The 121,913-nt window shown below is 38.4% G+C and overlaps 19 protein-coding genes across 27 annotated transcripts; 11 read left to right on the top strand and 8 right to left on the bottom strand.

Annotated features, from left to right (window-relative positions):
• Positions 1–697: 697 nt before the first annotated feature.
• Positions 698–5,278, bottom strand: LOC114722273 (PI-PLC X domain-containing protein At5g67130-like). Its single transcript, XM_028908261.1, has 8 exons — positions 5,252–5,278; positions 3,665–3,748; positions 3,438–3,560; positions 3,185–3,322; positions 2,106–2,204; positions 1,492–2,019; positions 1,322–1,408; positions 698–1,171 (listed from the first exon to the last, which is right to left on the bottom strand). Exons 1-8 carry the CDS (start codon positions 5,276–5,278, stop codon positions 995–997), a joined length of 1,263 nt encoding a protein of 420 aa, XP_028764094.1. The 3' UTR covers positions 698–994.
• A 1,743-nt stretch (positions 5,279–7,021) lies between these two features.
• Positions 7,022–8,597, bottom strand: LOC114722264 (mitogen-activated protein kinase kinase kinase 17). The gene has a single exon (XM_028908255.1). It carries the CDS (start codon positions 8,242–8,244, stop codon positions 7,189–7,191), a length of 1,056 nt encoding a protein of 351 aa, XP_028764088.1. The 5' UTR covers positions 8,245–8,597; the 3' UTR covers positions 7,022–7,188.
• Positions 8,598–12,302: 3,705 nt separating this feature from the next.
• Positions 12,303–33,779, top strand: LOC114722259 (uncharacterized). Of its 4 annotated transcripts, none has more exons than XM_028908249.1 (6): positions 12,303–12,309; positions 30,230–30,492; positions 31,978–32,171; positions 32,291–32,324; positions 32,425–33,041; positions 33,147–33,779. In XM_028908249.1, exons 3-6 carry the CDS (start codon positions 31,989–31,991, stop codon positions 33,393–33,395), a joined length of 1,083 nt encoding a protein of 360 aa, XP_028764082.1. In that variant the 5' UTR covers positions 12,303–12,309; positions 30,230–30,492; positions 31,978–31,988; the 3' UTR covers positions 33,396–33,779. The 4 variants fall into 4 exon arrangements, with proteins under 4 accessions (XP_028764082.1, XP_028764081.1, XP_028764078.1 ...); XM_028908248.1 differs by lacking the exon at positions 12,303–12,309 and adding an exon at positions 29,844–29,848; XM_028908245.1 differs by lacking the exon at positions 12,303–12,309 and having other exon boundaries at positions 30,149–30,492.
• On the top strand, positions 18,625–19,475 carry LOC114722272 (transcription factor HEC2-like). Its single transcript, XM_028908260.1, has one exon. It carries the CDS (start codon positions 18,625–18,627, stop codon positions 19,396–19,398), a length of 774 nt encoding a protein of 257 aa, XP_028764093.1. The 3' UTR covers positions 19,399–19,475.
• Positions 22,492–42,077, top strand: LOC114722258 (uncharacterized). The gene is made up of 7 exons (XM_028908244.1): positions 22,492–22,495; positions 26,046–26,383; positions 27,057–27,250; positions 27,425–27,458; positions 27,591–28,213; positions 28,315–28,445; positions 41,928–42,077. Exons 2-7 carry the CDS (start codon positions 26,068–26,070, stop codon positions 42,058–42,060), a joined length of 1,431 nt encoding a protein of 476 aa, XP_028764077.1. The 5' UTR covers positions 22,492–22,495; positions 26,046–26,067; the 3' UTR covers positions 42,061–42,077.
• On the bottom strand, positions 35,031–37,564 carry LOC114722263 (uncharacterized). Its single transcript, XM_028908254.1, has 4 exons — positions 36,626–37,564; positions 36,200–36,554; positions 35,945–36,026; positions 35,031–35,740 (listed from the first exon to the last, which is right to left on the bottom strand). Exons 1-4 carry the CDS (start codon positions 37,185–37,187, stop codon positions 35,552–35,554), a joined length of 1,188 nt encoding a protein of 395 aa, XP_028764087.1. The 5' UTR covers positions 37,188–37,564; the 3' UTR covers positions 35,031–35,551.
• LOC114722255 (zeaxanthin epoxidase, chloroplastic) lies at positions 41,877–47,734 on the top strand. Its single transcript, XM_028908242.1, has 16 exons — positions 41,877–42,619; positions 43,343–43,505; positions 43,676–43,750; positions 43,998–44,098; positions 44,188–44,303; positions 44,418–44,629; positions 44,938–45,029; positions 45,320–45,434; positions 45,541–45,644; positions 45,943–45,988; positions 46,115–46,179; positions 46,318–46,404; positions 46,573–46,627; positions 46,702–46,790; positions 46,879–46,963; positions 47,419–47,734. Exons 1-16 carry the CDS (start codon positions 42,111–42,113, stop codon positions 47,494–47,496), a joined length of 1,992 nt encoding a protein of 663 aa, XP_028764075.1. The 5' UTR covers positions 41,877–42,110; the 3' UTR covers positions 47,497–47,734.
• Positions 47,735–48,212: 478 nt separating this feature from the next.
• Positions 48,213–50,593, bottom strand: LOC114722262 (uncharacterized). Its single transcript, XM_028908253.1, has one exon. The coding sequence runs from the start codon at positions 50,402–50,404 to the stop codon at positions 49,202–49,204; it is 1,203 nt and encodes a 400-aa protein (XP_028764086.1). The 5' UTR covers positions 50,405–50,593; the 3' UTR covers positions 48,213–49,201.
• Positions 50,594–57,368: 6,775 nt separating this feature from the next.
• LOC114722267 (protein TIC 20-I, chloroplastic) lies at positions 57,369–59,589 on the bottom strand. The gene is made up of 3 exons (XM_028908257.1): positions 59,450–59,589; positions 58,490–58,671; positions 57,369–58,132 (listed from the first exon to the last, which is right to left on the bottom strand). Exons 2-3 carry the CDS (start codon positions 58,659–58,661, stop codon positions 57,489–57,491), a joined length of 816 nt encoding a protein of 271 aa, XP_028764090.1. The 5' UTR covers positions 58,662–58,671; positions 59,450–59,589; the 3' UTR covers positions 57,369–57,488.
• Positions 59,590–60,126: 537 nt separating this feature from the next.
• On the top strand, positions 60,127–69,578 carry LOC114722268 (uncharacterized). Its single transcript, XM_028908258.1, has 3 exons — positions 60,127–60,132; positions 68,610–69,059; positions 69,184–69,578. Exons 1-3 carry the CDS (start codon positions 60,129–60,131, stop codon positions 69,267–69,269), a joined length of 540 nt encoding a protein of 179 aa, XP_028764091.1. The 5' UTR covers positions 60,127–60,128; the 3' UTR covers positions 69,270–69,578.
• Positions 60,172–64,461, bottom strand: LOC114722266 (CLK4-associating serine/arginine rich protein). The gene is made up of 13 exons (XM_028908256.1): positions 64,122–64,461; positions 63,532–63,570; positions 63,283–63,425; positions 62,987–63,062; positions 62,478–62,769; positions 62,279–62,388; positions 62,080–62,127; positions 61,774–61,980; positions 61,409–61,510; positions 61,188–61,321; positions 60,896–61,034; positions 60,512–60,652; positions 60,172–60,436 (listed from the first exon to the last, which is right to left on the bottom strand). Exons 1-13 carry the CDS (start codon positions 64,316–64,318, stop codon positions 60,412–60,414), a joined length of 1,653 nt encoding a protein of 550 aa, XP_028764089.1. The 5' UTR covers positions 64,319–64,461; the 3' UTR covers positions 60,172–60,411.
• A 6,870-nt stretch (positions 69,579–76,448) lies between the features above and the next one.
• LOC114722246 (heat shock factor protein HSF24) lies at positions 76,449–79,373 on the top strand. Its single transcript, XM_028908230.1, has 2 exons — positions 76,449–77,123; positions 78,351–79,373. The coding sequence occupies exons 1-2, from the start codon at positions 76,917–76,919 to the stop codon at positions 78,984–78,986; spliced, it is 843 nt and encodes a 280-aa protein (XP_028764063.1). The 5' UTR covers positions 76,449–76,916; the 3' UTR covers positions 78,987–79,373.
• A 1,379-nt stretch (positions 79,374–80,752) lies between these two features.
• On the top strand, positions 80,753–84,712 carry LOC114722251 (caltractin). Of its 5 annotated transcripts, none has more exons than XR_003738142.1 (8): positions 80,753–81,140; positions 81,962–82,085; positions 82,165–82,201; positions 82,285–82,312; positions 82,769–82,921; positions 83,010–83,112; positions 84,140–84,263; positions 84,370–84,712. XR_003738142.1 is itself a non-coding variant. In XM_028908237.1 (7 exons), exons 1-7 carry the CDS (start codon positions 81,138–81,140, stop codon positions 83,269–83,271), a joined length of 474 nt encoding a protein of 157 aa, XP_028764070.1. In that variant the 5' UTR covers positions 80,754–81,137; the 3' UTR covers positions 83,272–83,459. The 5 variants fall into 5 exon arrangements, 2 of the variants coding, with proteins under 2 accessions (XP_028764070.1, XP_028764068.1); XR_003738140.1 differs by having other exon boundaries at positions 84,140–84,280; XR_003738141.1 differs by having other exon boundaries at positions 84,140–84,291.
• A 1,304-nt stretch (positions 84,713–86,016) lies between these two features.
• LOC114722247 (ATP-dependent RNA helicase eIF4A) lies at positions 86,017–88,486 on the top strand. The gene is made up of 7 exons (XM_028908231.1): positions 86,017–86,188; positions 86,311–86,359; positions 86,465–86,602; positions 87,377–87,610; positions 87,801–87,840; positions 87,927–88,024; positions 88,289–88,486. The coding sequence occupies exons 1-7, from the start codon at positions 86,133–86,135 to the stop codon at positions 88,304–88,306; spliced, it is 633 nt and encodes a 210-aa protein (XP_028764064.1). The 5' UTR covers positions 86,017–86,132; the 3' UTR covers positions 88,307–88,486.
• A 2,786-nt stretch (positions 88,487–91,272) lies between these two features.
• On the top strand, positions 91,273–92,053 carry LOC114722249 (probable calcium-binding protein CML18). Its single transcript, XM_028908232.1, has one exon. The coding sequence runs from the start codon at positions 91,353–91,355 to the stop codon at positions 91,938–91,940; it is 588 nt and encodes a 195-aa protein (XP_028764065.1). The 5' UTR covers positions 91,273–91,352; the 3' UTR covers positions 91,941–92,053.
• Positions 92,054–95,475: 3,422 nt separating this feature from the next.
• LOC114722250 (uncharacterized) lies at positions 95,476–100,643 on the top strand. Of its 2 annotated transcripts, XM_028908234.1 has the most exons (3): positions 95,476–95,480; positions 99,990–100,444; positions 100,560–100,643. In XM_028908234.1, exons 2-3 carry the CDS (start codon positions 100,016–100,018, stop codon positions 100,590–100,592), a joined length of 462 nt encoding a protein of 153 aa, XP_028764067.1. In that variant the 5' UTR covers positions 95,476–95,480; positions 99,990–100,015; the 3' UTR covers positions 100,593–100,643. The 2 variants fall into 2 exon arrangements, with proteins under 2 accessions (XP_028764067.1, XP_028764066.1); XM_028908233.1 differs by lacking the exon at positions 95,476–95,480 and having other exon boundaries at positions 99,896–100,444.
• An 835-nt stretch (positions 100,644–101,478) lies between these two features.
• Positions 101,479–105,557, bottom strand: LOC114722245 (B3 domain-containing protein Os01g0234100-like). The gene is made up of 7 exons (XM_028908229.1): positions 105,221–105,557; positions 104,837–104,908; positions 103,928–103,959; positions 103,675–103,831; positions 103,374–103,580; positions 102,403–102,493; positions 101,479–102,288 (listed from the first exon to the last, which is right to left on the bottom strand). The coding sequence occupies exons 1-7, from the start codon at positions 105,416–105,418 to the stop codon at positions 101,555–101,557; spliced, it is 1,491 nt and encodes a 496-aa protein (XP_028764062.1). The 5' UTR covers positions 105,419–105,557; the 3' UTR covers positions 101,479–101,554.
• A 2,421-nt stretch (positions 105,558–107,978) lies between these two features.
• LOC114722284 (uncharacterized membrane protein At3g27390) lies at positions 107,979–111,863 on the top strand. Its single transcript, XM_028908276.1, has 9 exons — positions 107,979–108,432; positions 108,588–108,696; positions 108,787–108,982; positions 109,064–109,197; positions 109,354–109,642; positions 109,753–109,859; positions 109,951–110,122; positions 110,377–110,825; positions 110,927–111,863. Exons 1-9 carry the CDS (start codon positions 108,342–108,344, stop codon positions 111,153–111,155), a joined length of 1,776 nt encoding a protein of 591 aa, XP_028764109.1. The 5' UTR covers positions 107,979–108,341; the 3' UTR covers positions 111,156–111,863.
• Positions 111,864–117,849: 5,986 nt separating this feature from the next.
• Positions 117,850–119,881, bottom strand: LOC114722285 (cyclin-dependent kinase inhibitor 7). The gene is made up of 4 exons (XM_028908277.1): positions 119,176–119,881; positions 118,943–118,995; positions 118,527–118,721; positions 117,850–118,375 (listed from the first exon to the last, which is right to left on the bottom strand). The coding sequence occupies exons 1-4, from the start codon at positions 119,524–119,526 to the stop codon at positions 118,306–118,308; spliced, it is 669 nt and encodes a 222-aa protein (XP_028764110.1). The 5' UTR covers positions 119,527–119,881; the 3' UTR covers positions 117,850–118,305.
• Between the last annotated feature and the right edge of the window lie 2,032 nt (positions 119,882–121,913).

Genomic DNA, 121,913 nt, shown 5'->3' with positions numbered 1-121,913 from the left:
AAGAGTTTATGAATTTCTTGTTTTGAAGTCCTGTGAATTATTGGATGTGTTATCATTTTGCTTTTTATTCCACAGCAGCCACTCGCGTGCGCGCGGGCACATGTGATTGGTAACCAACCACAGGATATTTTCCAGTTATTCCGTAGTTTTTCTTTTGCCAACTCCCAGTTATTCCACATCCGTTTTCTGAGATTTGCCGGTTACTCCTCTAGCCTCGTTTATAAAGCAGAGAGAAGATATTTTTGATCCTATTTATAAGATACTGAGAAAATTTTTCTATATAGATGTACAATTTTATCCTTTATTTATATTGTACTGACTTTGTTTACATATGGTATAATGTACATTTAACACGATAAATGAAATTGTTGAATTTTAAATGAGAATTGATAAAATTTAAAAATTTTCTTGATTTATGTAAAACATGTTAGAAATGACTTATAAATAAGACGAGAAGAGTAATATTATTCCAACCAAACTGTAATTTCAAGATAACATTTCCATGATAATAAAAAAACATTGCCGTATTTTCCGTTTTGAAGAAGGACTAATCAGCCATCAACAGAGCCAGGAGTTTTAGAACTCGCCCAACTACCTTGGGCCAGAAAGGTGGGCCTAAAGATTAGCCTCTGAGAACGTGGAATCGATGAAGGAGGACTAGAGGCTTAACGAGGGGCATCCGAATTGTTCGCTTCAATAAAGGGAAGAAATGTGTATGAATCAATCAATCTATGACATCAATAATCATATACACGTAAAAGAGATCATTCGCCCTAGCACGAGCAATGATGTTCGAAAGTAGACAGAGCATTTCGGTCAACAAAAAAAAAAGTAGACAGAGCAAGAAGCCCGAAACATTGTAGTGAAAGCGGAGCAGAGACATGGAAATATTGTATCAGGGGTGGAAAAGGGAATGAAACACCAGATGAAATCAGATAGGGAAAATAAATGGGCATAGATTCCAAAAATGCCAACGGAACGACCCAAGTGTGACCTATGTCATGTGGAAGCCGAGCAAAGTTGTTAATGCCAAAATGAGAGCAGCAGATTGCAGCAACTCGGCGGGTCTAATGCCTTCGGAATGGGAAGCCTGGCCTCCTCCGTTACCCACCGCAGCTGGCGGCGGCGGAGATATCACAGGCACATCGCACGTCCCAAACGTAGCATTTGCCTGCTTGCATAGTCAACAAAAATCATTTTAGAAGCTTATTCGTTCTTTTTCTAAGTAGTTTTTTTTTTCACCTCAACCTTCACATGCAGTTTAAAAATTCATGATTTAGTTATTATAATCGAAAGTAGAAGGGGGTTCCAAATATAGAACCTTGCAATAGGCGATGCGATCGCAGCCGCAAGTGAGATGACCATTGGCCTCATCAACAGCTTCCGGGGCTCCTCCCCCATCACTCCTCTTCAGTTAAGAAACAGGGCGGATCAACACACACACATACACACACACATGCCATCGAGACCAATTAAGAGAGGACGTCTTACCTGGTAAAAATCAACAGCTATGAAATTCGGCCACCGATTGCCGGATGCCTGATGGCAAGTGTTCATCATGTTAAGCAGTGGCGCTGAATTGTTGGCGCAAGCTTCCTCTGCAATCGGGTTCGTCGGAAAATAGTTTACCAGAACCAGTGACTTGGATCTGTTGTCCATCGGCGACGACTCTGCGCGATTCGGACATGATCCGGCTTTCATTCCATCATCCCCATATTGGTTTTCAACGACGTAGTTCCACAGGTAAGCAATGCCCTCGGAGGCTTGTTTGGATGATTTGGAAGTAAAGACAAGGAGACGCTGGTTTTGATCAACCATTTGGTCGACGGTGGGCCAGTCGGCGCCATCCTTGGGCATTCGAGACGGAGGGAATAAGTAGCTGGAGAGGCCGGAAGCGTTGAACACCTTGGTGAGGCCGTTGGAAGATGTGACGTAGTCTTCTATGAAGAGAGTCACAATCTCTGTCGGGTTTGCTTCCAGAAACGATCGTATCTCTCTCAGCACGTTGATGGCCGGTTCCTGCCCAAATGAAATCATGTACATGTATGCCCCAGAATCTACCAATTTATGATCTGATTATGCATCCGTCAATCAACTATACTTACAAATGAGGTGAGGTTGTAACATTGCCCATTGAAGGAGTGACACAGCCATATATCGTTTTCGAAGTCATACATATCCAGCATAAGTCCTCGAACCCCGTTCTGCATATGATTATGCACCCCACCACAAACAAAAAATTAATCCAAGAAAAAAGCTAGTTTGAATTTTAATTTTAACACCAAATTAACTATTAATTACTATTACATCCGTTACTTAATATAAAAGTTAGTTTAAGTTTTAAATTGGTCATAAATACAAAATCTAAATTCACTTTATCTTTTATATTTATTAATTTTTTCAAAATAATTTTTATAATAATTATACACGTTAAAAGATTTTATCAAATAATAATTCTAGTTAACATGCATTATTAGTAAAGTTATTCTAAGAAAGACAATACCTGCTTATTACAAAAAACTAACTAAACTAATTTTTAAATTTTTTCAAATTAGTTAACTAGGTGTTATATTAAGTATGGGAAATAGTATTTTCTACTTCTCAAGCATTATTAATTGATAGCTCAGTATCTATGTCTATATGTATTCCTCATAGTTCGTAAGGGTCTGTTGGGTTGAAGTCTAAAAGAGGAGCGGCCATTTAATTGAGACGAGTTATGATGGCTTATTTAGATCTTTTTCAAAGAAGCCCAAAGTAAGATATCTAAATTTAAGCTATTTGCTGGGCGATTGGTTAAGTATCTTTGGGTTCCTCATCAATTACATATGCTGCTTATGAGTCCATGGTATACTATTTCTATGGAGATTTCCCTCACTCCTAAAGGCTTTTATGAGAAACTCCACTTGAGTCACCGGTAACTGACTGGGAAACTGAGCATTATCTATCAAGGAAGCATATGAATTCGACAGAGAGGGTGCTTATTAACTGGAGAAAACAAATAAATGTGAGATCCCGTCAGCCCTTCGCCGTTCAAGTGGACACTCATGTAGTATTTTATTAGAAACAGACAGACGGAAGTTATCAAATCGTAAAAAAAAAAAAAAGAAGTAAAGACAACGTTATAGCTGTTGACTAAACGAATGGAAATTGCAATTTGCAAATGAATAACAAGAAGAGAGGTTACATTGAGTTGACTGGTGACCGAGTCTTCCTGGTTGGTTGGGGATATAATGGCGGATCCGGTGGCCGACGTAACACCGGAGCGAGCGTACGAGTTGTGCGTGGTCAACCATGAATACTTGTTGAACGCCAGACCTTTCACCTGACAACGTCAACACGAGAATCAAAATCCGCCGTTTAGTTAATTTCCAGATCAAACCGAAACACTCCAAAACAATCATCTGGGACGAGGATCGAGGAGTTAAGCAGCATCAAACCTTGGAGGTGGGGCTCGTGGGCTGGATCCGAGTACATCTGGGTCGGGTGTTCCCATTTGCAGGGCACGCTTCACAACGGAGACCATCGTCACATTGGTTGCCCGACCCGCAGGTTTCTCCTAACTGTTCCCTTCCAATGAAAACACACACATTATTGGAAATGAAATTCTGAAAGTGACCGCCAAAATTTGAACCATCATCAATCATCACAACAACAAAATGAAGACCTCAAGGCAGGACGAAGTGGTGAGGAGGCCAAGGACCACTAAAACCACTTGAATTTGTGAAGTGCCAATCCTACCCAGCAACCTCTGCAAAAGCGAAGGAGTTATTGGTTAAGTTACTTCATGTGCCGCAACAGCAAAACTTATCCCTGCCATGAAATAACAGTAGCTAGGAAGCTCGCCTTCATTTTGGGTTTGACCCTTCAGATAAACAAATTTTATTCCAGGTCGAGAATTGTGAGGGGCCTGTTATATATAAATATATATATATATATATGTATATGTATATAAAGGTTGACAAGAACAGAAGCTAATGGTAAACCGAGGAATTGTTCAATCTTCGGAACCTATATACACGTGTACGTGTGTGTTAGAATTGAAAACGATATTGGTCTCCGCTTCGCCTCTCTCTTTGGTTTTTATATATCATTAGTGTGATCATAAAGTATGAGGGAGACAAGAATAGAGATCATGAGTTTGAGGGCGAAATATTTGAAGAAGTCAGGCTAAATTAGAAGGAAAACGAGCATGTTTATTTAGAAAAAGCGTGTTTGCATTAAAATAATATGGAGAATAGTTCGCACATGCATGACCGGTATGCGCCGTAGTCAGAATATTAGAAAGGAAATGCTTCGTTGTATACAAGATATGTTATTTTTCTCGGGGTAGGTCGAATGTTCTAATTCTTAATAGTCAAAAGACAGAAAAAAAAAGGGAAAATTTCGTTCAAGGACCGCAGTACAGAATTAATTTCAAAGAGCCCCCAAAACTTTCTGAAATTTCACTGCAGGACCAAGGGGGCAAACTGATATTAATTCCACAAAGAAAATGACCCTATTGCCCCTCATGTGAACAAGTATGGGAGAACCCATTTGCAAGTAAGGTTAGATAATTTACAACATGCATAGATATATTTACAATTAAAATTAGTCCATTTACATATTACCTTCTTCACCTGAAGAATGTGTCTGAGTGAACAAGTGTGGGACAGCCCATTTGCAAGTGGGACTAGACAATTTGCAACATACATATATTTATTTACAACTGGAATTAGTCCATTTACATGTCACTTCCTTCACCTGAAAAAGGTCTCCGTGAGTGAACAAGTGTGGGAGCGCCCATTTGCAAGTGAGATTAGTCAATTTGCAACATACATACATTTATTTACAATTAGAATTAGTCCATTTACATATCACCTCATTCACCTGAAAAAGGTGCCTGTGAGTGAATAAGTGTGAGAGAGCCCATTTGCAAGTGGGACTAGTCAATTTGCAACGTACATACCTTTATTTACAACTGAAATTAGTCCATTTACATGTCACCCTGCAATAAGTATTATGAGGGGCAATAGCGTCATTTTCTTTGTGGAATTAATATCAGTTTGCCCCCTTGGTCCTGCAGTGAAGTTTCAGAAAGTTTTGGGGGCTCTTTGAAATTAATTGTCTTCTGTGGTCCTACAGTGAAATTTTCCCAAAAAAAAACCCAAAAAAGAAAAGGGCAGAAGTTTTCCCCTCTCGATTTCTAGAACTCTGCACCAGTTTCAATTTCGATGATGACCTCGATTAGGTGAAAACCTATACCCGGTCATGCCTGAAGAATGCTCTTCTTCGTAGCCATTTTCTTTATCAAGGTTGTGCTTGCACGATTTATTTAAACTTACGTACTGTTACTCCCCCATTTGTACCCATGATTTTAAATCCCGTTGATCATGACAGCGTTTTTTGCTATTAAGATGGTAAATTTCAGAGAAAATTATGGCTATACATACACTCAAAACTCTGGAAAGAGTTTTAGATAGTCTGATGCGCATATTTAATGGGATCGAGAATACTTTTTAAATGAAAGGAAGCAAAGGAAGAAACGAAACAAGAAAACTTTTGTCCCCCCTGTGATTATGCAGCAAAATAAAAACTAGGAAAAGTGAAACTCTTTTCCTCCTCCGTATTTAAGTAAACTCGTCATTTATGAATTAAAATACTATTTACTATTTTACATTGCTGAGAATAATCTGATTCAAAATAGTCAACAGCAAACCAAATACTCCAGTTATTATTTATATGAAAACCTGATCGTTCAAAATATTATAATAATAGATAATATCATATATTTTAACCAGTAAAATAGAAAATAATTATTAATTTTGCTACTGTAATATCTAATAGCTAATATCTATAAAATAGATAGTAAGACATTTATACGAGTTATAGTATTCACAGATTCTAAATAATGTGAATTATTTGTTATAGTTGATATAATTCACGAGAAGGTTTTTTTTTTTTTTGGCTAGAATATAGATATCCTCTTATCAGAAATAACCTTATTTGAGATATTATCGAGTACTAAATATGTGCACATCTCCCAGCGGGTAGTTGATGAATGCATGGTTTTTTCCCCCCTGCTACTTTGGGCCTTTTCTACGAACAAATGTACACTCTTGGGTTAGGGCTTGGCTGAGGTTGTCCAGGATTATAAGCCCAAGAACCCAACTATCTGGGCCTAAAGAAAGAGTTCGTAGGCCCAGAAGAGTTGTTGGGTTAAGCCTAAACTGAAGGGGCTCAGGATGGTGTCCTTCCTTGGGCGTCTGAAGTCTGGAGTGCCGCACCACCCAACTTCATTTTCTCCCCTAATCACAGACAGCCCCTTCCTGATATTGAAAACACACACAATCTTAATATTATACAGTCGCGTTTGTCTATGTTGAATAGTAGTATTTCAATTACCTATGACGTGTTAAATTTATACTGAAACAAAATGAAGTCTGAATCGGAAATTTAGATAGACAAATTAATGGTTATGAAATTTTTTGTTGCTGATGCATGTTCTCGGGGGAGCTCTAAATTTCCAGAGCTTCCCCAAATTCCCAGTGGAACAACATTCTGGGTTCAACCCTGGGATGCCAAGATCTTTAAGGAATCACAAATCAACGAATCACGGGAACTCCAGGGAGAGAATATACCAGAATCGTTTATTTCCAATGTGCTCCACGAAGCTCTCTCCTGTTTCGTCACGTACATGGCATTTAAAGACTAACCAACTCAATTGATTCCCAATTCGGGAATTTTCAAAAAGTGTGAGGGTCTTCCCAACCACGTCCAACTTCGATGGTTTGACGCATCCATAAACGACACAAGAAAGCGCACGCATCTAGATTGACCTTGATTTCAACCTCTCGTTCACATAAGCATGCGTTCAGACCTCAATCATCATGTCGTTGTTATTTTTTTGAAACCGTATCAGACTCCTCCAAAAAACAAGAAATTTACTCTTTCAAAAAGGGTGGCTGGCCAGGTTGGGGAAAATAAAAAGTAAAAGCGAGGCGAAATACGACTAGAATAACAACTTATAATAAGCGGTCTGGTAAAAATTTCTGTACAGAGGGTCACAAGCAATGGAGGTAAAAATTAGCACCATTACTTAATGTATTCAGTATTTACAGCTAGATATTAACATTTAAGAATTGTATGAAAAAATCCGCTCCCCGTTCTACCACTCAACCTCTGCTACTGGCTACAAAAAAATTCTAATTCCTATCTAACACAAATCCAATTGTCAGATGCCGACCAATTTGGCGTCTGATTCGTCATCAGCTCCCGGAGCCTATCCTCCGGCGAACACGTACTGCATAGGCGCGACGATTCAAATTTCCATTCACACCGGTCATCAGATTCCGGTGAATTCAGAGCAGAAGTTGTTGTATTGGAAACCCAGTCTGGGAAATCGAAGTGACTTCTCGGCGACGTCCACGGTTCTTTGACATGCTCTAACGAAACAGTTTCGTCGGCTACGAAGGGATGCTCCGAGAGCTTCTCCGCCGTCCATCTTTTTCTAGGATCCTTCACCAGACACCTTCTAAGGAAATCCTTCCCATCGTCTGATAAATCATTGGGAATTTCAGGTAATTCTTCTCCCCCTCCAATCCGCATCAACAGCGAGAAAATATTGGATCCGTCCTTGAAATCCCAGGCGGGTTTTCCGGTGACCATCTCCACCACGGCACATCCGAGAGCCCATATATCGGCTGGAGATTCATACTCATTGTCATTTACTGATTCCGGGGACATACACGCAGGAGTTCCCCTGAGCTCATACTTGGTTTCCTCGCTTCTCTGTTCTGGCCCTGACTTCTTGGCGAGTCCAAAGTCCGCAATCTTGACGTCGCCATTGGCAAAGAGAAGAATGTTGGGAAGCTTTATATCACAGTGGACGAAGCCGCTGGCGTGAATATGTCTGAGTCCTCGAACGATGGACCTGGTGTATCGGCGGACATCGGATTCCGGCAACCGACCGCCGCAAATTTTGAGCTGATCAGCAAGACTGCCGCCGGCGGCGTATTCCAGGAACAGATTATAATACTGAACACCGTTTTCGAAGGTAGAATCATGGCCGAAGCACCTGACGATTTGGGGGCAGGGTCCAAGGCGATGAAATACGTCCTGTTCGTTCCGGAGGGAAGAAGAAGCGAAGACATCAGCGGACTTGACGGCCGCAGGGGATGAAAATTGAGCAGAAATAACTCTAGGAATGGCCAGGTGAACGGAAGCAAAGGTTCCAGTACCAAGAGACGCTCCTCGATCCCACTCCATGGAATTTGCGGGAGACGAGTTATTTTGGCTTTGTGAGGAAGAAACAGGAGAATGAAACTAATAAGGTAGCTGAGAATTTAGCAGAGTCAGAGACGGAGATGTATATATAGTGGGGGAGGGGGAATGAAAGAAGTAGGGCTAAAGGAAAGGCATAATTAAAGCACGTGATAGGCGAGGGAATGGGATGTTTGAGTTTCCTAATCTGGCTGAATTAGCGTATCCTCTCGCGCGACTCGCGCGCGAATTCTCCCTAGCCGACTCACTGTTCACTACCATTCAATATTGGGGCAGCTCCTAAACTCATTCGGACTTGGTATCGTGTTTACTTTGACGATTTATTAGTTGATTCAATTTGGCCACTTGACCCCTTTGAATCTTATCTGTTTTCAATTCAACCCTTTTCAGTTTGGCTTCGACTTTTAATCTTTTATACCTCCCATTACTGTAGCCTGTAGGGCTCCTCCACAGCTCATCGCATAATTTACCCCGCATGCCGCGCTCTGTTACTGGTCTGCTTCCTATTGGTCCCCTTCAGCGCAAATTTATCTTCTCTTGCCTAACTAATTTGGATTCATTTTGAATTGCTCTAACTTTGGCGTCCACTAATTAATTCAGCATGCCTTTTCTACAGTTTCACCCTTAATCACGTCCAGGGGATCAGCTTGTTGATTACTGGTGGGATTCAATCACTAAATTATCTTGCTCAAGAACTAAGCTTTTGTCGGCGGATTAGTGTCCTGGTCGCGTCCCACAAAGAAACTAGTATTGAAAACCAATGGACGATGGTGCAGAATAGATGCACAAATTAAAACGGTGCTCATCATGGGTCTACATATAAATAATCGTTTGGATTTAGAAATAAAATCACGTGATAAATAAGTTGATCCTGATACTGAGTTTCTTATTAATTAATTAGTGATCAGCTCAGATCTGATGGGTAGGAGGCGTCAAGAAAACAAAAACGAAAAGTAATGTGAGACGGGCACCTAGCCCCATTAATTGAATAGTTTTTTTTTTAAATAAATAATCTCTAATAATGCCCTGATTTACATCTTTTATATTCCACGTAATGGATCTTTGACCCCGTTTTCTCACCCAAGATTTAAAAAATATTCCCATGATTAACTTCAAGCTCCGCGTTTTAAATTTCTAATCGTTTTCATATATACGCTTGTCCCGTCGAATTATCGTGTAGCACTCGCAACGCGTGCATTTATGTTTTTTATTTTGGCCAAAACACGTGCATTTAAGTTGGATGTATTGATGCATAAATATTGTCAGTATCTTGCGGTACCTCCTGCATATTTGCCAAAATAAAAAGGGAAGGTCCTTATACGAGTCTATTTCCCGCTTTTATTTGTATCTTTTATCCCATGTGTTGTTAATTTTGTATGGATTCTTAAGTTAAATAACGTTATTGACTTTTGAACAGTGCAACTTCTATAAATTTTATGTTTTTCGTAATTTTTTATAATCTAGGTTTTACATATGCAGAATAACACTTGTGAATTGTCTTGTACTCGACCCGAAAATGTGACCCAATATTTAATTATGGGTGTGATAATAAAGATATCTTAACTGAATCATGGAGAAGACTGTTGTGCGGAACCTTCCCTACCTTCCAAAGTTTAAAATTAAATAGCAAAGCATTCAAATCTTGATGATCTAAATAATGATTGTTAATTTGTTAACGAATCTTTCCATGCATCTCAAACAGATAGTAATATTTGGCATCTAACATGGCCTCAAGGATAATCCAAGAATGTCATCCTATTTCGGAGGAGAAAAAACCTACTTCAACCTGCAAGGCTAGATTAGTCAATAATCACACATTAATTTTACAACGGGATAAAATTACAAAAATGCCCTTATTTTGTCAATAGCCAAGAGTCAGCATAGTCTGGGTGACATAACAGACTCGGTCAATAGCCACCGTTTAGAATTTTAGGGAGGCTAATATGAAATTATGAAATCTCTATATGTATAAACTACAGTTAAAATTGAGGGGGTTGTGTATATTTGTGCAGCTTCTTTTTTTGGGGGGGGGGGGGGAGCTCTAATTGATGAAGAAGAACATTGAAAAGAGAAAGGCGAGAAAGAGGAAGCATGTGAGGGTGGGGCGGGGGAGGGAAAAGCAAAAGAATGGAGGCATGGGCCACAAAATTTGGAAGAAATCAAAGAGTAAAGCATGTGAGGGCAGCAATGAGCACCGGCGGATTTGAAGCGAATGCCCTCTCAAGTGGCCTCCAATTATATAGTCCTCTCATCAAAACAAGATCCCCCCACATGCATCCTACAATAAAACAATTAATGACCAAAAAACATTGATTTTTTTCCTGATATAATATTGTTTTGTAATTGAAATATACAAACGTAAGTTATTATTTTAATGCTAAAGGAGAAAAGGTATTTATTCTTACTTAGTCTCACACCCTTCGGCCTTTTCTTTTCTTTTTAAACCTTTCCAACAAATTGATATCTCCCTATTATAGTTATAGAACATACAAACCGAATCGCACACACGCTTTTCTTTCTTTTATATTTGTTTTTCTGCATAAAATACTCAGAATTAATAGTCTACGTATGTGAGAGCAATCACCGACCAGCTCCCACTAAAGATTTTGAAGATTTTCGAGAAATGACCGCCTCAAAGCAACCGCCTTAAATAATTAATCGACAATGTTAGAAGACTATATATATTTTATTTGTTATGTTTATAAGTCACTTTTAATATGTTTTACACAGACCAAAATTTTTTTTATACTTTATTAATTCTCATTTAAAATTTAAGAACTTTTTAATTTTATTCCTATTTAATATATACTATAATTTATATAAACAAAGTCAACATAATAATAAATAAAGAATAAAACCGTATATTTATGCAAAAAAAAAAAATTCAGTATCCTATAAATATGATAAAAAATATCTTCTCTTTCTGTTTTATAAATAAAACAGAAGAGTATATATTATCGCAATTCATGGGATAAAAATCGCTGGGCAAGCGATTGGTCTGAACGAAAGCTGTGCTCGTTTGCATCTTCTTGTATCCCGTGAATTTTGCAATAAAATATATGATCACTAGCTGACAACTAAAAGCAACTCACTGAAATCTATTGCGAATCTATCATCATCATTAATTGGTTCGGAGTAAATCTAGATTATGCTGATTCCTTCGAATATTTATGATGCGAACATGCCATTCCTGATTAAGCCGGAGCGGCTGTGATTCACGTATCTTCACGGTCGCAATTAAAGGCACACAAACACGCTGTGCTCTTCATCATCCCCAACAGCCTACAAAGTGGAGAATCACAATTACAAAATAATAATAATTAAATTTATGTGAAATTCTACAATTTATTTTTTATTTTTTTAAAAACTGCCCTTAATTAAATAGCTTATCTATCTCCCGATAATAAACTATATTCCTTCTTCTTCTTCTTTTTTTGACGAAATATGCTTTTATGAGAAGTCGTTTTAAAAGGAATATTTTTGGCCTTTTTTATAAGATAATTTAATAGTTTTAATGGGTATTAAATATTTTTTCTTCACATATACCCATATTTAATAAGAATGGTGAAATAAGAGAAATTAATATGGAGTTTAGTCTGATTAATAAGGATAATATGGAGAATAATTTCATGACAATTTAAGTACTTTTAATTATATTTATTGATGTAGGTGGATTAATCAGAAACATGTGTATGCGGTGGATAAAAGGAGTAGAATCAGGGTAATATGCAGTTGGAAAAAGAAAAAAAGAATCAGAGTAATATGGTCCTGGTAAACACGGAGTCATGGGTAAAGTGGGAAAGGTAAGCGTGAGGAGCAATGAGCGGGATTTGGCTTAGATAAATTGGCGGGCATGCGGTGTGTTGAAGTGAGTGAGAATTGCGGCGCCGCCCAGGACAGCGGGGATGAGTGCAGTCAAGAGTCATTGGTTGACAAGTTACGGCAATTCAGAGGCCCACTTGCTATGTTAACTGTAATTCAACCGCCACAATTCAGGGATCGCTGCTCACTCTCCCCAACACTCTACCCCCATTCCATTATTATTGTTGTGTTTTTAAAAACACAATGTGCCCTGTATCCACGCTGGCGAAAGCAAAAGGAAAGGAATATGCCTAGTATATCTTATTGCCTCTGAATTCACCGTAATACGCTAACTGTCCATTCATACTTGCATTTCAAATTGAAACAGGCAACATCTTTTATGCTTAAAATTGAATAATTAAATTAAAATAGGATTGGGGAGGCAACAAGAAAAGTAGCTGGGTTGAGGAGGGAGGGGCAGAGCCATGTGAATCATAAGGAGTATAAGCAATACAAAGATGAAACACGATTTGTGTTAAAGAGTGTAATTGGGCGACGCCAAAAGAGGAGCTGTGAATTCTGGTGCCACCCTCCCTTCACCCAAACACTGTAACTACCTAATCTACCCAGTCCCCCAACAAGTACTTGCATGCATGCGGTCTCAGCCTGCCCCCTACCTACACCCCCTTTCGCTCTTTCATTTCTCATCATTCTGACCCCACCAAGTTGGTGGCCCCAATTTCGAGAACCCCAAATCCACCCCCCCGGCCTCACGTGCGTCCCAACTACTCCTCCCCCGATTCCTAATTTCGGCACTTGTGATTTGTATGTCTTGGTGGGATGTTCCTCCCTTCCAGGTAAAAGTAGAATTTTAGAACGCCCGAGTGATGGCGAAGCCAACGTGATGAGGCTCATTTGGGGAAAATGCAAAGTAAGGGAGAAGCAGGAAAAAAGGAAGCGTCAACGTTTGGCTGCAGCTGCGAGTCAATTTGAGAAGCCACAAACACGACAAACTTTGCGGGGCCCGGGGTGGGGGAATTTTGTCCCTTTCCCAACGGCGATATCGTGTGACACGTGAGAGAGCGAGTGGTCCGATACAGGGAATCGCTTCCGGGCCCGCCTCATGGTCCGGCCCCGGGGCCACCTCGCAGGGCTTGGCCGGGCCCATGACTCGATTCTGACCCTCCGGCCTCCGCCATCGCGTCTCCACTTAATTTGCTTTGCCTCATGCGTCACGCACTAGCTGTCCACGCCCCTGATTTTTATTTGTTTATTGGAAACTATGAATGATGGCATTTAGTTGCAGATCATCAAGTTGGTGGGTTGAGCAGCGCAGCCCAATTCCTATGTTGTGATTGGTGGAAAGTGTGGCGTTTGGGGAAGTTGGGGGGGGGGGGAGTACGTACCCAACTAGACACGGTCAGAATCACTGTTTGACCATTTTCATAACAGGGAAGGTGCATTGAAGATTCGCATTTCATACCATAATTAAGCAGAGTCCAGGTTCATGGTTCGTTCACCGCGTTCTGGGGCTTCCCACCGCATGCCGCCTCCTGATCCTGATCCTCCATTATTTCCCTTCCTATTTTCATCCTCATCTTTAACCGTTTACTGGTCAGCCAATGTCAGCTCTCATTTGACCTCCACCCTCTTACTTTTCAGTCCCTGGGTTGTGTTTTACCCCTTTTCTCCCTCCACGCCCCTTTCCTTTTTCCCTGGTGACGCTATGATATCATCATCACCTGCTACCACAAGATTTGAATCTTCCCGGTCCCGTTTAGGGCCAGCTTCCTGCGAAATGGCACATATCAAAATCTAAATATTATGATCTCCTCTCCCAGCTGACTCCATCCTTTTCCAATAAGGCCGTCTCACATTCGGATTAAGGATCCATGCACTTGGACTGTCAACTTCATTACTATCTTTTTTTTATTAAATATAGGAGTTAGTTGACACTTGAAAATCTAAAATATAAGATTTCAGTTTATTTTATTTTTAAATTTATAATGTGTTTTGAAAAATATTCTTATTGATTGTAAAGTATTTCTACTGGTTTCAATATATATGATTGAATATAAGTAATTTAAGAAAATCAATATACATTTGTTACAGATAACTAACTTAACTAATTTTTTTTAATATTTCTAAATTAGTTATCTAACTCTTATTGTATTAAGGATAGGAGGTAGTATTTTTTTTATAATTACACTTCACTTCAAGGACTAATTGGACGGTTCGGGGATGCAACATGTTTATTTATTTATTTTAAGACAACGCTTTGCTGGGCACATCTTATAAGATCAGCCGTACACGATAAAGCATTCTATGAATACCATGCACTGCAATATAATATACGAGAGACTCTTTTACTCAGCTTCTTGCGTGGTAATGTCACTGGATGAGTTGTCTCACAAATCTGGAAGACAATCCTTTCCTCGCGATGAGTGCGCCCAATCTTAACAACTCCATCTCTTCTCAACACTGCTCTAATCCAAATCGCAAGCAGGTTGGTGCCAACGATTACCAACCCCATGGTCCAACTTTACCAGCACACTCCGAATCTACGCTTTCTTTTCCTTTTCGGTTAGTGCTCAGAATATACTTTTAGCTATAGCTTCTTGGATCGCTACCGCTCCGTCACCGCGGCAGCATATTCTCCAAGGTCAGCCTAGATGCCATAAAGTCGGCCGCCAGGATTTTCTGGGTCCCAAGCTCAGCCCATACTCCATCAATTAGGCCCATTCTCAGGCCCATATGGCCTTGGATCATCTCTTACCTTAGATATCGAGGACCATGGTGTGTTTCACTTCTAGATGGGCCCCGAAAAGTGAAAACTATGACTGATCCTATGATTAAAAGTAAGCAGGCAAGTTGGCCGGAGCAATTCCTGATGGATTATATATAGTCCACTTTTAACTTCGGCTTAGGTAAAAACTTTGGAACGTGGGCTTTATGGGTGAGGGGGGAACCAGATTGTTTCAGTATTGAGCCCGACCATGGGAGGCAGCACCTCATCCTTGAGGAGGGTTTCGTTCTTGTCCGTGGACAGCCGCATGCAGAGGAACTGGCACGGCAGTTAGATATGAATCTCCTGCGGCATGAATTTAAAACCTTAACTGCATAAAATTACTAAATTGCTATCTCCGTCCACCTCTTTAATATTGGTCCGCAAGCAACCAGAATGGAGAGGAAAAGCTGCTCAAACGAGAGACAGGGAGGGAGCGAGAGGAGAAGCTGCCTTGAAGTAATTTGTTCTTGTTTCAATCTGGACGTTAGGCCACCAACTGGCCATGACATGGATTGAACTCTGTGAACGTTGATTGAGAATTACTCACTGAATTTAACCCCATGATATCAAATACTTTTATGAAAAACCAGAGTCTAGAAATGAGCAGAGTAACAGAGAGCGCACATGAATTCACCCAACTTTGTTGCAGAGGACGAAGTCAGATTACTATCCTTGCGATTCTAATCGTCGAAGGCAGCGCCACACAAAATCTTTCTTTTGCTTACTCGTTATGTCATTGGACATTGGTTGAGCTGGCGGATGGTTCCCTCACGGCAAGTGTCAAATATTGAAGACGAAGACAGCATTGAAGCTTCAATTCTCAGCCATACCCAAGGTGAAGGTTGGCTCCATCATAAGCCTGCTCTATCCAGTACCCGGTGTTAAAATCAACTTGGTTCACTGCTTTTCTGACTTCGTCCATTCCTCCACACATAAACATATCCAACCACCTAAAAAAATGATGCTGCTCCATTTTGGAAGTTCGCAAGCATGGCTCTTAGATTCGTTAGCTGCCCAGGCAATGTCCTATCCTAAGATTTTCAATAATTTCAACCGCTTCACACCATGAAAGTTGTGTGCGTGCGTGTGTGTTTTCTTGGTTGTTTTGAGTTATATTTCTATGCAGTTCTTTTTCTGGCCACGCATGCAAATGTTTTACAAGACAATCATTTGATATTTTTTTTTTTTTAGTTCATGTGTCCCTGTCTTTAGCCTTTATTACCGATATATGTTTATGTTTTTCTTTTTTGCAAAGTTCAAAATGTAAATTTTGTTTATGAACAGCTTTTTACATTAAATATTTATTGATTATGCTTTGCTGATCGGGATTTTTTAGCTTACTTTCTCATCTGATGAGTGATCCATATGAAAGTCAAGGAAAACCTCTCACTTTTAAAATTTTTATTCAATTTTAATATGTCTAAAAACTTTCGTGTGAGAAATTTTTAAGAGTTTTCCTGTAAGACCGAATCATATGGTATTATCATTAACAAAATAATTCTCATCCAAGATAATATTTTAAAAAAAAAATTTTGAAAAAAAAATGAAAAGCTGATTCAACATCACTCATCAGAACTTGCTTTAAAAAAAGAACAAAACTAATGAGAATCAAAAGCAAAAGACCACAATTAATAAAAACAAGCAAAAGCATGGAGTAGAAATAGAAGAGAAGATTTCAATCAATAATGTGATTAATTTACTTTTAAAAGGCTCAAAGGCACCATAACCTAACCAAAATGGGAAAAGACAAAGCCGAGGGTGGGGCCCGAATCATCAAATCTGAAAGATTTGTGTTCATTAACCTTAAACGACCCCCTTAATTTGGGAACCACAAGTTCACTTCAACAGTTCAACCTCTTGTTAGGGTTGACCCTGCTGCTTCGTAAATCCCTGTCAGGTTTTGCACAAGTCCCTGCGCACCAAAGTTTCAGAAATTCGTACACTGCCTCTGACCTTTAACTTCGTACTGTCAATCTGTACGTCTCCTTTTCTTCTCCTACCAGAGGTCCCTTCACCCGCTCCGATCTCCCTAGGATACGAAAGCACAGGACACACAATAAACTAAAAGCCTCTTTCTCCAGTTTGGCCGTTGCCGTAATAAGTAAATCCATTTCCTAATCACAATTAAATTCGGATAAATCATGATCTGGATAATGAACGGAGGTCACAGCCTCACAGGCATGGGACCACTTTGGTGCAAGCATAATTAACTACTTTTCTGCTTGCCCCCTCTTTTCATTATTTTATCATATCACAACACTCCTGCTTCTTTTGACGTTCCTGAATCCTGATCCCTCTCCCACCGTCGATATAAAATCTCTCTTGATCATGAGTTCATCCTTTTTTTTTTTTTTGGACAAACGGAGCATATGTTGTCTTCCACTCTCAAATGGGTCCGGCCCTTCCTCCCAGAAGCCATTGCTTTGGTTTTAAACTTTTCTTCTAATACATGTATTATTGTTCGCCGAACACTGAACATTCAACAGAGCATTATTAGTACAATGCACGAATCCACGAGAGCCAGTGCGTAGTGCTCTGGCCTTGGTAATAATAGAAGGATTCGTATCAAACACAAATAAATATATAGCAGCGTATCACTACTTTTCATGGCAAATAGCGCATTGGATTTGGATTTTAATCGAGCAGAACAAATCAGTTAGGTACAAAAGCGGATTCGATCAGGAGAAATAAGGTGGGTGGGTTCAGAGTTCAGACTTTACTTTGATTGATCTATTATGTTTAGACACTTATGTGTCAAGCTCGCACAGGTTTATATAAGCTCCGAAGATACAAAATAATGCACAGTTGATTGGGATTAGTTATAAATGGGGGAAGATGAAGAAGAATACTGGGTATGCGGCAGTATAATTAGTGCAGAAGGAGGGTCCACAATTACGCCTCTCACCGCCACCTCCCAATTCACTTCTAGAAAAGTGTACCCACCCAGAGTGCAGTGATTCGTTGAGATCTAACCCCGAACTTCTTGCCTTTTTTTGGATTCTTCTCCTTCATCTGTATCTATATTTATATAATATCTTCATATTGATTGTTGTTGGGTTGGGTCCACTTCACTCTATCTCATCTCTGCGGCACCTTTCGCCGGTGACCAAGGTGTTTTGGATGCCAAGATTATAAATGTTATATATTTTTTCTCTCTTCCAAAGCTTCTCTGACAAATGTCATGTGAGAGTGGGTCTACTTGGGGCTTTATCTTTGAAAATGAAAATTTTGATGGCAAAGCCAAGAGCTTTTGTCTGTGAGTCAACAGGAAAACGAAGTTGATGTTCATGCACCGACGTTCAGCCATTGATTTTATATACCTTGAGCTTTGACCTTTCACAAAGCCAATAAGATCGGCGATGAAGGAGGAGGGGAACCTACACATATGTTGGGCGGTCTCTATCGGCGACAACTAAATAAAATTTGAGATCAATCATAAATGAGCGTTCACCTGTAGATATTTTCCCATTTTCGCTTTCAAATAGATAACACAGAGAGGCGCAAGTTGCTATAAAAAAGGGTTCCCACTCCTGCTAGATTGTTGGTCGGTCTCAGAGATAATAATCCTCTCTGCAATCTTCTGCTCTTTCTCACTATTTTATTCATTCTTCTATCTCCTCCCTTATCACTCTCAGCCAGTCTGCTTCTCCTTCTCATCATACAATACAATCACAAACCTTGGCTTCTCTTATCCCCATACCCTGCTCCTTTCGACCTTCTCCACTTTCTTTTCCTTCTCTTTCCCTCTTTGCCAACCTCCCTCCTGCCATCCCTCCATGTCTATCTTGGACGTGGACATGCACAAAGCTTCAGGGTGTGAAGGCAGCGGCATGGACATGATGTCGATGATGATGCAAATGGAGAAGTTTCCAGCTGATCAGTTCTGTGATCCTTTCTTTAACAATCCCACCGATTACCCTGAAGCTGATGAGTCCGGTAATATTGCTGCCACTACTCTCCCTTCAATCCTCAACCCTAACGAGGCTTCTGATTTCATCAACACTCCAATTATTCAACAACCCATGGCACCGTCATCATTTCTTCAACCTCAATCCGACGGTGTTCCTCCGACGAGGCTCAGAAATAAATATAGTACCAACACACCATGTACTTTCCCCTGCGCTTCAGACAAGAGGAATTCAATGGCGGCCATGAGGGAAATGATATTCAGGATAGCGGTGATGCAGCCCATTCATATAGACCCAGAATCAGTGAAGCCACCGAAGCGGAGGAATGTGAAGATTTCGAAGGACCCTCAGAGCGTGGCGGCGAGGCACAGAAGGGAAAGGATAAGCGAGAGGATCAGAATTCTGCAGAGATTAGTTCCCGGCGGGACGAAAATGGACACGGCTTCTATGCTGGACGAAGCAATACATTACGTGAAGTTCTTAAAGAAACAAGTGCAAACTCTGGAACAAGTAGGGGCTAGTAGGCCCATTGGTGTTCCTTTTTCTGGCGCCTCAAGTACTGTCAATGTCAATTATCCTGATTTCATCAAGGGACGTCATCCAGCTTCTCCAATGGTGGGTTCTATGGAAATGCTGAGTTGAATTGAACAGTAGAATAAAATTTTGATTCTCATAAATATGATGAACGATCACTTGTACAAGTGTTGCATGAAACATCATTGTTACTGGCTGCTCAATAACATCCTCTTCTTGTTGAACCGACAGGGGAACTTAAAACTAATTTCTATGAATATATGTCTTAGTCTTGCTTTTATTTGATGATTTAATGAGTACGCCAACAGCCTTCAGAAGATATATAATTCCCCGGGCATGTTCCTAAATCGCAAATTGTAGTAAAACCTCCGACGACAAGAACGCAAATATTTATAGGCAGTTTTTTAACTTCTTTTTTGAATGGGTTGGACTCTTGTATGATTGCATATGATCAGGGAATTAAACTAAACCGGCATTCTTAAGCAAGAAGCATTATATTGACGGATAGATAACATACTTTCTTGTCATTTGAAAAAGGGGGAATTGCAATTAGGTCCACCTAAGGAAATTAAATACAAAAAGGTCTCTTGAAATCATGAAATTATTCTGAAGTCCCAAGAGACTTTTTTACAATAAATTTTATTTGTTTAATTATCAAATTACCATTCTTCTTTTTTAAGTTTGTATTGATAACTGAAAGATCAGTGATTGACAATTTAAAGGTAAGGATTAACAACTATCGTGGCTGATTTAACAACATACAACTATCGCGGTTGGTTTGACAACTTAGATTGTGATATGCTGAGAAAATATGTTGTCAAAACAGTCACAATGGTTGTCAAAATTGAATTGTAATTCTCAAGAAGCACCTGGCTATTAGCTCCACGTATCGGGGACAAATGCTCTGCCTCGAAATTAGTTATATTCCTCACGTGATCTCGCTGACACTAATGGAAAGCAAATGCAAACATAAAATTAACGCTACTATTTATGCGTGATGGCCCCACTGATGCGAGGCTGACAGGAATTAAACTGACAGCCTCTTGCTCAGTTTTCCAGAAACAAGCTAAGATCGAGGCATATATATTCAGGCTAAAACTAATAGTATTATATAGCACTCATCTCATTCTCCCTTGTTTACGTGCATATACTCTCTTATTTAATTAGAAGAAATGGTGTTATCATAATTACGTGAAATTCAAGATGGGACAATGACAATATAAATCAATAACTAATGTTTTGATAACTGTAATGACCACAGCCCTGACTTCAGTACCGTTAATATTGTTCATACTTCCCATTCGCGGAAAAGTGATAAGCAAAAACTTCATATAACAATTAAGCAGCAATAACACGAAAATACAACAGAAACTGATGTTCCCGCGTTTGCCTGTTTATGGATTCTTTGCAAATCTTTTACTACCTCTGGTTCTAAATATAAGAGTTAATTGACTAATTTAAGTAGATTAAAAAAACAAGTTAGATTAATTATTCGTAATAAATATGTGTTGTCTTTCTTAAAATATCCTTACTAATCAAATTTATTGGTTAGAATTATCATTATTAAAAGGACTATCTTAAGAAAAAATTAATAAATATGAGAGACAAAGTGGATTGTAGTCTTATATTTAGGATTAAAATAAAAATCAAATGAGGTCTTATATTGAATATTAGAGGTAGTATTACTCAACGTTTACATATATATTGTATAGAAAGAAATGTTATAGTACTAGTAATTTGCAGCTGATATCAACTACCATGAAATAGGGTTGTTCGGTATATCTATGTGGTCATCTGATGGGAAACTCAAGTAGTATGAAATTTAAGGGGTGTTTGACATTCTCAAAACCGCGGTTTCAGAAGCATTTTTTCACAAAACAAGATAACCTCCTCCACATATTTACTTCGTAATCCATAAAAGCACTTCTGAAACCATGATTTGGTTTTTATCTAAACACCTCCTTAATGACAGATATGGGTGCTCAAAATAAATAATGCGAGAAAGACATTGAAAGGGTTGGCAAACGATTAACCAAGTTGGATATGCAAGCAGTGTTGATCAATTGGTATTCTTTATTTCTTCTGTACGTGGTCTGTGCGGAAGGGAGTAGGTTGCCTCCCTGAGCAACCTCGAATGATGGGAGTGTTGGTGTCCCCAGGATAATGCCTCCGGACAGCTCCTTTCTGTCATTATCATCTACATCGTATGCAAAGGGATTTGAATGTTGAATAATAACAATAATAATCAACAATTAATAATAATGATATATAATAAGAAGAAGACGCAGATAAGGAAAGGGCAGAAGGGGGCATGTGAGAGTGAGATATCGATGGGGCACAGGTGCCAGCACAGGCAATACGAGATATGAGATGATATAGCATTAAATTATTAAATGGAGGAAGAGAGAATAAAGACGAAAGGGGCCAAATTTGCGGATTAAGTACATTGCATCTTTTCTATCACTGACACATTCCTCATCCCATCAATTCATTCCCACACAAATCATTTTCTGCCTTCATCCCACCCACCCCTCCTCCAATATTAATTATTCTCGGTTGTCATCACTGTACGTCCCTCTGGCATTATGGTTAATGTGAGTGTTTCAATTAAAACCGGTCGACTATATATACGGCTCAAGGATGGGCCTAGCATATTGGTATACTGGTCACAGAATTATGCAACAAATAAGTTTTCATTACCATAAATTTTTTTTATATAGAGGATTCGAACTTAATTTTACGTTTAAGAAAAGACTCGAGGAAAATCTTTTTTTTTTTAATATAATGCCTGTTTTTGCAGCGCATATGATTTCTGTTAACCCCTTTTTAAAATCAAATATAATCAAATATTTTTTTTAAAATCAAATATAATCCATGCATGTCCCGTGTGCTTCATCATTAATGCCGTCTGTGTATTTTAATTCGATGTCCTGTGGGGTACGAGGGTTTATATATACATCATCATCAATAGCAAGGCCAGGCTTCCCCTTTCCTATTTATTTATATAGTCCAATATAATTTTAAAAAAAAGAGGTTTTGTTAGTGTTTTCCTTCAGAACTCGTCTTCTCACCTTAATAAGGCTATGGACGAGAGTAAAAGACCATGCCAGTATTTTGAAGAGGCGAACATGCTTTGAAATCTCGATATATTCCGTGCTTTCGCTTTTTTCCCAGTCGAAGTGGAATTATATTTTGATTTTTCTCTGTAATTTCTTCCATTTGTTCAAGTGAAAAATGCGATGCAAAGATAGATATGCATGTTTCCCTTCCCCGCTTTCCAACAAGAAGACGATAAGTTTTCGCGGCTTCTTTATTTCTTTCTGCTGGCGGTGGAGCCCTTTTTTTTTTTTTTTCAAGGTATAAGCATATTCTCCTATCGAAAACAATTCTATTCAAAGCATTAAGAGGCAAGGCAAAGCCAACATAATTATGAAACTTCAAGCATGGGTAAAATTCAATTGTTCAAACTACATGGACTAACAATTAAAGTACATATCTGTTCTATTATTTTTATACAAAACTTTAACTTTATTTTTAATTTAATAATACATTTTTCAGTCCTTTCATCGATTACTTCCAAAGAATAAGTTTTGTATCAATTTTTAATATTTTAAAAATTTAAACTTTCCGGTAAAAAAAAAAACTTAATTTGTAAGTCTTTAATATTTTGTTAACATTTAAAATTTTAATGTCAAGTAATAATGTTAAGGTTAGGAGACTGAAAAAACATTTTACAAAAATAAAGAATCAAAATATAACTTTGTGTAAAAATGAAAAGACTTATTTGACTCTAGGTCGGATTGGAGAGAGAGGGAAGGGGAGTACCAAATGGGTGCTTGGGGATAAATGATAAGACATGTGTCTGAATTTTTGAGACTCCATTAGGGGTCACGTTTTTTCTTTTGTCGGGCTTTTGCTTGCCCTTTCATTGTGAAAACAAAAAAGGAGGGAAGGGGTTCGAGAGGTTAATATTATTGGGCTTGATGTGGGCCGTTGGTGGTTAAATGAGAGGAAACAGCCCAATACTTTGACAACTGGGACGGACGAGTGGGTCGCTTGAGGCCCAATGAAGGTCTCATCATTGTTCAGTGGATATCAAGGAGGACGGTGGTTTTCACGTTGGCCCATAGTTTGTGAGTGATGATTGGAAGGAAGAATGAAGCGTAGAGGAGGCGTGGCTGGAGGCGGGGAGAAAACAAGTGGCTGTCCAAGTCGGAAAGTGCTATTCACAGCAAGGCTCTGTGGTCTGTGCTTGGGACACGTGGCATCATAATGGAATGACAATTAATCAAGGGAGGATTACAATGAGGTCCTAAATAAAAAAAACAATTACTAAAAAGTCTTAATAACAAACTAAACAGCTCGTAATGATAAGCTCCTAAATAAAAAATAACAATTTTTAAAACTTGTTTTGTAAATCTCCCATTAATCAAAGACGAAGCTTAAGCGGCTTATTAAATCCATATGTCGGGACCGGAGGAATAATATATAATTTTGCTATGAAACGTTTTACCAAAGTGCTTTTCTTTTTGTTACATTACATAATTGACATGTGTACGTAAAAAATGGAGAGTCACTTATTTGATCCGCTTGAAATGTCAGGCTATTAATACCCATCTTTTATAATAAAGAATGTTCCCTTCATGAAATTAAAGGTGACAACACGGAAGAGCGCTTGCCATCACTTCCACTCAGACTGAGATACTCCTCCGGTCCTAAATGTAAGACCCTTATACACAGTGTGTATAAGGGTCTTACATTTAGAACCGGAGGAGTAACTATTAGCGAAAAAACATGGAACACGAGTGGCGGTGGACCAACCCCTGCCCCTGTAATTCCAATCCCATGAGAATGTGAATCTATTCTCTCCTTTCTGTAACTGCCCCTTCCACTTTCACATTGCTTTCATTCCCTCTCACATCGATCATATCGCCACTCCACTTTGCTTTCCCCAGTTGTCTCCGATCTCAACAATCTTGTTTCCATATTCGTCCCCATACCCACATGGATGAACTACACAAGCAGGACAATTCATTCTCATTTATGTGGATTAATATTTTATATACCACCAGGTCAGGATTTTAATCATATTAATTCTAAATGTAAATATTAATACTCGCATTAAAATTAGTTAATTCAAGCATTGTACTTCAGTCTGAATAATTCAAAAATAAAATGCAAGAGATATAGACAACGTACGTCCCATGATTAGTGTTCCTTTTGCAACACCCATGTTCCATATAAGTGCATCATCTTAAACATACAAATTTCAAAATTAACGTTGAACCATGTTCGTTTTGTTTTTAGAACCCAAAAAATCCAACTAATATATGTTGGCGCAACTCAATCATGCTAGTAGTGTCCGAGTTATTTACCTCTTGTTCCGCAGAAGAGCCATCCTCTGTGTCAACACGTGCTACCTCCCCAGTATAAAAATTGATTGGAGCTAGATTGGATTTAATTTTAAACACTATATCATTTTAATTTACTTTGTTCTTATATTCATTATTTATTTCAGACTAACTCATACAAGTTACAAATTGATGTGTGATATAATGTTATAGCGTCGAGATATAGATATTTTAATTAATTCATGGGATATTTGCTACGTACAACTGATAAATACGACTCAATGTCTCAGTCCTTCATATGCCATGGAAAGTCAATAAAGAACAGCCCACTTCCTTTATAAAACTGTCCAAAAACCTCTAAGCTCTAACAACCACATGCTGACGTACATCACCGCTACGTAATTTTTTAGCCTCCTGCCCGGTCCCCCACAAATTTTCATTGCTGTTGTTTAATTACTTGTCGGGAACTAAAAAATTTGTTTGCTTTGAGATTCTATCAACATCATAATAAAAAAAAATGAATTACGCACAATAAATAGAATTTGGTTCATTATATGGGTCTCTATTTCATTATATTATCAAGATTGGTCATCCACAGGCCTTGATCATCATCGCTGTTAAGTATTTTAGATTAATGGTGCTTATCTGATCTTAAATATAAGAACTATTTTATAATATAAACTATACTATAAAATGAGTCTTATATTTAGAATTGTAGGAGTATATCGGTTGGGAAAGAGAGAACAAGAGCCAGCAAACGAAAAAACAAAATTGCTCTCTGACATCTGTAGTGTCTGTATAAATATTCAGATCGGTACATAAGTATCGATATAAATTATAAAACACATCTCAACTAGCATCCTCCGTGTTCCATGCGCATTATGAGTTCTTGTTCCATATGTTTGTATAGTAAAATATGATATTTAAGATCATGATTAGAAATTTGGAATTTTACATAAAATTATGATTAATTAGTCTTGTGTTTATAATAAATCCTGAATATTGGAGATGACCAGGTTCTGAATTATTATACATATAATAAATAAAACTTCATTCAATCGGGGGTTGAGATCGTTAAAAGAAAAAAAGGGATTTTACAAAAAGTTGGACAGTGTATATTTAATTTGGTCCAACGAGCTCTAAATATCGGACAGAGCCAACAAGGCAAAGCAGAGGAGCCGTGATACAATATGGTCATCAACACCAACCATTATTTTCCGTAGTTCTTTCCGGGGAAGAACAGAGAAATTTCCAGCCCATCTCACTTTAGTGCGCACCTGCTTTTGCGACAATCTAATGATTCTCTATATAAAGCCATGCAGCAAGAGATTTAACCAACAAACAACCACTGAGAAAAAGCTTAATCCTTTACTCTCCCTGTACTACAGTTTCAGTACATATCAGATTTGGATCGATCGGCACGGCCATGGCATCGCGAGGCTGCCACGGGGGTTTTTCCAGCACTTACATGTTACTGAAGCCCGAAGAAGTGCGTTTGTTTGATCTCATTCACATCTTGTTCTTCCCCAACTTGCATAAAACAAAGTTCGTGGATTCCCCTGAAGCCACTTTCAACGATGGCTTCCGCCACAGATGGCTTATTTTTATCTCTATCTTCGCTCAGAAATTTCTTCAGTCCGTAGCCAAACCCCTCGCTTCCATTGGATCTTTCGCTGAAATGTGGCTCAACCTCGTTTCCAGCAACCACAACCTCTTCCAGCTCCTCCTTAACTTCCTCACAGGTTTCTTATTTCTTGCTACTTAATTTACTCTATATTTGCTGCGCTGCTTAAACATGCATTGACACTCCTATTTGCTTCTGTTTAACCATTCATATGGAAGAACTCTCTCTTTGACCTTATAATTTATATAACTAGAAAGAGGCAGATGCAGTGACTACCCATGAAACTTATTACTGTGTCGATACCGTCGCTGCTGCTTTGATAAACCTACGTTCACATGCCCATCTACTTCTATTTGACAATGGGTGTGGGACTTTCATTGGTCGTATAATAATTAATCTGTGTAATTGAAAAGAGATAGATAAAAGCTAAAGAGGTGGGGAGAACATGGGGTCAACTATCGGCAAGTCACTGAATATTAGCCAGCCTTGCATGCATGTATATTGTCTCATCTCCACCGATCATTTGGCAATAGCATATGTGCTTTTTAAAAAGCATAACATCTAACGTACAGTATTGATGGGCCAATTAGTTGATATATAGTATTAAACTTTGAAAGATCACAATACCCTCTCAATATATAATTCATTTATTTTGATTTTTTATGTGACTCCTTTAAATGGACATATTTTAAAAAAATCATTGATCACAACCTATTTTAACGTGATTATACACATCTGACGAGAATATATAATCAACTAATCGAATTAATGATGGATATGATTATGAGCAGGCAAAGTTGAGAAGCCAGATAAGACGTCAGCGAAATATTTGTCGTTTATTGGAAACTTGGACAAGCGAGTGCAGTTGGATGATAGAATCAGGCGTGGGGACAGCGGGTATAATGCTGCAGTTTGTATGATGGCCTCTAAAGCAGCCTATGAGAATGAAGCTTACCTTAGAACTACTGTCCAAGATCGCTGGAAGGTATATCTATGTACACATCTACAAATTATTCACAAATAAGCTCTCTCTTTTTTCATTTCTACATTTTAATGACCAGTTAATTCTATCAATTTTCCTTTAACCTTGCTCCAAAATAATCCTCGTGCATGTTGAAGGAATCGAACTGATCCCGTTATGATATGTTATTGCATACAGATGGAGTTCGTGGGGTCCTACGACTTCTGGAACGGTAAGAATTAATTAATTAAAAAAATTATAAGCAGGTCACCTAACTATTACGGATCACAACAATATTAGAACATATGAATTGATTTTAACATACTCTATAATGCTTCGTGGCTGGCACGATCGAACTTGGCAGAATACCAAGAAAAAGCCACAACTCAAGCTTTCATCGGGCTGGACAAAAGTGAGGAGGTTGATACTTACGTAGTTGCATTCAGAGGAACAGAAGCCTTCGATGCGGATGCATGGTGCTCGGATTTGGATATCTCGTGGTACAAGATTCCAGGCACTGGCAAAATCCACGGTGGCTTCATGAAAGCCTTGGGGCTTCAGAAGAATGTGGGTTGGCCCAAGGAAGTCGCCGTCAGGCACGAAGATAGTGTCAGTGATCATCCCCCCGTAGCCTACTATGCAATTAGGAACATTCTAAGAGATTGTTTGTCTGCGAATAACAAAGCCAACTTCATATTGACGGGTCATAGTTTGGGCGGGGCGCTTGCCATCCTGTTTCCAGCAATCTTAGTGTTGCACGACGAGGCCTTTTTATTGGACAGGCTGGATGGGGTTTACACGTTTGGGCAACCAAGAGTGGGAGACGAAGCCTTTGCAGAGTTCATGGAACAAAAGTTGGAGGATCATGGGATCAGGTATCACAGGTTTGTTTACTGCAATGACATTGTTCCCAGGCTGCCTTACGACGATCTGATGTTCAAGCATTTTGGGACATGTTATTACTACAACAGACACTACCAAGCTAAGGTACGTTCCTTTCTGAGATTAATTATTTATGCAGAGAAATTATATAAAGTTTGTGTTACGATGATGATGGATGGAGAAAGTAATCTTGTGTGTGCGCGCAGGTAGTGAAAGAAGAGCCGAACAAGAATTACTTCTCGCCACTGCTGGCGATACCGATGATGGTGAACGCGTTTTTGGAACTAATAAGGAGCTTCGCAATTGTGTACATAAAGGGAAGTGAGTACAAAGAAGGGTGGCTTCTAAGACTCATGAGGGTTATAGGATTGGTATTTCCTGGGATATCAGGTCATTGTCCCCAGGATTATGTTAATGCCACTCGTCTGGGATCATTTCCTGTTCCTGCACACCACTTCAGTGCTGCAGAGGATCATCCATCTCAACTGCAATCTGTAAACGTCTAAGTTACACGACTGCGAGACGCTCTCCTTGGTTTAATTTAATTTGCAGCATTCATCTGGGAGGTTTACATTCGCGGAATCCAACTCTGCTAAAAACCATCTCTTAAAAAATATTTAGCCAGTTGTAACTAAAAGAAAACTTGCTGTAGTAGAAGTTCTTTAATTTAAGGTTTGTGAGTTAATTAAGAACTTAAGATCCTTGGGTTTAATTTTTCCCAGTTTTATGTGGCTTAAAAAAATTCCTGGTATCAGGCAGAAAGAAAATGAAAACAAAAAAATTTCCCGGTTCTATATGGTGATTCCAAAAAGAAAGACAACGATTTGACATGGCTCAAGGCCAAAATGATAATTTTGATCGAGATTCGGAGGTGCCATGGGTGAGTTACATTCGATAAATTTTAAGATAAGTGTGAAAGATGTTTGGTATATATGGAGAAAGGAACTTATATGTTCTTATTATATATAGTTTCAAATTTATATTTAATTTTCATATATTAATTGCCATAAATTATAGCTTTTTATCAAGATGTAAGTAATCAAAGAACTATTAAATTTAATATACGTACGTACATGTGGTGTATATGCCGTCTTACGTACTGTTATCTGAAACAGCTGATTAATTTAAGTTCGCGTAATGAATGGGCTAAGCATGAACGAGGACTTGGTCAGTTTCGATTTTGTGGTCTCTCTTTCCTTCTGTGGTTACTATACATTCTGCTTCTCTTCCTTCTGCTGATTTTCTCATAGTGATCTATCTGTGGAATGTTACCGTAAGGACCCACTTGGATTATCATTATAATGGAGTGTTTGTTCATTATATTGTCCTTTCTGCTTCGTGTAGAATATTCTAGGCGTCATTTTTGTTGGATAAAATACGCTCATTATTAGGGTCAAAACCACGTGAATTCGGTTGTTCAAGTAATCAATTTATTAGATTCACGAAACTTGGCGGAAGTTGCCGGCTGTCTTGGATTTCCTATATCATAAATTCATAATCATTCAGTTTTTTCTTTTTAATAGGGTTGCCAAACCAATTCACCCACCTGCCGTAGTTCTTAATTTACCCATCTAATTGATTGACATGAGGTTTTACTCCAGTGAAAACCAAAATGAAATTTTATATGTAAGAACGATATATATATTTTAAGACATTTTGATTTCATAAAAGTGGTGCATAATTTTACGCGTGCATTGTTGAGGAAAAATATAATCTGTTAAAAAACGTAATTACTTTTGTGTAGTGCGAACATCAGCGTGTCAAAATCAGCGTGGACAATGCAAGCAAGAACGGATGAGGAAGCTGAGATGAAGGTTAAGGATATTATATTATAAGATATTTGTTTAAGTGTCCCGCGTGCCATGAGGCTGTGAATAAAATATACAAGTCTTTAATTTAATTAGCATATATAATTATATATACTTTTCGCCAACAAGACGAATTGTTTATTGAGCACAGCTACCACGTTGGTCACTAGTCTTTAAGCATATAAAGCCGATGGGCGAGGGGTTAGAGTGTTGAGACAGAAGAAGCTAAGATAGATAACTATTTAGCCATGAGTTACAACAGTAATAGTGAGGATGATCCCAAATACTTCGCCAGCAGTTATGTGATGCTGAGACCTCATGACCAATTGCGTTTCTGGGAGGTGGTGAAATTAGTGGTGTCGGCGGACCTGTTCAGAAGCAACTTTGTCGAGTGCCCTGAGGCCACTTTTGTGAACTTCAGCCGCAGAAGAATCATACTCATTTCCCTGTTGGCTCAGAAGTTACTGCAACTCTTGGCACACCCCCTTCAAGTTCTCGGCCACCTCCTTGAACTGGCCTTGAATCTCTTTTCTTCACATCGCACTGTCTTCTCCCTCTTCCTTCATCTTCTCCGAGGTAATTTAATTTCATCCCTTTCCTTTGCATGCATCCTTAGCTTGCACTTTATGTATTATGCTTTCTGCCCCTTCTTCCTTTCTCCCTTATATTTTATGATGCGAAAGCCACTGCTTGCGTCCTATGATGAATATTTCTTCACTCAATTATACACATTTTCAACCTTTTACTCTCTGAATTAACAATTTTGTTTTGGTGGGCCGTAAAGTAGTGGCGGACCAACTTGGTATTTACTTATAGGTGGAATTGAAACTAATTATTACCTTAAATATTTTTTTAATCCGAGTCAAAAAAGGTGAATTTTTTGATCCTCTAATCACGCAACTATCTTTTATTGAGACTTTTAACTTATTTTTAAATTTACAATGTACTTCTTCAGATTTGGTTGGAAAAATATATTAGCTTAATTATCCTTTTTTTTTTATTTTTATGTGTAGATAAAAAATTTGATGCCCCGCCATAATATTTGGTCTCATCCAATTATACCGAATTTGATAGTGTAATTTATACTGGAGTCGAGCTTTCCCTACCTACCAGCCAGCATCCCTAACATTTAATCACTCCGAAGTGAGCACTTCACCTGCACTCTCTTCTGGAGTTGAAGTCATGCCGAGATTATTTAAAACTGAGATCTAGATCTCTTTAAAAAAAAAAAGCCTTTAGATCAGGCCAAATTCAATTATTGGTCCCAAAATGAAAATTATTCGTCCCACTACCCCGTAATCATTATGAGTAAAATATACACAAGCAGCAGGAGAAATATGCCGTCAATGAAGTCGGACACCTCCTCCTTCTTCTAAATGCCCATCATCATGTGACTTTTCGGTTCTCAATTCTATACAGCTCAAGAAATTTCCATCTTGTAAGATGTCATTAATTTAATTTACTTCATGGCTGGCGTGACAACAACTGAAATCTTCAAAAAGATCAGAAGGTCAACTTTTTGGTTTATATGGTTATATTAACTCTTCGGGCGTAAGGAATAGCTAACGAAGATATAATGGACGTACGGAACCTATATATATATGTGTGTGTATATATATATATCAACTGAGATTTTTTTTTTTTTTTTGGTGGTGCGTGTTTATCACCATCCGCCGGGAAAGACCACTACATATCTACAAGCAGAAATATTGATTCCGACTAGCTGGGTAGCCAGAGAGAGGCTATCATACCATCCACCGGGAAAGACCTCTCAATTAATCTTACTTGTTTGATGTAAAATACTTACTTTAGTTTTTTTTTCCCAAACAACTCATGCTTTTTGTTAGTTCATTTCATTTCCCATACACTGACAACGCCGAGAGAAAAGCATTTTCAATCACTGTGAAAATTAAACAAAGCCAAGAATACAGCCAAGAGGTTAAATTATATTCGTACTTAAACTAAAGCATAAAAATACCCTCTATATAATCCATTTCAAGCGAAATTAACTGAGCTAGGGATCAATAATTAATTAAAATGACTTATTGTCCGAGTAAATAGGTAAAGATGTCATGCCGGATCCGAGATCAGCAGAATATTTATCAATTACGGGGCATGTGGATAAACGAGTGCAATTGGATGGCACCATCAAACGCCATGACAACAAGTACAATGCTGCTCTCTCTGTCATGGCTTCTAAAGCAGTCTACGAGAACGTTGCTTGCGTTGAATCTATGGTTAAGAATCACTGGAAGGTGTTTGAGCTATCTTTTTCTACTTTTGCTTTATTAAACAATCTTGTTTTTACTCATTTTCATCGATCACTCTTCTAATTTAATTTCTCTCTGGAATCACCGTCTTTGTTGTGGCGTAGATGGAACTTGTGGCATGTGGTGACTTCTGGAATGGTAAGATATGAGAACCAAAACAATCAATGATGAATTAGTAAACAATTCCATTCGATCGATGCATATATAGAGTTTGACCCTTAAGTGATTAATTGAACAGACTTTCAAGGAAAACCCACGACCCAAGCGCTGGTTATGTTAGACAAAAGCGAGGAGAAGGAGACGTATGTAGTGGCCTTTAGAGGAACAGAACCCTTCGATGCGGATGCTTGGAATACGGATATTGACTTATCATGGTGTCATCTTCCTGGCGTAGGGAAAATCCATGCAGGCTTCATGAAAGCCTTGGGGCTGCAGAAAAGCGTCATGGGTTGGCCTAAGCAAATTCGCAGAGACGAGAGTCGCCCTCCCGAAGCCTACTATGCCATTAAGGATATTCTGAAGCAGCGTTTGGAGGCAAATGATAAAGCCAAGTTCTTAGTGACGGGCCATAGTTTGGGTGGGGCTCTCGCTATTCTGTTTCCGGCCATATTGTCGCTGCACGATGAAACCTTCTTGTTGGATCGGCTTGAAGGAGTTTACACCTTTGGGCAACCCAGAGTTGGAGATAATGAATTTGCCGACTACATGGATGACCAACTTCGACATCACCAGATCAAATACTATAGGTTTGTTTACGGCAATGATCTTGTTCCAAGGCTGCCCTATGACTACAAGAATTTGATGTTTAAGCACTTTGGGCGGTGTCTACACTTTGATAGCAGTTATGAATGCAAGGTACGTGTGCTTAATTAATTAATTACTCGGAAACAATCTCCTTTAATTATGCAAGCAGGAAGTCATTAAGCACGTATTTATTTCATTTGGAATGTGAATGGGCAGATGGTGGAGGATGAGCCGAATAAGAACTACTTCTCGCCCTTGGCTATGATCCCTATGAGGATTGACGCGGCATGGGAGATTATAAGGAGCTTCATCATTGGTTTCAAACATGGATCGGACTACGAAGAAGGGTGGCTTATGAGAATTTGCAGGATTGGGGGTTTGATAGCTCCAGGGTTACCTAATCATCTTCTTCAAGATTACGTTAATGCCACTCGGTTGGGATCTCTTCTTTCATATTTGGACTAGTAGTGCAGTTTACGGCTTTATACATTGCAAATCTTAGCTCGCCTTGATCGTGTCAATTTGGGGTGCAAATAGACCTGAAACTAATAAACAATAATAACGTCGAGAATATATTTGCTAGGAATAGTGTTAGTTTATATTGGGGGGTAAGGCCTCAGTGTCCTTTATTCATGTATGAAGCTAGGGGGTTCATTTTCAGTATCATCATGTCACCTCGTCCAGTTCTGTCATTGTCTGGAGTTGAGTAATGTCATAGTTATACTTGTCATCTTAGCTTGCATTTGCCACTTCTCTTGAGAGTTTTGTACACTTCTCCTTCATTCAACTTCAACTTCTTACATCAGTTTCATCATCAAATTCAACAGAAAGTTGGTAAGAGTTAGTTTAATTGGGGCGAAATAATTGCAACCTCTTGTTCCATGCTTGTTCTATCAGTCTTCCCAATCAATCTGATGAATCCAAGGTCGCCACAAGTGTCATAATTGACCAGAGGGACATCACCTCGTCATAGTCTTTGTCTTGGGTGCAGAAGTTTAACTTAACGAAGTTCATAAATTCAAGCGAATTCATATATATTAAGTTTGAGCACGGGCGAAAGTTTGCACCGTCTGCAAACTGAAATGGTCATTTAATTTTATTGAAATGTACAAAGACTTTTTCCCCCTTGGCCAACCAACATTGAAAGAGAATGTGACAAAAGAAGTTATATTTGAAAGGAAGCCACCATGATGGGCGAGATTCTTGCACTCCCATCCTAAATGCTGGAGTTCAAGTCCTGTTTTTGGCCCCTGTTTTGGTTACAGATTTGATTCCTATTTTGGTTCATCGTATAATAAGTCATCTTATTTCATAGCTAAATGATTTAATCCTTCTATAGAAATGTTAGAACCTAGCGCTTGCTATGCGCATGTGTTACTATTTTCTAAATAAAAAAACAAAAATGCTTCAAAATCATGTTTCTCTTCAGTGTTATATAAAACACCTTGCTGTCTTAGAATGCCTTCTGATAGTCATTGTGGAGTGTGAACTATGTGTGTCTCATACGGCCTAAAGTGGAATAAGCATGTATTACTGGCTGACAAATTGATTATTTGATTATATTTTATTTCCCCTCATAAATATACTTTTCATGAAGCATGATTTAATCTCTCTCTCTCTCTCTCTACCTAATTTTATTCCAAGAGGGAGCTACTGGCCGTGTTGGGTTTTAGATGTATGCTACGTTCACATCACCCTTATTTATATAACTCTCGATGTTTATGATCTCTGTCTCAAGTGAAACAAATCTGCCTGTCTGAAGAATGCTTTGTCCAATAAGCACAATCTTGGCAACAGTATGCTGGGGGTTATGTGGCAATGCTAAACGTTTTGAGCAAATCAATGTTGGTAGTTCCATTGGGGTCCATCCATTTTATTAGTTGTGAAGTGTAAACACTCTCGTAACTTTCGCCAAAATCGCCTTTACTGTCTAGGGTAAACCAGATCCAGATTAAGATTTGTGAGCCCAGCATTTAGTTATCCCCACTTTAGTGGTAGAATAAATGATGAAAATACAGATGGCCGTTTGTTAATCACTTGCAGGCATGTCTTTGTCAAATGAAATGAGATTGATGGATAATTTAAAAAATAGCTCTATCAATGTAAAATAATATGCCATTCCAAAACAAAATGAATGACTGGATATAGGTCCATGTATTACATAAAGAATGTGAAATAAGTTGTACTATTCAAAGCTTATAGATAGAATAACTTGGGGTATTTGTATTTTATTTTGATGATGAAGAAATAATAAATCAGGGGACAGCAACTAAACTAGGGGAATTTTTCGCTCATGGGTACTTACAATACTCTTTAATGATCCCTTTTTCTGGCTTTTTCCTCTGGGAGGGGACGGCAAAGAAGTTGCAACGACCAAGGGCACGAATGCTCGAATTAGCCGAGATCATCAAAGATACGGTCGAGCAGCAAGAAGAAAATCAAAGAGTGTCCCCGGAAACCATCATGTATTATTTTCACCCTACAGATCTCAGAATCAGGAGACCGATCTACTTGCTTTTCTCAGTCTGTATAAAATGTTTCCATATGCTCTCTACCTATCATTGGACAGCCTGGAAATTTAAATTCCTCAATCAAATTTCTGTGTGTGAGAGGAGGATCATTCATAGGTCTTGGCCGCTGAAGCAGCTTCTTCGAGGCCATATCTGCGCAAATTTAAAAATTTTTATCCTCCCATGGCCTCCCCTTTGTTCAGGTATTGATCCTCTCATCTTTTCCGCTTTCATCTGCGCCCGTCTCAGCTTGTTTAGAATCTTGTCCACTGATGCCGATCTCTTCTTTTCCAGTTTCATCTGTGCCAAACTCAAACGTTTTCATGGTCAACAAACAGAATGATGAAATACCCCCTGCATACTTCACTGAGAAATATGGGTTTAATTTGACCTCCGCTGATGGGGTCTTAGTCCTAGCTTTCTAACACCACGCGATAATAGATTTGCCTTACAGCGTACGTTGTCAGAAAAATGCAAACACGCAAATTTTGATGAATAGATCACCTCAAGTTTCCGTATTGCTGCTTCTGCCTTCGCTTTCTGCAAATTTTCCCACGCATTGATCTTGGCTTCCTCTCTTTGTACCCTGCACCCAAAACAGAAATTTAATGGATATTCTCAACAAGAAAAAAACTGATTTTCTCTAATTTCTTTCCGTGTCATGATGAGTATTTTGGCGCGACCATCCACCCCTTACGGGATAAAAAAATTATCCAGTTGGTAAAAGGCGGGAAAACAGCAAGTATCTAACCAACATACTTGGATGCGTTTATTGTTGAATTTGAATCTGCAACTATGATATCCCAAGATGAATCTTCTGCTTCTGTACTAGTTTCTCGGAAACTTTTGGCTTGCGGCCAAGCGTTTCTAGTCATTTTGGTTGCATGCCTCTTGGACCACCTAATTATAGGCGCTTGACTGTCCACCTCCACGTCTCTTACTTCTAATTTAGTGGAATAACCACCTTGTTGGTCGGTGGCCAAAGGCGGACAAGATATTTCCTGTGGATGCTCGTCATCCTCGGCCTCCGGGCTCATCTGCGTTCCTTTATCCCGTTTTGAAATAGGAGACATCTCAACATTCGCATTCTTGCTGTCATCATCATCTCTCTCTTCTGTAAATAAAAAGTGATTATTTAATAAAGAATCAGCGATGCTGCAGGAAAGCGAGAACAGAGCATCGAACCTTGAGAGTGAGGCGATGAAGGTTCACACAAGAGATCTGACCACCTGGGTGCACTGCACAACGGCATCAAACCAATTCCACCGACCGTTGGACACGGGCATCGAACTCCATTCTCTACCTCATGATGGTGAACAGACAAAGCATCGGGTGCTAATACTCCCGTGGAAAAAGGGGAAGCCGCCATCAAATTTTTGATATCCAAGCCTTCGATCAGAGGTACAGTGGGGGAGTAACTGGAGTAGAAGGCCATTCCATTTGGAGGTGGGACGATAGGGCCACTTTTGGATTTGGGTCGACGATGAGGATGGCCATGTGCTTTGGTATTGTTATTGTTACTGACATAACCTGAAACAGGGCTACAAATCCACCTCTCTGCTTCGTCCCATTTAGAGGGAAACGTTCTTCCACTGTTGAACGGAGTCAAGCCTGCCAAACTAGCGTGCCTTCTGCTGCTCATTGCTCCCTGTGCCACCCTTTCTGAGCTCCATCCCCTTTGGCTTCCATCCCTGTAGTTTGGCCCTAGTAAACCCCCTTTCTGATTCCAAACTGGGCTCTTCTTCATCACGACTCCGATCAGATTCGCCCTGTTTTGGTCTATCCTTCGTCTTGTTGCTTCTATTTTTTTTTTTTTTGACAATATTGTTGCTTCTATTTTTAGGTGAGGTAAATTTCTCTTGAGTTGTGGGCAGAGCTATATAAATACTGCGAAGCAGCGGAGTGGTGCAATAAATATGCCAAGGAATACAAACGGCAGGACGTCAGCAGCTAATTTTATTACTAAACATCCCATCATTAATCTTGGTCAAGTGGCATAGATGGCTTGGTTGTCGCCATTTTCCGCTTCGGTCGAAAATTGCGGAACCTGTGAGACGTTTTGTGAGGCATGGGTGCAATGGCATTGAACGAGAAAAGATCTTGAAGGATAAGGAACACTTTGACGAGGGAAGAGGACGAGACATGAGCTGTGGTACATTGCACAGAGGACCAGAAAGCTAATCTCTGCATTTGTCATGTCGTGTCGAAAACTAGGAAATTCCAAAAGCCATTCACATGCACTGGGCCCTCCTCCACGTCTTTGACATCTGCCTATCAATTGTAAAATCTTCAACTCAAGATATCGCATGACAAAATGTCCCAGAGAAACCGTGCGTCTGCTTGCTATTTAAACTATGCGCAGTTCTATGTAACAAACATCAAGAAATGCCCACGTAATTGGGCCTGAAGCCCGATATTGCATTGGTGGTGGACTCTCCGCGCAGAATGCAGAGAAGACTGAGAAGAGGGTAGAAAGTGGAACTCATACGATACCCACGTTCGCACAGTGCTCAGATTTTCCCATCATGGGCGTGATCAGCGTTTGCATCGAATGGGTTACAAATTTTGTCTGTGTGGAGCCGTACTGGTGGAACGCGTCTCCTACTTCCTAACGTAAGTACTTAACTCGTCTGGCTTGGCCACGGTGCTCCGGAACCACGCCCTTCTGGGGCTTCAGCGGAATCCCCCACACTATTTCTCATGATACGAGAAATTGAATTTTAACTCTTCTCCAAGCCATCGTCGCTGCATATCACTTCAGCATTGCTTCGCCAAATCCATCGGATAGAAAGTTAGGGGATTTCTCCTCTTCTCCACCATCGAAAACGTGCTCCACTTCTGAGATCCTAAATTTTGAAATTTAGGCCCAATGTACATGAGCACAATCCTGCTCACATTCTAACATATCACCGCCAACAAGTATTAGTCCAAGTAAAAGAAATTTAGGTCTAACAGAAAGGGTTAGTCTCGTAACATGACGAATCAAGATTCGAATCTTTATTGAGAGAGGGGTCCACATTTAGTGCCCGATAGTGTTTCGAATAAGATTGCTTTCAATAGGAGAATACTTATACTTTAAAAAAAAAATCATGTCTTGAATTTGATCTTTGGGGTGGTGTGCATGGAAAAAATACGTTAGGACGGGTTCCCGCTACAGCCCTTAACAGTATCCGAGAGATTAATCTCTTCCCGTTCTAATGGGAAGATACTCTAGGCAACCCAAAAAAAAAAAAAATCATTGGGCCTTGTAATCATCAACAGTAAAATCTGTTCATCCCACTGATTTAGTAATTTTTAATAAAATATCGAATTAACTAATTTGAAGAGATAAACAAATTATTAAATTATTTTAAAATATTTATATTTATTTTTTTTAAAACTAATTTTTCAAACTCATCAATTGATATATAATCTAATAATATTATTTTAGAAAGATCATGTAATATATGTTATAATGAAATAATTTTTTAACTTTCTTGATTTGTTTCCAAGTAAATTGGATTTTATATTATATTAAACATTGTTTTTTCTGCAAACACAGGGCTAAAGGGGAAAAGAAATAGAATAGATATTTTATCACTACACAACAAATGACAATAATAAAACTTGTTAAGGATGATGTACAGAGAAACAAGTCAGCCCTTTCTTAGACTGTGGCAAAAACCAACTGCCAGCACTTTTATGGGAACAGGCGGTGAGCGCGCAATCGCATGCCTAAAATTACCTACACTCACAATTCACAAGCTAAGATCTTCTATAAAGAGATTTGAACTCACTGACCAGTTATAACACAAACTAATATGTGTTCATAAGTGTTCGTTCCAATTATATTCACGAGATTCATTGTTTGGTTTTTTTAAATCCATACAATATCTTTTACAAAACTTGACAAAATATGAAATTAGTTTCAGTGTTCATCTCAGTTATAAAGATAATGATGCTTATCACTATTATGAAATCTAAGCCATTCAAAAACAATTTTTAAATAAAAAATTTTTAAAAAAAACTTACTGTCAAGATATTACATTTATTTTGAATTATAAACTTGTTAAAGGTCAACATTTTAAAAAATAAAAATATTAAATATTAAATTTAAATAGTTGAGATTTGATTACTGCACACTAATTATTCTTCGTATGGACGTTTTAAAAAAATACCTTTATCTCTCTTGCTTTTGAATTCTCCATCCTCCCCATATCCCCCGGGGTAGTGGATTATACATCACTCAAATGATTATCTTGGGAAGTCGTTAACAGAATCTTATATAGAAGCGGTAAAGTAGGATAATACCCAGTGCCTTTAACACTTCTAACCGTAGTCCTGATGCTCAACTCAACTGGCAATGAGTTGAAGATTCCATTTTAGTCCTATGTGGCAATTCGGACGCCAAACCTTAGGTCCTGATGGCGCATGTCGTGGGACGATAGAACTCCATGAATTTTCATTTGCATGGCCCACATAAATCTGTTCGGAACGATGTTTCGAAGATAAAGAAACGTGTAATTTGAAAATGGAGGAAAGCCCCTAATTATTCTGAGCCTCAGAATTTCGGAAACGGCTGGCACTCGAAGTGCCCCCTAAGCTACTGAGCAAAGACGCCATTGGTATATGCAAAATATCTAATAACGAGAAATAAAAGAATAATGATATGAGATAATAATCTGAATCTTTGCCTTATTTTTTATACGAGTAAAATAGATGAGAAGAAAATGAGGGGAGGTGTAAAAAATTTAATAAATAGAAAATGTAAGATGAAAAAGTAATAAAGATTAGTTAAAAATTTTTACCAAAGGATCCGTGTGCCGAAGAAGTTTGTTCGCGTGTTTAGCTAGTGCCTAGTGGGGGCCTGCTGTTGCTGCGTTTGACTGACGCGCAATTTCGCATCCACAGGCCCCCCTCTGAAAACAGAAGAAACAACCAATCATCGTCCCGATTATATTGCTTTCTTTCACGGCATTGGTGACATTTGCAGAAGCACCGTGTTTAGAGTTAGGTCAGTGGAACTCAGAATTTGAATATATACCTAAAAAATAAGTTTAATAATGGAGTCTCTAAAAATTATTCTCTTAATTCTGAGTTTTTAAAACTGTATTCTCTTGAAATAATTTCAAAATATTATCTTCGTCATCAAATAAATTTTATGAAGATGACAAAAAAAAAAGTTAGAAATTACTAAATTTCAAATCAGGCTTAATTAGTAACACAACTTTGTTTGGTTGAATTTGCAAATCATAATAAATTTTTGTTAAATTTTTTATTTAGCATTTAGTGATTTTCAATTTTGCTTTTTTGTCATTTTTTTCTAAATTTTAAATATTACTATCCTCTTAAAATAGTTATATAAAAGTGAAAGATTTCAATTCAATATTATTTGGACTAAAAATAATTTGTATCCCATGGAATGACTCACAAGAAAGAAAGGAATGTGGGTTAAAAAGTGGAGTGTCGGTTTTACGATACAATGAAAGCTAGCGTGTCTTGTACGTAAAAACAAGCACTTATCACTCGATATCGGCCAAAAAAATACCTACTAAGATAAAAGCGAGGGCAAACATGAAGACAGATTGGCTACCACTGAGAAATCAGGAGCATGCGAGTGTGAGAGGCACTAATCTCACCCCATAAACAGGGAACAAAATCAAGTAAAGAAGGCCACGGCAATCACCACTCCCAAACTAACTAATAGTAACATACTTCCACTGTATCAGGGCATTTATTGACTATTGCTTCTGTTTTTGTTCCCAACCCAAGCTAATCTTAGCTTTACCAGTTTACGATCTTTTCACTTCTCTTGTATCTAGATTGCTTTCAAGCTGTTAACTGATACTGTTTTCATGATTTGCATCCTGGTATATGGGGAGATCGCGGTAATGAACTCCCATATCCTTGTCGTTTAATTCATATGTCTTTGGCATGCCTCGAAATACATTTTTAGCTCACAAATATCTTACATTCCTTTCGATAATTTAAAAAAAGTATGAGGCAAAAATAACATCTTGCGCAAAAACGCTAATAAGACGAGTTCGGTTTACTTTTGTATTTTGCAATAATATCATTTTGTACTGAAGATTAATTTCAAATTTAACGGATAAGAACTCACAAAAGATATTTTTCTTAAAATGGAAAACAAGTCAATGGCCCAGGAACTTCCATGACAGACCAATCATATTAATATTTTAATCTGGCGGTCGCTTTTTAAAAATGCGCCAGTGTGTGTGAGAAATGAAAGAGCAAATAAAAATGAGCCAGCTAATCCACACCACAATTTAAGTAAAAGAGAATCCAAAATCTGCTTGTCAAATGAATCTACCCGGTGGCCACTGAGCTCGCCCATGGACTGCCACATGGCTTTGGTCTTCTCCTTGATTGGTGAAACCACATTTCCTTTTCCAGACCAGATTTTATGTTCGCTCCAGACACACCACCCCCCCCCCCCCACTCCACCTCCACCTCCACCATAACTTCAGCGTGCACCTTCCTTGTATAGTGCTGCTTCCTTTTCTAATTCGTGCACTTCCTTTCGTTTCCCCATAAATTCTATTCCAATCTTCGCCCAATCTCCCACAGCTTTTTCCTCGCAGTACAAAGCCCGGTTTTTTATTTTTGAATTTTCCCATTAGAGGGGACCTTCGGATTAACTCTGTAGTTTTCTTCCGCGCCATCTGTAACCATGGCTTCTACCTTGTCCTACGGCTCTCTTAATCCCTCAACGACATCTTTCTCAAGAACCAATTTCTCAATTCCTACTTATAAAGAATTTTCATTGGATATTCCACCCGTTGGAAGCAGAACAATTAAGCGTACTAAGAAACTGCTGCCAATTGCAGCTGCAGTGGCAGAAGCGCCATCCGGTGCTTCCCCCTCAACAGAAACTGTGACTGAAAATCACGGGGATCAAACTCCTGGAAAGAAGATTCGGATACTAGTGGCCGGCGGTGGGATCGGAGGTTTGGTTTTTGCTCTAGCTGCAAAGAGAAAAGGGTTTGAAGTTTTGGTGTTTGAGAAGGATCTGAGTGCTATAAGGGGGGAGGGACAATACAGGGGTCCAATTCAGATACAGAGTAATGCATTAGCTGCGTTGGAAGCCATAGATTCGGAGGTTGCTGAAGAAGTTATGAGGGTCGGTTGTATAACGGGTGACAGAATCAATGGACTCGTAGACGGAGTTTCTGGTTCTTGGTAAGCTCTCATACTCGTGATCTTTTTACCCATTCTATTTAGTATTTAAGCTCAAGAAACTTGTTCTTTATTTACAGACGGAAAGATCTAAGACGTTGTATCAACTTTACAGGCTTGTCAAGGATTAAATAACACTTTTGTTATTTGTGTTTCGGGCGTGGTTCTGTAGTCAAAGCAATTCAACCTAAAAATAATTTAATTAGTTTTCACAAACCATGTTGCATGTTTTCGAAACTGTATCCATTTTCGGTAACTTTGGGAACTGACGATGTATGTAATTCGGCATTTAATTTCATGTCTAGGTTAACCAGCTTCATAATTGCGCTGTTTTTAGAAATTTGTAAAATTTACACTACGAGACCACAGATTCAATTATTCAGCGGCACATGTGGAACATGATGTCTGATGCTCTGTAGCTCTTACTCTAAAGCCTTTTTAACATCCTTTTTGCGAAGACTTATCTGATTGATCGCTGAAGATTTAATCTGACATAAACTTGTAGAAATGGATACAGTTAAACTAAGCATGTTATCTCTTGCGTAAAAGCTGAAGGAAAATGTAACGCAAGTCATTGTCTTTTCCTCCAAGATAGTATTTCCCTAATTTTTTTTCCCCTTTAGGTTGAAGTCTTTCTTAACTCTTAGATCAAATATGTCTTCTGTACAGTATGTGTGGAAAATTTAAGCTTGCTGTCCCTTCAATTGATGTATAATTGGTTCTCAGGTACATCAAGTTTGATACATTCACTCCTGCAGCGGAACGTGGGCTTCCAGTCACAAGAGTTATAAGTCGAATGGCCTTACAAGAGATACTTGCCCGTGCTGTTGGAGAAGATGCCATTATGAATTCCAGTAATGTTGTTAATTTCGTGGATGACGGAAACAAGGTAATCAAGGAATGCTCTTGCACTGAAGATGCTATTCACAATGCTATTATATGAATTTTTTAACTTTTTATTTCGTTATTCTGGAATGTGATTAAGAGATCAATGTAGGAACATATCTTTTGGGTGACATTTATTGCTTTGTTGTGCTCTTCTGGAATTCCGCATTTCAGGTGACAGTAGAGCTTGAGAATGGTCAGAAATATGATGGTGATCTATTGGTTGGAGCAGATGGTATATGGTCCAAGGTCGTCTTCAATCTCCTTTAAGCTGAGCTCTTTTCATTAGAAAATTATTTACTCAGCACTAGATGCTCATGATGCATGGCAAATTTTTTATAAGAAAGAGTTGGTTTGATCCTGCATGTGCATGTGGTAGCCTTGTTTTGTAAGCATTGAAAAGTGCTGAACGATTCCTGCTTCTTTGTGGGTATATATGGTCATAAATTTTTCTTGTTTATTTAATTTAACCAACTCTTGGGAGTTGTATGAATAGGTGAGGAAAAAGTTATTTGGGCCAACAGAAGCAGTTTACTCTGGCTACACTTGTTACACTGGCATTGCAGATTTTATTCCTGCTGACATTGAATCTGTTGGGTAAGTTAGCTTGTATTCTTATGTTTCTATTTTCTGTTAACATTGCTTGCATCATATTTTGAAGTTTGGTTGAACTTCTATCATGGAAGGTATCGAGTATTCTTGGGACACAAACAATACTTTGTATCTTCAGATGTTGGCGGGGGGAAGATGCAATGGTATGCATTCCATAAAGAACCGCCTGGTGGTGTTGATGGCCCACATGGTATGTTCTTTTCATATGCTTGTGATTTGACTCATTTGATTGTTCCTGAATGCTTGGTCTCTGGAGATGCAAAATTTACTGTGAGATATAATTCTTATATCTTGTGCATGGCAGGAAAAAAGGAAAGGCTCCTTCATATATTTCAGGGCTGGTGTGATAATGTAATAGATCTATTAAGTGCCACAGACGAAGACGCAATTCTACGACGAGACATATATGATAGGACACCAATATTCACATGGGGAAAGGGTCGGGTGACCTTGCTTGGTGATTCTGTCCATGCCATGCAACCAAATATGGGCCAAGGAGGATGCATGGCTATCGAGGTACGTGTTTATCTTATCTGCAGTATTCATTCCCTTTCAATGGATATGAATTTCCACTACTTCAATTAGTTCCCGCAATTTCCTGGATGTCTAGATCTGATATACCTGCTCTTTAATCCCTTGTAGGTCTTAGTATTTCAGATTCCCCCCGCCTCCAAAAAAAAAAAACTTCTCTCTTTGCTTCTTTTTTTGTAAATTTTTTTTTGCCTGACTTTTTTTGTAATTTTTTCAATCACCTATTCCTATTAGACTGATGCTTCAGGACTGAGAGGCTAATACTTTCTGATTTGCATGTTTTATTATTTCAGGACAGTTATCAGCTTGCACGGGAGTTGGATAATGCATGGGAACAATGTATAAAATCAGGGTCTCCAATTGACATTGATTCTTCCCTCAGGAGGTACTTATTGTTTGCAGTTGGCTAGTCAAATATGTACATGAAACTGACGTTGACACTGAAACTGCAGGCTTGCACAAATATCAAATTTTGAAAATTGAGAGAGCGAGACAAAAGTTTTAGATTTTCATGTCAACTAAAAGCATTTGACCACTTGAGTTGAACGGAGAGATGTTTGGCATGTTCCAGTAGTTAGTCTTGGACTATTTCCAAATTGGTTGTCCTGATAAATCATCTCTTCACTGAACTATTGGGCCTTTTATCCCTCATTTCATTTCGTTCAATGCTTTCAGCTATGAGAGAGAAAGAGTACTGCGAGTTGCCATTATTCATGGAATGGCAAGAATGGCAGCTCTTATGGCTTCTACCTATAAGGCATATCTTGGTGTTGGTCTTGGCCCTTTAGAGGTGAGAAGTTACTTACACCTAACGAGATGATGAAAAGAATAAGTTGATGGTTACTCTGGATATTGGCATGATGCCTAGAATTCATAATTTTTTCCATCCTCTACAGTTTTTGACCAAGTTTCGAATACCACATCCTGGAAGAGTTGGAGGGAGACTAGTAATTGACAAGGTTATGCCTTTAATGTTAAGTTGGGTCTTGGGTGGTAATAGGTAAGAATTAAGAACCATCTTCCCTTTTTAGTTGATTGACCTGGAGGTAATCATGCCCCAGCTTTCTCTTGCAATATGCGTGTAAAAAATGAGTCAAAAGGTAGCATAAAAAAGGATGAAATGCTCAAGGTTGAAATATTTGTGAAAATTATTTTTCCAGTTTTTTTCTTGGTGAAATTCGTCCACAAAAAACTACTCAATGTCTTACATAGTGGCTTCGCAAACCAAGGTTTTTTGTGGTGGCACATTTTCTTGCATCACTTACTCACAAACATGTGACATGATCCTACTTTTGCAGCACCAAACTTGAAGGGAGACCTATAAGTTGCAGACTCTCCGATAAAGTATGTCCATTCCATACTTTTACTCTTTCTTGATGCAGAGCTATGGTGGTTGGTTTTGTTATATGGTCGTGTCTGTTGGATTTTGCTGTGATCTGGAATCTCATAGGTATTTGATTATTTATGAAGGCAAATGACCAGTTGCCGAAATGGTTTCAAGATGATGATGCACTTGAACGTGCTATTAATGGAGAGTATGTCTTTGGTCCAATATACACGAGTACAATCCTTTAAATATCTCCAACCGTACATGCTGATATCATAACTTTTTTTAAAAAAATAAAAAACAGATGGCATAACAGTTGTGTCCATTCTCCTTGCTTGTATTGTAGGTGGATTTTATTACCATTTGGGGATGAAGCGGGACTTCTGAAGCCTATATCGTTAAGTCATGATGAGAAGAAACCCTGCATAATTGGGTATGGCTGCGGTCACGCCCGCTCAGCTTAATTAAAATATTACAAGAGGGTTATCCAGTGCATGTTAACTGAAATTTAGGAAAAGTTGCTGTAAATTACTTTCAAATATTTTTCTTTTGGAGTTGAACGTTTTCAACTCTTTCCTGACAACAATATTTTGATTTGCAGAAGCACCCCGCAAGAGGACCATCTAAGCAGTTCAATTGTAATACCTTCACCACAGGTAACACCAGTGATCATGCTCAAGTTAATAGTAGTTATACATTTAATGATCATCCGTATCATTCTATTTTGAAGGTTTCTCAAACACATGCTCGAATTAACTACAAGGACGGCGCCTTCTTCCTGACTGATTTGCGCAGTCAGCATGGCACCTGGATAACTGAGTGAGTGAAAGAAAGGGAGGCTTATATCCTTTCCTTTCGAAATTTAAATTCCTCATTGTGTATACCTAATTCCACTCTATATTTGCAGCAATGAAGGAAGGCGGTATCGGTTGCCTCCAAATTATCCTGCTCGCGTCCATCCGTCTGATGTTATCGAGTTTGGTTCTGATAAGGTGGGAGATAATTTCTACGCTATAGTTGAAAAGAAGCACAGTTGGTAGCGAAAAAATATTCTTCTACTTCCAGCATATTAATATATTCCTTCCGTCTTAAATATAGGACCTAATTGTTGAGTTAATTTTAGCCCTAAATATAGGACCTCTTTCTTATATTTATCAATTTTTTCTAAATTATCGTTATGGATACTTTCTAAACCATAATTAAGTAAAAGAGGGAAGAAAGATACTAATGAAGATGATTATGATATTTTAGGAAAAACATGTCATATTTTTTATAATTAACTAATTTATCTAACTTTCTTAATCTAATCAAATTAGTTAGATAGGTCTTATATTAAGGATCGGAGGAATATTATTTTGTTACTCAGAATATGCTTACTTGGAAATAGGATTCTTCTTAGATGGTGGGCTATGGGAATGATGTATGAGCGTGTCTATAATCGTTGCAGGTTGCATATCGTGTGAAGGTGATAAGGTCTGCTCCAAGATATTCTGAGGAAGGATCGGAGATTTTACTGGAACGATGACCCAGATTCTGGCCAATAACAAGTTATTTTGGGCTAGACTGTAATTGTACAGCACAAATTTGGGACTAGAAAGCCAGAACCTGCGATTTTTGAGTCGACGGTCAACACAAGAATGGCAATGATTTGGCATCGAAATAGTGTCACACGAACTTGTAATTGTATCATAGCAATTGCTATTTCACACATGTTAATATAAGAAAGCAAATTGAGGTAGACTCATCTCTCTTTTTGATGCGTACTTCGGTGTCTTTGATGCTCACCGCCTACTTTCAGTAATCGTAGTAGCAAGGAGGAATGTGGATGGTGTTGAGGGAAGAAAAAGGAGGTTCGCCAATCCGTTTGAAAAGGGAGTCTGACTAGAATAATTTATGAATAATTTTTTAATCATGATTTGTGAAATATGAGATGAATATGTGACAGGAATTTTATTTCAACTTATATAAAACATGCTTATCCCAAGCAGGTCCTAAGTTACTCGACAACTGAATTCGCTATTTCATCAACATAGAACAGGGAGGAGGAGGATGAATGGGTAAAGAATGTTTAACAAGGAACAAACGCAAAAGAACTGTACCACCGACTTGGGGCGCCCCAAGAGCCCATTCATTCAATGTCACGCACGCTCCAAATCCCCCACCCCAGGATAAGCCTCTACCATGAGCTTGCTGGGGCCTCTGGAATCTGTTCGTACGCAAACGAAAGAAAAGGTTATAATCTTTCTCGGGGAAAATCGTTCATGAATCTAGCTTGGAGATAGTGCGAACCAAATCAAATGTACAGTTGCTGCCGTACGCGCTAGATGCTACCTACCAATGCTTACAAAACGAAGCAAACAAGAAGCAAACGCCTAAGTAGAACCAAGTGTTTGACTGCTCATTGCCCGCGCCCGATGTGCTTCTGAAGCTCTCTGCCCGGCTGTGTGTGGGTTAGGCTCAAAGCTGCAAGGAAATTATCGGGGGCCCAATCACGTGGACCCTCTCACCTCGCAAACTTCCAGGGCTGCCCTTCTCCCCTTGGATTAATTTATTTGCTCCATAACTCGGGCAGGCTTTTCTTCGCCATCTCAAATCCAGAGAGAGAGAGAGCGAAGATCTGGTTGTCATCGCTTTGTCCCTTCAACCCTGCCTGCGAAATCCCATTCATGCATGCACTTCCTTTTCCAAATTCCAAGGGGTATCTATATTGTATTCACTTATTCCTGTCACACAAGTAGCTTCTTAAAAGAAGATACTGCCTTCTCTCCTACTCCTTCCAGTTCCGCGCTCAGAATGAAATCAAATCATGGCTAACTCATTATCCTTTCGGCTTCTGAAAACGGATCGGATCACTGAGACTGAGACTGAGCAAAACGAGTGGAGCCCTCCTTTCTATTAAAAGGATACACGCACGTGCCCTGCCCCCTTGCCTAACCACCAAAATTACATATCGCCGATAATACATTCGGCCGCGAGCAAGTCTAAATGCAACAATTGATTCATTAATTATGTAACGTCTATATTTTTCAATCTAGATTGAATGGCGGAAGGTTCAACACGTGTAATTCCGAATTCATTTCCTCGGACAACTGGCGTTTCCCAAAATGTTTTAACCCCAAGATAGGGGAATGCAAACCCCGAGGCCTCTTTAGCCTTAACACCACCGTATTTTTTAATTTGTTTAGCTAAGGAAAAACAAGAAGGAAAATCTCCCCAGCCGAGCCAAACTGTTACGACCGGGAAACCGATTCCACAAGTTTGCCTATTTTCTCAACCAGCTGGGGGGATAGCTTCTTAGCCGGTTTCCGTTCCTTCTCCGGTCGAAAATCAAATCCTAAGGCCTCTGACACCTCTTCGGAGCTCCACCCCGCTTTTCTAAGAGAGTCCGAATGCTTGTCCGCTTTCAACAGCAGGGCATCCCGCACCGCCTGATTATCTAACAACACCATATCTCCTTGGAAGAATCCCGACGCCGACACCTCCACGATTTCGGATATGTCCGATTCGCACCACCCGCCTTCTCTCAGAACCGACCCTATTTGCCCTATGTACCCCTCTACCCATTTGGGTATTTTGGACCGAGGCACCTCAAAAAACCTGTCCGGCGACGACGATGTCGACGAAGATGAGTTTCTCCTCCGACGATCGATGGCTGCGTCGCTCCAAAACTCGACCCACCTCGGCGTTCTACCTCCGCTAACGATTCCCGTATCCAGGCTTCTCCGAGATAAATTGTGGGATGAACCGGCAGATTTCTCGCTGACGGAACTCTGTTTTTTCAGCATCTGAGGATTGGATTCGGAACTCCTGAACAGGGACTCGCGCTCGAAAAAATCCGAGAGATCCAAACCGCAACAGAAGATCATATTCTCGTCTACGAAGAATATTGGGTTGCCCGCGAGAGAGGGGTTACAGGGAATGTAGCAATGGTTGAAGATGGGTATCAGAAGAGGGGCTCTCTTCAGTGCATTTCTAGCGACCCGCAATGCCTTTTCGGGCTCAGATGGTCTGGGACCCCAAGTCTTGGACCAGAGGGTGTTTCTGGCAATCTGAAAGGAGATCGCGGCGATTGGAAGGTCCAGCGAGGCACGAAGATGAAGACGAGCCCCGACTGAGCGCCAGTCAGGGAAACCGGGGCCGACGGGCAAGCCGGCAGTGAGAACAGCACGAAGGTCTGGAGGAAATACAAAGCCAAACTCGGCCTCGGCTCGAGCAAACTCTGTGTCGGAGAGGCCTTGTTGCACCTGTATGCCCGAGTTGCAGAGGTGGGTTATGACTTTGTCGGCTAGAGAAGAGAACGAGAGAAGACCGTTACGTACGGGAAGGGAGGAAGCGGCGGTGGCAGAAACGGAAGCCGCTCGAGCGGAAAGGCGCCGGAGGCCAGCAATATGAGCCGGGTTTGGACCGGCCATCCTCGTGTCCACGTCGACCATTGCTGTGTGGCTTGAACTTCTATGTTTGTTTCAATAGGTCTGTGCCCCGTGACCTCCCTGCGGTGCCGGAAAGATATCCTTTCGGCTCTTTCTTCTTTTGTGTTGAACGAAGACAGAAAGAACGAAGGAAGCGATGTGATGTGCACGAGAAAGTTGAAATTAGTGAATCTGGGAGGGAGAGGGGAGCTCGGCATTAAAAGGAAGTTAGCAGATTTAAAGCAGGAAAAAAATGGAGCCCCCTGGCGGGACTTTCTCACTTCCCATATTACCCCTTCCTTTTGTGACAATGACCAACATAGAAAAAGTCAAAATACAAAAAGGGTTTGCTAACAGTCACTAATTAATGGAACCGTGGTACTCATTTAAGGATGAGAGTATATTATGGCTGTTGGGCAACGGCTCTTTCTCATTCAATCCTCAAGTGTCAGTATTTTTCTTTCCTTTTTTTAAATAAGGAAAAAAATACAGAGATGGGATTGGGATTTTGCTGCCGTTGACCATAAATACTCTTTTTTTAGGCAACGAGACCATAAATATCCTTATAAGCAAAATACAGCAGGCTCTAGGAAAAATATAAGACGAGAGAAAAAATATTAATGATGGGATATAACAATTAAAATTCAATCCCCTGCAGTCTCTACAGCCAAAAAAAAAAAAAAAAAAAAGCCTGTAAGCCTAATTGAGACATCAATGAATATAGATAGATATATTTTCCCCAATTTTTGAAACATAATTATTACTTATTTTTAATAATATCCCTATTACATGAAGGATAGTAAATGTCATGAATATGATAGATTAAAAATTACATAACACTAAATGAAGGGCAAAACTTAAAAAAAAAGAAGAAGAAGAAGAAGTAATTCTGTCTTTTTCACCAGAAGAAAAGATTAACGAGATGTCTGTGAAACAGAGAGCAGGGTTCATTTGTGCCATGGACTTGCGTCTCACATCAAGTACCGATAAATAATAAATCCCGACGCAAGTTCTGGTGAGATGAGTGAAGACAAGTCTAGGGTTCGTGAATCCCTTGCTCCTAAAACAGATCAAATGATGCTGTCATTGGGGGCAAAACCAGTACAATGGTCCACCCATTAATCACTGCCACGACAAGATTAAATTTCTTCCGTAAGAGGAACGTACTGAATTCGGCCATCTTCGTTCTCTTCAATTCATAATTCATCCACGCCACCTCCTTGTATTTAAAGCCATCGGTGCCAAGTTAGAAGAAAACTGATATCACAGACTCACAAAACTTAAGTTTGAGGATGGCATAGTAAATATAAAATCCCCCTGCAAACAAACCATCCCACTTGGGACGTAAAAACAAAATAGTAATCCTCCAGAAACCATGATGGTTTTGTCGTGAGCTTCCCGTTTTGGGACCACATACATCAGCAAACACCAGCGGTGATATTAAAAAATTAAACTGCGTCTGAGAAAGAGTGTGAAGTGAGGATGAACATGTGAAGCAAAAAGCTTAATTAAAAGACTGACTTGAAAATTAAATGGAATAGAGAGGGACACTATTAACGCAGGGGAGAAAGATTTATTAAAATCTCTCGTGGGAGCGGTATATGATCTATTACCGTCACTCATTGTCGTTCTTTTAGGGAGCCTCACCAACTGTTTGATGTGACGCTCAAGTCATAAAATAATGAGTTACACATCAACGTTTGTTTCGATTATATATGTGTTTGGTAGATGTGTGAGCGTGTGTGTGTTTTAAATAATGACAGTTGAGGAGGCAGGCATGTTGATTTGGAAGGAAGCAGAAGACTGTGGAGAATGAGGATGAGTGTCTGGTGTTTGAAGGGCGTTTTCTTCCCCTTCTTGAACGCCATACGTACTTCTACTACTGCGTGCTTCTGGGTGGAGATCCATGTGCAACTCTCTCTCACACGCACATTTGACTACATATATGCACTTTAATAATTCGTGACGTAGTCACAAAGGTTTGCGTCAGATGGGGTTCGGGCTTTTGAGGACCGTGTCCACCAATAATCGTTGCACGCCTCCTCCCCTCCAACAAAACCCCACACATTTATAATCACAGTTCACACATATATATATACCGTCAACATGAAATATTTTTCAAATCTGTTTTAATTTGACATGAGAATATATGAATAGGCAATTACGGAGATGAATCAAGGAGAGTAATATATTGCAATGAGTATCGTATTATGAAATCAAACGTGGGCATCATTTCAGATGGGTTTAATGCTTGGCGGATAAGACTTGGCCGAATAAGGTGGACTTAAGATGCTTAGCAATACGGTTATATCCAACTAATCACACATCAAAAGCCACTTCTAATCAATGGTCCCCCCATGCAACAGGATCCCTGAATTACGAAGCACTTAAAAATGCTTCTTATTATGAATGAAACAAGTGGATCGGTTTTAATTTGTTCAAATAATTAGTTGCCAACCTTTGCTGCTTCTTGGCATACACAGGAATCCACATCTCAATTCTCCGATGCGAGAAGGTTAAAAAAATACCTCTTCAGGTTTAGGATCATCCTTAATATTTAATCCTCTGCTTGTGAACCAACCACAACCAATACTATATTCCCGTCTATCAATAAAATGTCATGCTGACGCATACACGTTCATCATATATAAACAGGGTCATTTAATTAATTTAACACTCGTGGCTGAAATGGAAACTTATAGATATGTGATGTGACCTCGTTGCCAATTACCAGCGGAGCGAATTGCATGCATTTGAGGGAATCATCATTGTTATATGGCAGCAGCTCAAAACCCATTCATGGAAAGCCATTCATTCCACTTTTGCCTTCCTTCCATATGGCACCAAACACTGCACGCATGCGTCTTCATATGGCTTTTCGCCCTAAGCATACCACTGATTAATTATCACTCGCTCTTCATTTATTAACTACGGATAGAGCAGCTTCAAAATGAAAGCGAAAGAAAACAAATAATTGGTGCCATTTCACATTACTAATTCAAATGGCAAGGATAAGATAAAATGCTCGTAAAATTCATAGTTAAGCAAATTAAACAATGAAAGAAAGTAATCTATATCTATATTTATGTGAAGAAGATAAAGAAGGCCGGGGGGCCGCCAGCTATTTCATTCAAATTGGTGAAGCAAGGGATCGATCAAAGACGTTTCATAACTCAAACGCACAATCATCATGCGACTGCCTCCAAGAGAGAAGGCGACGCCAGGATGGTGTGTACGTATTTCCGGGATCAAATTTGAATCTTCTGTATTTGGTTAAATGATATTATGTGTTTTAAATATCATAAGCATGTGAGAGTCTGACAGATGACAGTAGTGAGTGCCTAGAAGAATGAGATCATATGTGAGCTAAGGAGCTTTAGCCGCTTCTCAATGTGATTTTATTCACTCTTTTTTATAATTAATCACTTCTTAATTAAGTGGGGCATCAATAAATTAGTATCTCCAAGATAGATACGCCACGCCATGTGCATGCTTCGCTTTATATATGTGGGCGTGTATTTCTTTAAACATAGTTTATTATACTAATTATTCAAGTGGGTCGAGCTAAGAAGGGTCCCTGTAGCGAGGAATAATTATGTTAGTTAAAGCATTTCAGATATATAATTGGTGAAATGTGATTCATTACTTCATTGTATATACAAGCTAGAAAAAAGGCCTAATTATTTCTTCAGTGCTCAGGCCAAGACATTCTCTCGCCCCAAGGAATACAAGGGAGCACATTATTGTTTAATTTGTAAAATAGCGGGCTTTTCTACCAGCATAATGTAGTGGGTTAGACAACTAATTTACATGTGTTTTAATCTAATTGAACGGATAATGTCTTAAAAATAAGAAAAAAAATGACAAATAGCTAGGTATGTGCTTGAATCGTCTCTCCGCAATTACGCTGTCGTCTCCTTCATTTCCTCACTTTTTGACAGTTTGTGGCGTTCCACTTTCTTTTGTCTTTCGTATTTAGCTTAGCTTGCATACTCCCTATATCCTATGCGTTCGAAATCATTGGACTTTACTTTCTAAATGTTGGTGCTATTATTTTAGTTTATTTTCGTGAATGGCTAAATTCATTGGTCATGCCCTGTCTTATTTTAATAGTTTGTTCAACTAAATTCAATCCAGTTATATATATATATATATATATATATATTTTTAACAAATAATGCTTCAATATTTCAACACTCAAATGAGAAACGAAAGAAACAGTGGCGAAGCGAGAGCGGAGTTCTGGTGCAGGCGTGACCCTCGATGGAGGTGGGGAAGCATGGAACGAAGACAACGACAACGAGAGGAAGAAATTGAAGGATGAATATTCCTGAGAGTCCAAAAGATGTTATGGTTTTCATTTAATCTCAGGGGCATTTTAGTCCAATCAAATTAATTAACAGAGATCAGGGTTCTTGAATGGAAGTTGAATAATTGGAGGCCCCTGATTGTAATTGATCATCTTACAGGATGCGTAACTCATTTTTCTCAACAATAAATGATTGCGCAGAGACTAATGAACAGGGGGCATCGTGTGCCATAGGTGACGCTAAGGCTAAGGGGCCCGGAATTAAAAATAGATTGAAAAGAAGGAATTACGTAGGGGAGGGGGAGGGGTTGGTGAGCGTGGGGGAATTTTATAATGGGAGAATCAAAGTGTGGGGAAGGAATGAAGTAAAGGTGAGAATGGAAGGGATAAAAAGCAAAGTGCGAGTGCCTTCCTGGACTCACAGAGGTAAGAAGAACGCGTGGGGTTGTGAAAAGTTAGGGAATAAAGTCAAGTTTTAGACTCACTCGACTATGATGGGATTCCTTTATTATTAGGATTCACTTTAGAAGCTGATTGACACGAGATCACCTCTTCTGAGACGAAGCCCTGCAATTCCCGTGTGGCTCAAGTGAAGTGAAAGTGAAACGCCCCACAAAAAAAAGATGAATAAAAGGGCAAATAAAGGAACAAGGCTTCACAAAAAGGACTGGCAGGAGCTTTGGATAAATTCATGAGTCTCTTTTTAATGACTTGTTGGCCTACACCTAATCATGCCAGAGATGGAATCGAATCTGTTATTCGATTTTCACTCTCGTATTTTAGGCTCTCCCTGGTCCCACCAAATATCAACAAGTTACATTTAGACGGTTGGGAGGAAAAGTTAGGGAGCCATCTGTGATTTGACTCCTAATGATGGGGAATCGTCAGGAATTGCGTTTACTAATCACATTGTTCAACTTCAAATTCACTCTCTTTTGTCATCTTCTGGGGGGCTGACAAGAGCTAAGTTAAGGATGGTCTGGAGAGGGTAAGTGGAATCTGGAAGCAGACAGAGGCTAAAGACTGAAGAATGAGGAGTCGTCACATTTTCAAATTGAATCCAACACCGTGGTGAAAAGCAAATTGCGTGGCATTCTCGACTGATGCATCTTCCTACTGAAGCCAGTGGCGTGGGAAAAATGAACGCAGAGTGGGCGGCGCAGTAATGTGCTATATTGGGGTTCGCGTTATCTTATCGTAATGAAATTCTGATGACTTGAACAGATACGCACATATCCCTTCTCACGGGAGGCTTTCGTAATATCGGCCGGCCAAGTAAGCACAGTGCCTCAGACTGAAACCCACCCACGCCACATGCTCTCCCATACTCAATTCCCTGTATCACATCGGCCTTCCACCCAAAACCAATTCGCCACGAAATAAACCAAATGCCAAAAGCGGCAGTCGTTTTGACATCAAACTCCACATCTTATCTTCCATGATACAGGAATCCACAGAAATGCACTTGGCCTCACTAGACATGTATTTGTTTTTAACCGAAATGCTTTTTAAAAATCGAGACTGTAGGAAACAGAACCTGATGCATTAATAATACATTTTAATACTATATATATCAGTTGGCAAAAAATATATATATCAATATGATTATTTTTATATTGATTCCTTTTTAAATTTTTTTAAAAAATATGGCGTAATATTTTTCTGATTTTAAGACAATATATCGTACATGATTTAGAAGAAGCTACATTATTCATCATTCATAAAAAGTGCAGCATGTCTCCGACCTCGTGCAAAGCATAAGGTTTACATATTATTTTTCCTTAGATATTTTAATAGAATTTCATTACAATATTGAAGAATAAGTATAACTTAATAAAATTTCTCAAGGGGACATTGGGAAAAAGTACTGATATTTTCTATGTATAAAATTTTTTTTAGGTCCTTCTCACTTCTCATCAATATAATTTTCAACGAGACCTTTGCCTAATTTTCCCATTTTATAAATCCTCATTTGTAATAAAATCTAAATTTGAAAATTGAAAGCAGTGATGATTTGCGAATGATCCAGATGCAGAAACCATCGTTCTGTGGCCCCTGGAGGATGCCGTGGTTGTCCTCTTGGGACTTGGGAGGAACGCAGATCGGATGTTCAAACACTTGGCCAATGTCCTGCCTTTCATCATCCCAAGCACGCAAAGAGGGATGGGTGGCCAACAAGGAAGGACATAGTAAGATCAAGGCATATCATCGAAATGAATCAAATACCATCCGTCACACGAATGAATCGGATTCCATCATATTTGAAGGATGGATTGTGATTCCTTCGACAATCATCATCATCTCATTCTAAACACGCAACGCAATCAATCAATTACCATGAAGTGATAACAGGTACATGATTGACATCGCACATCACAGATAAAACACGATAGAAACTCCCTTTGCTTTTCCCGTCTTCTAATATGCTACCTACTACCATAGTCGCCGTCACCAGACTAGGCCCAACCCAACCCAACCCAACCATGGCTTCCTACATCTATTATCCATTCCTATTAATTTCCAAAAAGTAAATCACAACATAACTGGATCTCGCTGTGCTAAGAATATCTGGGTAATTCCGTGGGTTAAAGATGTCCATTGGATGTTTAAACCTGCCTTCCCGATGGAAACAAGATCGAAGACTGACATGCCATAACCATGAGAATCAGAAGTAAGAAGATAACAAAGGAACGAATCTATATTTGCATTATGGATGTCTCATACAGTTCACAAGTTCTCCTTAACAAAATCTGTGATACAAAATCAAAATCCAGGTTAACCTTTTCTTCATCTTCCTCCTTAATCGTAAGGAATTTGGATATATGCAGCATCACATACGAAAGGAACATCAGCATACATCCCAGCAAGAGCACATCGTATACACTCCAACACTGTAAACAGATAGGCAAAAGCTACAGCTGTCCAGAAATGCATTCCTAGTTTACCCCAGTAGATTGCAAGAGGCATCCAACGGCTCACTGTCCCTATCACCTGAAGCGAAATCTCTAATAACATTCCCATCACAACATGGAACCGGAAGAAGTGAGGCCACTCTTTTCTCCTCACAATTCCAAGATAAGCAACAAAAAAGTAAGCCATGAGGAACCAGCCCGGAAGACTCCCAATTGCCATAAGGAAAGGGTATGTCATGAATTCAAAATTTTCCAGAAAGGGATGAAGATGGTATGCCGTCTCCGCATACATCCATGTCTCATGGAGAGGCATAAGGTATGGGAGGCATGCTAAAGTCCTCCACCACCATCTTGGCTTTTTTGTCATGGCTGGAAAACGGAAGCTATATGGGACATCCTTTGATGCTCGAGGAACCATACAAAACTTCTTTTGCCTAGACGGCAGGGGGATTCTAGGATACAGAAGGCCAACACTTTGATCCCCAGTTAAATGTAAGCTTGATGCAGCAGAAATGTTTGAGGATGGCATTCCTATGAGGAAAATTTAAAATGAAATAAAAAAGATTAATCACAACTATTACAAAGATTGGGTAGAGTAGACAGGTCCCTGACTTAGAACATCCTCCATTGCATATTTACACTCACAATCAAAAAGGTATTTGAAGCAACAGCTGTGAAAAATATGCGGATCCTACACTAAACCCTTGAAGAACTTTTTCCCCCAACTATCGCATGAAGAAATTCATTAACATCAGGGAGAATAAAATACAATGAAATATTCTCACAAATCCCGAGCTAAGAACAAAAACAGTGTAGATTTATCAGCTCAATAGTTCATATCATATCAAAAGACTTAAAGTTGACAACCAAATTAAACAAGCCATATACCTTTTGGCAACCAGGACTTATGCCCTAAATAAGGCCCCGAGGAACACTGGATGCTTGAGGCAGCAGCCATAGCTGGCATCTGAGAACTGCAAGAGAACACAGGCCTAAAAGGCAGCGTGGGCCTACCGACCCTCGATGAACATTGGGTCATAGGGCCACCATTTCCTATCATGGTAAAACACCTGATTGAAAATCATCAGAACAAAAACAGGCATTAATTAATAAACAAGGGAAGAAAAAATTAGTTGAAGAATGAACAGAATACTCATAAAAAATTAACCAGGAACCAATCCAACATGTTGTCAGCATATATAGGATCTTAATAATCGCATTAGTTTCCTTGAAAAAGATAGAGAATGTCCATTTATCCGAAAATCTCTCATGAAAATATATATTTCACGATCTTCAAAGTCTTAGATTTCGGATTTGCTAATATAATTCTAATATACATAAACCAGAGCGAAGGCAAGACAAATGAAAGCACAGGAAAAAACTAGAAGCCCGACTGTCCATCAGAAAAACGAAGGCTGAAACATAGACAAAGGGTGAACACGAACAAGGAACACCACCACGAAGCAGGAATCCAGAATCACAGAGTCAGGAAGACCACATCAAGAAAAGAATCCATAGGAGCTCGCGGAACCAAGAGCCAACAGATGCACGACAGTCAAGAATTGTAGACTTGGACCAGGTCAAGTATGTTTTTACTAAGCAGTAAGCACCCTGTAAACAATATTGCCCAAAAATTTATAAAAAAAAAAAAAAAAAGCGCTAGTGAAAGATATGAGATCTTCGTGTTCACCACACCTAGCACCTAGGTCGTACGCCGCTAAGTTTCGAAAATGCCACGGGGAATTGATTATCAAACACGCTAAAAGCCCCTAGACAACTCAGCAGATCAGAATTAAAGAAAATCAACGTTGGTTTCGAATAGAGATTTCCGAGGGACAAGTGCCTTACCTCGTGGGTGCGGAGAGCGGTAGCGGTTAACGGCGGCTGCTATAGTTCGACAATGGTGACTGCTACGGCTGGTCGTGAAGAACGGCGTGCGAGAAAGCGGAATAGGGGTCGCAGGAGAAGGAGGGTTTATCCACCTTCCGCACGATCATTTCGTAAGCCAACAAGCCATGGTGGCTTTTCTAGTTTTCTCGTGTGATTTTATGAAATGCATGTACTGCCTCCGCTTTTTACAAGGCACCAGATAATCCAGGAGGGAAAAATAATAAAAATAGACTAAATGTAATTTTGTGAAAATCATAAATTATTTTTAAAAAAATGAGTTGAATTGTACTTTTAATAAATTATCTCATTAAATATTCTCAGTTTTAACCCGGGTAAAAAGAAAAATCTCGGTAAATATTTCAGATTGGGAGTTCAAATCTGCCACGAATGGGGATAGGATGGAGCATAAACTAATTAATTTATTAATTATTTTTGGCCAAATTATTAATTATTTTTTTGGAACAGAATAATTGTAACTGGGGAAGCTACATGAGCGCGGTATCTTTGGTTGGGAAAAGGTGGGGATTCTCATTATTAATTCTTCCGATAATTTAAAAATCATCAGACCACATATTAAAATAGCTATATCAGAATCGACTGCGGCTTTTATGTCAAAATGACATCAGACCGGAAATCTATGGGTAAAAATTATGACCCCGCACAGGTTTTACTGAGTCAACTTATCACGCAACTCAATTTCTGATGCATTACTAAGCAAGTAATTCCCTTTAAAACTGATCCATCCTGTCATGTATAACAAAATTACCTAATAATAAGCAATACACTCACTAGCTACACCGCACTCAATCAACAGGACATGATTAGCGTCTCTCTCCAACCCTTGGGAGAAATCAAATCAAACATATAGACTAATTACACTGATAAACCTCTCCTCTGCTGTATGATCACCCAATCTTCAATCAGCGCCTAGAACGGTTCCTAAACCTGAAATGGCAGCTATTAGAATAAGTCTTGATGCACATGCAGCTGTCAAATTTCTCAGCAAGCCAAAGCCTTTACCTGGGAGAGCTGGAAGGCGATCGAGACCTTGAGCGCGGGCGAGAACGAGAGCGAGACCTAGACCTGGAGCGAGAACGAGACCTAGAGTAGTATCTTCTAGAACTCCTGCTTCTACTAGGACTTCTGCTACGCCTGTATCTTCTGCAGTTAATCATAATATCAATGCTTCCACAATCAAACTAACTAGAGTGGAAAAATGCAGGAAGACTTTCCAGTGCAGTTAATTGTCAACATCTTGATAATTCTACAACATCTCATCCCCAATGTAAGCAGTTAGGAAACTACCACCAACCTCAATCAACTCAAAAGTACTAATTTGGACATGGGAGTTAATTCAAGTGCACCACCATATTAACCACACTGGAAATATGTTGAACTAACTACCTTGGGGGGGAATGGCTGTAGCTCCTACTGCGGCTACGGCGTCTATGCCGACTAAGCCGGCTCGTTTCAGCAAGTTTTTCCAATCTCTGCCGCTCTTGTTCCCTCTTCTTAGCTAGTTCTGCAGCAGTATCTTTTTTAACTGCAATATAGATGCAAAGAATTGATGTTAAGAGATTCCATATAAACACTGCTTACTCCTGAAATGAACTGACAAATAGGATCGCACATGAAGGCAGTGGAAGACATTGAAGGATTAATTAATGGATCACTAAAATCCATAATTTAAACATACTTTGCTTGTTTAGTTGCCTGTTCATGATCCTTTTAAGTCTCTCTTGAGGAGTTTCTTTCTTCTCCCCTTGCTGCTGCTTCATGAGTCCTCCAGATGCACTCGCCTTACTTAACTTTGCCAATGCAGAGGATGTGCTGTAGAGAAAGGACAACTAACTTTAGAAGCATCAATCAAGAGCCTTCACACTTCACATACACAAGGAGTAAATCAATTTGGCATACTTGACAGATGGCTTCGACGCTTTGCTGCCCATGTCCTTATCAACAGATACACCAGAAGCAGGATCCACATGCAAAGCCTCAAGTATTCGACCAGATGATGGCCTGCAAGATGGTACGGGAGTCAGATAAAACTATAGCAATAATTCCATGCATCTCGGGAAGTTATGCAAAATTTATTTTACAAAAACAAAATTAGCTTCAAAAGGGAAGCCTCTTCCCTCCTCCTCTCTGCAGTTACCATCCTAGTCCTGATCTATTCTAAACCACAAAAAAATTGCCTCAGGCAACAATGTGGGTGATATGCGGCAGCAGAGAAAAGACTGTCCAATCTATCTTGGCAAGAATTAAAGGTCCAGTGCTCCGACCGGTTTAACTTATCAGCTAGAGATGGAGATGGTGGTGGAGAAAATCTCTCAAGCTTGGGTTCATCTGCTTCTCCAGAGCCCCCAAATTCAGTGATATATTCTATTTTAGGAGTCCGTGGTTTGCTTCGGTGGACATCATCTGCATTCCCACCACGAGAATAGCGCCTTGAGTGTGATGGAGAGTAGGACCGTGATCTGGATCTTGACCTTCAAAAGGAAGAAATAGCAAATAAAATTTACTTCATAGAAAGAGACATCAAATGCGTATAAAACCTTCAATAGAAACCAGAAAAATCAGGGCTCTACCTTCTAGACCGAGAATAAGCTTCATAAGTAGGACTTCGTCTTGGTTCCCTGCAGGGATTCAGGTGCATCATTAGCACATAATTTTTAGAAATTATAGAATTTTTAAAAATCATAGCCGTTCATCCAAGTTTTGGTAGGAATCAGAGTCATATTTATTCACTCAATAGTTAATGTAACATATAAACCCAGCAGTTTCTACCGGTAGGGATCATGATGCAGCACACGAGTTCCAGATATCCGAGCAGCTTCTCTCTCTCTTTCCCTTTCAATCTGAGAAGCCTTCCTCCTTTCCTTACGACTCAATTTCCTCTGCAAATTTAGTGAAATACTTTCAGAAACATGTAATTTATAATAATCATAAAACATGAACAAAAACAACGCTTGATCTCTCAACTTACAATTGCAGGATCACCTTTGATCACCTCTTTTTGCCTTTTTTCTTCCTCCTTAGCTTTCTTATCCATGTAAACAAGCCACCCATACCTCTTAACCCCATACTCTTTTGCTATCATTTCCATTCCTTCATCATTGCTGTCATCGCTGTTAAAATCCTCTTCATCATCCTCATCCTCATCTTCATCATTATCATCATCATCTGAAATCTGGGATTCTTCTTTTCCATTCCCATCATAAGAAAATCCCACCTGCGAGTAAGAGCCTTTACTTGCAGGAGGCTGTGACAGGTGAGACCTACCAGCGTGCAATAAAAGGAAAATCAGATGGTTCTCCAAGAGAAGAACCGATAAAACATTCATCAGAAATTGATGCAAAACTTTAGATTCCTGATATACTTAAATTGTTCACAATTAATTCCACCCAAATAGTAAAGTCTTGGTCCCCTCAGATATTAAAGTATTTATGTGACCTTGCAAAAAGTAAGAAAACAACAAAAGAAATCTCATCTAACCTATCTGATGCAAATGGAGCTGCTGCTTTGGCCTCCATCTCTTGATTTACATGTAGCAAAGCCTCCTCATCGGTAACTGTTAACGTAAAAGCTTTGTTTGCTAAATCAACTTCAAATTATATTGTGGCTGTAGTCATATTGACTTTGAAACTAGAGAAACTTCTGTCTTCCATTGCTTTATCATTAATTCACAGTGTTTGAGTATTAAGCAAAAGGATGGGGGAGTGAAAGAGATATAAGACTAGTCAAAGCTTTTCAGAATCAAACACTTTGTCAACAAATAAAAAAGTACCGACATCCTCTATGCCGATGCTTTATTAAATCCCGATAACGCTCAAAATTAACAAACTCTTCTAATTCTTCTTCTTCTTCTGACTTTCCCTGCACGCGCCTGGACCCGGTATCCCGAATGAAATCAAGGAGGGCACGACCATCAAATCTGATCAAACAAAGGAGGGGAGTCAATTCTAAAATATCAATTAAAATGTTAAAAAATACAAATCGTACTGCTCCAACAGTCGAGGATAGTAGGAAAAACCTTGCACCTGTCAATCAAAATATCCTGCTTCCCATTCCATGGAATCCTGAGACAGAAAGTATCCATTAGCAAACCACATATAAATTACATGTTTCGTAGAATATGACATCCCCCCCCCCCCAAAAAAAAAAAAAGAAGAAGAAGAAGAATAAACAGAAAGAATAAGAAGGGGGGGGGGGATGGACCACTGAACATTCTCAAATCACTATTATACCTCCACGCATTCAACCCTAAGCCATATGCAATCATAAACAGGTTATTCTTCATCCTAAGGTTACTGCTGTTACAACAAACAGAAATTAATTCCGAGTTTGCAGGACCACTTGAATATAAATTTCAATACTTAAACCATATAACTTCAAATCAACGAACCCAATCCTTTACGAGCAATCTAAGATCATAGTCCACAACTCCAATTTAGCTTCCGCACTAAACTAATTAGAAGAGCATATGTATAACAGTTGATAATGAAACCGTAATCCTTAACAGACACCCATTCTAGTTCCAAAACGTCCGCATTTAAGTCGACCAAGCAAATCTAGACAGCGAAAAAGGCGCCAAGGAATGTGTTAATCGAGTGAAAATATAGAAACTGACAGGCCCTGTTGATCCTGGATGGCTTGGTAGAGGCCGTCGTCTCGATAGGTTCGGCAACGAGAGCCAATGGCCTGGATTGATTGCTGAGGATCACCTCGCCTCTTTGCCAAATAAACAGCTCGCCTCTGAGCTCTCTTTCGAGCTGCGTCCATCATGTCATGGACCTTCCTCTCCGACCTTCTCGCCTCATGCCACATCTTCTCTCTTTCCAGTCCGATCAATTCCGTCGATCGTGTTTGTCACAGAAACCCTAATTCGGTTTCGATTTTGCGTCCCGATTCCAGCGCGGTGAACGACAGCAACATGACACAACAAGACTGGGATGACACGCAAATTTCCCTTGTAAACGTTGTTCGTGACCCTTCTGGCTTTCCCTTTATCTTTGGACCCGGATCTTCCTCGTCGCACTTACGGCCCGATAAATTATAATGGCACGTCCGGTCCAAAATATAAATGAGTTGGTTAACTCATTTAAATAAATTAAAAAACAATTTAAGTTAGTTATTTATAATAAATATTTTTCTGGTTAGATACCAGAGGAGTATTATTATATTTCTAAAATATCATTACTAATTAAGTTTATTAACTAGAACTATCATTATTAGAAGGATTGTCTTGAAAAAAAATGAATAAATATGAAATACAAAGTGGATTGGGGTCTTATATTTAAAACCAAAATAAAATTTAAATGAGATCTTATATTAAGGAGTAAAGATAGTATTACTCACAGTCTTAACATAAGAGCTAATTGACTAGCTTAAATAAATTAACAAACTTAGTTAAGTTAGTTATTTATAATAAATAGATATTATTTTTTTAAAAAAATTATTCTAACTAATCAAGTGTATTAATTAAAACTACTATTACTACACATGTCATCTTGAGAAAAAATTTAAATATGAACAGCTAAAATATTAATCTAACACTTAAAAAAAAGGAAGAGAAGAAAAGAGGATAGGAAGAAAAGATGAGAGATTTGAATCGTTTCCCTTCATGAGTCAAAAAAAGAACCACAGGTCTTATTTAGTACAAGGCATTGAAAAAAAGAATAAAAACTGGGATTGAGAGTAAAAAACTATATAAAAAATATTTAATATGAATAGTTGTTTGATAATTAGGATTAAACAAATCCATATATGTGAGGTTAGGAAGTACCATAGAGGAAAATGGTATTTTCTAATCCATCTAAATGAGATTGTATAATATCACGTCATAAAAAATTACTCATACTAACTATTTTTTTAATATATTTTTTATCTCAATCATATTTTTTATTTTTTATTTTTAATGTTTCATGACAAACGGCGTTATAGTATTCAATTGAGCCGAAACCCAAGACGCCAGTCCTAAACAGAAGGGCATCAGAGTGCTGGGACCATTAGGAAAGATCCATAGAGCCCGTATTCAGTAATGGGCTTGTACGATCCTGAGAGTCCAATTTGACTGTACAGGCCACCTCAACAATATTGTTGGATTGTAAATTCACTGGCTCTTTTTTGTTGAATTAATACAAGGCACGCACCCATTAGTGTTGGTCCAAGTGAAAAGAATTTAAACACCTTAAACATCATATCTTGAGTTTGACTTTTAAAACAGTGTGTGGAATAAATACTGTTGGCAGGGTTTCCTACTACGACGCTTGATACATGAGAGATTAGTCTCTCACTACTCCGGTAGGATGATACTTTGGGCAAAAAAAAAATACAAGGCACGCGCTTGCACGCCCGAGCGAAGCTCTCGATTGTTACAGTATAATTTTTTACACCGACTGCTAAGCTAAATTAAAAGTGAGATGCTCGTGTCTGTAAAGAGCAATAATATAACGCGACAACCCCGTTGATATCACGGCCACTCTCCCTGGTTTTGATTCGTGATGCTCGCTTCCTATCTCTTCCATCTGGCTTGATGATATTGCTGTCTTTCAAGTTTCAAGCACCCGCGCTATACAAAACAGCGCCTTCCCCCCCCCCCCCCCAAAAAAGAAAAAGCCTTTTTCCCTCATCACCTCCTGCCGCGCCCCCAATTAATTCATCAATATTGCTCTGCTCCACCATATTTTCGATAAAGGGTTAGTTATTTATTATTAGCTTCCATTTTTAATATAAAAGTTAATTAATTAATTTGAATAGATTTAAAAAAATTAGTTAAGTTAGTTATTTGTAAAAAATAGGTATTGTCTTTCCTAAAATATCATTGCTAATCGAGTGTATTAGTTATAATTATTATTATTACAATGATTATTTTAAAAAAATAGATAAATATGAAAAATAAAGTGAATTGAGATATTATATTTATGACTAAAATAAAAATCAAACAAGTTCTTATATTGAGAACTGGAACTAATATTAGTTATGCAAACCCTGCCATATATACTTGCTCCATGCCCTCAATGATGCCTCATGATCTGGTGAAATAATCCCACACCCCGCGGAGAGGCATCTGGAATTCCACTCTTCTGTTGAGGACCGGTCAAGTTATGAAGTCACCTGCATTGTATTTTATTATAATTAATGACTTAGATTAATTTGTTCGGCTGTTTCCAAGTAGTACACAACCTTGATTAACTGTGCTCAGCGCTTTTTACAAAAACATCGCACATGATATCTTTAGAAGTGCCAGGAGCTTTCCTTTTTGGAAACGATATGCAAGCATTATTCGATATTCATCACTTGTCTCTTTAATCATCTCATAAAGAAAACTGGAACGGAACTTTAGGCTGTGTCAGTGATTAGGAAATGGACTCGAAACTCGTCGAATAGCTTCTCCCGAATTCTCTAATACTTTTCACCTTCTGGCGCTTTCCTTTTTCTTTTTCTTTTTGGGGGGGGGGTGTCAGTGACAGAGCTCAAATACGTACATGGGGATATGTGTACAGGAACAGAGAAAGACGGCGATCTTTTTGGGGTGAAAAATGATTGGGGAGGAGATCAAGTCCGCCAGTTAAGCGTCAAAAACAAAACATTATTCAACGGCCCCGTTGTTCGACTTGAGATCGTACAGTATATGGGGTATCGGATAGAACAACTGACGGGATATTTGATTCAAAACAAAATCATAATTTTAAAAATATTTTTACAGCATACAAAATAAATATGCAGCGGAGTTTATCTCGATTTATCAAAAAATATTTCTAAAAAGTATTTATAGGATTAGGCAAAATACCTCCTAAAGCATATTATAGTATTGAATTTGGAAGTGATTTGTTGATTCATTCAGTCTCCGTGGATCAGATTGATTGGCAAGCTCGTGACGTTTACGTGCTCCCACTTGCTGCCCACGCAAGCATTCTAAATTTCTTAATTAATTATTAATGCTCAGTTAATTTTATGTACTGGGAAGGAGCAGCTAGCCGCCCAAGCACCGACATGTATTATTTTATTATTAAGCAGTTAAAATGCACAGCATGGTGGACAATTACGAGGATAAGGATTTGCTTAATTGAGGCCATCACTTGCGTTTTGCTAACTAAAAAGCTTCTCGAGACTACAATTTGGATAATTGAATAACCAAAACATGGGACTAGCTCCATAACATGTCTATACCTCAGTGTTTTGCGAATGCGTCATGAGCATCACTTCCGCATATCCCTTCCATTTGGGCTTATTTTAATAATTAATCATCGCCCATCTAATCAAAGGCGGCGGCTTTATTATATACATATAGAGAGAGGGACATATACTCACACTTGTATAAGTATCTCCAATTATATTGTTTCCAAGTTGAAGCCAACTCCATCAACACTTGTATAAAATATATAAATATTAAAAACAAAATAAATTAGAGTTTTATATTTAAAATTAAAATAAAAATCAAACGAGATCTTATATTGAGAACAAATATTTTTTTTTTTGTTTGAACTTTGAAGTGAGGAGGGGATGACCGGGTGGGGTTCAGCGACGCGCTTGAATCACAGCATTTGAAACTTTCCAAGCACTTACTGGGTCTGATCAGCACGCAATACGGATCGATATTGTGAAAACCCATTGAAATAAAATTTTAACAAAACAATAATAAATCGACAAGTTGGCTAGGTTCTTTGCATTTAAAAAGCCAAGCAGCGTCACTGATGTTGCTCTTTTAATCTACAGTCTAACTTCAAGCATAGGCTTTTAAGTTTTGAATGAACCGCTGACTACGGCACAAGTTTTTGCTCACATAACAAATAAATATTCAGGTAACTAGGAATATAGTAAGTTTTTCTAATCCCAATTTTTTAAATATTTTTATAACTAAAATGACGAAATTTAAATAATGAGGATTTTTCTTGATCACCAAGCTACGAAGACGTAAAGATACGTGGGCGGGGGTGGAGGGCAGCAAAGCAAGGAGGGATATCGGAGGAAAGAGAAGAGAAAATACAGGTAATGATGAGGTGGACGAATGAAAGAAGAAGAGGGACCCGAAGGGCTCGCCACGTCAGCGACTCAATCCCTTAAAGGGTGGCGACCAGGCAGCCATAGAAAACCACCGCATCTCAACCCTAATAAGCTATAGAGTCCTCTAACCCATCGTGCGAGGTCCGCCGACCTCCGCACAAGTCCCATCCCAAGGGGCTGTGCTCGGGGTCTTCCTCCTTCTCCACCACCCCCATGCCTCTATACAAGCAGAAATCCTGGTCCCCCGATGACCTCCGCGACGAGGCTTGGCTTCGACGCAAAGGCCACTGGAAGAACCGTCGCTCCAAGAGCGTCACCGATGAGGACGTTGACGAGCTCAAGGCTTGCATTGAATTAGGCTTCGGGTTCGATTCCTCTCCCGAGCTTGAACCGGACCAGCGTCTGTCCGATGCTCTCCCCGCTCTTGGCCTCTATTATGCCGTCAACAAGAGCTACGACTATCTTTTTTCCAAGTCCTCCGCCCCTACCACGCCGTCTGACTGCCATTCCACTCCCTCTCCCGTCGCTAGTCCCCCCTCTACCACGCCAATCTTCTCCCACGGTATTCCTAATTACTTCATTTCTCGACATTTTTTCTTCCTTTATGCTAGGACGGTGCTATGTAGGTTTAATCTGATTTGATTCTAATGATACTAATTCGTGTAAGGTTTTTCGGGTTAATGAAGGCGATAATCCCCAGACGGTGAAGACGAGGTTGAAACAGTGGGCTCAGGTCGTTGCTTGTGCGGTGCGTCAAAGTCCACGGGCATGATGGTGATGCCGGCCGATGCTCATGATGATAAGGAACCTCCCTGCATGTTTGATCATGATTTGCCACCCACACACCAGGGAAACTTTATATATTATGTTATATAAGTAAAAGAAAAGGTCAAATCACCTGCAGTAAACAAAATTGTGCTAGTTGGGTATTGATTAGTTAGTCGATGACACGGCGCTGCCCGCGGTGTTCACAAAACTTTCTTCCCTTAGAATGCGAGATCCGGGCAGATTAATATAATAGTGGTGTAATGCGTAATATAGTAACACTGGCGCGTACGAAGCAGATTTTTGTGACAGAAAATTCGGTGTGACAAAATGTCAAAAGATGTTGTGCTGCTTTTGAAATTCGCTGCCTTAGGTAATTTGAGGTAGTCAAAGCTGACATGGAGAATTTAATGGACGGAGGGAGCCCATCGATCTGACGAAGAATGCGTTGCAATTCACAAGGGGGCAGAATTGACGTCTTCCTTGAGAGGGAAGACTCTCGGGATTTTAAAGCTGTGAGTGGGTTGGAATTGGAATATCGTTGTGGTGGCAAATTATTCTGGCTGAGGCTGTCTCTTAGCTGGGGCGTTCATCTGTACGCGTGATTTAGGAACTTGCATGTACAGCGCTGGGGCATCCCACTGGACTTTACTTTGACCTGAGCTGGCTCTTTCATTTTTAACAAGGATGCAGGCCCAGACTACTGCCGTACTGCTAGGCGAGCAGGAATATTCTAGAAGGATCCTGGCTACTCGTAGCATAGACCCCAAGTCACCGGGTCCTCGGCCACTTATGCACTAATTACTTCCACAGCGCAGACCCTTCCATCGATTTTCTTAATGAGTTTTCTTTTCCCACAACATATAATTAAAACATATTTCTAAACATATTTTGAACTTTTTAAAATGACAAAAACTGTTCAGCACAGGCTCCAGCCCATTAGTTACCTTCGTCGACGAAGAAGGTTTTGGTGTCATCATGGCCCAGAGTCATTGGCTAAAGGTGTGTTTAGATGAAACTAAACCATGGTTTGGAGAATAGCTTCTGGAGAATAGATTCTGAAAAAAATAGATTTTGGAGAGAATAGATTTTGTGAAAAAGTGATTTTGAAAAGTGTGAGTGTTTGGATAGTTGTTATTAGAAGTACTTTTTATATATACAAATTGGCATAAATTAATATGATAATTATTGAAAAAATATATTTTATGATATATTTTAATTTGAAGGAATAAAATTGTTAATAATATTTTTTATTAACATATATTAATAATATATAAGATAATATAATTAATAAATAATTAATATGTATATATATTTATAAGATATAAGATTAAATATGTTTATAAAAAAACAACAAGATACATATCCTATAAGCTCTCACACTCTCCCTTTTTTCTCCAAAAGTAAAAAATTTCTGCTTTTCCCAAAACCATGGTTTTGATTTTTTTAAGGGTGTTTGGCTAACATTTTTCCCAAACCATGGTTTGAGTCCCAAAACCATGGTTTGGGGTGCTTGCCAAACACACCCTAAGAGAGATATAGTTGAGATTGAGCATTTTTTTCCCCGGGTAGGTAGCGATCACCTCCATTAGTTTCGACCTTACAATTCAAATTCATGCTTTCAAGTTTCAACGTCTCGCCAATGGGCCGTAGCCCGTATGGGTTGTACTGGGCCTTCACTGATGCCCCATACACGTGATAGTGAAATTGATCATTCAAGCGTACATTATGTTAACATTCAAACCAACAGGATAGATTTAGTAGAAAGGGCTAGTTACTTAGATCATGGCAAATTAAGTTTTGAATTTTTACTGAAAAAGATCTCCACATTTAGTGCATAATAATGATTCAAATATGATTGTCTCTCATAAAAAGGTACCTGTGCATAAAGGGGAAAAAAATTCAAAATTAAATGCTTTGATATATTAAAAAAAACAAAGACTCATGCGTACTAAATTAAAAGTTGAAAGAATCCACAAGCACCTCAAGCATGCTTCTCTCAAAAATTAATTGAAACGAGTGACATCGACATTAATCCTAAGCTAAAGAAAACAAAATGACTCATCTTAATACCAATTTCTAAAGTTGTACATGCATGACCCTGTGATTAAGCAAATTTAAACATTGCAGAGCTCAAGTAAATATATTTTCGGTGTGATTTTTTTTTTAATTGTCCACAAGGTTAGGTAATTGACTCTGCATTTGTGACGTTGAAATTGTTTTATTTGTGGCAAGTTCTCTGTTAAACAGATCAGCTTCTGTATTCTAGACTCATGGCTTAGGTCTAACCTATTGGTTTTATCTGAGCCATTCTTTTCGGGGTTTAGGTCTGAGTCTTTTGAAAATCTGGTCTAACCTGAAAGCCCATTGAAAAGAAATGGTTAGCTATATGTCACTATGCTTAAATTTTTTGGAAAAATTATAATCAAGTCGTAAGAAAAAAATTTAATTACTTTAAAGTCTCTTGATAATTAAAAAACATGCAATTATAAGTTATAGAATTCATGCGAGTCACTTGTTATTAAGATTTTTTTAGTGATTAAATTTCTTTCTTAGGATGATCCAATCTAATTTTTTTTTAACAGAACATCGCTATACTTAAATTACAACAGTAAAAAAACAAAAAATTATACATTAATACAAAAACTATTAGACTTTCAATTTAGTCCCAGACATAAGATAAAAATTCATTTTGTCTCTCATATTTAATCATTTTTTTCAAAGTAGTCGTCATAATAATTGTATATGTTAAACATTATATCAAAACAATAGCTAATACACATTATTAACAAAAGTATTCTAAAAAAAACATGTATTTATGACAAATAATTAATTTAATAAACTTTCATAATCTACTCAAATTAGTCAACTAACTCTTATATTAAATACCGGTATTATGCTTATGAATACTTCCCTAGTCCTATTTATAATGAAGAGAGGGAAGACATTTTTTTGTTACCATATATTTATTATTATATTAATTTTATTTACGTGAGGAATAATATATACTAATATAGATAAAGTTGAAAAGTTATTAAATTTTAAATTAAAATTAATAAGGTTTAATTTTTTTTAATATGTGTAAAATATATTAAAAATGATTTATAATTAAAATCAGAGTAGTACGCCGCACGCGCGAACAGTCAAGAATGGTGGGTTTAATGATGCTTGGGTTGTGTGTGAGACTGACTTGTTTAATTTTTGAGGTCAAACCCAAATCAAGCCGGGAAATAACCCATCCGAGTTGGCTTCGGCCAACTCCTTGCCGTGACGTTGAAGTGAAAATTGAAATGAGGCGTTGAAGCGTCCTGAAAGTTGCTGGGACAAAGTACGAGCGGGCGTATTATTCTGAAAACAGTACAAAAGAACGGGGGAAAATGGGTTGTTAAAAGCCAGTTACGGTGTGAACACTCAATTGACTTATGAGTTGGGCACCAGTTTTCCACAAGGAAAGCTTGTCGCTGTATTGATTTGTCTGTTAGTACGGTTTATTTGATGCTCTGCTTATGCCCATATTAATTAATTGGCATTGACTATGCCGATATTAATATGACTATATTCATAGTAGCGTCGCCTCCGTGGCCGTAGCCGTACCTGTAGACTGACCGTATATAATATCCACCTCACACACCCCCCCCTTTTTCGTCCCTGTGTTGTCGCCGTCTGTTATCTCTCCCTCCATTCTCAATAGCTCCAAAACACCCACTTGCCCATACAACTTCCTTGCTGTTTTTTGCCACGTGTTATATTTTGGAAAAATTACAATCAACAAAAGAGAAATAATTACTAAAAAGTTTCAATAACAATCTCAATAACCTATCATGACAAGTCCTATGATAAGAATAATAATTTTTAAGATTTATTTTTTAATTGTTTTTTTTGTTTGGAATCTCATTATAATTTTTTTTAAAATTTTTTGCCCGCGTGTCCCTATATATCGCAACTCATAATGGGGTGATCCTTATTGAGAGGACTGGAGGGGCACTGGTCCTGGGGATCAATAATTGATGATGCTCAGATGCTTCCAGAAATGAGCTGCTCAAATTATTGTGGCGCAGGGACGCTGGCCCCACCCCTTCCTGATTTTTCTATGCAACTCTCACATGGAGTGGACACATAATTTCTTTCAAGAGAATATATATAACTCCTGTCGAATCCATTCCTCCAACAATTATCTGTCAAGTACTTTTTTAAAACTATAATTTAAAAAATAATTTTACTATATACAAAATAAATTAATTTATGTAAAAGTGTTTTTTTTTTAATATTTCAAACACTCTTTTAGAATCAGAATCAGAGGCGCTTGATGCGCTAAACACGACTTTCCAGAGTCCCAGATACCTTCCTCGGACGCTGGCCTCGCTTAAGTGTATACTGCCCCATCTCACACCAAATGTAAACAAGCTTCACATTTTCAAGACAATAATATAGCATTTTGCACAGGTTCATGTCCTTAGATGGACTGAAGGAAAAATAATATAACATTATATACTACCTTACATTTTTAATATAAGAGTTAGTTAGTTAATTTAAATAGATCAAGAAAATTATTTAAATTACTTATTTATAATAAATATATGCTGTCCTATATAAAATATTTTTGCTTATCAACCGTATTAACTAAACATATATAGCTATTATAAGGATTGTCTTAAGAAAAAAAATATAAAAGATAGAGTGAATTAAAGTTTTATATTTAAGATTAAATTGAAAATAAAATTAGTTTTTATATTAAGAAAAAGAGGCAGTAAGTCCTTCAAACTCTCATCCTAGTTGTTAATTTGAGTTCAGGTAATCTTGTTCTTAACATGGAGAATAAGTAACTTGGTCAATTTTTTAAATATGCCTGGATTAATTAACTATATCTGATATTTAGAATCAGAAGAATGTATTAAGGAGAATTATTACTTAAGCGCTGGTTAAAAAAAAAGAATTATTACTTAAAACATTCGCTAGAAAATTGTTGACGCTGTTATTATGGATACAATGACTCCTTTGAAAATTGATAATCATGATTTCTCATCTTTATCTGGCAAGGGATGCTAGATTTAGGACCTGTTTAGATTTTAATCATAATTTACAAAATACTTTTTTGGTCCTTAATATATGACCTAATTATTAAATTGATTTTAGTCATAAATATAAGATATATTTTTTATATTTATCAATTTTCTCTAAATTATCCCTATACATACTCTCTCAATTATAATCAAGTAGAAGAGGGAGAGAGGGTATTAAAAAAGATGATTATGGTGTTTTAGGAAAAATGTGTCACTTTTCTTATAATTAACTAATTTACCTAATTTTTTTAATATAATCAAATCAGTTAAATGAGTTTTATATTAAGTCTATAAGATGTATAAATTTTTGGACATGATCCCGAGCAAACGCTTGACACTCGGGGCCGAAGACTTATGGCAGAGACGGAGACCTAAGGACTAAAGAGCGGAAGGAGGCACGTGGCAAGATATAAAATTTAAAAGTGTTAATTGGATCTTCTTTGGGACCTAGGCCCAAATGTATCAAATGGATGAACAGAGGCGTCAACCACATCTCCGGCGAGTGAGTGCGTTGGAGCGTGGAATTCCAACTGAAAACGATCCGGAGACAAACAAGAGATGTCCCTGTTGTTTTCTGGTTTTGAATCCGGCTCTTCCAGCCTTCCGTACTTTCAAAGCTCTCCAATTTCAACCAATAAGAGTTGGTCCAGTTGATAAGAAGTCGGCTCATAACCTACAAAGTCGTAAGTTCAAATCCTGCTGCCGATGTGAGGATCTTGTTCGTGAGTAATCTGTAAGTACCTCTATAAGCGCTCTCTGAATTTGAAAGCATGTCCTTGCCCTAGTGAGCCCCGGACCCAACTCAACTAAACTTTTTCATGGCAAAAAAAATCTCTATGATTTCGTATTTTTATCAACTTTTTATTTATTTATTTTTTCACTCGACTGTATCTAAAGATTATGGCTTATACGTACGGTTGAATCAGCTTTTGTCCAATTTTGATTTTACAGATCATGTTCTGTGAAGATTTCAATTTTAGGGGTGTCTGATCTAAGTTTGAAGCAATAGGAGTAAGCCTGTAAAAGAAGTTATGTCTCGAGTGAAGGTATTTTTTCTAAGTGTTTAATCTATTTTTGGCTTTGATTCGGCCTCACTTCATGGGATAGTTGGAGGGTCTAAGCTTAGGGTCAGAAAGGAAAGGCATAACGGAAGAAGATTAAGAGAGTAAGGAAGAGAGGGAGCGACCGATTAAATAAACTAATAATAATTAATAACAGAAGAAATGGGCAGCCAGGGATGGCGATGAACAGAAGCAATTGAGAAATGGCAAGTGTTAGGTGGGATGGAAGAAAAACCCACCTTACCCACTTCTTCAAGCTTCTTACTCTTCCCCCTCTCTCATCTTCCTTCCTAACAAAACGTTACTCCTGAATTATATACATAGAAGCTACTTAATAATCTTAAACATAAAATCTAAATTTATTTTATCTTTAAAACAAATTTATTAAGTATATAACCTAACGTTATCGATAAACACTTATTAAAATCGAAAGATTTATTTAATTTTATTAATATGCTCAAATTAACTAAATAGGTTTTGTATTAATAATCTAGATAATAACGGGGTCAAGTTTAACCCCAAACCCACGCGTCCACGCATATTAAAATATCTGCTATATGTCAAACATGATGAAAGCCCGGCCTCTGAAGAAAAGCCAAACAAATCAGCTCCCACTTTCCACGTAGAAACATAATAGAAGCTTCGTCCAGGAAAGCGTGTGACATTCTTTGAAAGTGTCTCGCATTCTTTTCATATCCCTTCCTTTGCTTTTGAAAATTAATCAAAAGATGGGGGGGCCACGCCAGTGGGGGGCTTATGTCTCCCCGGAAAATTGTAATAAACACCTAAATTTATAATAAATTAATTATTAAAAAGATGGTTAAATTTATCAGTCACGTAATTTAAATCTATGAGTCCAATGATAAATATTTAATGATTCATATAACACAAATTTACCACAATAAAATATTTAATACTAGTATTGTTGATCATTTAAACAACACAAATTCACTAATAGAACCACAAGGATCTCTAGAAATAATTCTTTAAAAACAAAAGGATTCGACATTAAATATCCATAGCATTTCTTCCGATTCTGAGGGCGAGGGTTGCGTACAAAGATTATTGCGCTTCTCCAAATTTCTAGAACCCACGTCACGCTCTCTTCCCAGAGTGGTGATACGGACATTCTGTATTAAAGGCACCGGGTGGCGCCCAAAACTAACATTCCGGGAGGGCAGGGTTTTTTCTGTTATGGAAGAGTCCAGTCATGAGACTTGTCGCCCAGTCTGAACAATCATGAATTCTGATCGTCACCCACTTCAATCTCGCTTCTTCTTTTCTGGTTTTTATTGCTGGGGCTGGGAGTTCTTGACCGCTCTCCTCCTTTTTAGTTGCTCGTCCCAAGCAGGCTTTCCCGAAGGGAGGAAGGGATACTAGCAGATCACAGATATACGGGATTTTTCTCCTTTTCTTTTGTTTTTGTTTTTGATTTGGTTGGCTAGTCTGGTTTGTTTTATTTCATCATCAAGTTAATTAAGAGTAGATAACCGAAGTGGGTGGAGTGAAGGGAGAGGAGATAGATCGGGAGAAATGGCTTCGCAAAGATCGGTGCCGGCGCCGTTTCTGACGAAGACGTACCAGTTGGTGGATGATCCGGCCACCGACGACGTCATATCGTGGGGTGAAAGTGGGAACACGTTCGTGGTGTGGAAGCATGCGGATTTTGCCAAGGATTTGCTTCCCAAGTATTTCAAGCACAACAACTTCTCTAGCTTCGTACGCCAGCTCAACACCTATGTACGTTCCCTTCCTCTTCTCACTTACATGATCTCTTCATATTTCCTCCCTTATTTACTCTTTCATTATCGCCTGTGTTAATTTCCTGGCTTGAAATCTCTTGCTCTGCCTTTTTGCCAGAGTTGATAAATTAAATTAAAGCTACCTCAACAAACATAGTTAAGTTCCGATCCATCAGAGATGAGAGATTAATTGTATCTTGATTTACGATAGAAACTGATAAGTCTGGGAATCAGGGATCACTTGGGTCATCTTAAGACAAAAAATACGACATTCACGTGCCTTCAAAACGCATGTCATGTTGGTTTCATGGGACAACTGAAAACTCAGTTTGTAAAATAAATAAATCAATAAATAGGGCTTTTCTCCTCCTGGCAGTTCCGGGCATCGAAATTCGGAAAAACAGACAAGTATTGCATATGCCGGTTAACCAAGAGGAGGAGAGCCGGAGGGCAAGAAACAATTATTCATACGTAGGGTTTGATGGCAAGCAACGTCATGGCAGTCTTATATGTTTGGTGGCCTATCAAAGCAGAATAGTTGTATCTTTCCAAACAAAAGCCTAAATGTGCGTTCCGCGGGAAAAATACTTAATATTATTGCCTCAACATTTCCCCTCATGAGTCATAACTCATAAATTCAACTTTCTTTAAAAGATATTTACGAAAACGTAAACAGAATAATGATTAATTTATATTTTTTGTTGTTTGTAGAATAAATAACGTCTTATAATTAAAAATAGAAAAAATAAATAATTCTTAGGATATTGTGAAATTCTGAAGTTTTTTTTTGGCCCATAATGATATAACGTGCCCAAATATTAAATATCTAGTAGGGTAGTACTTGATAGTATTTCTGTTTTTTTTTTGGCCTGAAGTATTTCTAGTTAAATGAATCTTCAACATTTGAAAAATAAATAAATAAATTATGGACCTTGCCAATGAAAGTCCATCGTTTTCGCTTAACGACAAAATAGGGAAAGTATGTATCAATTGTTGCCTTCTAGAAACGGGAAACCCGATTCATAAATTGATTACCCAGATCCTGACGATCGTCGTGTCGTACTGTCGTCTGTCTGCTCACTGTGTACTGAATATGGTGAACTGGCACATGCAGTAGGGCCGCATTGTTTAGATATTTACAGCTCAAGGTTCACACTCCGATGATGAAAATTTTCACTTACCGTTCATGATTGACTGCTAATTTTAAACTGGGGGTTCTTTCCAGGGATTCCGTAAGATTGTTCCTGACAAATGGGAATTCGCCAACGAATATTTTAAACGAGGACAGAAAGAGCTGTTGGCGGAGATCAAACGTCGGAAACCCGTGGTGCAATCCGCGGCGCAGGCGCCTGCGGCGTCGAACTCCGGCGGGGATGACATGGGATCGACCTCGACTTCTTCTCCAGATTCGAAGAATCTAGGAACGGTGGAGACGACGAGTTCTCAAATGGCGAATTTATCGGGGGAGAACGAGAAATTGAGAAAGGATAACGAGGTGCTGAGCTGGGAACTGGCGCAGGCGAAGAAGCGGTGCGAGGAGCTGATTAGTTTTCTGAAGGAGCACGTGAAGATGGGTCAGGATCAGATCCATCGGATCATGCGGCAAGGAAGCTGTGGGTCCAGCCGCAAACATGAAGGTGAAGATGACGACGAAAACGCGGTAGGTGAAAGGGAGGGATCTGGTGGGGAAAGCTTGAAGCTGTTTGGGGTTAGGTTGAGCACAAGCCATGGCAGCGTCGCCAACACCAAGAGAGGGCGCGAAGACCAAATAGGGTGTGGTGGCCCTCACTCTAATAAGCAGCTGAAAGCTGTTGACTTTGTTTCGCCCGTGATGATGAAGAGCAGCAAGGTCTGCAACTGAGTCACCTCTGCTCTCCTCATCAAATCAATACTCTTTCTGCAGATAAGATGACAGAATTAATCACCTATAGTTCAGTGGCGGGTGTCACCATGAAGGACAGTGTCACGTGCTCACCCTCATCCACTGGTGCCATTTTTTCCTTCCTAGTTTAATTTCGTGATGCTCTAAATTTCAATGTACTGCGATTAATATCCCCTCCCTAGATATGCAAAGGCATAAATAGAATAATATAGCAAGGATTTAGGAGGAATCTTTGCTCGCCATACACGCATGGTTGTTAGTTTGGTAGTGCGGTAGAAGGGGAGGTCAGAAAGGATCTCTCATTTCATGGCAGTACCCCTCTGTTCAAGATCTGGGTGTAAATAATAATGTAGTGTGAATTTAATATTGTGATGTTTGTAACTTGTTTACCCCTTTTGAGCAAATAAGTTGACAAGGAAACTCATGATTAACATATTTTAACCACGGCGAACGTTGAAAGGAACGACACTGCCTTCTCCCTCAATTGGGCATACCATCCTCAATGAGCAACAGGGGCGTGAGGCCGCTGCTACTTGCTGGCCAATCGCAACAATGTGACCCTCTTCATTTATCCCTGCTTCGAGACCAGAATGAAATGGGGATTATTCTTTCCCCCTTTTTGTACCGCGGTATTGGATGAAGGGTTGAGCTTTTGAAAGGACAATGATATTGTACGAGTCATGGAGCACAATTGACGCCAAAATTGACAAGCTCGAACTCAGGATGCTGGTTCTACATTATTCCACCATCCACATCTCCTCAATTTTCTTCTGTAATAACAATGCCCGAGGTTGTTTTGGGTCTTTGGAAATCAGCGAATTGCTAAAAAATTTGCATGGGGCCATATGCAGGGGAACAGTTTGGGTGGACATGGATTGTACTTTTTGGGCCGACAACCACCGGTAACCCTTCTCTACTTTTCGGTTTCCTTTTTTCGTTTACTTCTTTTGGGCCAACCAGGACAATGTTCGTTAAACAAAAGATTAATTTAACATTGGACAATGTGGTGAGTTCGAATCTCTGCCAACGTGAAGATTTTGTTGGGGGATAATTTGTAAAATGATATAAAGGCTAAAAAATTATCTGCAATTAAATGAAAAAAGGAGTTTAAAGAAATGCATCTGTTTGGGAGATAATTCCTCAGGTTCCATTCCATCTTAGGAAAATTCCTTCAGACTTCAGGGAACCTTCATGCCAGGGTAATAATCATCTGCGCAAATTGCATCAATCATCCGCATCTTGCATCCGAATCAGGCGTCAACTTAGTTATAGTAGCAAGCAAAATCACCGTTCAATAACGCAGTCATGGTCATTTGCACATAATGCTTCAGCATGAGACCAGCAAAGCATAGACCAATTGACTCGACTAAACCAGCAAGCAGCGTTGACAAAAGGGGGAGAAAAAAAAAAACCAGCAAGCAGCGACAAAAATCACTGTTGAATCATACACTGACCCCGGCAACAGTTTCAATTGAATTGGCAAGCCACAGTGAAGCCTCATTCAACAGAATGAAGCATCATTTTGAGTTTTTCATGGCCAATAATGACTGTTTTTTTTTTCCATTTAAAAAAAATAAAAAATGACGGGTTTGAACTTTGAAGAGAACGGACCGTACATTGGAACAGTCAGCAAAATGAAGCAACATTCCCTTTAACTGGGTCGCTGCTACGTGGGAGAACTTGGAGGAAGATGTCGAAAATCAGATCGGGAAAGGCCCCTGCATTTTGCAGCGGTTTCCGTGCGTGCGTCGGGACGCCTGTGTTGATGGTGGTTTCTGCGAGAAAAGTCAAAACACGGTCAAGCTGGGATTCCACTTTCCAGGGTTGAACTCGCTTGACCAAAAACGCAACGTTTATCACGCCAAGAAGGGACGGCTGCGATCGCTTCTCACCACGGACGGTCCAGACGAACTCAATCGGAAAGGAAATGAAAACTCACCCTTCTTTTTAGCTTTGTTGGACTTGAGGCCGTGGCTGAAGGCCCATCACGTCGCGCGATTCATCTAACGGCACACATCAGAAGAGTAGTGCAGCCTAACTGCTCTTTTAGAAAGCCGGCGCTCCGATCATCACTTTGTCTTTCTCGTGCTCTTTCTTCGAAGTCTGCGGCAGGGAAGTTTTCAGTCCAGGATGGTAAGTTTTCCTCCATCTCCTCCTCTGTCTCTCTGGGGAGTTGCCTCCTTTTCACTTTTGGCGACTTTCCACCCTGCGTAATGGAATCTTGGTTCAATCTGGGGTTTGTGCTGAAAATGATGATTCTACCCCTGGTAACTGCCTGCTCTTTATTTCCTAGATGATCTGATCTGTTCCTTCAGTGAAGATGACTGAAACCGAGAGGAACCTTGCATGTTCGGAATTATACGTACTACATCATCTCCCCCTTATAAAAAATAGTTAACTAATTTGATGACGAGACTAAAAAAATACGTTAAGTTAGTTATTTATAATAAATATGTGTTATTTTTTTAAAATATTCTTCTTAATCAAATGCATTGATTATAACTACTAATATTAAAGTTTCACAAATACGAGAGATAAAAGTGAAATGGGGTCTTATATTTAGGTTCAAATTAAAACTCAAATAAGCTCTTATATTAAGGATCGGAGGTAGTATTAACTATCAATTATTAATAATTCTAGAAGCATTTGCGAAGTGGAATGTTAAAACAAAATATAGCGGTTGAAGAGATTAAAAGAGGGGAATAAAATTACAGATCAAATGCAAGGTTTAACGATGTTCTTTATTCCACTGACCCTCTGCCATGCTGGGTAAACTAATTGACCATACATCAATTCTTGAAAATAAAATTAAAATAGTTGTGGGTTTAAAGTTGATGACATCTCCAACACCATATGGGAATGTTAACAAAGTATGAGGCATATGTGATTGAGGAAAGAGAATTAATTTTGATCAATCATTATGTATTTGCTAATTAAATGGAATCCTGTATCAGGGCCCGTTATATAGAGGGGAATCTACGAGAATTCATAAACCTAGAGGGCGCCATCATGGATTGAGCCAACAGAAGAAGCAGGAGATTAGGGAAGCATTTGAATTATTTGACACGGATTGTTCAGGTTTTGTATACTTAAGTATCAAAATTGAGTTTCATTTGAATTTCAAATAATTTTTATGACATTCCTTGTTGATTTTTAGGTACCATTGATGCCAAGGAGCTGAATGTTGCCATGAGGTATGACTGTTATTTCAAAACTCTTAGGCTTTGTCATCTCAACCAGCCTTGTAATATCCATAACAGACATCTTATTTTGACAGGGCCCTTGGTTTTGAGATGACAGAAGAGGTATAATCTACAATCCAGTACACTCACTGAACTCTGCGTGTGTATTTGTTTATTACGATGGGATGGTGCAACCGATGATTTACTCGTTGTGAGGCTGTGGCCAAGGGTAAAAACTCCTTGTAATGAGGAAAAGATACGTCTATAGTTTTTTGGCCTTGTAATGAGAAGAGACATCTATCTCCTTCTCGATCATTCCTGCCTATCTCACCCTGCCCTCTTTCAATCATTTGGCATTGTCTGCAGTTCTCCTTAATCAGAGTTGTCTCCCAAGTTTGTTGCTTTTGAATGCGATGAAATCTAATTTTATGATGTCAATGGATTTTTGTTGTTTTTGTTGTTTTTTGCCTGGATGATGTCAATGGTTTGAGTATATCTTCTTTAGTATTTTTGGATCTGGGATGTTATTTTGAAAGTTTTGTACGCATGTGTAAAAATTGGTCCACTGTGTTATTCCAGCAAATTAATCAAATGATAGCAGACGTGGATAAGGATGGCAGTGGGGCAATTGAATATGATGAGTTCGAGCACATGATGACAGCCAAAATTGGAGAAAGGGACACTATGGAAGAGCTAATGAAAGCTTTCCAGATTATTGATCAAGATGGAAATGTGAAGTTCTTCACTTTGTATACATGATCTCTATGCCTTTTCTTCTTCTTCTCCCCATTTTTCAGCCTCTCATTTAGTGTCCATGCAGGGAAAGATATCTGAAGCAGACATTCGGAGCATTGCAAAAGAGCTAGGTGAAAGTTTTACTGTCAGGGAAATTCAGGATATGATTGAGGCAGCAGACCTCGATCGTAAGTTTTCCATATCATAATAACATGGTTAAAATTTCAATTCATAGAAAGTCAATTATCCGCATCCAACTGCGCATTTGTTTTCATTGGTGAAGAAGACTTCGTTATGGTATTTATGTTATTTAATGTGTAGGCGATGCAGTTTTCTTATATTGGTGATGTTAATGTATCATCTCATTTCTCTTAAGTTGCTCGATGCGGTTAGATGGGTCATTCTCTTGGCATGGGTGTTAAATAGGTCTTGTTAACAAATGCCTCCTTGTGGCTCTGATTGTTTGCTGCACTGAAAATACATGTGTGATGTAATTTCATGGTTTTATTATATGTATGTGCTGGGTTCTGCTTTATTATTACTGATTTTTTTAAAGCAAAATGTTTGGGAAACACTCTAGTGACAAAGTATGGTGGAACTGTTAATAATATATTCAAGGGATATGGATAGCCAGTTTACTTGGGGCATTTTTTTTAATCCGGCAAAACTTAAACTTCTTGTTATTGAGAAAATTAGTCATTGGTTTCTCATTTGGGGACGGATGGAGTAGTTGAGGATGATATCGTCAATCATTGGTTTGAAATGCCTCGTGCAGAATTGGGGAAAAGGGGACTATGAGAATTCACATCTCTACCTCATGGCATTTATATTTACTCTGTTCTTTCATCTTCCTGATTATTAGAGGTCAGTGATATGCATTGAACAGTATGTGTGGATCTATTGAAATACGAGCAGTAGCTTATTGTTTTGATGACAACTGCAATTATAAAATAAGAAAAATGGTCTGCTAATTCTCTATGCCATGACTGAGATGTATGATGAGAAAAAGTTCATTATTGCTTTGATAATATCGTCACGCTACGATTGGGTAATTCTTCTGAAGATCCTTTTTTATTACTTCACAATTTAAAAAAAAAAAAAAATATTTCTGTTTCTCGATCAAGTATTGATTTGCTTCATAATTCTGATAATTGTTTAGTCCTGTGACATTTAGCAGCATGATTTTGACAAAAAGAATGAAACAATTTTTTGCAGTTTATGGGTTCTATATAAAGAAAAGGCTGCTACTCCCCACATAAAAAGGGGGAAAAAAATGCTTAAGCAACATAGCAGTCTAGTTTAAATAGCATATTGCGATGTTGGAGAGAAAAGGGGGCAGGTTGTATGAAGGGGCCGGTAAAATTACTGTTTGTGTTTTTTCGATGAGTTTTTATCATTTCTTTGTTTGTCTGTGACCTGGTACATTTTGGGCTAAAAATGTGCAGATGATGGGGAGGTGAATGCAGAGGAGTTCATCGGGATGATGAAGAGAACTAGCTATGGTTACTAGTAATATGAATATCCAAGCGGCCTGCGAGTAAAAGGAATAAAATTATATCGAACAGAAGCGGCAAAATGTTATGGGGACAATTGTGATCGTGTTTTGCCCGTAAATAGCGATAGCAATTTAATAAATAATAATAATAATAAAAGTTGGCTTGTGGGCAAATACTCAGTACTCTATCATTGTACAAGTTAGAAGTTTAGAACCTTGGGGCTTGCATGATCGGATGCAACTTGAGATTGAATTATTATTATTTTTTTAAGCCAAATGAATGTACTTGTATATAGAGTTAATTTACAATACTACCTCCGGTCCTTAATATAAGACCCCGTTTGACTTTTAGTTTGGTCCTAATTATAAGATCCCAATCCATTTTGTCTTTTATATTTATGCATTTTTTTCCAAGATAGTCCTTTTAATAATGATAGTTCTAGCTAATATACTTAATTAGTAAGGATATTTTAGGAATGACAACACTTATTTATTACAAATAACTAACTTAACTTACTTCCTTAATCTTCTCAAATAAGTCAATTGGGTCTTATAATTAGGACCAGAGGTAGTATAATGTTATACTGTATTTGTAAGGGTGACAAAGTTGCTAATACAAAAAAGGAGGGAAGGAGGGAGGGAGGAGTGGGATCAAGAAAAGGCAGGCACCGGCATAGGACTGCGGGGAACACATTGCAGATGGAAGAGAATGATGAGGGAGGGCATCGGTTAGATGGGCTCAGCCAGGCTTGCTCTCTCTCTCTGTTTTTTTTTTTTAATGGGCCAGGCGTGCTTTTTAGTTCTTACAATTACTCCTTTATAATCATCCTATTCGGAACTCGGAAGAGGGCTTAATCCTCACAGTCCAGGCCAGGAGAAACGTGTCTCCATCATATCCGCACACTAAATCAACGAATTCAGATGCTTCAGCAGTTAATGAGACGGTGCAGATCAGCTCAGTCTCTTTAATCATTTATCCAGCTCCCAGTGAATTTAGAGGTTGGACCGCGCCGCTAGGCTCGCCAACCAACGATGCATTTGTTTGTTTGTTTTTGTTTTTTTTTTAATGTTTTAAATTTGGTGCTTCTTTTATCAAAAACAAAAATTTGGTGCTTTTGATCAAATATCTCAAGGAAAAAATTTCATTATATAATTTTTATATTACATAAAAATGTTACAAAAACAGAATTCTCATTAACAAAGATGTAAATAGTTGTTAGCTCTTGCGTTATAGGCTTAGCCTGGCAAGCTGTATCCCCACCCCTGCAGTGAAAATAACTGAATATCGTACCCGAAACTTTGAGAAATTTGACGCAACCAGGAAATAAACCCCCTTCACAAACAAGTTTACCGCACCATATACAACAGCAACACTATAATTATCCAGTCTGCAAATGAAATTTTCCGACGCCCAGAAGCCCAGAAGCCTGAAGAACACAATCGCGCGATTTGCTTTGCATTCGTCGGCGGTGGGTTGAAAAATCAAAATAAAAAGCGAAGATATCTTGCCAGCATTTTCCACCATTGATGAAATCTCACGCTTCAAATATCGACAGGTGTTGCCACGCATTCCTTCGGAGGATTACCTCCTCGCATGGACTCCGGATCCATCCTATTTCTCAAGTGAATTATGTAATTGGTCGTGCGGCAGTCGTTTTGGGCACTGATCGCGCGATAAGGACGTTGCTTTGCCGGACCGTCTGCTTGAAGACGATGGCCATTGACGCAGGCGAAGCTTCGTTTTCACCTTCTCAGAATAGCCATTCCAGGTTCCATCGATTTTCCTCCTTTGCCCTCTCTTGTGCGTTTCTTCTATTGCTCTAGTCAGCTATTGCAATTATACGTTTCTCCTCCAGTTGTCCTGAAAACTAAAGCTTTCGTTTTCTTTCAGTCAGTCGCGCCATTTTTATCTCGCAGTGGACAGGCTACAGTTCAAAATGGTTTCTCTCCTTATATTCTCCCCTCTATTTTAATTCTTACAACCATTTAATTTTTTCCCATTCAATTGAAAACACTTCATATGAGATAATAGAATGATTGTTCAGGAAACTTTGATGGATCTGCTGGGTTTGGTGGGCCGGCGTCCATGCCTACCCATTGTAGTCTGTTGCAGTACTCGCGATGAGCTTGACTCTGTCTGCTCTGCCTTTTCCAGCCTCCCTTTTATGTCTTTGTCAGTCTTGGTAATTTTTTTCCCCCCCGGTTTGGTTGAGATTTTATTTTGGGGATTCATAATTAGAATATTCTCAGTCTATGCTTTGGTTGCTGGCGACAAATGTTAGCTTTTTCTTTATGCTGATGAAAAAACAAGAGTAGTTCATGTGGTTAGAATTGTAATCGCGGCTTCAGTCTCCCTTTTCTTCATGGCATGCAATCGGTACCTTCTTCTTACTGTTGTTCCTGGTTGTTGTATTGCTCTTGATAATACAGTGTAAAACGAGCGTTTTTGTGATTTTCTCATCTGTACGTTGGATGTCATTTCTGGTATCAGCTCAATGTAGTCACTTTCTTACCGGTCATATCTGCAGTGTAGTATTCAATTTCCTAGTTTACACAATCATGGACTAAATGGATTATTTTCGTTTTTGCGACGAGATTAGCCCTCCAGTAATGTTAAGAACTGAGAAGTCCTTTATTTGTAAAATGCATCTATAATTTGATGAAAAGTGAGTGCTTGGTTTAGAATTCAAGTTTATCTCGATTGATGTTTAGCTTTCTTCAGGTGATTATCATATATGCTTTATGAATATCATTTGTTTGCTGGGACTTGTGTTTTTCAATTGACCAATACTTTCCTTGGGGGGTGTTTGAGGTACCCATTCTGCATGCCTTGTTGGCTATTTGAGCTACACTCCTTGTTTACAGATGCTAGATTTTTGGATCGTTATTTTACTGAACGCTATCATGATTGCTAACCCATTGCTTTATAATCCTTTTCTTTTACTTGCGCATGTCAGTATAGTGACCTTGCTGAAGCAGAACGTGCTCTTATCTTAGAGAAATTTCGGCAAGTGACAGCAAGGTGGAGCCAGGTAAACCATGTGGGAACAGAAAATGAAGATGAGGATGGGAAAGATGAGCAAAGGTCTCATATGATAGTTGTAACAGATGCATGCCTTCCTCTCCTTGCTTCTGGGGAATCTCCAATATCTGGCCATCTTCTGATAAATTATGAACTGCCAGCAAAGAAGGTTTAGTCCTTTTTCTCGAGGCTTCTGTCTTGTTTCATTTTTGCTGCAGACTGTCTTTTAGCAAGTGAAAGAATGTGGTTTGTGTGCGTTGAAAGTCATGTCTATGAGTATTTGGTATTTACATCACACTGTCTTTTTCTCCAATCGATCCTGTGTTTATTTTCTCTTATAATTTTTGTGCTACCTGCAGGAAACATATGTGAGGCGCATGGCAACTTGTTTGGCAGCTGGTCCTTTCAAATTCCTTGTTCTTTAGTTTTTGTTAAGTGGCAGTTTGGATATATGTAGGTTACTAAAATTGCTCAAAAATGTGCAGATGGAGTTGTCATTAATATGGTCGTTGGTGGTGAAGTGGTCACTCTCAAGAGCATTGAAGAAAGCAGCGGCATTGTCATACAAGAGATGCCCATGCAGGTATGTTTGTGTAGGGAAGTCTTGGTTGACTAGCTTCAATTTATCTGGCCAAAAGTGCATTCCTACATGTGAGTAAATCTCTACCAAATTTGTTTCAAAGCGAGGAAGTTCGCCGTTTTAATTGTTATATTGGAGAAACCTGAGATTTGAAAACCATTTTAGAAGTAAATGTTTTCTTTATGTTTAGTCCTCTGTTTTCTTGTCTTTCAAGACTTTCATGATTTTCTAGTTGGCCTTATACGCAGAAATGTTAACATGTTGCAGATTCTTGATATTTTGTGAGCATTTGTCTTTGGCGTTGGGAGAAGACAGCTGAGGGTAATGATACATTGCACTCCTAGGAAAGGTTAAAAACCTTGAGGGCTTTTATTTCTTTGGAAGCTGTGTTGGTACATGAAGAATACGATCACTAACTTGTACAATCTTTTTCTACCATCTCACAATTGCCTTTAATGGTGGAGATCTGCATCTCCTTGTTGCCTAAAATTGATTCCTAGAAGAAAAGAAAACGTAATGGATCTTTGTTTTATATAGAGTATGAGGTGAGTCACGTTGTTTCCGACTTACATACTAATCCTCAGGATCAAATTAAAATTAATTTAGTAATGCAAACTAAAGTCATTCTTCTATTGGAGTCAAGATTGTTCAAGTCCTAAGCTAGCTAAATACAAAAATTACTATTTAAAAAGGGTTTTGTTGATTTTTCAAATTTAAAAACTACTTTGCAAAAGAAATCGGAAACTTCTCTAAATACTACTTTTTGCTTCTTTTTTTAAAAAACATAAAGTGAAAAAGGTAAATTGAATTTGAAAATTTAAGAAAGTTGACTAAAGAGATGACAATTTATAATGAATTCCTTTTTAGAGCTTTAAATCATGTTCTTCTTGCTTTAAAAGATCTACGGAATTTTAATTTCCAAATCAATCATTTAGTTTAGGCAGGTACTTAAATTTAGATTAATTAACCTGTAAAAGAGCTCTTTAACTAAGAATTTAAAACAGAATTAACAATCTTCATTACACACATTGAAAGAGATTAAAACAACTGTGCATAGTCAAAACCAGCAATCTTAATTACCGTGAGACTGACTAACAATTTAACTCAAAAGATTAAACACTAAATTAATTCAATTCAATGTCAAACAATGAAGTCAAGCATGAAACAATTAAACACAATTATTATTCTCAACATTCAAATTCGAAAACTACACCATAACCATAATGTGACAACTCCAGAATCACAATACAATTAAACCAATAACTAAGATTGCTCCACCGAGCTCCGTTGATTTTGCCTTCACTGCAGCGGAGGAAAGAGGTGGACTAAGTGACTCACGCAAGAAGAACGAAAGACGGAGGCGTCACGGCTTGAAGATGATGATTGATGGTGGGGGTGGGATGGAATTGCAATTCAAACGGAGGAAAGGATTGGGTCGCCGTCGATAGTAATGGTGACTATGGAAGGGATCGACGATGGTTCATGGAGTGAGGTAGAGATGTGACGATGGTGAATGGAAGAGGAGGTCAAGGTCGCGACCCTTCGCCTCCTCCTCCCATCTCTCGAAGAAGAGGAGACATTAAAAATCAGATGTGCCCTCAGCTTTCAAAATGGTGAGTTTGCTCTAGGTACTTCTTGGTATTTTCTCAAATTTGTAGCTCCTTTGCTGCCTTTTGCTTTTCAAATTTCAATCAATTAAAATAAATTATAAAAATATCATATTTTTGTCTTTTTTAGTTCTATTTTCATGCAACCATTTTTAATTCAAAATTTCAAATTAATCATAATAAATTAAATTAAGCCCAATTAAATTGATAAAAATTTCAAATAAGATATGAACAAATATGATAAAATGAGGATTTATCACAAACAATGAAACTTAATTACGTGGTTGTTTCCATGATAGCAACTTTTTTTCCTTCTAATTTTTCTTGGGGCCAATCTCTTGTGATGGCATCCTGATCCGAGCTCTTCTAGGTTGCCGGTTTGAGTCTTATTGTGGGATGCCGGATTTGGTTTTTTTTTTGGGGGGGGGGGGGACAAAACAGGGCATTTGAATACCCTGCATCTGGCACACTTCTGCAACGATGAAGTGTACTTTATTATATTCATAAAGTGTATATATATGAGCGATACAAAAAAATTGATGTTTTATTGAAAATCTAAACATTTTAAAACAAAACCGAAACTTCAACGAGCAATCATTTTGAGAAAGAAAAGAATTCTTTAGGATCAAAATCACTGGCAAAAAATATAGGACTTTTTTCGAATAGTATTTATAAGTAAATTTCATGTAAGTGAAGACAAAATTTTTCTTATATACTTATCTCGTATTTCGTAAATTATAATTAAAAAATTACTTGTAATTTATAATATCAATTTCAAGTTGATATATGTGCGACCTGAAGTAAAATAACTGTAGGCGAATGATTCGCCAAAACAATTGTTAACTCTAGTCTTTAGACCTGTTAATGAATAGTACTTCTTTTAAAGGGCAATAAAGACCCGTAAAGATCGGGTTGAGTTTTCTTCAAGTGAAATAGTCTTGCCTCGCATACGTTGACATAAAGTGGGTCCAGTTTATTTGTTTATGAAGGATTACAGAAAGCAGAAGAAAAACTTGACTTAACAAAGACCAAAGATGATGTATGTGCATGCGTGACTTTTGGCTCTTTGAATTGCAAACCGGAGTATTCCAAGATAGTGACAGAAATTTGGTTTATGGAGCAACTTGGCTGCATAGATGTTCTAGATTCGTGGTAATTTAACTACGGCATGAACACTTCATTCTGATAAGGTATTTCGAAAAGCCCATGAAGAGATTGGTTATGTCTTTGGCATGGGATAAAATGAAAGTGATGGCAAGTGATCGACGTGATGTGTCACAGTACTTATTCGACTTTGCAAGTGAGCGTGGTGGTGAATACACGGATTGCCCAAGTGGGAGCAGAACATCCTCCTCCGCGAGACGTGTTCCCACTTTCAGCGTCCATCTTTTTTCCTCCGCCTATCCCCACACTGAACCTGCTCCAATATACATATCCTTTCCATCTTTGATTCCTCAACGCGTAAGAATTATTGATGAAAAGTTTATTCTCAAATCCCAACTTTAATTTAATTCCATAGGATTGAGATAATAAGAACAACTACGTACGCAATCAGATTCCATCAAATCTCCACTAAAAAACTATCCCTAGGGGCGGCTGAGGGAATCCAAGAGCGTCTTATATATTATTGTCATCTCATCTGACTTATCCAAGTATCAGCCATCTTCAACTTCAACACACAAAAATCAAAGTTAGCGTATCCCTTGCATCAGATTAAAGAGGAGATGTCAAAAATGAGTTTCCTCAAGTTTCAACATGGTTTCTCATGGAAGTCCTCCTCTTCCCAGCGAAAAAGCACACCCACCATAAACAGCACCTTCAAGTCATCATCAACCCGACAGATTTCCAATTCTTCTTCGTCGGGATGGAGCGCGCAGCCAAAGTCAGAGGAGCTAAGATGGGTGTTTGCTAAATATGACACCAACAAGGACGGCAAAATAACGCTGGAAGAGTACAAGGCTGCCTTAAAGGCAACAAATAAGAGTATTCCAAACGAAGAGGCGGAGAAATCATTTCAAGTGATGGACTCTGATGGAGATGGTTTCATCGACTTCAAGGAGTTCTTGGAAATGTACAGTGGAGGAGGCAAAGTGAAGGAGAGTGAGCTGAGAAGTGCATTTCAGGTATTCGACTTGGATGGGGATGGGAAGATCAGTGCAGAGGAGCTGTGTCGAGTTCTGAAAAGGCTGGGAGAATCAAGCAGCATGAGCGCCTGCATCCAAATGGTGAAGGGTGTAGATGGAGATGGCGATGGCTATATAGATTTTGATGAGTTCACCAGAATGATGACCAGCGGCAAGAGGCTCATCTAACTCAACCAGTGTCCTGTATATATGCTCTGAGCACATCATCATCTTGTTAAATTTGCGTGTTCGTCCTTTTAGGACCTGTTTGGTTTGAAAGGAGGAGAGGGTAGGGAAGGGAGGGGGGAGGGGCAAGGAAGGAAAAGAAAAGTTTTATCCTCATCTTGTTTGGTTTGATTAAAAAGAAAAAGATGAAAGGATATTTAATGATTTCTTGTTTGGTTTAAAGAGAGGAGGGAAGATAAGATAATAATCAATTTATTATTTTATCCTTACATATTAGTTTATATTTTTTATTGATATATTACATAAATTAATTTACATCTTAATTTAAATTATATAATTTAATGAAAATCCAGTCTTATCATGTTAATATGTACATTAAAAAATTGGTATAGTAATTTTTTATTCTAATTAGTATAATAATATATTAAAAATAATCAAATTAACAAATTTTATATGCTCTGAAAAAAAAAATGAAATTTATTCTCTTTAGGCTATCCTTTTTTCAGCTTTAAAATTATTTAATAAATAATATATTTATAAAAAACAATTAATTTTATAATATTATAATTTTTATTTAAATAATTTTTATTTTTAAATAATTTTTTAATAATATATTTTTTAATTATAATAATCTCTTTTTTATTTTTCACTTAAGATAATATATTTTTTATTTGAAATAAATTATAATAATATATTTTATGGGTAGTGGTGGAATATTAAAAAACCATAAGAGTATAATGGTCTAAAAATTTAACTCCCTCAAAAAACCCCAATTTAAAAAGGAGCTAAAATAGGGGAAGGAAGAAGAAGAGAGGGAACATTTTGGCTTTCCTTTCCTTCAAAATTTTTAACCAAATAAGGAGAATGACTCATTTTTCCTCCGTTCTTTTACTGCCTTCCAACCAAACAAACCCTTAATTTTTGTCTGTTTGGAACTTGTTAAGTAGATCTTTTATAGTATTGTGGAGTTCCGACATGCACTATGTTAACTCAATGGATCAATGATTTTAAAACCGGACCGGATCGGACGGTTAGACCGGTCCGACCGGTGACCGGAGAACTTTTCGGTTCATCTTGCATGGTTTAGCCGTTCAGCTAGTTCAACCGTGTTGGGCCGCTTCAAGCCGGCTGTTAGGCCGGTAGCCGGAGTTCACCCAGAAGCCGGAGCGGTTTTTCAAAAACCAAACGGCCGACTTGTGTTGCCTATAATGTTGAAGAAAAATCGAAATCCATCCCCAGAAAGCCCCCTTAATCCCCAATCTGTGTCATTGTCTCTTGTTCATTGTTTAGTCTATCCTCCCTTCCTCTCGACATTCAACAGAAAGTGAGAAACTAAGAATTCAGAAGCTCCATTCTTCGGATTTTGACAGTCGCTCTCTCGCTCGACTATGAATGTGAAGACGCAGTACAGTATGCTGCCACTGAAATTCTGACCTTCCATTGCTTACCCATTCAGACAGAGTACGCCGTCGAAATTACTACCTCAAACTTCAAGCCTTGTCGTGCGACTCTTCCATTGTTCTCTGCTTTCAAATTACCAAGTCATGAGTTGCAGGCTTGGAAAGAAGGTGAATAGTGAAATCTGAATGTGAAGGATCAGTTATCGGCGATTTGGTAGAGAAAGGGAAAGTTAGTGATATTTTATATTTATTTTTTTGTTTGTCTTTTGTGGGATGTGTGAGCCGAGAGGGACCACCCATTACCTCTCTACTATTAATTTAAAAAGAAGATCAACGGTGGTTTGACGGTGAGGTGCCACTATAGTTTTTCTTTAGTTTCATATTTATTGTTAATATTTATATAATTATATAAGTATATAATATTATTTTTTATTTAATTATTACGTCACCGGTCCGACCATCGGTCTAACCGGTCTGACCGTATGAACCATGACCCGCTGATCTTTCCGGTTCTATGTCCGGTCCGGCTTTTAAAACATTGCAATGGATGTTAAACAGTAGGTGGAGAATAAACGAGATTTTTTGTTTGTCCAATTTCTATTCCTTAACGTTGATAATTGTTACGCCACCCGGTTGCGGGCTATAGGTGTTTATCCCCATGTGGAGAATATTCCGATCGCAGCAAGTGTAGCCTTCTAATTATAATAAAATAATTGATTTTTCCATCCTTTAATTTTCTTGTTATGCACAGACTGAGATAATTAGAAAATGGGACCTTAAACTTTGCAAAAATATTGTCCTCAAAATAACAAGTCTTAATCAAAAGTTAGGAGACTCAATTGAAAATGGTTTTTAATTATATTACTACCTCCGGTTCTATTTATAAGAGTTAGTTGACTAATTTAAGGAGATTAAGAAAAGAAGTTAAGTTAGTTATTTATAATAAATATGTGTTGTCTTTTCTAAAATATCCTTACTAATCAAGTGTATTGGTTCAAACTATTATTATTTTAAATACTGTTTTGGAAAAAAATACATAAATATGAAAGATAAAGTGGATTGGAGTCTTATATTTACGATCAAAATAAGAGTCAAATAATATCTTATATTCAGAACCAGAGATCGTACTATTCTTCTCGCATGCATGTACAAGAAGTCGTTTTCCAGCACTTGGTCATAGAATGGTAAAAAATAAAAAAGATTACCCCCTACTTTCCTTTTCTTAAGAGAATTTTTTTTAGGATTTTGTTGGTCATATTTATAAGAAATAACGACTTCTTATTTAATTTATAGCATTTATTAAAAATTTATCAAGTAGCATGCCTACTTAAAAAAGAGCATTTACTAATAAGATCAATTGTTAAAAGCAACCAACCAATAATTAAACGGGATATTTATGAAAAGAAACATGTAGTTCTTTTAAATATTATATTAATTCGGTTCTTAATATAAGAGTTAATTAATTAATTTGAGTAGATTAAAAAATTTTGTTAAGTTAGTTATTTGTAATAAATGTGTTATCTTACCTAAAATATATTTGCTAATTATATGTATTGACTATAACTATTATTTGATGGAGTCTTTAACGTGTGCAACCAATACAAGGATTATTTCAGAAAAAAAGATAAATATAAGAGATAAAATAGATTGGGATCTTATATTTAAAATCAAATTAAAAGTTAAAGTAACTGTTATATTAAGGATATGATTTAGTACTTATTAGTTACTAATCTAAATAATTTTATCTACCTTTTTATTCTTAAACATTAATTATACTCTTTTCGGTCCCATTTATAAGTTTCAAATTTGGGAATAGGTGTGGTGTATTTCATAAGTTTTAATTTGAGTTTGTCTTAACATTTAATGTATTTTTTACAATATTGCCATTAATCATATCTCTCTTATCACATTTCTTCATACATTCTCTTTCATCTTTTTTGTAAGAATATATTTGGAAACAAAAATTTATTTTTAACCTATTTGTTATCTTAAACTAATTTTAACTAATTATTTATTATCTATAAATTAATTATTTAAAATTTATAGTCATCGCCGGAGAGAGTATATGGCTCATAAAAGGCATTGAAACTCCCATGTGTGTTACCACAAAAGTTTCGCTATTATCTCGAAAACATGAGACTTGGTGAGATTTTACAGTGACGTGGAAGATAAGAGCTCAGACTTTTTTTTTTTTTTCCTTATTAATATAATTTTTGGTTTTTAAAATTTATTCTCGCGTTTTTTTTTTTCAGCTTGGAAGAAACTGAGTTTGATCTGCCTGGCGAAGACCAACTAGTTTTATGGAGGTTTGGCACTTGGTGCAACTTCTTTAAAAGAAAGAAGCAGCCTCCCTCCCCTCTGTCTTTCTTGTAAAGCGTTGCAGTGATTTCCTGTTGTCTAGTTCTAATTTCTTATCAATTTAGGATTTGTTTGGAATTATGATCTATAAACTGCCTATAAGAATAGTCGCGTAACTTGAGATAATACTCATCTTAAATATTTATTTTATATTTTATAAATTATAGTTAAATACTTATTTATAAGTCATTGTAAATAAGTACTATCTTGGTTCTATTTATAAAACAGAGAGAAAAGATTTTTTTTAATTTTATTTAAAAGCCACCTCATTAAAATTTTAGCATCAATGTATTGTTTTGTTTTTTATTTATTATAATATAGATTATTTTTTAGAGGTGTATATATTAAATAATAGTAAAGTTAAAAAGTTATTATATTTTAATTAAGAGGCAATGTAGTTTAAAATTTTTTTTACTCTATATGAAATACATTAAAAATGTCTTATAAATAAGATAAGAAAATTACCTAATTTTCTTCTTGATCTTGATAAATATGACTAATTATTCTTAGCATATTTGAGTTGGGGCCACATTCACAACGTGGGAGCGAGGGAGTGTTTGGTAACCCTCAAAAATACTTCTCAAAAATACTTTTTCGTAAAACGAGACAAACGCTTCTACATATTTATTTTATAAACTGTAAAACCACTTCTAAAACTATAATTTGGTTTCCATTCAAACACTCCCTGAGTCTGGAAACCAATAAAACCAAAAAGGCATCACTTGACGCTTGTTATGGTTGGCGCTTTATTTATTTTATTCCATCCCCTTCCCTTGCCCCCGCAAGCAAACAAGCATGCACTATACTCTCAACACTCCACAGTCAACTCAGCGTAGCTTTTGATGTGATCTGGAATTAATTAAAACTCCACTTGTTATTAAATATAATATCTGAATCATTAATTTACAAATATTATAAAAAAACCAATTAAGTTATTATTTTTATTAAATGCTTGTCAACTTTCTTAAAATATTTTCTCTAATTATCATGCCATTAATGGAAGTTTTCTTTTATATACAATAGGAGTTTCAGAATTAAAAAAAAAAAATTTAAGAGATAAAGTAAACTGAACTAATTACTTACGTTTCAAACCTGGGAAAATCAGGAAATAATAAAAAATGAGTTTTGACTAGAGAAAAAATTAAACGAGAAGCAATTTCATGATACCAGGATAATCCGCACGCGGATTCTGCGTGTTCCCAAATTTATTTTCATTGCTTTCAATATGTCGGTCGGGGAAACATGAGCCGAGGCTCCTGACCTGGTGCTTTAATTTAATACAAGAATTTCTGCTCCGCTATTTTTTTCTGAACAGCAACCAACTTCCATGATCACAGACAAGTAGCGCGTGTGTGGGGTTACTTATAGGAGTATTTATATTATTTTTTATAAATTATGATTAGGAAATTATTTATAAATTAAGAAAAAATAGTAAATAAAAACCCCTAATATGTAAAATTACGATTTGAAACTCAATTTGAAAATAACAAATAAAGTCCTGGTCTCATATTACAAATATGAAATTTTGGTAAAATGTCTGAAATGTCTCTTAACCAAGTGACAAATTAACTATGGAAAATAACAAATTTATTTTAGTGAATAACAAGTAGACCAAATTAAAATTTGACCAAGAAACATTACAAATATTTTATATTTATAATATGAAACTAGATCTTTATTTATTATTTTTTAAACTGAGAATCTCAAATCATAATTTTACATATTACTCCCTCCGTTCCTTATTATAAGAGACATTTGATGCTTATGGCATGTTCCCATATATAAGAGACATTTAAAAGTTGTCTCTAATTTTTGTATTGATTTTCTATTTTACCTTATTTATTTTGTCTCCTACTCATACTCCCTCTCCCTCCCACTTCTCTTTCTTTTAATAATTAATTGTTCTCTCTCATACTTCTCTCCTTATTAATAGGGGTATTGTTGGAAAAAACATTATACTTTTTACACATTAATTGTCCTCAACTAATTTTAACTGTTTTTTTTATCAACGTAATTTAGTTATTTGTCTCTTATAATAAGAAGAGAGGGAGTATCGGTTTTTCTTTACCCTTCTCCCTATAAATTATTTCATACAATTCAATTGGTTTCATCAACCATTTCTTTTCTCTCGGATACCGTGACTAAACAGGCGAAGTCGAAGCCCCCCAAGTTGAACTTTTATCTTTCCTGGCCTTAAATGTAACTACGAGTCCCAATGAAGCTCTCTCTCTCTCTCTTCCCTCTCAGCAGCAGCATCGGCCAAATTAGAGAATCAACCAGTTCGTTCGTACTTTCCTTTGATCTGACATTGGCAAAAGGGCTGAGCTAACCTATGAGGAAAACAGAGGCAAAATGGGAATTAACTAAGCCTAAATTAGTCGTCACACGGCCACTAAAATCGAAGTTGATGCTAACAAGATGGGAGACCAAAACGTCCGCCCAATCCCAATCAACCTTGTACTCTTCAAGAATTTACTCACTGTGTTTGACTGGTCCATGTTCAAAAGGGCTTTCCTTTGTGGGGCTCATCAGCCCCTCCGCGTGTATTAACCCCATTCTTCTGCGCCTCTTGAAACAGCTTCGCCACGTGATGGACGCCTCTGTCCTTTGGCTGCGAATTCAAATTTCTTTTTGTAAAGTACCCTCTGATCCCTCTAGTCCTTTCCTGCGTGCATGTTATCACCAACAAGTACCTCCTCTTCTAAACCCTGCGAACCCCCTTCACTCACGCTCCGCCCCAGAGCCATTAATCTGTATTTGCGAATAACATTAAGTCGATAGCTAACAATATTGAAGCTGCTGGACTCTGCTCGTGTTTGTTTAATTTTTTGTCTCATTGCCTGTGTTTTGACCAGACAAGAGTTGGGTACAAGTCTAGTTTAATTTGTGTCTCCCAGGAAATTTACGCGGATGCGTTGCAAACATATGTGCGATGGTGAAGGGCAGAGCTGTTTAATGTAGAGAAGGATGTGGAGGAATCTGCGGGATGCCACGTGATTCCTTCACGGACCCATTATCGAGGCGCGAGTGCACGAGTGGCTGGGAACAAGGAACTAGGAAACAGCTGATTCAAAAGCTTCATTAGAGCCGGTAAATGTGAGCACCCCATTTTCGATATAGACAGCATTGAAGCCTTGAACCGAACTTAAAACCCCATTAATGGCTCCAACTAGCAAATTTATTGATCCATCTTCTCGACTTGCGAGCTTAGGTGCCCTGTTTAGGAGTTTCTGTCCATTGGAAATCCCTTTGTCCTGAAATTTCTCATTTTGGGCAACTTGTCAAGAGCTCTTAATGAAACGGGTCACGTGGCCACTTTGATCCGTCAGCATCGCCAGCTCATTCCCCTGCCCAGTTCACTTCGGAGTCAAAAGAATGGTCAATGAGGCGTGCTAGCTAGCTTCCACACCATCCCTCTCTGTAACTCTGCCACTGTGCCTCTGTCTCACTGTGGTTTGAGTCTTCTTTAACGTTCAAACTTTGTTCAATCTTTTATAGCATTTTAACGCTTTCGCTCACAAACCCAACACCTCATCCCTTTAGTTGTCACTGCTGTTGCTTTCTGTACCTCGAATGGTAAGCTTGACTAATTTTCCAACGAACTGTCATGAAGAGGATTAAGGATGGACTTGTGATAGTGAAATTTCCATTGACCACCACCAACTCTACCATGAAACCTCAGATGATGGGTTATCTGCTTTGTTTTACAGATACCAAAAAGCAAACCCTATATAATAGTATACGTTGTGTTATTATGCATTGGGTTTTGAGATGACCTAGTTCTTAGAATCTTCCCAGAACTTCAATTTACAAGTTAAAAACATTAAAAAAAAAAAAGAAGACAAAAAACAAAGGATTGGCCCAAAAAGACGAGTTTTACAATTAATGCCCTCCAGGTAAAAGATAAAGAACCCAAAAAAACAAAAATCACCAGGTTCATGGCATGGGTTCACTCGCTTACAACCAAAGGAGAACGGAGGAACTGACAGACAGTATATTTTTGAAGATTGGTCGTCATTGAATGCCAAATTAACAATTATAACGAGTAATGACAAAACATCGTGTCATCATGCCCCTTCACGAAATTGACATTTTAATTTTAGAAGTTTGAAAAAGAAGAAAAAAACACGATCGTCCTGGATCCCTTCTTAGATATAAATAATGGCCTCTATCTACTGGGGCGGGGAGGGGGTCCCGACTAGAATTTATTGGACCTTTCTTTGTCTGCTTTCTTTGAATTTCAATATGCTGTTTTGAAGTCTCATGGCATGCTTAGACATGTATAACAACTCAGAGCACAGCGGTCATCCCTGCACTCCAATGAGCCCCAGAATCTCCTTCTCGAGCGATTTTGTTGATGTTCAGCAAGCTATCAAGCAGGAAAGGCTTTCCAGAGACGCTCCAGCTTCCCCAGACTTCGAGTTTTCTGTCACAAACTATTCAATGATGAGCGCCGACGAGCTTTTCTATAAAGGCAGGTTGTTGCCCTTCAAGGATGAACGCAGCAACCAGATGCAGAGGACCACCACAACTCTCAGGGAGGAGCTCCTTCATGATGATGAATACGAAGATTTCTCGCAAAGGCCACCCAAGGGATCATCCTCAAGAAGGAAGGGGTTTATGGGTCTTAGAAAAAGTCATTTTGGCTCCAAGAAAGCTGATAAAAGTGAAGGTTCTTCGGACGCAATGGTTGGGGGAAGAAGGTCTAGATTAGTGAATGAATCTGCTCGAGTTAATGTGACTTCCCAGGTGACGGAGTCTCTATGTTTTGGTTTTGATTTTTTTCCCTTCCTTGAAGTCAAGAGATTACTGGATGTTTTCTTAGTTTTAACGTGAATCTTGTTTGCCTTTTGTGTTATTACAGGATTCGTTGAATGATGGAAGCTCAGGCTCCTAACATGATAGAAGCATGGTTGGAAGCGTTGAATTCTTTGAGGAAATTCCTTCGGTTTCAGGGAAGGATTGACAGGGTGGGAAAATGAAGGTCATTTCTTTATTTTGTTCTGTGTTTTCCCTGGGTTGAGATGGTTCGACTGATGATTTGTGCTAGGATTTTGCTTTCACCTTCGATTCATCTTTGCTGAATTCGTCCTAGGAGTTAGATTTGGGCTGTTTATTGTACAAATTATTTTGCAGTTGAAGGAACTTCATTTTGGGTTAGCATAAAGAGAGTTTTCTTCTGAATGCTTTTATAGTATCAGTTTGGGCAAAAGAAATGTAATTTTAATAGTATTACTTGCAAAATAAAATGCGAGGAGGGAGAAGGAATGGACGCTTGATGGAGGCTGTGTAAGGGCGAAAACGTTGGCGCCGTTAGGTTACTGATTCTCTCTCGCTGAAGGAAGCTTTATTTTAAAATTTAAAAATATAGTAACAGTAATTGCTCGTTAGTTGGTAAGTCAATGGTCCAACTTGGAATCTACTTCTATTTCCTTTTAGGAAAATCTGAAGAAAATAAATCTTCCTTCTCACAGTTTTAAGTATATGTTCCACAATTTGCAGAAGATGTCTTCAATCTTGATGCAGACATTAAAAAAAAAAACAAACAAACAAACGCTTCTCTTATTTTCAGCGTCATATACTTGACAAGTTGGTTATAAGTCTGCAAATAAGTAGACAACTCTCGAATACAAATATCAAGTGTTCTTCATAAAGATTTCTCGGAGAGCTATGGGAATAAGGATTGGGGAAGACGATGGAATCTTTGACATCAAAGTCCCGGCAATTTTAAGAAATGAAGTCGGGGGGTGTTAATGCTTACGAACCCCCAAAAAGAAACCAAGTACATATGATACGTTATATTTCTACACAACACATAACAAAGATTAACATAGTCTTGTTTAGCAAGTAGCAGTGACCTCATTGGTGAAACTTGTGATGGAAGCGTTCGTCTTTGTACTTCAAACTCTCAATATAAGCACCAAAACCATCACAAGCTTCTTTCAATTCTTCAAGCTTTGTTTCAATATTCATTATTTCGTTATCTGCTCGACTGAATTCAGTTGCGGACGCCGAATACCTTGAAGCCTCGGAGGTATCTTGTGCTTCATATGCCAAGTTGACAAGCCTGCATAACCGGTGTCTTAAAAATTCCACATTCATCCCCAGATACTCAAAGGCTAGCAACTCTTTGTCCCATTTAGCAAATTCAGCGGGTGGAATATGCAGTGAACTAGATCTCAAGGCATCAGCAATGTTGACAACTTCAGATATAATGCCGACAATGAGGTTATAATTGATGCCCTTTATGAGATTCTCGTGCAGAAAGGCCTGCTGGCTATGGCAGAGTTTGTAATACTTATTTCGAAACTCCTGGGGGAGCTCAGAATCGATGGGAATCCCATCAATTATGATACTGAAATTTTCAAAGCTTTTTACATCCTTGAATTTAAGTTCCGTTCCAAGGCTCTCCAGTCCTTCTGAACCAGCTTCATCACTTTCATATTCACATTGTTCAGCACACTGCCGAACCTTGGGGGAAATTCTCGACACACTTGTCTTGTTTTTCTTTTGGACAACTGGAGGTGGCGAGTCAGATTTTTCTTGTTTCCTCTTAGGGCTATTACTCAGTTGAGCATCCTTGTTTGCATTGTCTTCATATTAGAATATCCACAAGCAAGAACGGAGAATTGTTAGGATACTACCAAGAAAGCAAACATTTTTGTTTATAATTATCACAGGTCTAGGAGCATAGATCTAAGGCTTGCCTTTTGCTTTTTGCTTGGTATAATCATCGAGATTCGGAAGGGAAACCGCCCCATCCAGTTCGCCTAAGCCATTTGCTCTCACTATATATACCTGAAAAACAGGCGTAAAGAAAAGTGGAACTAGTATCAGGAAAGAAGAGCATAGAGACTAGAGATAAATCATGACTCCTTTCTCTCAGCATTGTTTTTTGTATCGAAGAGAAAGAGATAACAGAACATCTAAGACTTGAGAGCAGGAAATAGGCAGCAATGAATTTCCAACCACATATATCGCAGCAACTTAGAGGCACGAAGATTGACCGTATTAAGATTCAGAGCAATTCCACCAGAGGATGTTTGCCTTATCAAACCAGATATGCTAGCGAATTCAGCGAGAGAATCATCTAATTCGATAGTAGTCAATACCAGGCCAGCCATTGTATAAACCGCCTAGAGTTTTCTCTCAGACAAATCGAGTTTCTCTCACGGATAACCTAAACCTGCTACTTGCTTATAATATTCCTATAGAAAGGGAAGAAATTAAAGAAGATTGGACCTATCCCTGAACGATGACCGTAAAAGAAAGAGAGAAAGGCCAAAACCTCCACAGCATTCCACCATATTTGATGGTAACTCATTTCACTGAATTTCCCCCGTCATATGTCTGCAACTGTGCTTTGTCTTTCTTCACTCTGCATTAAACATTTAGGACCCATGGGAACTACTAAGGGACACTGACCTCCCGCATTCAGTTGTTATTAGCATCTCATATTGGAGAGAGGTGGTTAATATCAATACTTACACAATAACAGGTCCGTGACTGACACAGAGAACTTACAACGGAATAAGTGGTCACACATGCCATCCTTCTTGCTTTACAATCTAGTCGTCATATTGCCATTGAAATACAAAACCCATAAACTCACAGTATAAGCACTAAAAGAACCCCCCCCCCCGGCGCCGGGGGGGGGGGGAGAATCCAAAGAACGTACCTTAAATTTAGAAGGCTCAACTAACTGGAAAACCAAAACATCTCCCTCCTGCAATTTGTGGACTGCAGAAAACTGCCTCCAACCAGAGCCTAAACCTGTCTTGCAAGCAATGTATTTCAACTGGTATTCTTTATCAGATTCATCTTCCAAAGTAATGGTAGTGTCACTATCCGGTAAGTGTTTTTTACAGAAAAACGCAGGGAGCCCCTGGGAGGTACAGAAGAACTTGCTATATGAATACAATGCAAAGGGGGTTTCCAACACGAGGGCAATTTTTACTTGAGTCTCTTGGAATTCTTACCATCCAAAAACAACCAGCAACATGTGATCTGACCAATGACTTCACAAAGCTAGGGACCCTCGGATCTAAGTTTGATTGGATCATCTCCGCTCGAAACACAGCAGACGACCTGGCCTCTCCTGCTGATAATGTCCTGTCTGTTGCCACCTTAGTGGAGCTTCAAGCAAGGATATGTATCAATGTTCAATGAGTAACTGTGGAAACTGGAAGATGAACAGAATAAATTGCACATCATACTAGGTGATCCACCAACCTTGCAAGCTTTTGTGCCTGATCGGATAAGCCCTGCCCCAGCATTTGTTAGACTCTTCAGTAAATTAGACTATAATTCAAATGGATGATGCCATATAATTTAGACCCCCCCTCCCCACCCCACCCCACCCCACCCCACCCCACCCCAAAAAAAAAAAAACAAACACACACACACACACAAAAGAAATGGAGAAGCCATTTAATTGACATTCTTAACTTCTCAAAGTACTCGGTGTTGCTAACTTACAATTTAAAAAAAAAAAAAAAAGCCCCATCTTATTGTTAATTAAAAAAAAGTTGAAAACACACCAAATTGAATAAGCTCTAGTTAGAGTGAATATTTCGGGATGCTCAGTTGCGCACATATAATGGTTTTTTTGGCCCCCTTGACGCGGATCATACAGTATCATAATATGGGTTCATTCTTCAAATGTTGGCTCATATAATGCAAATAACTTGTTATGAATGTTATATTTGATACTCCTTTGTTTCTTAATGTAGAATTTAATTGTTGAGTAGATTTTGGTTCTAAATATAAAACCAATTTATTATATTTATTATTTTTAAATTACTCCTATTGATACTCTCTCTATCATAATCAAATAAGAGAGGGATGAATGATATTAAAAAAGATGATTTTAAGAAAAACATGTCATATTTCTTATAATTAACTAACATACCTTACTTTTTTAATCTAATCAAGTTAGTTAGTTAAATCTTACATCAAGATCATGGGGAGTATTTATTTTGTTCGTCATTAAAGCAAACATGTATGCCTCCATCCTCCTAGCCGTTGACAATAAAAACTTAACATGGTTATGCAAGATGACGTTCCTAAGAGACTAATTATGCTTCGAGCCATAAGCCGAAAAGGAAGACTGAAAAGGGATTAAAAAAATGGGAAACTCACTTGATTAGGTATAGAAACCAAATGTTTTTTCTGAAGCCTGTGTTGATTCTGCACCATCTTGTTCCGTTTGTGCTGCAAACAATGCAGCGTAAGGATCAAGTAATCAAATATTAAATTGGAAATAAAACCAAACCTAAAGAAAAGCCTTTTTCATGTGTTAGCTTCATCTAGACATTCCCTTGGTTGTGAATTTACGAGAAGTATGGGAAGACAAAAGAATTACAAAGTTAACCCCATTGATAATTAAAGTACTACAACGAATAATGCCTCCCAAATCCTAAGATCTCTACCGGGTAAAATAAAATACTCATAAAGGCGATCGTTGAAGAGGGAGACGCATTTTAATTAACTACTATGGGGAGAAATAAAGAGAGGAGAGAAAACCGTGGTTGAAGGAGGGACTCGTTTGGGAGACTTTGACCAATTGGCCAGGGTCAAGTCATCATCGTCATCCGTATTTTTACCGTGCCTCGGAGGAGTAACGGCTTTTCCGGCAGCCGTAGAAGCACGAGGGTGGTCGGCTACCTCCTTCTTAACGGACCGATCCTCTAACGCTCGGCTACTTCCATGACCCACCACCATCTCAACACAATACAAACAGGAATTGCCGCCTGCCAGCAACAGATTATTGGCCTTCCATGGCCATCACCAAATCCCAATTACAGTTACAGACGTTGCCGGCCAGAGAGGAGGCCAAGAAGGGCCTCCAATTTTTAATCATGCCAACTTCCTTACATTTTTTCGCTAACAAGCAAAACAATATCATATGTATGTAACCTTTATAACTTAACGACGTCGAGGTAATATTTTATAATAATACATTTTATTATTGGGGAAAATGTTATCATATTTTTATTAAATGATTCATAGCTAAATTTAATCCTTGGATCACATCGAGCTAAATTAGCGTTTTCCTGCTTTTTTGAATCATTTGAGAATAGGAATATATAGTAGTCTTCCGGTCCTTAATATAGGACTTATTTAACTAATGTGATTAGATTAAGGAAGTTAAGTAAAATAGTTAATTATAAGAAAAGTGATACATTTTTCCTAAAACACTATAATCATCTTTCTTAATACCTATCTCTCTTTTCTATTTGATTATGGTTGAGGGAGTATCCATAGGGATAATTTAGAGAACATTGATAAATATGAGAAATGAGTCTTATATTTAGGACCAAAACTAACTCAAGAATTAGGTCCTATATTAAAAACCGGAGGAGTAGTATAGGTAGGCATTGTGTGGGAAAAGCTAGGTAGCTAACTTGCAATAATAAAAGAAAAGATTGTTGAGGCAAGTAAAACGGGGTATGAGAAAAGACAAAGGAATGGTGTTGGTTGCAGTTACTACAACAGAGAACAATAATACTTGGGCTGGAAGGAGAGAGCCAGGCCTAAGTGGACGATTAAATTTAAGTAAGTTAATTATCTCTTCAATTAGATAGTGAGAAAAACAATTTAGTTCACATATATAACTTGACTGCATCATAAAAAGCTCATATTTTTAGTTAAAAATGAAAGCGGCCTGCACTTGGACCTTGAATTGCCATGAGCAGCGTACTAGAATGAAACATGAGACTCCAATTAACGAATGCGCACCATAAAAGGGAATTTACGTGATTCCAGGAATACATATTAATGATGGTTTGAGAATGCAACTAATTGACATCATAAACTACCTCGTCGCAATCTTGTGATCCTGTCCAGCTCTCGTGCATTAAAGATCAGATCTTTTCGTGTAATCTTGGTTCCACTTGCTCACTTCTTTAATTATTGTTATATTGAAACTACGAGAGGAACAAGAAGGATGAAGTTGAGTGGGCGAAACAAAAATACAGAAGGGAATGGACAGATTCCAGATGACAGGGTAAGAATAAAAAAGGAATGGAATAATTCTATCGCGTTGCCTTGCTGCCAATTACTGATATTCGACCAGTCTTTTCGTCCGTACAAGTGCAAAAATCATCACTTTTTTGTATTACAAACTAGTTTGATTGATTATTAAGAGGAGGGATGTGCCAGAAAATCCTGATAAAATAGATTTTAAGCACTCGCCGGTTGTCACCAACATATCAATATCGCAAATCCAATTCGTGCTAAGAATAACGACAGGGACTTGGGATTTTTTGGCAGTCTAGGTGAACGGAGGAGCTGGCCGTTGTCTCGTTATGACGTTGGAATTTCTTGCACGCCTTATTCTCCAGGCATTCCTTAATTTTCTAAGATCCGAAGACTTGAATATTTCAACAACTTATATACGGACATTCAAGAAATCCCATTCACATACAGCTAGCTTTAGAGTAAACAAATTGGATATGTGGTTGCAGAAGTTATAGTTAGTTGCTAGTTATCTCCTTTTCTCACATGCTATTGCTTAACGAAAGCGATGAATGAAGCAGCCTGGGGGGTTGCGCTGGATATAAAAAATTTAAACACTTAACAATCACATGAATCATCGTGACCAACATCCCTGTCTTGACCAAGTCAAATGATGATGGTTGGTGCTGCTTGTCAATCTTGGCCGTCCACGTTTCATGCCCTCAAATTACAGAAACAACTCAATTTTCCCACGACCCAGGGTATCAATTAAGACACAATTTTTCAGTGTGACAGCATATGAGGAGCGGAAAATCACGTGATAAATTTTGTCTTCCAGAATGCTTAAGTGGCCGTATCATTAAAGAAACACTGCCACCCTACATAAATATTCTTGTTTGTGATTAGCCACATATAGTGTCACTTATAAATTCAAAAGAACTGAAAGCAATGATACTCGATTTTTCACCCGCAAATTCTGGAATAGGTATGCTTTTATTTGTCATCGGAGTAGAGCATTGATGGAAAAGGGGAACTGAAACTTGTCAAATTAATGATCTGATTCCATAAAAATTTATGAGAATATGGAACTTTAAGTATAATATTAAGCTGACAGTGCTCATGCCAGTGGAATTTATATGTATGTATGTATGTCTATATTGTGTGTATGGCCTTGCCCCCGCAATGGTGTCACCCCAAGACGTTTCAAGTACCTAATAAGGCAAGCAGTTGCCCGTTGGATTGTAGTGCCACAACTGCCGTTAAGACCGTTGTTTTGTTTTTTTTTTTCCCCATTTCCTCTTTTTTCCTCTTTTGGGGAATTGGGGTTGTGGGATAGTAGGGGTCGGAGTTACGGGACTGGTCAATGACAACACAGCCCTCTATTTTTTATTCCTTCTTCGCGCTCTCTCTCCTCCCCTTCTCTCTCCTTCGCCTGTGACATTGTTACTTTTTGGCCCCAAATATCTTTATGATTGATTTTGGCTGAGTTTCCGTTTTCCTTCTCTTCTTTTGTTACCTTCTTGCAGCGCACGCCTCCTCCCCGGTCTTCAAAACTCTTATTTTTAGTAATTTTCCTTTTCTTTCCTCTACTCTTTGAAGTTTGAACCCAATTTATTTTGTAGAACTGTACTCGAAACTTCATTCAAATTCCAGTTTTGTGCTGGTAACGTCTTCATGATTCTTTAGCATGGACTTTCCTGGCCATTTGAATGGTTGGATGAAGGTTGCCTACGTGGTGTTAGCGTTCTGCTCTGCTTTTGTTTGCGGCGCTATAAAAGGTCACTTCTTTCGCCCCTTTTCATACCCTTTCGTTCATGATTCAGTATCTGCTGGTGAATCCAAATACTTATGATTGTTTTTTTTTTTTTTATCCTTTTGTGCTTCAAAATAGATTCAAACAATAATTTCTTGAAATTTCCATGGAATTCTGCAGGCTTGCTTGTGGGTCCTATCGCTGCTCTGTTCCTGATTATAGGGAATGTAAGCGTAATTTTGGGGCTGTTCCCTGCACATGTGGCCTGGACGGTTTATACCCTTCTGAAGTACTTCCTTCACCGTTTCCGAATTCTTTTTCCTCCATGATTATGAGTTTCAGTCTTCTACCTCTTGCGCTTATGGGTTTATGTTTGCAGGATCAATATTTTTGATGCCGCTATGAAAGTTGCTATTTTGTTTGCTTTGCCTGCGTTATTTGGTTTATGGTTGGCTCTAGGCATAGCGGGAAGCGTTCTTGTCGGGGTAGGATATGGCTTCTTCACCCCATGGGTTTCCACTTTCGAGGCCTTCCGACATGATCGCGAGTCCAAGAAGTTTTTGCACTCTTTTGTGGTGATGATCTTATAAGATCTTGTCTTCTCAACACTTGTCTACTTTTTTGCGCTCATTTTTATTTACTTGTATTGAACTTAGGACGGTACCTGGGGAACTATCAAAGGGAGTTGCACCGTAGTTAGAGATTTTGCAGATATGTGTTACCATTCGTACTCAAGTTACTTGAAGGAATTACGTGAGTCACCTGCTTCTGACGAGCTTCAAAGGCTAAGGTGAAGTTCCTATTTTAACTATGTGAACCACTCCTTTAGTAGCAGCATAGAAGTCAGAAGAACTGTAATCATATGCTTGACTACTAGGTTGCTCTGCGATGATGAAAAACATAAGGATGATTATGACAAATGGAGATTTCTGTTCTTTGGTTGTAGGCTAATTCATGTTCCTGCCTGTATCATCGTGGGAATAATGGGGCTAATTGTTGAGATTCCTCTTTTTACTGCAATTGCCCTTGTAAAGAGTCCATACATGTTGTTCAAAGGCTGGTTCCGACTGATTCAGGATTTAATTAGTAGAGAAGGCCCATTTCTTGAAACTGCTTGTATCCCAATTGCTGGACTGACCATACTGATGTGGCCACTCGCTGTCGTTGCGAGCGTTTTGATGGCTATTTTCTCCAGCTTTTTTATTGGACTTTATGCATCTGTTATTGTATTTCAGGTTCTCTCTCTCTCTCTCTCCCCCTCTCTCTAGTTTCCCATTCCAGAAGCTGGGCGATTTTTCCTTGCCTTAATTACTGAACTCACTTTGAAACTTCCTTTTGGGTGAAGGAGAGATCCTTTCGTAGAGGTGTAGCCTATGTGATTGCAATGGTTGCTGAGTTCGATGAATACACAAACGACTGGCTCTATCTTCGTGAGGGAACTTTCTTTCCAAAGTAACCATTCTCTTAATTAGTTTCTTCTCATATTTTCTAGTGCATGGAAATTTGTTCCGCTAACATCAGCAATCGATTTGCGCTCAGCCAGGCCCCGGTACCGAAAGAAATGGGTTGCGCATTCATCAGAGTTTTCTGTAAAAGGTAATAGTGTAGCTAGTGGCATGTCAGTTCCCACTACGGATTCACCTGCAATGTTTATGCCAAACTTAACTCCTTCAAGATCAGTTAGAGAGGCTATTCATGAAGTGAAAATGGTGCAGGTATTTCAAGTTTCACCCTCTCCCTTCGTTTTATGGTTCAGGCACCCAGGGTCATCGTTTGGTCTATAATTCAACCCAACTGATGGAAAATTGTCTTCCTAATATAAATTGAAAATTTGTCATCATTGGGTCAAGTCAACTGTTGGAAAATTTAGAGACTCGAGACGTGATTCTGGTCATATTGGATGTTTTCCTCTGGCTTGAGCTTTGATACTTTAAATTGAAAATTTCTCATGCCCTACTTAATGTGACAGATATGGGACCATATGATGAGGAGTTGTGAGATGAGAGGCAAGGAATTGCTGGATGCAAATGTACTGACAGATGTTGACCTTTATGAGTGGTTGAAGGGCAGGAACAGCAATGAAGCTGCCATCGTTGGAGTTGGCTTGCCATGTTATTCATTTCTGCAAACCATTCTGTCCTCCATCAAATCCAACTCAAATGGCCTATTGCTAATAGATGGTCTAGAGATAACTCATTTGAACAGACCCAAGGACAAACTATTGGATTGGTTCTTCAATCCAATAATGGTTCTGAAGGAACAGATTAGCGTCATAAAATTGGAGGAGGGTGAAGTTAGATACTTGGAGAAAGTAGTTCTGTTTGGAAGCAACGCACGACGCATGGAGGCTTGGGATAACGGTGGTTTAGTGCTTCAGGATCCTCTCAGAGCTGCCCAGATCCAGGGAATTAGCAGAAGGTACGTGACTTATGTTTGCATTTTGACTTGTAAGTTTCGGAAACAGTCTCTGCCTTATTTGTCTCTTTGACTGATAGATATATGCCTTAATGCACTCTTAGGATGATTGGAATGATAAAGAGTGTGTCGAGGTTTCCAACTTACAGGAGGAGATTTCACCAAATCGTGAAGGCTTTGCTTGTTCATTATGTGGATCGGGACATATCTTTACGATCCGGCAGTTTTATAGTATCGAACACCTCAGATGAAATGTTTAGGATAGCCAAGTATTGGTTTTTTTTTTTTTTTTTCCTTCCCTCCATTAATGGATTGCTGTATATATGCCTTTAGGTCCTCAAGTGCTGTAGAGCCAATTCCTTTTTCGTAGTTCCTCATCGTTATTATCTCTTTTTGTTCTTTTGGTCAAAGCCGGGGTGTATTCGCTCTCCCAGGCCTTTTGGTGGTGAATTGCCAAATTGAAACCGAGTGGCTTCCAAAAGTACAAACCTGTGTTGGCTAAAATGCAACGGGACGTACCAAGAATCAGGTATGGCAGTGGGAAAAGCATTCGGTGTCACGTGGCTGGATGACATGACAGAGAGGAAAGGTAAGATTTCACCGGAGCCATTTAGGCACAAGCCCGTTTTGAAGTTTAGACGCATCACTTGGGTTTGGGCCTAAAATATATTTGGATCTGCGAAGACTCTTCTCTCTCTCTTGATACAACAAAGACTCTTCTCTTTAGATCTCTTAGGCCCTTCAAGGCTTCAATGAACATTTGCCTTTTGTAACCCCCCCCCCCAAAAAAAAAGAGGAAAAAAAACACCTTTGCCTCCTTTTTTTTTTACAGCTTGTTTAGTTACCGGAGGCGCAAAAATGGAGTTATTGTGGAGGACGTCAACTTCAAACAGCCAACATCATGATAACATTTTTTTTCCAATTTTGTGTGTATATGAAGAAATCAAATAAATGGGCAGATATCCCTGTCTTCAGTAAATGCGGAGTGGGTATGTCCTGTGCAGTATCATTGTCACATGGCATTCACATTTATAATTCAAATTAGGTAATTCTGTGATTTATTATTGTTGTTGTTGCCCACGTCTTCATTTCGTGCGACCTCAATAAATAGCTGCACTGTAGTCTGACTCACGTCCAGCTGTTTTTTTGGTTGCCCAATTTTATTTGTTGGCAACAGTAAAAAGCACCGAATAGAAGCGTAGAATGTTGTACTTTTATTTTTCTTAGAGGGCAAGCAAAACGTAGATCTTAAAATTATAGTACTCAAAGCACAGTGTGCTTCAAATGGTCTGCCTTTGTAGTTTCCTACACATTATGATCCACGATGTGGACATGAACTGCCCGTTTTTAGTTGTTAATCAATGCGGCAGTTGTAATTGCAGTCCGTTGACTGCAGTTCATCGTATTTATATTGCTGTTAATTAAACAACTTAAAGTACCTACTACTCTTTTATCCACCACGTCATTCCAACTGCTAGAGCGTCGCAATTAGCAATGTCTACGCAGAACGTTTAATTTGACTTTAAGACCATATATTTTTAAATATACCGCTTCTAAATCCATGTGGCTGCAGATTTGGTTGAGTGTTAAAAGGCATTTAAAATCATTGAATCACTAGTATATTATATTCTTATGGTGAAAATTTCAACGATCTTCTTCTCAATGCGAACAATAATTAAATCAGTGAGAATCATCTTATCTTGCACGTTACCGCGTGATGTTATCCTGATAATTTTATATGTAGCCGAAAATGTCTTCTTAATGGTTGTTGTTGATGTGGGAAGAGTCGACCTGATTTTTCAATCAAAGAATGGAAATCAAAGTTTCCATCTTTACAAGTCGTTGACATAATTTATCAATAGTACACAAATTTAAAAACTTGGATTTTTGGCACATAATATTCACAATGCAACAATCCATATTCTCCAGTTATATCATTTGTTGGGTAAAATGTATTGACAAGATTACAAAAGTACGTAATATTAAATGATTTGAAGTAATCCTGAATCGAAATTCCTTGTCAATTTATTAAAAAAAAAAAAACTTTGTCACTTGTATGAATTCACTATTTAGTTCTTTCAACAAATGGAAGGATCGGGGCACCGGGCACAAGATCCGACAATAGTAGCTCGGCTCCCTCATTGTTAATAAGTATGGGTTTTCCGGTAACAGGCCTCCCTCCCCACTCTCTTGTATAATCCGTAATTAAAAATTTTATTACTGAATCAATATATTGTTTTTACATCTTTTCAATTGCCAAATTGTTTAATCAACCTGGTCAAAAAAAAATTGTTTAATCAACACACAAATTAATATTAGCAATACTATGAATGAACAACGACTATTAGCCACTCAACTTCCACGCATAACATTCATATTACTATTAACATTTACTCATATTTAATAATAATTATTATTAATCCCTCTGAAATTACTAAATTAATTGTATTTACTTAATATCTGACTATTATTAAATTTTTTATGCCTCTGATCAGACTAAAATACTGTTATCAATAATAAATAATCTTAGAATTAAATGACTACGGTGTTCTTGATAAAAATCGATTAAAATGCATGTTCTCTCTCTCTCTCTCTCTCTCTCTATATATATATATATATCTCAAAGCATTGTTTTCTTATTTTCGAAAACATTTTTTAAATTATCGATGATATATATATTTTGCTTCTTTGTGGTTGCTGGTTTTGATATTCAGTTTTTCACGTTGATTTGTTGGACGGTTTCTTCATTTTTTTCATCTGGTATGGCTTCTTTTGATTTGTTCACTTGCTTGTTTTCCTTATCTTCATTTCGTGGGGTTGTTGGCTATGAATTGCTTGATTATATCACCAAATTTGTGGTTGTTGTTCTTGTTTATCCTTCATAACTTTTGAACTGCTCCTCTCTATTATGGATACTCTTGTTCTCCGCCAATGGCTATGGTCATGGTGGGTGCTAGCTAATTTTGTTTCTGGTGGTTAGGCCTATGTTGTTTTTTCCGCTTTGGTCCTTTAATGGCGTGCGTAAATAGATATACAAAATAAAAATCATATCAAATTAAAGTCAACGACTTCAATCAATTACTTCTCTTATTTCACTTCTTTCATCTGTCCACACTTAATTGCATCAAAATCTCTCCCAACGTAGGCGTATAAGTAGCAGACAAAGCCTTGTGTATTTATATGTGTGCATGCATTTCTTTATACGCATCAATTTCTAACACCCAAACGAGGCATAAAATCAACTGCGACAACTTCTGATTCTTTCTCATTCTTCAATCCAAAGGCAGATCCATGCTTGTGATCAGTTCCTCCGTGTCATCCAATTTCCCGATGGATCACTGGAAATGTAGGGGAGGGTCCACCGCAAGTACCCCTCTGCAAATTGCTTTCTTTATCTGCGGCTGGTGACCGTTTCGAAGTTTGAGCAAGCTGTTGTGGCTGCTGCTTCTTTACGCGCGGAATTACCGTTTTAAACCTTATTTGCATTTAGTGCCTCCTCGTCCTCCCGCTGTCCCTTCTTTCCATCTATCATGCTCATTTCTAAGTTTTATATTTAATTTAATGTCAGCATTTACTTTCGAATCAAAACTTACTGTTAGCCCACGTTGCATTGTCTCCTGTATTTTTTTTTAAATATCTATTTGTACATGTACTATGTATAGGACTCTACCAATACACACACTTTTCTGGTGCTATTTACATAACAGAAAAAAAAGATTTTTTTTAATCCTATTTATAAGCTATCTCATTAAATTTTCAGTATGAATATACTATTTTATCTTTCATTTATTACAATATATATAGTTATCTCTTTTAAAAAGTATATATATATTAAATATGAATAAAATTAAAATATCTCTATATTGTAATAGAGAGTTAATATATTTTAAGTTTTTTTTAATATAAAATATATTGAAAATGTGTTATAAATAGAACAGGAGAAGTATATTTTTTTTCCATTAAAACCCCCCTCCCCAAAAAAAAGTGTGATGCCCACTTGTGTCCCCTCGGCCTCAGAGATTAAGATCAACCCATCACATTTTTCAAAATACTAGCTCCTGCCCCTACTAGGCGCCACTATTAAACACACCAAGACAAAACCCAACAATGTCTGACGCTAAAATCTTCGAGAGTAAAATTACTGTTTCCTGATGTGAAACTCGCATAGGAGTACAACGTACTCTTGTCGCCGTTCTGTTAATTGTTTGTTAACAAACACGTTCTATGCAGAGATGGACAAGCCGTGCAGATCAGATTCGGGGACCTTCCAATATCTTCAGTACTGTTAATATTGTAAATATAAAAGCAAAACACTCATGGTCCTTTTTTTTTTTTTTAAAGCATATACATGGTTTAAGTTCAAACCTTTAACTAATACTAGATTAAGGTGTACTCAGCACTTTATTTAAATTATTTTTTCAGTCATCTTCAATATTTTCAAATTATTTGCAGTACAATTTCATTCTTGAAGTGTTTAAATTGGTGCAACCTCATCCAAATCGTAAACCTTAAAAACGTATTTTTGAAGGCTGCCCCGTATGTCTTCAGGGCTCAAGCTTCGACCAAATCCAAATACAACAGCTCATAATCACCGAGTTGCATTTCCACGTGGAACCCGAGCTTCCTTGCTCCATTAGAGTATCTCTGTGTTTTCGTTGCCGGTCGTCTAGGATGCATTTCCTGTTTTGGGTCATCGTCGCTGATAGGTTTCAGGCGAGGATGGGTGCTACTCTATTGTCGGAGCTTGCGACCGAGATAGCGAATCCGGCGTGTGCTAATGTCGGGATCTTTTTCTCTTTCGTGCAGTGATTCCTCGCGTGTGAAGCTTACTCCTGAGCGTCACGGGCCGTGATCGTCTTCAAGTAACAAAAATGGGTACGATGACCACCTAATTGAAGAAGAGGAGGGTATCAATACCATAATGTCGTCGTCAAATGCGCTGATATTCAAAGTGCCATATCTGAAAGCGAGCTTTTATTGTAGATCTGGAGAGTTGGTTATGGGGTTTGAGTCTTAAAATTTCTGAAATGAACTTTGCGAACGACGCAAATTTACACGCTTTCTTTTTTCTGCGATTTCTAATTCTAATATTACTGCTTAATTGGAGCCCCTTTTTGATGTGCGAGAACATTTAATTAAGCGAATAATTTGATCTTCATTCGGCTTTGTTGTTTGCATCATGATTTGAAAGGAGTCTTCTTGGTTTGGATCACCTGAGAATATAAATTTTGTATTATTTAAACTGGGCAAATTACAAGGAAATAAAAAGAAATTCATCTGCTTTTGATTCCCTTTCCGTAGCGCCGCAAAGAAATCCAACACCTATTGAGCAAGAGGTTTATATATGAATCGGTTTTTTTGGGCCATGAATTGGTTCCTCCCTGTGGAAGCTGCGTCCACCGTCCCCCATCAATCTCACCCTCAAACCCTCACTCACACCATTCCATCTCCAGTACGTCACACCACTTTCAGCAGAAGGACGGCTTGTGGATACTCGGTGAATACGTGGCAACCTTCAAAATAAGAAAATACCCGGCTACAAATTGGGAGTAACGGACGTTTCTAAAGTTAACGGTTTGGACGGGTATGCACCAATTTAAATGCCTCGGAGATAAAATTGCACCCAAAATAATACCACGTTAACCCATTAATATATATAATGCTCTAATTTATTTAGTGCTATCGATTTAATATATATCTCCCCGCTCATTAATACTATTCTTCTCTGTGTGAAATTCTGCATCATTAATTTTGTCATGTGGCCATAGAAAAGAGGCCCCGCGTTGGCCTACTTTTTATTAGAACGAAGAACTTAATAGCAGCGTGAATTTATTTCTTGTCTCATCTACATTTTCCCCTCCAAATCACTGTACAAATGAGACTGATCGATGGAAATAAATAATATCAGAGCCGCTATATAACCTCCGATCCAATTCGTGATGACGTGATTTGTTCATAGCCTAAGCCACTATGGGCAGGAGGTGAAAAAAACAGTTTTTTCCCAGCTGGCTGGTAAGTCTGCAGGAGATTCCGATCCATTTAATTTCTGGCGAGGAAAGAAGGCCCCTGAAAATTAAAATGATACCCTGCGTGTCGGTAAAGGCAATGATTACAGCTTAACGGAAAGCAACGATTTCTCAAGTGCACTGCGGGGCATAAAGCGATCGGAATAGAGACGCAGGCGAATCTCACACCATGTGCTTCACTACTAACCCACTTCCTAAATATTATGCCACCTAGCCACTACGCGACAAACACGTTCCTCCCACGCCGTGATGCATTTCTCTCGTTGAAAAATACAAACAAAAGAAAACTAAAAATAATCAACCAATGTGACGGCCCAATCATGTAAGTATCGTACTATAGCCTACGCACTGCTGCAGGACCACATTCTATACCTCCTCCTCTACTCCTTCCCCATGCACAAAATTGATATTTTCTCTACATCACATTCGAATTGCTGATTTCAAAGGAATTGGAAGACATTTTAGAATTTAAGATTTTTGTTAGCCCTGTTAATACTTTCAGCTATTTGGGAGATGAGGGGTGGATGTTCAGGGAGAACAAGGAAGATCGGAGAAACAAGGGAGAAACAATGGTGGAAATAAACATAATCCTCCAGTTTGGTGCCCATTTTGTTTTGCTTGTGCGTGAGTTTGGATTTTGTTCCAACCCTGCAGACACCTTGTCACATGGGGGATAAAGGCAGCTTTCTTTCAAAGCCCTCAAACACGTGTCCGTAACTTACCCGCTATGGTGCATTCCTGCTCCTCTCACCCCCTCCAATGAAATAAACAGTCACCACCTTTTATATTATCCTCGCTATTACGCTCATTCGATCCCCCGTTTTAAACTTTTCACCATGCTCTCCCTGTCTTCTCCATTGAGTTTGATTTCTTTATTACTACTATCAAATAAAATCCCGCACCATCGACAGATGTCTCAATTATTAAATGGGAAAAAAAAAGTTAATAGGCAAAATTTTTTAACAGCTATGCAAGGAAAAGACAATCAGCGCTGAATTAAATAAAACCCAAGGAAAAAGACAATAAAGATAGATAAAGGATATTAACATCATGAGATAAGGAAAATAATTTTAAAATAAAAGAAAAAGAAAAAGGAGATACTGTCACTGACTTTTCTCGTACCTTGCAGGTTGTAGAGGAAGGATCTGCAAAAGATATCACAGAGAAACAGACGCGAATATTTGGGAGGTCAAGGAAAATGGACGCTAGAATTCTGTTATTCAAACCGTCTGTTCTTCACCGTGGGAATTTACAATTCTGCGCAAGCCTGCTTGTCCGTACAACCCGTACAAAGAACAAACGTAGGAGAATTCTAATAGTGCCTGACCATAAAGCAATCTGTACACCAAACAAAAGAGGAATTGAAATACCTAAACTAAACGTAAGCATAATGTCAGAAACTGGCGTCGTGGATCGCTATCTTCATTACGGAAGGCTGGCTGCGGAGAAGAGAGTGTTTATGGCTTTAACTTAACCCACTCGTAGCGTCCTTCCAGGGGCACGTCGTTCACAATATCATAATTGTACCTGCACCGAATTTTGGGGAATACAGATGTAAGTTACCGTTGCCGGGAAAATTCATCCGGATGAAAAAAAAATTCAGCCGTTCATTATATGAAGTGGAATGCCGTTGATATATGAACAAGCGAAAAAAAATTTTGTTGTTTGATCAACGTACTTCTCCGCAAACCGTTTTTGAATGTCTTTCTCGGCAGCACCGAAGAATTCTTCCAGCTCCAATTCTGTTGGCCTCTTCTTCCCCTTGGATTTATGGTGGGAATTCGCCTCCGTTATGAGCTTTTCCTTCGGTTTCTCCGCCGACTCCATGTCTTCTGACTTGGCTCGGAGCTCGCTCGTGACGCTCATGTCTCTCCTGCGTAACAAAAGAAAGACGGAGAAAATTCAGATTCAGGGTATTTATATTGAAAGTTGAATATAAATATATATTTTGCGGAAGAATGACCGGATTTTAAACGGAAAGAATTAAGAGATCCCATTTATTTCACGATTTTTCAAATTCAAACAAATAACTGTCGAAACTTTGAACAAACGGAAGCAGTTTAAAAATTTAAATATATATCGACGTTTTAAAACCTTTCGTCGGCGCTGCAATTACACGTCGACGTTTCAACTTGAGCGCTCTCTACCTGCAAACATGTCCAACACCATGCATTCGATCAATTCAATTTTGGTGAAAATTATGAAAGACTAAGAAAGACAAGCAATTATAGAGCGCAACAAATGGATGTCCACTACAAGGCATTGAGAGCGAAAACAAAAAGAAAATCACTGTCATCAAATGGTTCACGAGGCAGCAAACTCTATACCTCCAGATCTAAGAAACCGATGCTCTCTTTGTCTTGCTCGGTGGATCCGTTGCTGGAACAACAAGAGTCCGGGAATTCATAGGTGTGAAGGCTGCTGCAGCGTGCCTCTGACTCCGCCGGCGGCAATAGCGTGGTTTCTGATGGAGTGATGACCGGACTCCTACTGTTAAGCTGAACAAAGGATGATCCTACAGAAAATTTGAGATGTTCGTCGCTGTTAGGCTTCCTCCTCTTGCGTGTAGTTGCGGATGAAGTTGCAGCTAATGCTGCCCGAGCGCCGGCGATCATGCTCACCCGAGCCATCTCCATGACAGCGTTAATCTGCTCAATTTTTCGGCACTTCCTCGTCATGTCTTTCAAAGGTTACGCTCTCGCGATTTGGTTAATGTAAACGAGAGAATGAGACGGGCGCGAGAGAAGAATGTGTGTGCGGGCTCGTGTGTGGTGAGACGAGGAAATTGTGATCGTGAAGGGAGGGTCTGGATTGTGCAGTCGGTTTTTGTTAGTGGCGGTGGCTGTGGTGGTCCAGCCCTGATGAGCCTGTTAACAGAGACGGGGGGAAGGTGGAAACGGGGAATTTGACGGCGCCGTTATTAAGAAGAAGCGAATAGAAGGGGCCCACGTAAGGACGCTGACGTTGGAACTAATGGGACGGAAATGAAACGGGAAATGAGCTTCTCATAGCTTTAAAAGCTTAGCTTGGTTAACAGTTAATGCGGGGGATGAGGTGTGTGTGTGTGTGACGGAGGAGGGGAATCATTTATTTGGGTCGGAGTCCCGTTCGGTGAAGAGCCGGTCTCAGGCAAAATTATTGTGCACAGAACGGAATTACCGATATATCCTTCATGCGACTGCGGAAGCCCCAAATTGCCACCGTCCGCACTACTAGCTGCGCCTCCCTTCCAATTCGTGCAACGCATTATTTTATTTTTGAGAGGCCGAATCAGCACACGAGGATTTGGCGTTTATCGGCCGAATGTTATTTTTAATTATTTTTAACTCTCTGCCGCGCCATCCATTTATCAGCCTTCTAAATTCGCATTTGCACCCTTTCAAGTGGTTAATGATTCTGTGTCTATTTCTTTTCAACCATGCAGTTGTTTGTACTAATTATATTTCAGCATTCAGCAGTACATTGTTGAGTATATATAATGCAAGCAGTCATTTTTATGGGAGAACATTACTATATACTACTCCAACAGTAGTATTCTTCATGAGTAGCGTGTATTTTGATTAGTGTCGTTAAGAATAAGTGGTGATGGATGGATATTAAATGATATTTCCCGCTCTTGTGCTGCGCTAGCTTGTTGGTTTGAAATGAGGATGTGATGCTAGGCAGGAGTAATTCACGTATGGAGGAAGGGGCTGGACAGGGGACACATGGTCATTTAATTTAGGGCCATAACGGGGTGAGAGTTAGGTAAGAGTGCAAATTAAATGTAGAATTATGGGGAAGCCCCATACGGTGGATATATACGCATGTGGCACATGTAGATGTAGGATTTACACGTGGGTCGGGTAGACCCATTGCCAGACAAATATGGACCACTTCCATCATAGTCTTGGCTCTTGCTGGGGTTATCGCCTCCTCCCTCTATATGGTCTATACCTACGTCCGTTCTCATGCAACTCATCCATCCTTCATATCCTTCTCTTCCTCTTTCCCTTTTTTTTCACTTCTTCCCCTTCCTTTCTTGAGCTGCCTGTTTGTCTCTCTCTCTCTCTATATATATATGTATGTCTTTTTGGCTACTTGATGAGATCATCAAGCTCAATTTTTTAAAAAAGATTCACAGTTCCTCTATCCCTCAAGAAAGTTCACTCATATACTATTGGCTATACTTATATGTTGAAGTTCTTTTGGTGAAAATTTGTTGGATGTTGAGGAGGGAGTATGAAAACTGAAGCACAACAGGCCCAGTAATTAATTATTGTCGTATTTTTTCAAGAAATATCAAAGCCAAGCCTTTCCTTCCATCTTTGCCTTCTTCTCCACCAAAAATAAAGAAAATCCTCTTTAAACGTGCTAAATATACAGTACTGGCTAGCTTGGGGAGGCTTGGGTTTGTTCCCATTTATTTATCGCGGGGGTGTCCGTTTCATGCATTCTCATGTGGGGAGTGCGGAGGGCCCCAAAGCACCGTGATCGATATGACGCGGGATCTGAAACAAAAGCGTAGTACCGCAAATTTCTAGACCCAAACAAGAATTACATTTAGACCATCCGTATTGTAAAAAAAAGTAAAAACTTACTGCATAATACTACTTCCTGTCCTTAATATAAGACTTTGTTTGACTTTTATTTTGATCTTTAATATAAGATCCCAATTCATTTTGTCTCTCACATTTATATATTTTTTTCTAAGATAGTCCTTCTAACAATAGTAGTTCTAGCCAATATATTTGATTAATAAGGATATTTTAGGAAAAACAACACATTTATTACAAATAACTAACTTAACTTCTTTTCTTAATCTCTTCAAATTAGTCAATTAGCTCTTATAACTAGAACGGGGGTAGTAATTAACAATAGTTAATTATTATATGAGGGACTGTGTCCACACCTTGGCAAAAACAATATGATATTCGGTAATATTGATATGGAAATAAACATTATCATTCTTTCTTTTGGCCAATAACATTATTATTGGGTCTAGATAGGACGGTTAACTACTGTTGCTTTATGAACAAAAATCTTCTGCTGTACTCTGCATGCATGTTTTTACGATGGACGCCAT

The sequence above is a fragment of the Neltuma alba genome, unplaced genomic scaffold, assembly GCF_004799145.2.
Source record: "Neltuma alba isolate B1F8T4 unplaced genomic scaffold, ASM479914v2 tig00012088_pilon, whole genome shotgun sequence".
Classification (NCBI taxonomy): domain Eukaryota; kingdom Viridiplantae; phylum Streptophyta; class Magnoliopsida; order Fabales; family Fabaceae; genus Neltuma; species Neltuma alba.
This window is presented reverse-complemented; position numbering and strand designations above follow the sequence as displayed.

What these genes read in the sequence shown, in the direction of transcription:
- LOC114722273 (XM_028908261.1), bottom strand. Translation starts at nt 5,278, where the DNA reads ATGGCTACGAAGAAGAGCATTCTTCAG. An exon ending in CCACTTCGTCCTGCCTTGAG is followed by an intron (nt 3,561 to 3,664) that starts GTCTTCATTTTG and finishes GGAAGGGAACAG; the next exon opens with TTAGGAGAAACCTGCGGGTC. An exon ending in CGGTCACCAGTCAACTCAAT is followed by an intron (nt 2,205 to 3,184) that starts GTAACCTCTCTT and finishes AATCATATGCAG; the next exon opens with AACGGGGTTCGAGGACTTAT.
- LOC114722264 (XM_028908255.1), bottom strand. Translation starts at nt 8,244, where the DNA reads ATGGAGTGGGATCGAGGAGCGTCTCTTGGTACTGGAACCTTTGCTTCC.
- LOC114722272 (XM_028908260.1), top strand. Translation starts at nt 18,625, where the DNA reads ATGTCTATCTTGGACGTGGACATGCACAAAGCTTCAGGGTGTGAAGGC.
- LOC114722258 (XM_028908244.1), top strand. Translation starts at nt 26,068, where the DNA reads ATGGCATCGCGAGGCTGCCACGGGGGTTTTTCCAGCACTTACATGTTA. An exon ending in CTGTCCAAGATCGCTGGAAG is followed by an intron (nt 27,251 to 27,424) that starts GTATATCTATGT and finishes TATTGCATACAG; the next exon opens with ATGGAGTTCGTGGGGTCCTA. An exon ending in GTCCTACGACTTCTGGAACG is followed by an intron (nt 27,459 to 27,590) that starts GTAAGAATTAAT and finishes CGAACTTGGCAG; the next exon opens with AATACCAAGAAAAAGCCACA.
- LOC114722259 (XM_028908245.1), top strand. Translation starts at nt 30,165, where the DNA reads ATGAGTTACAACAGTAATAGTGAGGATGATCCCAAATACTTCGCCAGC. An exon ending in CTTCCTTCATCTTCTCCGAG is followed by an intron (nt 30,493 to 31,977) that starts GTAATTTAATTT and finishes CCGAGTAAATAG; the next exon opens with GTAAAGATGTCATGCCGGAT. An exon ending in TGGTTAAGAATCACTGGAAG is followed by an intron (nt 32,172 to 32,290) that starts GTGTTTGAGCTA and finishes GTTGTGGCGTAG; the next exon opens with ATGGAACTTGTGGCATGTGG.
- LOC114722263 (XM_028908254.1), bottom strand. Translation starts at nt 37,187, where the DNA reads ATGAAGAAGAGCCCAGTTTGGAATCAGAAAGGGGGTTTACTAGGGCCA. An exon ending in TCAACAATAAACGCATCCAA is followed by an intron (nt 36,027 to 36,199) that starts GTATGTTGGTTA and finishes TTTTGGGTGCAG; the next exon opens with GGTACAAAGAGAGGAAGCCA. An exon ending in CAGCAATACGGAAACTTGAG is followed by an intron (nt 35,741 to 35,944) that starts GTGATCTATTCA and finishes AGTTTGGCACAG; the next exon opens with ATGAAACTGGAAAAGAAGAG.
- LOC114722255 (XM_028908242.1), top strand. Translation starts at nt 42,111, where the DNA reads ATGGCTTCTACCTTGTCCTACGGCTCTCTTAATCCCTCAACGACATCT. An exon ending in GCTGACATTGAATCTGTTGG is followed by an intron (nt 44,099 to 44,187) that starts GTAAGTTAGCTT and finishes CTATCATGGAAG; the next exon opens with GTATCGAGTATTCTTGGGAC. An exon ending in TTGGTCTTGGCCCTTTAGAG is followed by an intron (nt 45,435 to 45,540) that starts GTGAGAAGTTAC and finishes CATCCTCTACAG; the next exon opens with TTTTTGACCAAGTTTCGAAT.
- LOC114722262 (XM_028908253.1), bottom strand. Translation starts at nt 50,404, where the DNA reads ATGGTCGACGTGGACACGAGGATGGCCGGTCCAAACCCGGCTCATATT.
- LOC114722267 (XM_028908257.1), bottom strand. Translation starts at nt 58,661, where the DNA reads ATGATAGGAAATGGTGGCCCTATGACCCAATGTTCATCGAGGGTCGGT. An exon ending in TAAGTCCTGGTTGCCAAAAG is followed by an intron (nt 58,133 to 58,489) that starts GTATATGGCTTG and finishes TTTTCCTCATAG; the next exon opens with GAATGCCATCCTCAAACATT.
- LOC114722268 (XM_028908258.1), top strand. An exon ending in CACGCCAATCTTCTCCCACG is followed by an intron (nt 69,060 to 69,183) that starts GTATTCCTAATT and finishes GGGTTAATGAAG; the next exon opens with GCGATAATCCCCAGACGGTG.
- LOC114722266 (XM_028908256.1), bottom strand. Translation starts at nt 64,318, where the DNA reads ATGTGGCATGAGGCGAGAAGGTCGGAGAGGAAGGTCCATGACATGATG. An exon ending in TCAAAGGTGATCCTGCAATT is followed by an intron (nt 62,389 to 62,477) that starts GTAAGTTGAGAG and finishes CTAAATTTGCAG; the next exon opens with AGGAAATTGAGTCGTAAGGA. An exon ending in TCGCCTTCCAGCTCTCCCAG is followed by an intron (nt 60,437 to 60,511) that starts GTAAAGGCTTTG and finishes CTGCCATTTCAG; the next exon opens with GTTTAGGAACCGTTCTAGGC.
- LOC114722246 (XM_028908230.1), top strand. Translation starts at nt 76,917, where the DNA reads ATGGCTTCGCAAAGATCGGTGCCGGCGCCGTTTCTGACGAAGACGTAC. An exon ending in TACGCCAGCTCAACACCTAT is followed by an intron (nt 77,124 to 78,350) that starts GTACGTTCCCTT and finishes GGTTCTTTCCAG; the next exon opens with GGATTCCGTAAGATTGTTCC.
- LOC114722251 (XM_028908235.1), top strand. An exon ending in GTTTTGAGATGACAGAAGAG is followed by an intron (nt 82,313 to 82,768) that starts GTATAATCTACA and finishes GTGTTATTCCAG; the next exon opens with CAAATTAATCAAATGATAGC. An exon ending in TTATTGATCAAGATGGAAAT is followed by an intron (nt 82,922 to 83,009) that starts GTGAAGTTCTTC and finishes GTGTCCATGCAG; the next exon opens with GGAAAGATATCTGAAGCAGA.
- LOC114722247 (XM_028908231.1), top strand. Translation starts at nt 86,133, where the DNA reads ATGGCCATTGACGCAGGCGAAGCTTCGTTTTCACCTTCTCAGAATAGC. An exon ending in TCTCAGAATAGCCATTCCAG is followed by an intron (nt 86,189 to 86,310) that starts GTTCCATCGATT and finishes GTTTTCTTTCAG; the next exon opens with TCAGTCGCGCCATTTTTATC. An exon ending in ACAGGCTACAGTTCAAAATG is followed by an intron (nt 86,360 to 86,464) that starts GTTTCTCTCCTT and finishes ATGATTGTTCAG; the next exon opens with GAAACTTTGATGGATCTGCT.
- LOC114722249 (XM_028908232.1), top strand. Translation starts at nt 91,353, where the DNA reads ATGTCAAAAATGAGTTTCCTCAAGTTTCAACATGGTTTCTCATGGAAG.
- LOC114722250 (XM_028908233.1), top strand. Translation starts at nt 99,959, where the DNA reads ATGGCATGCTTAGACATGTATAACAACTCAGAGCACAGCGGTCATCCC. An exon ending in GAGTTAATGTGACTTCCCAG is followed by an intron (nt 100,445 to 100,559) that starts GTGACGGAGTCT and finishes GTGTTATTACAG; the next exon opens with GATTCGTTGAATGATGGAAG.
- LOC114722245 (XM_028908229.1), bottom strand. Translation starts at nt 105,418, where the DNA reads ATGGTGGTGGGTCATGGAAGTAGCCGAGCGTTAGAGGATCGGTCCGTT. An exon ending in TTGAGCCTTCTAAATTTAAG is followed by an intron (nt 102,494 to 103,373) that starts GTACGTTCTTTG and finishes CCTGTTTTTCAG; the next exon opens with GTATATATAGTGAGAGCAAA. An exon ending in TACCAAGCAAAAAGCAAAAG is followed by an intron (nt 102,289 to 102,402) that starts GCAAGCCTTAGA and finishes TCTAATATGAAG; the next exon opens with ACAATGCAAACAAGGATGCT.
- LOC114722284 (XM_028908276.1), top strand. Translation starts at nt 108,342, where the DNA reads ATGGACTTTCCTGGCCATTTGAATGGTTGGATGAAGGTTGCCTACGTG. An exon ending in AGTTTTTGCACTCTTTTGTG is followed by an intron (nt 108,983 to 109,063) that starts GTGATGATCTTA and finishes TATTGAACTTAG; the next exon opens with GACGGTACCTGGGGAACTAT. An exon ending in ATCCAGGGAATTAGCAGAAG is followed by an intron (nt 110,826 to 110,926) that starts GTACGTGACTTA and finishes ATGCACTCTTAG; the next exon opens with GATGATTGGAATGATAAAGA.
- LOC114722285 (XM_028908277.1), bottom strand. Translation starts at nt 119,526, where the DNA reads ATGACGAGGAAGTGCCGAAAAATTGAGCAGATTAACGCTGTCATGGAG. An exon ending in AATTGCAGCGCCGACGAAAG is followed by an intron (nt 118,722 to 118,942) that starts GTTTTAAAACGT and finishes TTTGTTACGCAG; the next exon opens with GAGAGACATGAGCGTCACGA. An exon ending in CAAAAACGGTTTGCGGAGAA is followed by an intron (nt 118,376 to 118,526) that starts GTACGTTGATCA and finishes AATTCGGTGCAG; the next exon opens with GTACAATTATGATATTGTGA.